This window comes from Pyrus communis, chromosome 3 (genome assembly GCF_041283825.1).
Source record: "Pyrus communis isolate YQ-2024b chromosome 3, ASM4128382v1, whole genome shotgun sequence".
NCBI classification, from domain to species: Eukaryota; Viridiplantae; Streptophyta; class Magnoliopsida; order Rosales; family Rosaceae; genus Pyrus; species Pyrus communis.
Window position 1 is genome coordinate 4,180,060 of NC_142567.1, and position 140,425 is coordinate 4,320,484.

Below are 140,425 nucleotides of genomic sequence, written 5' to 3' on the forward strand. Positions count from 1 at the left end.
ATATTCGATTCACATAGATGGCGATGACATAATATATTTGTGTTGAATTCAATACATCGTAACTGGCCTACTATGTGGTTTAGCCCAATTTTTCTTCCCTTTAGAGTAATAATGTCCCCTCTCCTAGAATAGACTATAGTTGTACAAATAAAGTAGTTAAATAGTGGTTTTCTTGATTTTTATTCTCCTTTTCTTGGCACGTTTTATGGATTTCTAGTTTAAGTTTATAGTGTTCTAGTGTTTTTCTAAGCCTTAACCAGTTCGGTCAGTGTGTGTATATATAGTTCAAGAGATGAGGATGACAGGGCAAACCTTGAGCTTCAACCATATTATGATCAGCTTAATTAAATAAGTCAAAAACTATTATGTACTGCTGATTTGTTTTTTGAATTATCATTTGAGTGAAAATTAGGTCCCTAAATTATTTTTTTCAGTAAAATAAATTCGTAAATTCATTAAATTTTGCTTTATTATATTCAAAGTTATTCTATCTAATTTTTCATCAACTTAAGTTATGTGACTTGCTTGACACATTTTAGAGGGTAAATCATCATTTTCTTGCCTATAAGCTCTTAACGTTGCATATTGGTTGCTACTCTCTAATTATATTTAACCCCGTACACTTTTTTTTTCCCGAAAACATATTTCCCATATCTTTGTATATGTTAACATAAAAGCTCCATGTAATTTTTTCAAATTTTTTTGTGATTTTTTTTTATTTTTTATTTTTGCTGTTTTTTTAAGTATATATAGTTGTTGACGAATTATTATTATTAGGTACAATACATTACATATATATTATCTGTGGGTACGTTTGAATTTACAAAAATCATTAATTGGTACGTTTGATTTGATACATATTATGACAAAAAAAGTATAATCAAGTCACTAAAAGACATGGATATTTGATCTATAAAATTCAAAACTAAAGCGCCTATATCAAAAGATCCCTTACTGAAAATATGTGCAGTATATATATATATATATATAGAGAGAGAGAGAGAGAGAGAGAGAGAGAGAGACTTCGACCTAGATATTCAAGTGGACACCAAAATCAAGACATATTGGTCGACACTTGAAAGCTGACAAAGCCATAATATTTAATTAATCTGTAAAAAGTACAAGTAGATTAAAAAACAAAGTTTAAAACTAATTTAATCTAGGAGTGATAGTGCGCAGTGTGGAAGAATCCTTATTACAAATGCATACAGTACCAGAGCATAGATAAAAGTGCATTAAAAATAAGATTATTCTCATTCTAAGTAGGATGGATATTACGTACACAACAACTAACAGGAAATAAATTTCCAACATTTTCAAAAGTGGATGTTAGAATCCGCCAACAATCCCTTGCCACATAATCCAGCTACTAAGTCCTGGAAGGGGGCAAAGCATAAAGTGTGAGTGGGCATAAATATAAAGACTTGTTAAAACCTTTGCTTTTGTAACATATTGACCCCTCAGTGTAAAACTCGTATAGTTTTCAAAATCATACTACAAATAAGTATGAAAAACCAAAGTGAAATGTATAAAAGCAGCTATGCTAAGGATACGGGTGAATCATGGATAACACAATAAATGTAACACAATGTGCTCATAAAAAAATGTATACACACAAATCTATGTAGAAAGTAGCTACATGAATAAGTTGGGTGTAATAATATAAGTTCAAGTACTACATACACATGAAGATAGCGGTAGGCGCATCATATACGAGTCCTAGATGCAAAAGCAACGAGTACATGTTACCTATAATAGATCCAATGCGAGCATAATGGTTTAATGTGAAGATACACGAGAAATTGGTCCTGGCCTGGACGAGTACTTAAAAACTGGTGCACTTATGCATGATGAGCAGTTCAAATATGTAGAATCATGCCATCATAATTTCATAAATCTCAACATCATCATTAGCACTTATATTTATAAATAACAGCACGACATGATATAAAAGCCATTATAGAAACTATAACTATATAATATAGTTTGAAAACAAAGCATACTCACTAATACGTCGTCGGGTCATAAACGTCTTGTTTTGCCTGATCTCTAATCTCTTCAGAATAAGTCTCTCCTAAATGTGAAACCACTATACTAATCATTACATTACTCAAAACTTGTAAATTGTAACAATCCATCCTGATTTTATCGGAACAAAGGGGTATTTTCGTGAAATTTCACCTTGAGCTACATCTTTTTCTTTTAAAATTGGTTTTTTGGTTCTTAATTGGTGAGCCCAAAGAGCCCACCCATGAACTTTGTCCCCCGGCTCCTCTCTTCTTTTTCTGCCACGTGGCACTTCTTCCCTACTTTTTCTCTCTTCTATCTCCTTCCTTCTTGATTCTCTCCCTCACTTTTCTCTCTTCTCTCTTTCTTTCCTTGTGCTCCCTCTCTCTGTGCTGTCTCCTCACCGTCGAACCCATATATACACACGGGCATCAATCATCACCTTCATCCTTCCTTTCTCTGTGTGTTCCAGGAAGCTAGGATCGAGGGAGGATCATCTCAACCTCCACGTGGTTACTGCCACTATACAAAATTCCTCCGAAGAGATTTCCTCATCCCTCGGACATAGGTGAGCCCTAGAATCCTTTGGTTAGTATTTACATAGAATTATGGGATGAAATTGAGTAGCTTTGATAGCTGTAGGACGCAGAAACACCTCGAGAGGACCTCTACAGTTTGTCTGGCGTTAAACCGTGGTTGTTTGGCCATCTTTCATGCCATTTTCCGGCCAACTACAGCCACCACTCGTTCCCCACTTTGAATTTATTTTCCACATTCCTAACTACATTTTGGTTTTTGAATCACTCAATTGGTTAAGAAACAAAGAAGTTACAAAGCTTTGAAAACTCCTCAAACCTTCGGCCAAAAACCCAGTTTTCCGATGAGCACCGCCCCTTTCGAGGCGTTTTCCGACCAAACCATGGTGATTTGGCCGGCGTGCAGGGTATCAATCTCTTTATCTCGTCGATTACTACAACTTTCATTGTTTTTTTTACTTGATTTCGTTGAGTAACGAAGAAGTTATGGGCGTTCGAAGTGGTGCCCAGAAACCGACCAATTCATTGGCCTGAAAACGGGTCAACCCGACCCAAGTCCTTTGAAACTAGCCCAAAACCCATGGGCCTCCAGCCCAACCCGTGACCCTTTTAAACCCAAACCCAATTAATTACCCCGGGCCCTTTTATCAACCCAATTCCTTAACCCATTAGCCTAGAAACCCTAAACCCTTTAGGCCTAAACCCCTTAGCCCATTTACCCAGAACCCAAACCCTTTTTAATTATCAAACCCCAAAAGCCCTTAGAGGCCAAAACCCTTAACCCTAACCGGCCCAAATCCTGTATGAGGAATATTCCGTTAGGGAATATTCCGTCAGGGAATATTTTAGGAATATTCTATTGACTTTTACGAAATTTAACTAAAATCCTTCTTAGGGCAATTCGACGTCCTGAATCCGTTTCTGACGTCCGTTTTCCCAAATTCAATTGTTTTAATATAGTTTTATTAATTGGACCCTTTATGTGCTTAGGGGCAATTTTTGTGGCGTTTCCGTCTTCGCTAGTTTGCGTGGCTCTTCAGCAGCGAAGTATCTGTGAGTGGACCTTCTAAAATGCATGTTTTGATAGTAGAAATGCATACATGAAACACATGATTTAATGACTACGTTTTATGATATAACATGCTTATCGAGGCTAACTTGAATTATTATTATTTTTCCTATAACCCATGTTCTTATAGAATATCTGATGGATAACGATATAATATTTGAATCACTCAATTGCTTTGCAATATATACATGTTCAATGGTTTTGTACTTACCTAGTGATCCCAATTCTGCTTCGGGACGAGGGATAGATTTCAGTCCATCCCGGACGATGGTTATGGTGTTGGCATAAGGCCTGAAGTGGTTTTCCTCTGGCTATTAGCACATGGACAAGGAACTGGCATGGGGCCTGAAGGGATATTTTCCTCTGGTTGTTCACACATAAACGGGGAGCTGGCATGGGGTCTGGAGGGATATTGGGCATTCACTAGTGATTACTGTATATATGAGTTATGATTTGAGACTTTGCACGGCATGTTAGGTTTCAGAAAACCTATGTTTATCATGATATATGTGTTTTCATAAAACCTGGGGGTTAGTACGTTGATAATTATTTTATTATATATATATATATATATATATATATATATCAACTTGGTCCACTCATGTTTGTTTTGCGCCCCTTTCAGAATTTAGAATCGAGACATACAATTCCGACGTCAAGGCACTTCCGCATCGGCATCTTCAAGACCTCTCGGTGTAGGACCCATCCTTTTATTCATTCAATTTTATATTGTTTCTTTTAGTGTTTTAGATTATATGTGTGCTCTGAACACGTTCTTTAAATGCATATTCTTTATTTTTTATATTTATAAGTCTTATCTATCCCTTGTTTTAGCTTTTGTACTCAATAAATGACTTTTGTTACTCTCAGCTGTTGGACAGCACGTACCTATCCTGTTATTCGGGGAATATCGGGATCGGGACATGTCATAAATACTAAGAAAAAGACTCTGAAATTCCTTTTGTTTGCTCAAAACAGGGATTGGAAGTACTTAAAACAAGGTTCACACGCCGGCTGGTAACTGTCACGCGGCTGCACGCACCGACCGTGGAATATTCAATCACCGTTACAAAATATGCAGTTGGCATAAAACAATATTCAGGGAAGAAATATACCTTCAGTTAACGGAATGTGCAAACGTCGTTAGAGAATATTTACCGTTACAAATATTTGGTCGTCTCCTACCTCACGCAGATCGCCGGAGTCGCCGCTCGTCGTCGTCCGTCAGCCGAAACTTCATCAGAATCTAGGTTTTTTGGCCGAAAATTTTCCAGAAACCATAGTTCCAAAACTCAACCAAAATTCACAACCTAGACCAATTTGAGGGCGTAGAATCCTGAGAAGTCCTGCTCGAAAATTGTTGGTATTTGACAGTTTACTAACTCAATACCAAAATATGTGGGTGATAAGTTTACAAACTCTATCACACCTCTTTCACTTTGCACTCTCTTAAATAAAATTGGACAAAGAAAGAAATAGAGAAAGGAGGGAAGCAACAAGCTTTGGCAAAACACTTGGACTTTGATATATGAAAAAGGTTTACAAATTGTTGGAATAAGAAAGCTTACAAGCTTCTTCACAATTGGAAGTGGGATGGGATGATTTACAATGCTTGAGAACTTGGGTATTTATAGCAAACCAAATGATTAAACTAAGATTATTTATTACCACACAAAACACATTAATTGCACCTAATAATTTTTATTCAACCATACCTAACATTGCCTAACTTTCCATGCCTAACTTTGACATTGATTTTCAACAATAGCAACTTGTTTTGATTTGAATTTCCAACACACCTCCTCAAATCAAAACGCCTTCATTCCTAGCATTTCACGCAGTAGCCGGAATGTTTCAATTGGCAATGGCTTTGTGAAGATGTCTGCCACTTGTTCATTGGTGTGACAGTAGACAAGTTCAATTGTCTTTTGCTTCACATGGTCCCTTAGAAAATGGAACCTGGTATCAATGTGCTTGCTCCTTCCATGTTGAACAGGATTCTTTGCAAGTTTGATTGCAGACACGTTATCTACGTGAATCACAGTCGATTCCACTTGTGGATGACACACTGACTTCAACAGATTTCTTAACCAAATTGCCTCACACACGGTTGAGGCTACAGCAACATACTCGGCTTCACATGATGACAAAGCAACAATTGATTGCTTCTTTGAAGTCCATGAGAAAGCTGTTGATCCTAGAAAAAACATATAGCCAGTTGTGTTTTTCCTTTCATCTTGGTCACCTCCCCAATCACTATCTGAATAACCAAATAATTTTGCATCTTCACCAAAATTATAAAATAGACCATAGTTTAGAGTACCTCTTATGTACCTCAAAATTCTCTTGGCGGCCAGCCAATGAGACTCCCTTGGTGTTTCCATGTATCGACTCACGAGTCCAACACCATAAACTATATCAGGTCTTGTGATTGTAAGGTACCTTAGGCTTCCAACGAGGCTTTTGTACACTGTTGAGTTTACAAACTCACCCTCTCCTCCTTTGGACAGCTTCAATCCAGTTGCGACTGGGGTATTGACAGTGTTGCACTTGTCCATATTGAACTTCTTCAATATGTCTCTCATGTACCTTTGTTGAGAGATGTAGATACCATCACTTTCTTGCTTCACTTCTATGCCAAGAAAGTATGACATTAATCCATTGTCAGTCATCTCGAATTCACTGAACATGGATTGCTTGAACTCATGGAACATTGTCTCATTGTTTCCTGTAAACAATAAATCATCTACATAGAGACAAATAATTAAGAACTCCCATTTTTCACCATTCTTCATGTAAACTGAATGCTCGTATGGACATTTCTGAAATCCATTTTGGTGAAGGTAGTTGTCGATCCTTGAGTTCCAAGCTCGTGGTGCTTGCTTGAGGCCGTACAAAGCCTTCTTCAAACGATACACCTTATCTTCTTCTCCTTGTACTTGGAAGCCTTCCGGTTGTTCCACGTACACTTCTTCCTCAAGTACTCCATTAAGGAAGGCTGACTTGACATCTAGTTGATAAATTTTCCATTTATGATGTGCGGCAAGAGAGATTAGCAATCTTACCGTGTCAAGTCTCGCAACTGGAGCATAGACTTCATCATAGTCCACTCCATACTTCTGTTTGTAGCCCTTTGCTACAAGCCTTGATTTGTATCGATCCACACTCCCATCTGCAGTGCGTTTGATCTTGTAAACCCACTTGACACCAATAGCCTTCTGATTTGGTGGGAGCTTTGTCAGCTCCCAAGTGTCATTCTTCTCGATGGCATGGATCTCTTCTTCCATGGCTTTCTTCCAACAATCTTCTTCCACAGCTTCATTGAATGAGAAAGGCTCGTGGTCTGCATACAAGCAGAAAAGGTTGGTTTCTTCTTCTTCTTCTTGTCCATAAATCTCTGTGAGATTCATTAACCTCACTGGAGTTGAGGAGCTGCTTTCCTCACTAGATGTAGGACCACTCCTTGCAATTCTGTGCACTGGAGTTGTTGTGATTGTTTGAGCCGGCTGTTGCTCAATCGGTGGTACAACTTTTGGTTCTTCAAAATCAGTGGAGACGATCTTCTCTTTACTGACTTCTTTGTTGTTCCACGTCCATGTCTCTTCCTCACTGAAGATGACATCTCTACTAACCACTAGTTTGCCAGTTAGTGGGTTGTAGAGCTTGTATGCCTTGGACTCTTCACTATAACCCACAAACACACACTTCTCACATCTATCATCAAGTTTCCTCCTCTTGGCTTCTGGAACTTGAGCATATGCAACACACCCAAAAATTCTTAGGTGTGTAACATTCGGCTTGTATCCACTCCAAGCCTCTTGTGGTGTCATCCTCTTGACACTCTTTGTTGGACATCGATTCAACAAATAAATCGAACAAGCTACAGCTTCTGCCCATAACTCTTTTGGCAAATTCTTCTCCTTAAGCATGGACCTTGTCATGTCAAGGATGGTTCGATTCTTTCTTTCGGCTATCCCATTTTGCTGTGGGGTATAGGCAGCAGTAAGTTGATGCCTAATTCCTTGCTCCTTGCAGTATGCTTGGAAAGCATTGGAGGTGTACTCTCCACCTCTATCTGATCTCACAGCCACAAGCTTGTGGTTACTTTCTGCCTCTGTGAGTGCCTTGAACTCCTTGAAAATTTTTAGGGCAGCTGACTTCTCCTTGAGAAAATAGACCCAAGTCTTTCTACTGAAATCATCAATGAAGGTAATAAAATACCTATTACCTCCATAAGACATGGGATCCAATGGACCACATATATCTGTGTGCACCAACTGCAGTGGTGCCTTTGCTCTCCATGTATCACCAACAGGGAACGATCGTCGTGCTTGCTTGCCAAGCACACAACCTTCACATACTTGGCGTGTGGCTTCAATCTGGGGTAGACCACGAACCATTCCTCCACTTGACAGCAACTTTAGGCCATTGAAATTAAGATGGCCAAATCGAAGATGCCATTTCCATGACTCATCTTCCATTACACCGATGTTGCAGCTTCCAATCTTTGTGTTCAAATTCAACGGAAACATCCGGTTCTTTGACATTCGAACACGTGCAATAAGCTTTCTCCTTGCATTCCTGAGAGTGAGAAGCATGTTCTCCATATGTATAATGTACCCTTTCTGGAGCAGTTGACCAATGCTCAGAATGTTGCTCTTCATACCTGGTATGTAGTAGGTATCGGAGATGTATTCTTCTCTTCCATCCTTCTGGATGATCTTGATCTTCCCTTTGCCTTCAACTGGCAACTTTGAGGAGTCACCAAGACTTACAGATCCATAGGCCCCTTCTTTGAGTTCGGCAAAAAACTCCTTCTTTCCACACATGTGATTGCTTGCACCAGAGTCCAAATACCAAACATCTTGTTGGCTTCTGGAATCATGGTGTGCTAGTAAGACTGTAAGTTCTTCATCAGTATTTCCACTTGATTCTGCCATGTTGACATGCTCACCATTTTTATGTGAACATTCATTGGCATAATGTCCATATTGCTTACAGTTGTGACACTGGATATGCGCCTTTCCTCGAGTAGATCTCCACTCCTGAGACTGACCTTGATTTTGTGCATAGCCTCGACCTCTTCCTCGGGCTCGTCCTCGGCTACGGTTGGATGAGCTCCCACGACGTGAGTTCCACTGCCCACGACCTTTATTTGGTTTGTCAATATTCAACTTTGACTCCAAAGCTTGCTCTAGCGTTGTGGGGCTTGCATTCTTCTGAATGCGTTGCTCGTGAACTAGGAGGGATCCTAGTAGCTCTTCTGCGCTCATCACCTCCAAATCCTTGGATTCCTCAATGGCAGTCACCACATGCTCAAACTTAGATGTGAGTGACCGGAGTATCTTCTCCACAACTCGTACTTCATCGAGTCTCTCGCCATTTCTCCTCATCTGATTTACTATCACAATGAGCCTTGAGTGATAGTCGGAGATGCTCTCCCCTTCATTCATATGAGCAGTTTCAAAATCTGCTCGAAGTGATTGTAACCTCACTTTCTTGACTCGATCTACTCCTTTGTAGATTGTACTGAGTGTATCCCATACTTGCTTGCTCGTTGTTGCTTCTGCAACCTTCTCGAACGTTGAATCTTCCAAACCCTGGTATAGAAGATACAGCGCCTTTTGGTCCTTCTTTCGTAAGTCCTTGAGAGTGTTCCTTTGATCCGCAGTATATACGGCTTCTTGCTCGGCAGTGGGTACAACATACCCACTACTGACAACTTCCCATAGCTCCTGTGATCCAAACAATGCTCTGAATTGGATGCACCATCTTTCATAATTTTCTTTCTTCAATGTGGGAACTTGGAGTTGCACTAAGTTGGACGCCATAACTGCTGCACCTGCCAGAATGGTATTCTGGCTCTGATACCAATTGTTGGTATTTGACAGTTTACTAACTCAATACCAAAATATGTGGGTGATAAGTTTACAAACTCTATCACACCTCTTTCACTTTGCACTCTCTTAAATAAAATTGGACAAAGAAAGAAATAGAGAAAGGAGGGAAGCAACAAGCTTTGGCAAAACACTTGGACTTTGATATATGAAAAAGGTTTACAAATTGTTGGAATAAGAAAGCTTACAAGCTTCTTCACAATTGGAAGTGGGATTAGGATGGGATGATTTACAATGCTTGAGAACTTGGGTATTTATAGCAAACCAAATGATTAAACTAAGATTATTTATTACCACACAAAACACATTAATTGCACCTAATAATTTTTATTCAACCATACCTAACATTGCCTAACTTTCCATGCCTAACTTTGACATTGATTTTCAACAATAGCAACTTGTTTTGATTTGAATTTCCAACAAAAATAAGGTGGTGGACCTCTTCGAATTTGTGTAGATACGAGCACGAAATGCTCGAACCTGATCATAGGAGTGATGAAGAGTGGGTTGATGACCTCAATCTCGTGCAACCCAATGAGATTTGGTCCAAAAAAGACTCGTCGTTGCTCTGCAACTTGTTGGAATTGCAGAAAAACCATTTTTCTTAAATTTTCTTCGAAAGGAAGCCAATCAACACAAACCATACATGAATCTTTATCTACTGAACAAGCTAGAACGATTTGTGGTGGTTAGAAGACTTACCTTCACCGGTAACAATGAGAATCTCGTCGAAAATGCTTGTCCGTTTCTAAGCTCTCGTGTTCAAGCTTCTCCACCATGAATCTCACAAAACAGCGAATATGGTGGTGATCAGAGAGTCGGGATGAAAACGGTGGTCCGTTTTACATCCCATTTGCGCTCAGGACCGGGATGTACACGTAGTGATTAGTACTACAAGATATGGCAAGAAAGGAGACAAAGTATGAAATGAGCTCAAACATCCACGTACAATTGCCACTTAGCTATTCCAAGAGCATTTTCGTAATTTCACAACTTTAAGAAAGTAACAATAAAATTAGGGACGGATTGTTACATAGCAATCCAACCTACCTACATGAAAATCAGTAAAACTAAAAGGTAACAGCAAGAAATAAATGAGTAAACTATTGTTGGATTAGTTCACCTTGTATCTCTATGTGTAGAATTTGATGACCTTATACTTGGGCTCCAAATGATGAAAATTCAAAGTATAACATTTTTAGTCTTTAATTTGGACAATTGCATAAATATTGAAACCTACAAGGGGTTATTACTAGGAAATTCAAATGGTCATTTTCACTTTACCAATTCCAATTATATCATATTAGAGAATATTAGAGCATCAATTATATTTGCTAGTAAGTTTCTTTGAGGTTGTACTTGTACATGCATGGAAACTACAGCAAATATAGATTTACAAGAGTTGACACGATACCTAAAAGACACATTCGGACAAAAAATAGACCTGATCAATGTTAAGAATTCAAATTTTGCTGCAAGACGACATGAAAACATTAATTCACGCCACGTGTGTGTCTATATATACACATATGTCGTCTTGTTGAAGTACTCTACTGATTTAGCCTATAGTTCTGTCAAGTTAACCTTCATTAGGGAGTGATATATATCAGATATTGGAAGTTTAACAAAGATATTAAAAAGAAAAAAAATTTAAATTTTAAGCCGCGTTCTAGGTATAATTTTAGCCAAGATGGAGTTGAATTAATTCCACGCACCATACTGCAGAAATACTGTATATGTGCATGCATGCAAGGAAAAAAGACCAAAGTATTGATTGATTCCTAATGTTGACTATATGACCCAAGAAAAAAGGAGGGAATTTATTAATGTTGACTGAGTAAAAAGTATATACCGCAGCAGTCTTGTCAATATAAATAGGAAGAGAGCTCTAAAAGCCATTCTTAAAAAAAAATGTCTAAGTTTGCTCTTCTTTTTTATTTCCTGATCACAGCTTCAGTTAGGGAAGGAATTACAACATTTGGAAATGCCAATACAATAGAGAACGAACCCGGAATGGGACTAGGTGCTATTATCGACAACAGTTCTCGGATTGGAAAAGAAGAGAGAGTGGCAATTCAAATGGCATTGGATGATCATTTTGATTCCACTGGGAATCAGAGATTGGTTCTGCACGTAAGAAACTCTCAGAGGGAGCCCTTGCAGGCAGCACTTGCAGGTAATTAGGGCCTGTTTGGTATCCTATTTGAAAATTTTCATAATTTCTCAAAACATTTCTTGAAAATAATTTTCTTTAATACTCAAAAAGTTGATTGGTTTGCAATTTAAAAATTTTAAATCTTACAACTTCAACTAGACAAAGAGATCTAAAAAAAAGGGGTCACAGGAGAGGGAGAAAGAGGAAAGAGGAGGAAAGAAAGTAAGAGATGATTGAAGGAAAGAGAAAGAAGAGAGTGGATCGGACGAGATAGAGAGGAAGAGGAGTGAGAGAAAGAACCAAGAGAATAAAGAGAGCGGATTGAAGGAGAGACGAAAAAGATAAAAATAAAATAAAATAAAAAAGAGGAGAGACAGTGATGGATTTGGAGTGAGAGGAGAGGAGGGAGAGAAAAGGAGTGAGTTAAGTTTAAAAATTCTAAAAACTCACTTTTTATGTTTTTAGAGAATAGACTATATTTTTGAGTTAGTCTTGAATTTAGTTTTTTAAAATAGTCCACCAAACAAATTTTTAAGACCTAAAACTTGAAAAATTGTTTTTGAGTTTAAAAAGTTGGATTCAAGTAGAGTACTAAATAGATCCTTAGCTTTTTACCCTTGCTTATTTTCTTTCTTTATTTGTAAAGGTGATATTGGGAGGGGAAATAGAACCTAAAACATTGGATATAGAGGTCGTTAACCACTTAATTTGCAAGCCTTTGCTATATATGTATACTTCCTTATTAAGCTTTATATGGTTAATGTAAGCTTAAAGTTTAAACCAAATGGTTTAAAAATTACGCAAAAAAAAAAGGGTAAGTTTTCTCAAAAAGTTGAAGATTGGTTGAATTGTGGCCTAATCCATAAACCATAAACCCTAAACAATTCTTCACATCCTTTCATTGTACGTGTGCATATATAACTTAATTATCTAAACCTAATGTGCGACAATTCTTCACATTGTCAAGAGTTTTCCCATATCGAAAAGTTACAAAGGCATATCAGAAGTTGGATCACTTAAACTATTACCAATTAGTCAATTACCATAAACCCTAAAAATTCTTCACATTGTACATGTACATAATATATAGCTTAACTATCTAAACTTGATGTGCGACAATTCTTCAATTCGTAATACAACACTTCTAATGCCATAACATTTATCAATCTGCAGCTAAATTTCTTATAGATGAGCAAAAAGTGCAAGCTATTATAGGACCTCATACATGGGAAGAGACATCATTAGTAGCTAAGGTTGGCAGTGAGACTCATACCGCAATTGTTTCCCTTGCTGAGGCTAATCCAATGTGGGCAACTGAGGTGTGGCCCTTTCTGGTTCAAGCTTCTCGTAACCGGTTGAAACAAATGGAAGCAATTGCCGCTATAGTTCAGTCTTGGGAATGGCATCAAGTCACTGTAATTTACCAAGATAGAGATTCTTCAGCCAATGAAGTCTTACCTCATCTCTCTGATGCCTTGAGACAAGTTGGTGCAGAAATTAGGCACCTTGTAGCTCTCCCTCCTTTTGCTTCTTCTTCATTAATTGAAGAGCTTGAGAAAATCCGAAGAGACCAGTGTAGAGTCTTTGTTGTACATTTGTCTGCGCCATTGGCAGTGCAACTATTCCGGAAGGCAAAAGAAATGGAGATGATGGAAAAGGATTATGTATGGATCACCACTGATCCTATTACAAGCCTTGTCCACTCCTTTACTGCCTCCACCATCTCAACAATGCAAGGGATCATCGGACTCAAGAGCTACCTCCCCGAAAGCGGGAAACAATCTAAGGACTTTGATCATAAGTTTCGTAAAAGGTTTAGCTCGGAACACCCTGAAGAGGGTAACAATGAACCTGGAATCTTTGCAGCACAGGCTTATGATGCTGCAAGGGCAGTGGCTTTAGCTGTGACAGAAAGCAGGAAAGGGAGGAACTTGTCAGCAAAACTTTTGCAAAGCGATTTTCGTGGCTTAAATGGAAGAATTAAGTTCAGTGACCAAAAATTAGCTCCACAACATGTATTTCAAATCATCAATGTGAATGGAAAGAGTTACAGAGAAGTTGGATACTGGTCAGATGGATTAGGATTCTCACTGACTCTAGGTGAACGTGCTACTAACAGATCTTCTATGAAATATTTGGGGCAAGTGTTTTGGCCAGGGGGGCCTTGGTTGACTCCAAAAGGGTGGACTGAACCAACAACAAACGCAAACGTGCTGAGAATTGGCGTGCCGACAGGATCAACATTTAAACAGTACGTAAATGTGAAGAAAGATCCATTGGGACATAACTTATCTTTCAGTGGACTTGCAATAGATCTCTTCAAAGCAACCCTAAAGGAGCTGCCTTACCCTTTGCCCTACGAGTTCTTTCCTTTCGAAGGAACATACGATTCTTTAGTGGAGCAAGTCCATTTGCATGTAAGATATTTACTTTATAGTCTCTTCAGTTGATTAATTAGTCCAAATTGCATATGCCATTATTTTATATTTCATGGAATAATTAAAGATCAATCAAATTTGACTTGCAGAAATTTGATGCTGTAGTTGGTGATGTGTCAATAGTGTCCCACAGATATAAGCACGCAGAATTCACACATCCCTACACCGAATCAGGATTGATAATGATAGTTCCAGTCAGGTCCATAACATGTAGCAAAGCATGGTTATTTGTGAGACCTTTCACAAAAGCAATGTGGGCACTGATAGGAGCGATCAATGTCTACAATGGCTTTGTCGTGTGGCTGATAGAGCGAAACTATTGTCCTGAACTCAAAGGTTCTGTGCTAAATCAAATAGGAAGCTTGATTTGGCTATCCTTCACCACTCTCTTCTCCTTACACGGTAATTTCGTAACCCACATTGATGTTCAATTTCATTTTCCTCTTCTCTATTTTTTATAAAACTTGTCTAAATACAACTTCTATTTGTTTTGACTGGGCAAAGGAGATAAGCTGCATAGCAATTTGTCTAGGATGACAACGGTGGTCTGGCTATTTATGGCGCTAATCATCACGCAGACATACACGGCTAACTTTGCCAGCATGCTCACCGTCCAGCGGCTTGAACCTACTGTAACAGATGTGGATGCGCTGCTGCGAACCAACGCCATGGTTGGTCATGGTAGGGGATCCTTTGTTTCAGCCTATTTAAGGGAAGTCTTGGGCTTCCACCCCAACAATATTATGCAGTGTAACTCCTCAGAAGAATATGCCTTAGCCCTCAGAAGTAAAGTAATTGCTGCTGCCTTTCTTGATGCCCCTTTGGCAAAAATATTCCTTGGAAAATACTGCAAAGCCTTTATGGCAGTTGGACCGACTTACAAAGTTGGAGGATTTGGATTTGTAATTCTCTAGCTTCTCACCAAGTTAATCTTCTGCTTAAGTTAAACTATATATAAACTAAGCTTTTATGGTACAGGTATTTCCAAAAGGGTCTCTGTTGCTTCCTAGTGTAACAGAAGCAATGCTAAAGGTAACCGAAAGTGGTGAACTTCGGATTTTAGAGAACAGCATGCTGGCGTCTCTAAAGTGCGTTGATGCAGAAACAGATGGTGCTGTTGATAATCATAGTCTAAGCCCCAAAAGCTTTTGGGTAGTATTCATACTCACAGGAGGAACATCGACAATTGCTCTTGTGGTTTACAGTTTTCGCATTTGTAAATCAATGCTTGAACACAAAACCAACTGGAAGTTCATATTGGATGTAATGAAACAATGGGGAAGTCCAAACAGGAGGTTCTCAAGAAGAGACAGCGATATTAATGAAGAAAGCCATGCATATCCTTCAAATGCATCTGCCGTGCAAGCTCAAGTCTAGACATTGACACCATTGGCAACAAAATTAGATAACCGAAAATATTTTCCACGTATAACAGGATTGCATTCAAGTTTGCATATAAAAGAGTGCAGTTTTAACCATTATGTACAAAGGGAAGCGCATTTGCAGATGCAAAACCACCGCATAGAAAACACAGGATTGGCCGACTCTCTGATCCTGTAACACGTTACCGTGTAGCTAGGAGTTCCTTTCTACTTTTCGAACTGTTGGCTCACTATTTTTATTTTCAATACCATAGAATAAACATTGTAAACTTGTAACATAGTTTTTTCTAGAACTGCGAAACTTGTAACATAGCTTTGTGAAAAAAAATAATCATCAGTCAAAGTCGCTAAAGTTCTGCATCGTGTATTGCTTTGCGATTCAAAGTAGATAGTGCTGTACTTAGAACATTCCCCAGAATTGTTACTTGAAAGGTCTGATTCTCAAGAACCAGCAGAGGGCTTCAATCATTTTCTTCACCACCATGTCCCCACGATTTGTGTAGAATTATTAGAGAGACAAGTCATACGGCCCACTTCTAACAACACCGATATTATCACAAAATGCCTCAGTATTATTTGGAATGAGATTAGGGTATTTAAACTTTTTCTTTTCTCATTGATACGGTTGATGTAGGACATTTCAACACGTTCATGTGGGAGATCCACACATTGACAATCACGTAGAGCCAAGGGGACTCACCCTACACATGGGGCCAAGGGACCCACCCATCACGTGGTAATATAGTATGGGCCCGCTTCCTGGCTCTGATACCATGTAGAATGGTCAGAGAGATGGGTCATACGGCCCACTTCCAACAATACCGATAATGTCTCCAACTTGGTAATTATCACAAAAGGCCTCGGTATTATTTGGAATGGGATTAGGATATTTAAACTCTTCTTTTCTCATTGATACGGTTGATGTGGGAGTGCGAGGCCAAGGGACCCACCCATCACATGGCAATACAATATAGGCCTGCTCCTGTGGGGCCAAGGGGACCCACCTAATACCATGTAGAATGGTCAGAGAGATGGGTCATATGACCCACTTTCAACAACACCGATATTGTCCCCAACTTGGTAATTATCACAAAAGGCCTCGATATTAGGCCATCTCCAACCGAAGGGTCCAGAGGGCCAGAGGGTCGAAAATAACCTGAAAACCGTCTCCAACCGAGGGTTAAGCCAGAGGGCTGTGGAATCTCAGAGTGCCCCATGGAATTGGAGAGGGCTGGCTGCAAGCAGCCAGCCTGGGGCTAGTCAGAAATACTGGGAATCATGTCGGTTATAACCGACATGAATACGTTTATATTATTTAATACAAATGTATTATTGTCGGTTATAACCGACAAGATTTCATTTATATTATTTAATATAAACGTATTCCTATCGGTTATAACCGACAGGAATTTTTAAAAATAATTTTGAAACCAACAGCTAGCTGGCGCCAGCTAGCCCAGTTAACGTTGGATTCAAATTTTTTTTTTTTTTTTAAAGGGTTTTTTGGGCCTTTTTTTTTTTTTTTTTTTTAAAAATCTATTTTTTTTTCCTATAAATACCTAAACCATTCCTCACAAAATTTTCACCATTCCTACCATTTCAATTCTCATATTTTCCTTCCTCTTTCAAAAATCTATCCTTCAATTCTTTTAATAATTTTGAAATGGCCTCTTCTGCAATGAAAGGTAGGGCTTGGACCCAAAAAGAAGATGAAGCTCTTTGCAAGGCTTATAGATGGGTGTCGGAAGATAGTGTGAGGGGGAATTGTCAAACAAGTGACGGTGTTTGGACTCGTGTGTCCAAAAATTACTTAGAATTCTATGAAGGCACCACTCCAGTGAATATTCGAAACCACAAGAGTTGTTCTTCAAGATGGAAGAAACATCTTCAACCAAGTTTGAATAAATGGCATCAAGCATTGTTAGCAGCCACAAGTAGACATGAAAGCGGCGCTAATTACTACGACGAAGTAAGTGTTTTCACAATTTATTTTAAATATTAATTATATTACAATTAATTTCATAAATTAATTTCCTTTAATTTTTTTCTAGGTACGCCAAGCGGAGGAATTGTATATGGAGAGCAACTCGAAACTCTTTCAGTTTCACAGTTGTTGGGAAATTTGTAAAGGGTGGGTGTTATTTGAAGATCCACCAAAGAGAGCTCCTACGCCGGTGTTCGAAATTGCATCCTCAGCTGTAGATATGGATGAAGATGGATCTCCAACCATTCAACAAAAAAGGGTAGAAAATCCATCTTCGGGTGAAGGTTCCATACCTAGGGCTATGGGACGAAACAAGGCGCGAAGGTTGAAGGAAAAGGGCAAGGCAAATGATAATTACGCCGCTCAACATGAAGTGGAGGCCTCATTGCGATTATTGGCGGAGCAAAATGCCCTTGAGGCCGAAGAAATGAAGCGTAGGCATGAAGAACGGGCAAAACAAATACAAGAAGAGATGGATGATAAGAATATGGAAAAGAACACTTCGAATTACACTCCAATGAGTAAGGCCTATTTTGATAGGGAAAAAAAGAAATTATGAGCCGACGGCAGTTGTTTACCTCTGACTATACTCCTACGATGACGGATGATGAAGATGATGTTGATTATGGATATTAAATTTAAGTTGTTTTAGTTTTTAAATTTAAGTTAATGTTGTTTTCGAATTTAATTTGTAGTTTTTAAATTTAATTTGTCTTTTTTAAATTTTAGTTGTAATTTTTAAATGTAAGTTGTAGTTTTTAAATTTAAATTTTTGTAGTTTTTAAATTTAAATAATAAATTATGCTTGGCCCTTTGGCCCTTGGTTGGAGACGGTTTTTTGTGGTAGGGCTAAAACGAGCCCTTTGGGCCTCGGTTGGAGACAGAGGCAAATATGGTCATGTACTGTTCATTAAAATATTAATATCTTGAAGAATCTTGGAGGGCCAGAGGGCTAAAACGAGCCCTCTGGGCAGCCATCGGTTGGAGATGGCCTTATTTGGAATGGGTATTAGGGTATTTAAACTCTTTTTTTCTCATGATACGGTTGATGTGGGACATTTCAACAATCAGCACCACTATATGTAAGAAAATTTGTAAACATAATCTGTCAGGTGTGAGGGTTTATCACAAAAGGCATCGGTATCATTTGGAATGAGATTAGGGTATTTAAACTCTTCTTTTTTCATTGATATGGTCAATGTGGGATATTTCAACAATCAGCGTACCACTATATGTAAGAAAATTTGTAAACACAATGAAGTCTATATATATTTGTTTTTTTGCTTCTGTTTCATCTCCTCTGAAAGTCCTACCCATGGCAGAATCCGAAAAATTCATTTCATAATCTAACTCCAGAATAAATATTGATGCAGCTAAAGTAGCCCTTTAGCACTCCCGTTGATGATGTGAGAACGCAAGGCCAATCAAGAATTATACTTTGCTTTGGCAGATGATGTTCACACTCCCATTTCATTCATTTTCACTCCTCCCTCTTATTTCTATGCTTTCATAACGAAACGAAAAAAGGAGAATGAAAAAATAATAATAATAATGACTCTTTAGATACTATGTAAATTTCACCACAATGGAGTCATGGATGCTGTCTTGACAAGTCAGTTAAACTGAAACTGTAAGATACATGAGATCAGTCCGGGCTAAGAGAAGAATACAACCAGGAACCGAGCCCTAAATTTCGAAAAGTAATTTCATCGGTCATATTTGAAGAAACGATCTAGGACGGTCAAACATTCTTAAACTCATAATCCCATTCCATCAATCTAGAGTGAGGAATTAATCTAATATCAAGATTTCTCTACCTGCAAGAACTTGGCTAGGAACAATTCAAAGGCCATTCTTTTCTGAACAGTTTAGACCAAAATTAATTCCCATATACTTAATCATGGTCAAGCTGATAAGGAATGTAAGTTTGTCTTAGTCTTCCTAAAATAGTAGTCCAAATAGCATGCATGAGGCAGTGCTACTTGTCTATGAAACAATTTAAATTCCAAATGAACAATTCAAAGTAGGGACTAAAATTTAAGTACATAAGTGCAAGGTGGACCAAAGAGGCATGCATGTATATAGATGTTACTAGGAAATTGATCTTGATTTGCTTGGAATCTAAGTAATATGAATAAAATGTTGATATCAAGTGGTTTAACCATAACTCTTTTACTGTGTAAATAGATGTCCCAAGTTCGAATTTGCTTTCTTTCGTTATTAGAAAAAAATTCACAGTACGACTGCTTCGAAATATGCTTTGGAAAGTTCCCGTGAATGGAGTTTGTTTCTGATTTCCTAGTTCTTCTACTGTCACACATTTTTTGTTTTTATCTTCTTCATGACCAGGAAGGTAATTAACCATTCCTTGCATTGACGAGGAGTCGAGGACACAAGTAAAAGATAGGAACCATTACATTGACTAGGACACAAGAAAATAAGGGACCCTTAATATATGAATGATTACGTAAGACCAATTTATTTGTTATATATATGAAGAGAATAGGACCCATTGCTTGCCAGATTTCACAGAATGGACAGGTTTCCTTCTTTGTTGTGCTTCATGTCCTTTGTTTTACTATTTACACAATAGTTGAGAGCTGATGGAAGTAGTGACACAACAAAGGACTGTTTTCGTAGGCATAGCCGCATACGTGCCATCGTAGATGCTGGTTCTCAAGTTGGTAAAGAGCAGAGATTAGCCATGCAGATGGCAGGGGATGACTTTAACACACGCAACAATCAAAGTTTGGTTTTTGCACATCAGAAACTCAAAAGGGGAGCCTCTACAGGCAGCTCGAGCAGGTATACCTAGTTTTTTCTCCACTACTAAATAAGCAGCTGTGTTTCGAACAAAAATTTGTGTTTGTGTGTGTATATTATGCCACTCTCCCATGATACATATTTCAATCAAATGAAACCTTCATATAAAAAAGACAAGTTCATGTAAGGACATCGTTTTTCTTTCTTGCAAATTTAAAACTGAAAAGGAACACAGCACAATTTTGTTACACAGCGTATTATCCTAACGATTGTAAGGACAACAATGGTATATAAGTATTGCAAAGAAAAGTCTAGGGGCTAGCCAAAGTTGACCATTAAGTTCTTTTGATCAGCTTATAAACAAAATGCAAGTTAAAAGTTATGAGATAATTCGTAAATTAATCATATCGCATTTGTTTTTCAATATAACATGTCAGACTACATGACGTACATATCCACCTACATAAAAGTCTTACAAATGCACTATTTGTTACGAAGTCAGGATACCTCCTGTAACAACAAATGTAAAGATTCAACTTTGACTCGGTTTTGTATATGATAAACTTTGAATTTAATGGTTCCTATTACCATTATTGTATATACAGTTCTAATGTCATTGCATTGACCATATTGTAGCCAAAGATCTTATCAGTACGGATCAATTGCGAGCAATTCTTGGACTACAGACGTGGGAAGAGGTGTTGTTAGTCGTTGAGATTGGAACTCAGAGCAACTCCACTCCTATCCACTTTGCGCCAGCACCCAGCGCATTTATCCACTTAATTGAACAGTAATAGACCCAATGAACAGTAATAGGCCAAAGCATCTTCACCCCAAAAAAAATGTGCTGGCACCCAGTCTAAAAAATGCGCTGGCACAAACGATCTCCACCTCTACAAAATGCGCTGGCACCCAGTCCATTTAAAATATTAAATAATTTTTTTATAAAATAAAAAAAAAATAGTTTTAATTTCGGATAGGATTTTTAACCAATCTCGTTACGCCACGTGTCATTATCCGAACGTACTATTTTTTTAATAGATTTCCGCTAAGATTTCCAACCAATCCCGACAACCCACGTGTCACTTCCTGTTTACAATAATTTAGGCAAGATTTCGATAAGATTTTTAACCAATCTCGTCACGCCACGTGTCATTATCCGAATGTACTATTTTTTTAATAGATTTCCGCTAAGATTTTCAACCAATCACGTAGTGCCACGTGGCATTGTCCAGAACCTCATCTTCTTTTTTTTTGTCCATATAAACCCTACATCCCTACATCCATCCTCACACTAAACTCAATCCTTTTTTTTAGCTCAGAATTCTTCTTTATCGTTTTCAAATCTTGAGTTCTTACAATGTCTTCTTCAAGGAGAGCGTATAAACAATTGCAAGAGCAGCAGAAAAGGTTGTTGGCACAACAGGAAGAATTGGTCAATCTTGACCAAGGTGGAGGTGGAGATGAGGCCTTCGCAATGGAGGAGGATGAGGATGATCGCCATAGAAGGCGGAGGGCCTCACATTCCCGCCGTATCATGGAAGATATGGGTCAGATAGCCAAACCCGGACGTGCAGCAAACATCGATAGAAGAAGGGAAAGACGAGGTAAAGATCTCTTGGAAGATTATTTTATTCCCAACAGCGTTTTCCCTGATCATGTTTTTAGACGTCGTTTTATAATGCAACGAAGTTTGTTCGCTAAAATCATGAGTGATGTTTGCAACCATGATCCATATTTTGTGCAAAAAGAGGATGCTTTTCATGTTCTAGGTCTTATTCCTGAGCAAAAAATTATGGCTGCCTTGCGAATGCTTGCATATGGAGCATCTGCAGATCAAGTGGATGAGATCACAAGGATGGGAAAAACAACAGTTCTGGAGTCCCTGATGCGGTTTTGCTCTGCAATTGAATCCCTCTACACCAATGAGTACCTTCGGCAACCCACGACAAGGGACATGCGAAGGCTTCTGAGGAAGGATGAGATGCGAGGCTTCCCTGGCATGATTGGAAGCATCGACTGCATGCACTGGACATGGAAAAACTGTCCAAGTGCATGGCAAGGAGCTTATGGCGACAGAAAAGGAGCCAAAAGCATCAAATAAATGTCCTTGCCCAATCTCCAGTGTTTGACGAACTGCTACAAGGGCGTGGGCCGAGATGCACATATTGGGTTAATGGTAATAAATACGAAGGACCATACTACCTTGCAGATGGTATTTACCCAAGGTGGTCAACATTTGTCAAAACAGTGCCACACCCGAAGAGTGAAAAAAAAAGAAACACTTCGCAAAGTGTCAAGAAGGGTGTAGGAAGGATGTCGAGCGTTGTTTTGGTATCCTGCAAGCTCGTTGGGCCATTGTCAGGGCTGCAGCTAGAATGTTTGATGTCGAGGCTCTTCGATCCATCATGATGACGTGTATTATTCTCCACAACATGATTGTTAAAGATGAGTATGATTATGATGCCGTCGATGAATACGAGTCGGATCCGATGAACAACTCAAGAACACAAATCTACTATGCTCATGACCGGACCGAAGATCCCGTGCAACACGAGCCGTTGGAACGGGATGAACGTTACAATGAATTGATCGTTCAACGATACACTTCATTGCAAGAGCCATACTGGCACATAGCCTGCCAGAATGACTTGATTGACCATCAGTGGAGATTGCACGAAGGCGAAGATAATTAAAATAAGGCTTGTGGTTGAAGAATAAAGTGTATTGTTTTTTAAGTAATCTCATTTAGTGTGTTTGTTTTTTTTTTAAGTTTAAATGGTGAGGTTATGTAATTTTATTTGGTGTTTTTTTTTTAATGTTTATTTGGTGAGTTTATGTAATCTTATTCAAATATTTAAATAAAGTACAAAAATTACATAAGAAATTAAATAAAGTTCTAAAAGTAAATAAGAAATTACATAAGAAATTAAATAAAGTTCTAAAAATAAATAAGAAATTAAATAAAGTTCTAAAAGTAAATAAGAAATTACATAAGAAATTAAATAAACTACTAAAAATAAATACGAAATTACATAAGAAATTAAATAAAGTTCTAAAAGTAAATAAGAAATTACATAAGAAATTAAATAAAGTTCTAAAAGTAAATAAGAAATTACATAAGAAATTAAATAAAGTTCTAAAAATAAATACGAAATTAGAAATTAAGTAAAGTAGTACAAATAAATGCGAAATTATACAAAGTCTGTGGAGTTAGGATATGTGGTGCTAGGATCTTGGTTGCTAGGATTTCTGTAGCTGGAACCCCCTTGACTTGTTTCAACATCTCTTGCACGCCTCCTTCGCACGACATCTCTTTTTTCTGATGTCCAAAAATGACAGTCCTACTAGAGACTTGTTCATAGTGTCACGATCTGTTTGAGCCATCCTTTCTTCTCTAAGCATCTCATTCTCTCGATGAAGTGCTTCTCTAATCATCTCGTTCTCTCGATTAACTATTTCTCTTTGTCTCTCAGCCGCTGCATCACGAGCCTCAGTAGCTGCTATTATTGCTGCCATAGCAGTAGCTTTTTCCTCATCTCGCTCCTTTTCCCATGCCATGTTCAGTCCACCTTGACGAGTAAGTTCCTCCATATATTTACTGTAGTCATTTTTGGAAGAACTACCTTTTTTCTTTGATGCCTTTTTACCTTGAGGCCTGAGGGACTGACTAGTCGGTTGGGTCTCTAGCACTAGTTCAGGCGTCCCTTCCGTGTCTTCAAATGTGTTGGCTTCTTGTTCAGCTGTGTCTGCTTCTGGCGAACTGTGTAGACCCATACCGTGCATGACAACTTCTGGACCGATTGCCACAATATTGTATCTAGGGCAATCTTTGACAATTTGCCAACATTCCCATTTGTTGAATGATTTGTTATGGTTCTTTGCATTGTACAATGCTTGTGCTTGTAGTGTCTATAAAAATGTGGGATAAGATAGTATTAAAAAATACGGGTGTAACACAAATAAATAAATTAAAATATTGATGGACGTGGAATGCATATAAATTACATAAGAAATTACATAGAAATTACATAAAATATTGATGGGCGTGGAATGCATATTACATAAAAATTACATAAGAAATTAAATAAATTAAAATATTGATGTGGGTGGAATGCATATAAATAAATAAAAATATTGTTATCTCGTCCGCTAAACTTGTCCCACTACGCAGATTACCAGAAGCATGAGAGAGGGCGTTTTTCCAACAAGTAAAGGATGCGTTGAGTTTTTTCCAACGACCTTGAAGACCTTGACTAGATCTGGCATCTTTTCCATGTACATCTTTTCCATGTACATCGCAAAACGATTTCGTAATTTTACTCCACATTTCTCGCTTATCCATCTCATTACCCGTAATCGGGTCATGAGTAGTGCGAACCCAACATTCACACAACGTAACATCTTCACTGAGCTTCCACGAAATCATTTTTTTCTCTCAAAGTGTACAAAATATTCAAATGTAGAAAGTGTAGAAGTGTAGAAAATATTGAAATGTGGTGTAAGGTGGAAGATGAGGGTTAGGTATTTATAGAAAAAAAAAAAAATTAATTTTTTAAAATTTTTCTGTATTTTTTAAAAAAATTTTGACAATTTTTAATAAATTTTAATGTTGTAATTAATCTGGACCGTTGGATTTGAAAAATAATCAAATCCAACAGCCAACACGCTGCCACGTGGCCAACGGTCAAATTTCTGACCGTTGGGCCTTTTTTTTTTTTTTTTTTTTTAATTTTTGGTGAAAAACACGTGGACCGTTGATCTGTGATCGGACGGTCCAATTTAAAATTTAAATTTAAATTTTTTTACCGTTGGAAATCCAACGGCCTACAAAAACTAGCCGTTGGAAATCCAACGGCTCTGAGGAGGGCCACGTAGCCCTTTGACAGACGGACTCAACTTGACCCTGCACGCGGGCCCCACCGCCTGCAGATGATGTCGGCTACTCGCGCCAGGAGCGCGTGTTGTGCACGCGCCAGAGAAATGGACCGGCCTCTGGGTCTGTCCATTTTGGACTGGGCTCTTGACTGGCACGGGCTGGGTGACAGCCTGTTTTGCGGGCTGGAGCTGATTCACTTGGTGCCGGGCCATTTTCTTCACTTGGTGCCAGTCCATTGGGCATGGGCTGGAGTTGCTCTCAGAGTCATGTTCCAATTATTTCTTTAGCTGATGCAACTCCAAAGTGGGCAACTGAGCAGTGGAGCTTTCTAGTTCAAGCTTCACCAAATCAGTTAAAGCAGATCGAAGCTGTAGCAGCTATGATTCAATTTTGGGAGTGGAATCAAGTCACCGTAATCTATGAAAACACAGATTTTTCAGCCTTTGTAGTTACAAGTCATCTATCCAAGGCTCTTAAACATGTAGGCGCAGAAATTGTCTATTATGTAGCTCTCGCGCCTTTTGCTTCTTCTTCATTGTCTCATCAGCTCGATAGGCTGAAGAGCAGCCAATGTAGGGTGTTTGTTGTCCACCTGTCTTTAGCAGTGGCGGTGCAGCTATTTGAGAGGGCAAAAAGAATGAAACTGATGAAAAAGGATTGTCTGGATCGCCACCGATATCCCTGTGAACACGAAAGATTCCTTGAAACAAGAAACCAGAATAACGTGTACAAAATAATATTTTTGTGTTTATGATTTTAGGGTTACGATCTCTCTCTAATTTGGTCCTCTGATTCTATCTTCGTAGGCTGTAGGTTTGTGGATGAGTTGTTGATCCAAAGGGCCGTCGGGGCTTGATCTAAGGATGAACAGTTGATGAACGGATCTTCAAGGGGCGTTGGGCTTGATCTTGAAGAATGGGTGTATGTATTTCTTCAAGGGGCTTTTGGGCTTGATCTTGAAGGTTGATGGATGAGCAGATCTTCAAGGGCTTTTGGGCTTAGTCTTGAAGAACGATTGGATGTGTGGATTTGTTTGTGCTGTTGATCCAAGGGGCCGTTGGGGCTTGATCTTAGGATGAACGATGAACACTTTCTTCAAGGGCCGTCGGGGCTTGATCTTGAATAATGGTTGTGTGGATTTCTTCAAGGGCTTTTGGGCTTGATCTTGAAGGTTGATGGATGAGCGGATCTTCAAGGGCTTTTGGGCTTAGTCTTGAAGAACGATTGGATGTGTGGATTTGTTTGTGCTGTTGATCCAAGGGGCCGTTGGGGCTTGATCTTAGGATGAACGATGAACACTTTCTTCAAGGGCCGTCGGGGCTTGATCTTGAATAATGGTTGTGTGGATTTCTTCAAGGGCTTTTGGGCTTGATCTTGAAGAACGATTGGATGTATGGATTTGTTGAGGTTGTTGATCCAAAGGGCCGTTGGGGCTTGATCTTAGGATGAACAGTTGATGAACAATGAACACTTTCTTCAAGGGCCGTCGGGGCTTGATCTTGAGTTGGTGGAAGTTCTTCAAGGGCCGTTGGGGCTTGATCTTGAAGGAGGATTTGACGAAGAAACGAAGAGTGCTTTCTTGATCCTTCGGGATTTTCTTGAGAGCTTTAGAACTTTAAGGCTTCAAGGTTTTGGTGTGTAGAGAAATGTATTTGTGAATTGGTTTTGGTGTGTGTTGGCTTTTCTTGGGAATTTGGATGGTTGGAAGCTTTGGAGTTTCAAAGCTTCAAGGATTTGGGGAATTCTCTTCCAATTTGGGAGTAGAGAAATGTATTTGTGAATTGGTTGATGCTTGATACCTTGATGGAGAAGCCTATTTATAGGCTTTGAGAATGAATCACCACCACAAAATATTTTTTTCCTTTCCAAGCACCATTGCCTAATTTTCCCACTTAATGCAATATTGAAATTGAAGTGGTGTAACTTATGGCCTAATTTCCCACTTAATGCAATATTGAAATTGAAGTGGTGTAACTTATGGCCTAATTTCCCACTTAATACCATTTTAAACTTGAAATGTGTATGCTTTGTCATTGCCCAAATGAGAAAAACTTTCTTTGATCCGTAATGGATTGAAGTGTGCTTACCTTGTCATTGCCCAACATGAGAAGAAAAACTTGTTTTGATCCTCAATGGATTGAAATGTACTTGCCTTGTCATTGCCCAAAATGAGAAGAAAAACTTGTTTAATCCTTCAAGGGTTTTTCTTCCTATTTTGTTGAGTCACACGCCATGTGTACAATTTGTACAACACGTGGCGTATGCCATGTATGCCTTGACACGTCAAAACTTTAATGCATTGGTGAACATTTGTTTTACTGAAATTTCGATGTCTACAAATGCCCCCACTTCAAGGCGCGTCGTAGACATGTGCTTGTCACGTGTAGAAGATGCGTTTTGAAGTCCCTTAATGTAGATGTTAACCCAAGGGCCGTCGAGGCTTGATCTTGAATTAGGCTGGAAATTTCTTCAAGGGCCATTGAGGCTTGATCTTGAGTTCGACTGGAAGATTTTCTGGTTTCCTCCAATCGTTGATTTTCCACAGGCTTAGTCTTGAACTAGGCTGGAAATTTCTTCAAGGGCCATCGAGGCTTGATCTTGAGTTCGACTGGAAGATTTTCTGGTTTCCTCCAATCGTTGATTTTCCTTTGTGCTACTCTTGAACTGGGCAGCATGAAATTTCTTCAAGGGCCATCGAGGCTTGATCTTGAGTTCGACTGGAAGATTTTCTGGTTTCCTCCAATCGTTGATTTTCCTTTGTGCTACTCTTGAACTGGGCAGCATGAAATTTCTTCAAGGGCCATCGAGGCTTGATCTTGAGTTCGACTGGAAGATTTTCTGGTTTCCTCCAATCGTTGATTTTCCTTTGTGCTACTCTTGAACTGGGCAGCAGGAAATTTCTTCAAGGGCCATCGAGGCTTGATCTTGAGTTCGACTGGAAGATTTTCTGGTTTCCTCCAATCGTTGATTTTCCTTTGTGTTACTCTTGAACTGGGCAGCAAATTCTTTTGGTCTCCCCCGAAGGTCTGAGCTTTACTCCTTTTTTTCTGTTTCTTTGTTCAATCTCTCCAATTCGTATTGAAGAGGGTTAGAGGATAGCTCAGCATATGCAGTTGTTGCTTGTCTCCACATGCTTCGATGTATCATTTTCACTTGCCTTACTTGCTCCATTTGCAGAAGTGGTATTTCCTTATGCAGGTTTAGCATCTTCTCTTGTAGTATTTGTCCTCTGATGCAGGAGTTGAATGCAAACCTTGCATTTGAATGGACCCTCACTTCTTGGTGGCAGCGCAAGTTTGAGTGGAGGTTCCAACATATTGCTTTCTCTGTCCTTGTCTTGGCAGGTGAGAACAAGGGCAAAGGAAAAGACAGGGAAAAAGCATGATATGAGATACCTTTGCTTTCGCCCTTGATGATATGAGATACCTTTGCTTTTGAAGAAGCGGCGAATGGATCAGCACATGTATTTGTTGTGCTTGTCTCCACATACTTCAATCTACCGTTTCCTCCTGGGTCATCTGTACTCCAGGCACCTGGTATCTTCTTTGGGGAAGAAGAAAAAATTGAGTATTTCGAAAGGCTTTGCTGGGAGTGCGCCCTCAGAGGTGAGGAAGAGTTGGGCATTTTTTTTTTTTTCAGGTCTGCCTTGCCATAAAAGATGAAGGTCGACATATATAGGGATTTCCCAATAGCAAGTGGTGGTTATGTTCTTTTACCCTTGTCGACAAACGTCTCTTCGATTTTTTAACAAGCGTCTCTTCGATTTCTGAGCGAGCGCCTCTTCGAAAAAGTAGTCACGGGTGCGGCTCTGTCACCACGCTTGTTGGCAAAGGCGCGTAGTTGGGATGATAACCTTCACGTGTTTTCAACTTTGTCAGAGATCTTTTGACAAAGTTGAACGCGTTATCTGAAAAGCCGCGAAAGCGTCGCCGAACTTCACGCAGGAAAATCCGATTTTTTGAATCGGTGGTCGTGTCGCCTTGGCTTTTTATAGAGGTATCGATTACCTCCAACATGCACACTTTGAAGATCGCCCGTTTGTGAAAATCGTCTTCGGCCCTTTCTGATTTTACTCCATCCACCTTTCTCTTTTAACCTTTTGACAATGGCTAACCCGTCTAACATTTGCTTAGATTTGAGTCTCAGCAGTGATCCGAGTGCGCCGCGTCAGGTAAATGTATGGTGCCCTTCTTTCTTATCTTCTAATGGCCCTTTGACAGGTGAAGATTCTGTGATGAAGGACGCAACAACAGCTACGATAGTAGCTAGGAACTTCCTCACTCCAAAAGATAGTAGGCTGCTTTCAGAACGGTCCGATGAGTTGGCCGTTCAAGAGTCCCTAACTCTCAGTGTTCAGTGCGCAGGCTCTGTGTCCAACATGGGCCAACGCCTACTTGCTCGATCCCGCCAAGTGGAATCATTGATGGCGGAGGTGGAAACTCTTAAGCAAGAGATCAAACAGCTTAAGCACGAGAATAGAAGTTTGCATGTGCTTGCAAATAACTATTCGACGGGCATGAAGAGGAAGCTTGATGAGCTGCAAGAATCCAGTGGTCGAATTCAAAGTGACCGTCAAAGTGACCGTCAAAGGCTTGCTGCTTTCTTCCAGAGACACCTTTTTCCTGGCTCATCTAGCGTTCCACCAAGTATTGAGGCCTCTTCTTTGATGCCTCCCGCTTCTGTAGTTTTCCCAAGTAGTGGGGCTTCACGTGAACAACCTTTATGAAAGCTCCATCTTTTTTTCTTTTTTTTTTGTACGCACTTGTAATTTCTCGGAGATCAATGAACATGTTTTATTTTATTCAGTGTATTGTGCTAAATACAGATAAAACATATACATCACCAAGATGTGTTATTTCCCTTTTCTTTTTTTTTTCTTTTTTTTTATTTTGATGATGTGACTGTACTTGAAGTTTTGAAGTTTCAAGTTGCCTACGTACCCTTGGTTGAGGAGGGATCAAGTCATGACGTAGTTCAAATGAGTGATGATTTTTTTTTTTTTTTTTTTTTGATGATTTTGCCGTACACAGTTTATGCTCTTGCGGGCCAGGAGCGTTTGGTGCCGTTTGCAGTTTCAGCTCGTGCAGGCAATGAGCGTTTTGGTGCCGTTTGCAGTTTTAGCTCGTGCAGGCAAGGAGCGTTTGGTGTCACCTTTTAGGCTCGTGCGAACGAGGAGCTTGTGGTGTCGTTTGCAGTTTCAACTCGTGCAGACAAGGAGCTTTTGGTTGTCGCCTTTTAGGCTCGTGCGAACGAGGAGCTTTGGTTGTTGCCTTTTATGCTCATGCGGACCAGGAGCGTTGGTTGTCGCCTTTTAGGCTCGTGCGAACGAGGAGCGTTGGTTGAATTTGTCAAACGATCTTAGAGAGGCATTCCTTGCAATCTTCATAGCAAGGAGTCTTGACTGAGTGATTGAAGAAGTCTTTGGGGAAGAAATCGCGCATTGTGATGGCAACGGACGATCTTTGTGTCATAACTTCCTCATCTTCAACACTTTCATGTAGCTTTGAAGGTTGACGGTAGCTGCTTTGCCCCCTTTCCGATTGGTGAACTTGTGGAGGAGACCTATGTTTCTTGTGCATTTTCTTTGGAGTGACATAAGTCCATCCTTCAACTTCACTTGACGTGACTGACATGGTTTTGGAGCATGCCCCCAGTGGTTGAGGTGAAGATTTTGAGTTCAAAGAGCCAGAAGTGACGGTGGTATAGTTTGACTTCACCACATCATTAAGATCTAGCTCGATGATCCCTTTCTGAGCCAACTTCATGATGAGATCTTTTAGCACAAAGCACTTTTCCGTCGGATGACCAATGAAGCGGTGGAATTTACAGTACCTTGGACTGTCAGTACGGTTCATCTCTTCCGGCCGTTTGCACTCAGGTAGGTCGATCACCTTTTTGTCAAGCAAGTCTTTCAACATGGCAACCACGTCAGAGTCGGGGAATGGATATGTCTTCTCCTCAAGCTCCTTCAAAGTGCGTCTACGTATCTCTTGATCACGAAAAGCTTCGGTTTGAATCGCCTTGCCTCGTGTATGGGTTTTGACTGGAGTTGTGTTGACCGTCATTGCTTCCTTGGTGGGTTTCCACGCAGCCTTATCCACCTTGGGCCCCAAAACTTTGTCATTCTTGTAGTCGGCGATCTGTTCTTTCTTCTCATGATGGGTGATGCTTAACTCCATATCATGGGCGCGGGTGGCTAACTCCTCAAATGTTCGTGGTTTAATGCCTTGAAGGATGTAGTGTAGTCCCCACTGCATGCCTTGAACGCACATCTCAATGGCAGAGATTTCAGAAAGCCGATCTTTACAATCCAGACTTAAGGAGCGCCATCTATTTATGTAGTTGATGACAGGTTCATCTCTCCACTGTTTCGTACTGGTCAGCTCTAGCATGCTTACAGTACGACGAGTGCTGTAGAAACGGTTGAGGAATTCCCTTTCTAGCTGGTCCCAACTGTTGATAGACTCGGGTTCGAGGTCGGTGTACCAGTCAAAAGCGTTACTTTTCAGCGAACGTACGAACTGTTTGACAAGGTAGTCTTCCTCTGTCCCAGCATTGTTGCAAGTTTCAATGAAATGGGCGACATGTTGCTTCGGGTTGCCTTTTCCATCGAACTGCATGAATTTTGGGGGCTGCTAACCCCTTGGCATCTTCAAAGCATCAATCTTCTTGGAGTAAGGCTTTGAGTACAGTACGGAGTCATGCGAGCTTCCTTCGTACTGTGTCTTGACAGTGCTTGCGATCATCTCCTGTAGCTGCTGGATAGAGAGAGATTCCATGAACGCCGTTGCTTGGTCTAGCTTCAGCTTCTCTTCGACTTTCTCCACTGGAGGCTCCTCTTCTTCGTCGACTTCTTTCTTTAATAGGCCAACATTTGGGTCGACTTTCACGTCGGGCAGCGCATCTAGTTGGTTGACAAGTGCGGCAATCTGCAAGTCCTTCTCTTCCACAGTCTGTGTAAGCTTTGCAATTGCTTCGCTCATTTGAGCCAGTTGTTCTTCAACAGAGGTGACGCCGATGGTCATGACTTGTGCAACCAATAGACATGACTTTCCTTCAGACATCCATAGTGCTGATGAAGAACCCCATTGGCCATTTTGGGGTGTCATCTTGTGTGCCTCAATAGCATGCTTTGGTGCCCCCATCAAGGTCAGGTGGATGACCGACTCGCGCCTTTGATGCTGCTCTTGCTTGCTTAGCAGTACCAACTTTGCAGCGGCATGTTGAGAAGTGGTTGTGGCACCAATGGATGCTCCATTTGCGGCGGAAGTGCTTATGCTTCTTCCCTTGGTGGTTGCAAGAACGGCTTGTCCCTTGCTTGATGCCATTGATTTTGGAGGTGTGCTTTGGTTGTTGTCAACTCCGTAACCATGCTCCTTCAACTTCTTTTGAGTTTTGGTGAGGTAACGATCTTTGTCGTTGACAGTGTTTGAAACCTTCTTTCCAAGATTTGAAGAGGAAGCAAAGTCATGCCTAGCCTTTGACATGAGTTCGTAGGCATTTGGGTTAAAGCCTTCTTCGGTCTTCTTAGTTGGAAGAGAGCTTGGTTTCACTTTGACGCCATGTTGCGCCTCCAGACGGTTGATGAGTCCGGCGGTTTGCAAGTTTTTCTCCTCTGCAGTCTTTAGCAGCCTTGCAATTGTTTCCTTCATCTGAACCAGCTGTTTTTCAATGGAGGTAGTGCCGATAGTCATGACTTGTTCTTTGTTTGAAGCCATGGACTGTGCTTGAATATCTTGAACGGAGACAGAGATGAGAGGTAGAGATTGTCCCACTGGGCGTGCCAAATTTGTGAACACGAAAGATTCCTTGAAACAAGAAACCAGAATAACGTGTACAAAATAATATTTTTGTGTTTATGATTTTAGGGTTACGATCTCTCTCTAATTTGGTCCTCTGATTCTATCTTCGTAGGCTGTAGGTTTGTGGATGAGTTGTTGATCCCAAGGGCCGTCGGGGCTTGATCTAAGGATGAACAGTTGATGAACGGATCTTCAAGGGGCGTTGGGCTTGATCTTGAAGAATGGGTGTATGTATTTCTTCAAGGGGCTTTTGGGCTTGATCTTGAAGGTTGATAGATGAGCAGATCTTCAAGGGCTTTTGGGCTTAGTCTTGAAGAACGATTGGATGTGTGGATTTGTTTGTGCTGTTGATCCAAGGGGCCGTTGGGGCTTGATCTTAGGATGAACGATGAACACTTTCTTCAAGGGCCGTCGGGGCTTGATCTTGAATAATGGTTGTGTGGATTTCTTCAAGGGCTTTTGGGCTTGATCTTGAAGGTTGATGGATGAGCGGATCTTCAAGGGCTTTTGGGCTTAGTCTTGAAGAACGATTGGATGTGTGGATTTGTTTGTGCTGTTGATCCAAGGGGCCGTTGGGGCTTGATCTTAGGATGAACGATGAACACTTTCTTCAAGGGCCGTCGGGGCTTGATCTTGAATAATGGTTGTGTGGATTTCTTCAAGGGCTTTTGGGCTTGATCTTGAAGAACGATTGGATGTGTGGATTTGTTGAGGTTGTTGATCCAAAGGGCCGTTGGGGCTTGATCTTAGGATGAACAGTTGATGAACAATGAACACTTTCTTCAAGGGCCGTCGGGGCTTGATCTTGAGTTGGTGGAAGTTCTTCAAGGGCCGTTGGGGCTTGATCTTGAAGGAGGATTTGACGAAGAAACGAAGAGTGCTTTCTTGATCCTTCGGGATTTTCTTGAGAGCTTTAGAACTTTAAGGCTTCAAGGTTTTGGTGTGTAGAGAAATGTATTTGTGAATTGGTTTTGGTGTGTGTTGGCTTTTCTTGGGAATTTGGATGGTTGGAAGCTTTGGAGTTTCAAAGCTTCAAGGATTTGGGGAATTCTCTTCCAATTTGGGAGTAGAGAAATGTATTTGTGAATTGGTTGATGTTTGATACCTTGATGGAGAAGCCTATTTATAGGCTTTGAGAATGAATCACCACCACAAAATATTTTTTTCCTTTCCAAGCACCATTGCCTAATTTTCCCACTTAATGCAATATTGAAATTGAAGTGGTGTAACTTATGGCCTAATTTCCCACTTAATGCAATATTGAAATTGAAGTGGTGTAACTTATGGCCTAATTTCCCACTTAATACCATTTTAAACTTGAAATGTGTATGCTTTGTCATTGCCCAAATGAGAAAAACTTTCTTTGATCCGTAATGGATTGAAGTGTGCTTACCTTGTCATTACCCAACATGAGAAGAAAAACTTGTTTTGATCCTCAATGGATTGAAATGTACTTGCCTTGTCATTGCCCAAAATGAGAAGAAAAACTTGTTTAATCCTTCAAGGGTTTTTCTTCCTATTTTGTTGAGTCACACGCCATGTGTACAATTTGTACAACACGTGGCGTATGCCATGTATGTCTTGACACGTCAAAACTTTAATGCATTGGTGAACATTTGTTTTACTGAAATTTCGATGTCTACAATCCCTTTACAAGCCTTGTCCATTCTTTCAATGCCACTACCATCTCCTTAATGCAAGGAATTATTGGAGTCAAACGTTACGTTCACAAAAATGAGTCCCATATTCGATCTTTTTATAATTAATTTTATGTGCGGTTTAGCTCAGAGCATCCTGAAGAGAGTAACCATGAACTGAGCACTTTTGCAGTGCATGCTTATGATGCAACATGGGCGGCAGCTCAAGCAATGAGGAAGGAAAATATGGGAAGCCAACAAATTTTGTCAAACATTTTGAAAAGTGATTTTCATGGCTTGAGTGGAAAGGTTCAGTTTGCTAACCAAACAATAGCTCCAGTACATACATTTCAGATCATCAATGTGATAGGAGAGAGCTACATGGAACTTTGTTTCTCATAGACTATCGGTGAAAGTGCTACACTTAGCTCTTCAATGAAAGATTCGGCGGGTATAGTCTATTGGCCAGGAGACGCTCGAAAAACGCCAGTAGGAAGGAGTCCACCGACAAGTGCCTATCCACTTAGAATTGGCGTGCCAACAAGATCAATATTCAGAAACTATGTGAACGTGGAAGTGGAACAAGATCACTTTGGAAACAATCTCTTTCTCTTATAAAGGACTTGCAATTGAACTCTTTCATGCCACCTTAGAGGAATTACCATTTGATTTGCCATCCGTTACAAAAATTATAGATTTTTCAAACTGAGAGTCTGATACTAATCACAGTTTTTTTTTTTTTTTTTTTTTTTCAATTATTAATGGTGCAGAACTTTGATGCCGCAGTTGGCAGTATAGCAGTAATAGCCAAGAGATATCAACATACAGAATTCACAGCGCCCTACACTGAATCTGGATTGTAATGATTGTTTGTTGTCGTGCAAGAACATGAGATAAACATTGGTTATTCACCAAGCCTTTCACAAACGCCATGTGGGTTTTAATAGGAGCCACAAGTCTCTACAATGGATCCTTTAGCACTCTCTTCTCCTTAAATGTTAAACTTATATACTTCATTCTAGAATCTCTTCACAAGTTTTAACTTTGAAACTTATCTCAAAACGTCGATTAAATATCTATTTTCAATAAATTGTGTTGATTGATTTGAACAAAGGAAACAAGTTAAGCAGCAATTTGTCACGGATTGCAATGGTCTTGTGGCTCTTCATGGCACTCGTTATCACACGGACTTACACTGCTAACCTGGCCAACTTGCTCACCTTGCCAAAGCTTGAAATAGCAATCCAATGATTGGTTGTTCTGGAATATCCTATGTTCGGAACTATCTGCAGGATGTGTTGCACTTCCATCCCAACAACATCAAGAATATGTAGTCCGCTGATCAATACACTCAAGCCGTCAGAAGCAAAGAAATTTCAGCCCTTTTTATTGACCTTGCTTTGGCCAAAATATTTCTTGCAGAATACCGCAAAAACTTTACCATGACTGGACCTACACACAAAGTCGGAGGATTTGGATTTGTAATATTTTCTATCTAATTAAGAAGCTTCATTTGCATGCACTAGTACACATTTCTACAACAAAATGCTTGATGTGATTTAAGAAACTTCTTACTTGTACGACAGGCATTTCCAACTTGGTTGAAATTGCTTCCTAGCGTAACGCAAGCAATGCTGAAGGTATCTGAAAGTGGTAAGCTCCGAGAGTTGGAAAATGCCATCCTTGCATCCCAGAAGTGCATAGACATGGAACCAGATGATGAACCTCGTAGTCTTAGTCTTAGTCCTAGTTACTTTTGGGTGTTATTTTTGTTCACGGGAGGCACATCTTCGATCGCTCTTGTGATCTACATCTTTTGTGCATGTATGTCTCTGTCTGAACACAAGGTTATCTGGAAGTTAATGACGGTTGTATTGAAATACTGGGGGAACCAAAAGAGGAGGTTCTCAAGAAAAGTAAGTGATACTGTAGGAACCAAACCAACGAATTCTCCAAACGCACCCATGACCTGCAAGCTGCTCAATTCTAGACGTTCTACAGAGGCCATATTTCTTGCATCTCAAGAAAATTAAGCACATATACTCAAAGATTTTCTTCACTTTCTACTAACTAGCCATGCTCTTATCCAAGTCCATGATCCATCAATTTGCATGGTAAATTACATTTTGGTACAAGTTCCATGCCCAAAACACATTTTGTACATTGTACTTCATTTTTTATTGAAATACTCATAGTTGATAAATTGCAATTAACCGTTGATTGAGGTGATACGTTTTTTGCCTAACAAATTACATTTTGGTGATAGTTCAAGTGGTAATTTAATTTTCATTTCGGAACACTATATACATTCCAAAGGCGATAGATGAAACTATGGAACGTGGTCAGCTGTCATCACTCGTCACTTCCCTTTCTTTCTATATCAATGTCTTTTTTTAACATCTTTACGCGTTCTCTTTTTTGGGCCATTTATCATGATATATACAAAGGCAGGGCCCTCTGTGCTCCTTCCACGTGCAATGCTTTGTATTCATATTTTGCAGTCCTTCCCCTTCTCCCCTTTCCTGTACGGTACTTCAACATTTTTGGGCTCCAAAAAATATAAGATTAAAATAGGAAGAAATATAGAGGATTAATATTGTATTCAATTGGGAAATTCTTTTAGCTGTGAATGGTAAAGGAAATGCACATGCAAACCACTAATCAACATATATTCGTTATATAACCAGAGCAAGTGGCTTAGTGGTAAGGATGCAAACTACGGATTCCCAATAAATAAATAAAATATGGAAGGTCCCAAGTTCAATGCTCCGAGCTAGTGAGTATGCTTGATTGTGGCCACCCGCAAAGTGAAATTCCCCATAACCTCTTTGGGCCCAGAAGAGGTGGAGAATCGTTGCTTGCCACCAGTTATCCTCTTTTTTAAAAAAAGAAAAAAGAAAGAAAAAAAGAAGACATATATTCGTTATATATGATTAATACATAATGCTTCAAGTCTGTGCTTCTTGGGTTTAAATCCTTTGTCTCCTTTTAGGGTTTTTTGGGTTTAAATTATTGGGTTTTTTTTTTTTTTTTACTGTATGTTTTTATACAATGATATACTAATACCAAACTTATTGTGCACGAGATTTGAATCTAAAATTTATAAGTTAAGAAGAATATTTTTTATTTTCAAACAAAGGTTTAGTATGTGTTGGCGATGATGTAAACCCTAACTCACGGCATTGACATATTTGACTTTTTATAAATTGATTATTGACTAATGGTGAATCGAATTAGGATTATGTGTTCTATACATTATCAAGTGGATGATTTAAAATGAATTAATGCATGTATATGGGGTACGCATCTGTGTGACAAACTATTGGATCAAGTACATAACATGCTTTCTAACTTTTCCACTAATTATTATTAGTGTCTCCTAAGTACTTTCATTAAAAAACAACATGACTGCCAACATAAGTTAATGGAAGATACCAAGAAACTTGTCATCCATTGAGAAAGAGAGAGAGGCAAAAGGGGTCTCCCAAACCCTCCCATGTGAGGTTTATTTGGGGACAAAGCAAACAAAGATGGGCTCTTACTAGCAATTCACATGGGAGGAGGAGGGCATGATTCTTACAAGCACTCCCTTCCTTTCACAGCTCATCCTCTATAAATTCCTACATCCTTCCATTATATCTTTTATATTACCCAAATAGGACTTTCTCCTATGTAATTAGTTCCACACCCAAAACTACTTGTAGATGCATACTTAAAAACCACGACAATTTATGAATTAATATAGCCATTTGATCATACAATAGTGGTCATTTTTGGAATTGGATCCCATCCAAATCTATTTTTTGGGATCTTAGGGTTCTCCACATATTAGTCATTCATCGTGTATTGTAAGGTTAGAAATCATTTGACTTTTTTTTATTTAAAATTAAACACAAATAGTATCTAACAAAAATTGACCGCACGATATACGATGAACAACTAAGATGTGGGGATCCCTAGGATCCTCTTCTGTCAATTTTCCATTCTTTTTTACAGAAAAATAAAGTTAATAATTAAGTGTTATTAATTTAGGTGTTATATAGCATAAATGAACGATGAAATAATACTTGATAATTTATTACCAATAAATATAACGTGTTGCAACATTGGTGAAGCCACATTGCCTGATTAACAGTGTAATAGTCACATCATATGACAATGTTATGATCAGACCACATGTCAGTATTGGGTATATAACACTCTCTCGTAATGTTACTAATATATGTGTTGTATAGTAAAAATGAGCGGCAAGTTATACTTTAGGAAATATTCTTTAACTAATATCACGTGTTATAATATCGTTAGATTGATCACACAATTTGATTGTCTTTATTATAATCATACCTTGAGACGGTTTACAATCACATTGAAAAGGCTCTACAAGAAGCAAATCGAGGTAGATACTTATAAGAAAATAGTGCAAAAAAAAGAGAGTACATAAATCATTCTCCATTATTATTATGGTGTGCTTGTTTGCCCTCACTCATTCACTAGACTGGACTAAGTGTTAATATCATCTCATATTTGTTACCTGCAAGGACTAGCTTTAATGAGACTTGAAGGGACTCGCCTCAACTAAACGCCTCACTGGAATGTCTTAGCGAGAACCCCCTTGAAATCGAGTGGACTGCTAAGACCATCTCTGCTCTTCGCTTCTCACGGCCATTTTCAAAACCATATGGCGTTGTCGTTCTAGTACCTCACACATAATTTTAAAAAAAAATAAAAAAAACCCAAAAATTCGAAAAAAAAATATTACAAAATTGCAATGCGTCTGAAACCAAAACGCACATCAGTAAGCAGGGAGAGCTGAAGGTTCCAGAGAAAAATAGGGCAGAAGGCGCTGAGTCGTTCCAATGCCTCCAGAAGACAAATAGCGGCATGGGTTCTATCTCTCTGAAACCAAATCGCGCAGTCGTTCCACTGTCTCCGGAAGCTTTCTGCTACTAACAAGAAGTTAACCTACAACTGTTGATTGTTTGATTTGTTCGTTTTTCTTGGTTGTGAGAGGGGGAGCTTTTGCCGGGCAGTGAGGTGAGGGCAATTCTGGATGGTGTGAAAAAAAAAAAAAGGAAAGAAAAGAAAGGGTAAAGAGAGGGGACAGAAAGTGAATTAAAAATGAAAAAAAAAAAAAATTTGGATCACAATATTAATTTAGTCCCTGGCTTAGTCCACGTTGCATCAACATTCTTATACTATTTAGTTCATGTCAAGCGAATCTAACTTAGTTCTTGAGACTAATCCATTCCGAAATAATTCAATACAATAAACGCACCATTAGATCCCACAAATCGATTGCAATCAAAATTCATCCCCAAGATAGCTAACAAAAATGGGCCATACGTCCCATAGATTTTTGCATCATTATCGTATCCAAAGGATAAAAAATGCTCGATAATGCTCTACAACTACAAGTAACTTCAAACTCATAAACATATGAATCATATCTTTTGTATATACATAGTGTAATACAGAAGCGATACATATACATACACACTCCATATCCAGTGCTTCAATTCATTAAATTATAGGATAAAGATATAGTATATACTATAGTTATAATATCCATACATCTATAATGTAATGGGGTGGAGACTGGAGAGGGAGAAAGGGCAGGAAGAGGTGTCATATCGGCACGTGGGGTGGGGGCTGATTCCCTTCAGTTAATAAACTATGCAGAGAACGCAGTGGTGAGAGACTTTTTCCAGTAGTGAATCGAAACCCTTTTGGAGGGAGTCCTACCCCAATCCTCCTCACCTTCTTCCCTCCCCAGCTGTTGCTAGCTGTCGCTAATATCTCCACCCCCATGTGACCCACCTCCCTCCCTCTCCAAAACCTCAAATGCCACTCATTCATTTATGTTTATGATTATTGCTAGCTGCATGTTGCATTCGGATTCCTGCTCTTCCTGCAGCTGCCCATGTAATCCTGCTGCCCTGCTCACTTCCCTTTAATATCTCTCTTTACTCTTTTTTTAGGACTGCCCTAAAGATTAAGGGATCATTGCAGTTGTAAGTTGTTTGTTGGGTTGGTTGTTGGCGGTGTTTCCCTTTTCTTTCTTTTTTGTTTTTTTTTTCTTGGGATTTGGTTTCTGGCTTTTGGTTTTGGGTTTTGGGTTTCTCTCTTTAATAACACACATATTTTAGGGTACCCTATATTTGGTTGGGGAGGTCACAGTGAGAGAATGGCACAATTACCTCCTAAAATACCAAGCATGACACAGAATTGGCCATCCTTCCCTCACCAAAGGCTACCCGCCATGGCCAATTTCATCCCCACCACCACCACAACCACTTCTGCCGCCGCCGTCCAACCCTCTTCCAACCAACCGAACCAACAACAACAACAACAATCCTCGTCATACAATTGGATCGACGAGTTCCTCGACTTCTCCTCCGCCAGGCGCGGGGCGCACCGGAGGTCGGCGAGCGACTCCATTGCCTTCTTAGAGTCCCCGCTTATACTTGACGAGGAATGCAGGAACCCCACCGCCACCATGATGCATCATCACGGATCGACCAACAACCTCGGCTTCGACAGGCTAGACGACGAGCAGCTCATGTCCATGTTCTCTGACGACATGTCGGTGACCGTGCCGCCTACCGTCTCGTCTTCCAGCCCGTCCACGCCGTCCGACCAGAACAGCAATAACGACGAAAACAATATTAACAATGAAAATAATAATAACAAGAAGCCATTGATGGTTCATCTGGACCAGCAGCAGCCGAAAACTGAGCCCGGAGAGGTTGAAAGCTCGTCGTGCGAGGCTGACGCTAATGCTCAATCTCACCCGCCACCTCCAACCTCCCCGGCTGACCCCAAGAGGGTCAAAAGGTAATTTCAGAACAATGTATTTCATTAACAATTTTGTTATACAGGATTTTGCATGCATGGTTTGGGCAATTAAACCAGATCTGTCACGTAAAAAATAAGATCTGCAAAATTGGTTGCTGCCAAATTGTCGTTAATTTATGTTTGGTGCTATCTACACACCCTTTTTATCTTCCTCACACTTCTCAATTTTCAACCGTTAGATCGAATAAATTGAAGATGATAAAAAAAAATTAGCAAAAACTATATGGAAGGTAAAAAAATGTGTATGAATAGCACAACTCTTAATTTATAACTATATATATAGCTTATTAATTAAAAACAACTTTGGGTTGTGATTGTAGGATTTTGGCAAACCGGCAATCAGCACAGAGGTCGAGAGTGAGAAAGCTGCAATATATTTCAGAGCTTGAACGCAGCGTTACAACATTACAGGTATACAAGAAGATCAATTAGTTTGCTTTGCTTAATTCCTTATCATTGGTAATTAATTTGGTTTGGTGAATAATTTAATTAATTAAACTTGTTTGTGTTGTGATTAAGTCGGAGGTATCGGCACTGTCACCAAGGGTTGCATTTCTAGACCACCAGAGGTTGATTCTAAACGTTGATAATAGTGCTCTCAAGCAACGGATTGCTGCTTTGGCTCAGGACAAGCTTTTCAAAGATGGTAATTAAGATATGAGTTCAAAATAAACCATGATTAATTATTGTTTAATTAGTGTTGTGAAGATAATGCATGCATGAACCCCTTATCTCAATCTTCACCTTATGGTGCTTTTTCCACTTGAGAACAAATTCACAGGAATATCAGCAAAAGTCCTTTCTTTCCTATCACTGTCCAACTTCCTTAATTGGAAAAAGTATTGATTTAGACCTTTTAATCCCTTCAAACAAAAAGTGGGAATTTGTGTTTCTATTCAATATTCTATGCATTATTATTATTAACCCTAATTGTTATTAGTTGTTTTTCAACATGGGTAAGAGTAAAAATATGTTAATCCCAAAATTTATCTGCACACCTGACTTAACTAAGTTGACTAGATCAGTGAGTTCTCTCTTCTGTATCAAAGTCTTAATATACCTCTCATAATTTTGACAACTTTAGTCTAAAATTTCGTATCGTTATATGGGAACATCACCAAATATAACATGAATTTTACCCAAATCCCAAGAATTTATTCTAATTTTTATTTCGATTGACTTTTTTTCAGCTCATCAAGAGGCACTAAAGAGGGAAATAGAGAGGTTAAGGCAGGTCTATCACCACCAAACCCTAAAGAACATGGGCAATCAAGGAAACCAAAACGCACAGCAGCATCAAAAGCAACAGCAACAGCAGCAGCAGCAATCAAACCCAGACATCATGGTCTGTACGGATCACAATGAGCAGCAAATTCTCAATTGAAGCTGAAGATTTGATGATATAATATAATGCAGCATGCAGATGCATATATGATATGGTGGCATACAATGCTGACTTTGGCCTTACATTCACGTGTAGTGTTTCCACTTGTATGCTTTCTATGTGGGACCCGTGACAAGGTTGTGAGATTGGAGACTATAACATGGACACGTGGACTGCTTGGATTGGATGCTGAAAACAATTTTTTTTTATTTTCGGTAATCAATTGTTTTTGTTGGGAAGGTTGGCCACTTTGCTGTATCATTTTTCTGTGCTTTTCTTAGCCCTTTAGACTAATAATGTGTGACGTTATTTGTTTATGTTATTGAATCCTTTTGGAAGAAAAATATAAAAGTATATAAATTTAGTCCTGTTAAAGTGGTGTGTTTTCCATCGTATTTACATAAGTTTAAATTCCCTTCTTGCTTTAAATGATTAATCCTGCGTAGCATATCTCTTATATCAAAGGAAAATAAAACTTTTGGATTTTAAGAGTGACAATTGACCTGTAATGCATTATTTCAAGTAACATCGTTTCAAGTTCGAGGCACTAACCTAACTGGTCAATTATTAGATTACGACTAGCCCAAAAAACTTAAGCTTTCAAGAAATCTCTTTACCACCAGTCTGGCTTTGTATCTTTTAAGCGTTACCATCTGATTTTCGCTTTCGAATGTAGAGTACCGTCTCAGCCAGTCCTTTCTAAATACAATGCTCAATCTAGTATTGTACCAGCCATACAGCCTAACGAGCCCTACGAGCATTCGAAGAGTAGTGTCTCTAAGCTGTTCAAACAGTCACGTTTTACCTACAACGCCATTCGAGCGGTAAACAAGCAATTTTGTTGATCTTTAAAATCTAAAGCCCAGATCATGTCAATGTACAAGGATGTTGCAAAACTCTCTTAAACTTGACAGAAGCTCCAAAGTAACGAAAGACTTATTCATTGCAGAGTGCTTTAATACAGAAGTGGATACAAATAAGCATATTTGGTACACTAACACTAGTATTATTGTACTATTTACTCAGTAGGGTTGTATTGCTTACAGTCTTTGTATAAGCTATAGTTTCGATTCGTCTAAACTAGCCATGGCAGTCTCCACTTTAATCCTCCTTCCCATTCTGGACATCTCCGTCTTCAGCATTCACCCTTCCACGTGTGAAATGTGATTTCAGTCCAGTCCAGCACTGGTAATAATCATGAACGATGAGAGGAGACTCAAGAGCCCATGTGCATACTCTGGGGATTAAACACGATTCAAACATAAAAGCCAAAGTATCAGTGATTCTGAATGGTCCTGCCTCATTTCCACGCGCAAGGGTAGCCTGTGAATCCAACAGAGTCGGTGTTAAGCAAGGACTGATCATTGAGCATTTACAGTTATTGTATGACTAACAAGTGAAAACCGAAATCCAGTCAATCAACACCAAGGAAAAGAAAATTGAACCAGTCAACCATATCAGTTCGGTGAATTCACCCAAAAAAAAAATTTCAGCGAACATCAAGCCTTTCTTTCCATACTACTAGAAAAAGGGTGTGAACATGTAGTTTGTTTTCCTGTGTATCCATAACAAGAATATATGTTGCGCCACCCGTAATTTCTCATTTGTAGTAGAATAAATAGCATCTTTTATTTATTACTGTTTATAAAAAAGGTTTACCTCATATGTTTTGGTATCAGGACCATGGGGAGTCATGCAGCTATGAAGGCTTGCACCACCAGGAAGAAAACCATCGGCTTTTGCCTGAAAACAAGAATACGTGTTAATTCTTCCGTGCTGAGTCTAACATACAGATGACCCTCAAACCTTACAACAAAAAGAAGACCACCCATCTAGTGTCACGACAACACATTTATTTCATCTCATGGTAACTAAATAACATTTTTAATATACAATGCAGCTGCTTTCTCCATGCATTTATAGCAAAACTAGGAGGGTTTCTTTTTGGCCCTAAATTCAGTTTCAAAGCACAAGGTATGTGGAGCTCCTTCAAACCCTCAAAGCAAAGTTTATATTTAGATACATAGTAGTAAACATGTTCATGGTATTACCTCATATTCACCGTAGATGAGACCCATAAACTCACTCATACAATTACGATGATAGTATGGAGGTCGGAATGTATGCTCAGCAACCAACCATCGCGGAGGGAAAATGACAAAATCAAGTAATGCAACACCAGGTTTATCAGTTGGCGCTGTCAAAACTGCATCACAACGGTATAAGATCAGTCATGATAAGTGACACATTTTTACTAATGAAAAATACATGGGGGAAAAAGGAAAAGCCATTTTCTATGTACCTGTATTCACCGATGGATCACCGTGATCAAATAAAACAGTGTTAAAGGGGCAGAACGTAGTCAGATCATACTGCAAGAAAATATGGTTTTTTTACAAATCGGGTCTTGGGAAGGTGAGAGTACATATACCATAATCATATCGACGAATTAGTTTAGACTAATGATTCCTCTGTGTGATATAAACTGAACACAAACGATGAAAATAAAAAACAAGGAAAAAAAAAAAAAGGGCAACAACTCTTAAACATGAGTAGGAAGGTAGCAACAACAATATAACTCACCTTATATGGAGCATAATTGCCATGCCAAGCAACTACATTGAAGGGAGAGAAATCTTGCTTTGCAGTAAAGAGTTCACCACCAAATTTCTGTATAATGATGTAGCCAGGTCGGGAACTCTCTTCGAACCACGCAGTGGGAACAAGAAAATCCCTTGGAGCAGCGAGACCATTCGCACCTGCATGTAATCAAAATTACACTCTCACAGCCTACTTATAATGAAAACATTCAAAATAATAACAAACATTCTATTGGATTGAGATTCGAGAATAGCAATCATTCTACGCCTGATTCTGTCACTGCTGAAAAGTGAAAACCCAAAGAGGGCATGAGGACATGAGGTGTACCTACCAATTGGTCCAAGATCAGGGAGTTGAAAATGGGTGCCAAAAACCTCGGCCACATAACCACGTGAAGGGCCATCAGGCAGATCAACCGCAAAACGAAATCCTTGAGGTAATACAGCAATTTCACCAGGAGAAATTTGCAACTTTCCGCATTCCGTAGTGATCCAGAGCCCTACACAACCACAATCGACAATAGAGTGTCACAAATAATGCCTTTGACCATTGCATAACCCAAATTCAATCCAAGATCGACGACCCTTAATTACTTCAGCATTCAAATAGAATTTACACCTAATGAACTTGGGAAATTGGCTAAAATGATCAGAAATCAAATCCCAATTGCTGAACGGATCAAAATTAAAAACCAACCCCATATCAATTAAATATGGATGACATAGCGATGAAATATCGGCCACCTACCAAAAAACTGATAATTTACCAACAAAATCTAAGCGCCCAATGGTGAAACAAATTAATAAAGAGTTGCAATTGATCATCATAAATCAACCACTTACTTCCAGTCTGGGGAACGATCAAGAAATCACCATCCGCGTTGCAAAACGCACAATTATCCATTGATTTGTTGGCAGTGTACCTACACAATTATCCCTCAATTATCAAAACATGCATAAAAATTCAATCTTTAGCACCCTATATACTTGTTCAGCAAATCACATAGTACAAATTACATGTGAATAGCAAAACCGTGGCGGAGGAACGAGCTCCCGGCGCCACACACGGTGAACAACCCTTCAACAAAGTCGGTGGGGGACTCGGGTACATCGACGGGCTTCCACCGGAGCTGAGTCGGCGTGGTGGAGCTGTTCGCCTGGGTGAACTCGGAGACGAGCTTTCTGTGGCTCGGCTCGAGCGGCCTGAAGGGCTCGTGGGTGACGGAGGGCTTGACGCGGTAGAGCCATGATCGGAGGTTGAGCTTGCGAGGGGAGGTGAAGGAGGTGCCGGAGATTTGTTCAGCGTAGAGGCCGTACGGGCAGAGAAGGGGGCTGCTCTGTCCGTGGGGGAGAGCTCCGGGGAGAGCTTCGGAGGAGAAGTGGTTGTGGAAGCCCGATTGGTACTGGAGGTCAGAGAAGGAGGAGGAGGTGGAGGATAAAGAGCCGTTGCTTTTGATGTCCGATTGCTGATGCTCCATCGGGGCTTCCGGATTAAGTGGATTTTGTTATTACAGGTAGCATTACGAAGTGTATATGATACAGAACTTCTGTTTGGATTGGATTGGATTGGATTTGGATTTTGGATTTTGGATTTGGATTGGATTTGGGAAAGAAAGATGGCGATGGTGATGACGTGACATGCTCATCAGTTGGAGAGTCGTATGGGGAAATGGAAGTTGATTTTGGAGGGAGTGGAAATGGAGACAGGATCACGTGCCATTCGGTTTCAAGAGAATAGGAAACTGCCGTGAGATTTCATTTAACTTTTGATTTCCCTCAAATTTTTCAATTAGAAAATCAAAGATTTAAACTAAATTTTTTGGCCAATTATCTCCTACCCTTAGTTTTCTATAGATTTCATCAAAATTAACATTAACTCTTATCACGTGCATACTACGTGACTCTCCTTTGAGGACAAAATGTCGCTTCGTTAGACTTTAAACACAAAAACTATAGATTCACACAGATTTCCATATGTTGACATTCTAGAAATCTATGGTTTTCAATTATTTTAAAGAACAAAGAGACCGAACTACCCTCACATGTTGTGCACATACTTCCATTTAATAGAAATTTGGATTGAATGAATAAAAAACCAACATCAAGGCCGAAATCAGCAGCTTACTCTCAACAGAATAAGGGCTAGTGGATTATCTCGGACTAGGTTAACTTCACAGCTTGAGTTGGAATGATTTAACAAGTTTTGATACAATGTCGAATTAAGAAGTAAGATAATTACCAAACTCTAATAGTATATTATTTAATCCATATTTATTAGTATCTTATTATTAATTTACCTTTCTCTTTCTTTGGAAACCTCTTCCTTCCTCTCAAGACCTCTCTATTTTTCTCCATCCCCCTCTTAATTTCCCCTTTTTCTACCTTTTTTCTCCGTCCCATTGTCTCCCTCCCCTCTCCCTTTTTTTCTCCCTTTTTGACCTTTAATTTCTCTGGCTTTCTTCTTCTTCTTCTTCAAAGTTTGAAACTTTATTTTGCCTTACAGGAGGAAGCAGTGTATTTTGCACCTTGTTGATGCACAAAATCAGTGAGACACGTAAAGTGTTAAGCTTGTGACCCTCGTAAGGTTACTCCGGTCACCTAGTGAGGATAATATGTAAAGAGACAGAGATAGGAAAGTGAACACAAGATGTACGTGGTTCACCCTTAGTTGGCTACATCCACGAGGGTTGAGGAGTTCTCATTAATAGTGAAGAATTTACACAATACATAGGTTCAAGCATAAACTTCATTAGTGAGTTATGAACACAAGTTTAAGTACCCTAATGACATTAGGAATTAGTTGTAGGAGAGTGGTCTCCTTTTATAGTTGAGGATAGTCTCTAGCTTCTGCCCCCAATCGATGTGAGACTCTAGGAGCTTTATTAGCCTGAGTATGTATGCAAAACAAAAGAAAAGGACTTTGTTAAACTGAGCATGTATGCAAAACAAAAGAAAGGAAAAAGGGATTTATGCCAAAGCTTTTAACTTGAGAAAGAGAGGGAGTTGTAAAGGAAAAAGGGTATTGCAAGAGAGTAGTTTTTAAGGGACGGCTTGTTTGACATGGCCACACAAGACAACTTAGAATTTTTTAGAGCAACGCTGTAGAAGGTGATGGAAACTCCAACAAATGCAAGTGTTTGGTGTTGGAAGGAGAGAACATCAAATGTGAGAACGTATGCTTTGAGTTTTGTTTTTTTATTTTTTAAAAAGGTGTCCAATAAAATCTTTGTCAAAAGAAGATATGAAGACTGTTATGTCAAAGAAAAATGTTGTTTACCGCATGATGGGTCCATTTCTGTTCCTAATGGAAATGATGAGATAACTACAGCTAATGAATTTTCTCAAAAAATAATATCAGCAATTCACGACTTCCTTCATCTATGTGGACCAAGTGTTGCTCTGAAGCATGGACGGAGCCAATGAAGGCTCACTGGAAGCAGATGCCCCCACTCAAATAATTCGTTTATTAAGTTGCTGACTAGAGTTATATAATATACACGCATTATCTTCGAAGAAAATATATGTATCTAATATCCAACATACCTTCATACCACTTATACTTCATGTCAAATATTATATGAGCAAAAGTGCTCTTACTCTGTCATTCAAACTGAAAAACTCCTCTCCCACCCAATGGCATAGCCACACCAAAGGCTACGATGGGCTGTAGCCTAGGGAAAGTTTGTGGCAATATGTATAATTGTATATGTATTTTACTGCATAGTCTAATAAAATAGACAAAAAAATCTGCAAGAAGAATTATTTTTTAATGAAACTAAGCTAGCGTGTATGTAGTACAACTAGAAATATAATAATTATCATGGAAATTGTGATACCATTTTGTTCAAGATTATTCTGCTTTGATTCAGCGAGCTTTATGTAAGTTTCAATCAATTTTTTTTTTTTTTTTGGGTAAAACAATCAATTGTTTTTTTAATATTGCCTTTACATCTACTTTCATTGATTTGCTTTGTACTAGTTGTGTGATTGTAATTGAGATGTCAAGTTTTGTATCTTCTTCTTGTGTTTGCATCTATATATATATATACATATATATATATATATATATATATATATATATATACAAGTTTGATGATTCATTGTAAATTTTGTGGTATGCAAATGCGAAGCTTAATTGAGTTCATACCAAGCAAATTTTAAGTCTTCAAATACAGAAGTTAACTTAAATTTTTGCATACAATATGTATGTAGCAAAAAAATATATATCATTTGATTTTGGGGTAAGTTTTTTAGTTAGCCCACCCACAAAAAAATTTCTGGCTCTGCCCTTGCCTATTATGTATTAATATTTTTCTCACCACTTTTCCACTTTCCACTACTATACTGAAATTTTTGTAACATGAAATTGTGATACATCATCATTTGAAAGCATCAATATTATCATATTGCGTATAAGTCATACTATAATAAGGTTTTCTTAGTTGAATTTCAGGATGCCCCCACTAAAAGAAATTTGTAGCTCCGTCCCTGCTCTAAAGGTGAGGAATTTTGGTCAACAAAGTTCACAAATTCCATCATCATTGAACTCAGTTAAGACTACTGTGAAACCAACCTGAGAGAAATGCATAAATAAATCTTATACTCATAAGCAATTACATGAAGAAGATTTTGAAAGCTTAGAACTTCCATCGAACAGGACGATTGTAATAGAACTGATGGACGTTGGTCCAAGTTGAAGGGATATAACGTCAAAAGAGAGAAAATATGCTTTGGGTTTGATTTTTTTATTTTTTAAATAGGTGTAAATATAAATTTACATGGTGAATTTGGTTTAGAATGTGGTTTGGGAAGTAACTTTGGGTTTAAAAATATGTTGATTTGATTAAAAATAATGAGTGTAGCGGATAAGCTAAGTGCAGGGGTGTGACATCCCACATCGCCCAGGGGAGTGATCCTTATATGTATATTCCCATCCTTACCTAGCACGAGGCCTTTTGGGAGCTCACTGGCTTTGAGTTCCGTAGGAACTCCAAAGTTAAGCGAGAAGGGGGCTAGAGCAATCTCATGATGGGTGACCCACTGGGAAGTTGCTCGTGAGTTCCCAAAAACAAAACCGTGAGGGAATGGTAAGCCCAAAGCGGACAATATCGTGCTACGGTGGTGGAGCGGGCTCGGGAAGTGGTCCGCCCCGGGCCGGGATGTGACAAGGGGGATATATAGATTCCATAAAATTTTCTTTTTCAAAATGTGGAGAAAAATTGTGCATAAACCACTCTCCTAGTAGAAAAATAAATAAACCAACAAATGACTCAGTTTTTGTTTAAATATAATTAAGGTTGGTGTTCGGGTTTGTGGTGCTTTCAAAAGAAGCAGTTTATTAAAAAATTTAAAACATTAAATGTGTTTGGTAAAATAAATTTAAAAAAAAAAAAAAAACTACTATCAATGGAAGTAGAAACATTAAATGTATTTGGTAAAACAAAAAAAAAAGTATTTTTATTTTCTTCCAAATCATAGTAATCAATACTCATTTAGTGAACTTTTCAAATAACAAGTATACTCCCACATGTTTTACAAAAATACAATATGTGTCCTTGCATTATTGTCTTTGACAATTATTATATCACGTTAAATGCTATATTATTTTTAGTCATTTAACATATTCAAAGCAATTTATATAAAAGTTTACCAAACACTTGGTGTGACATCCCGTCCCGGGATTATTAAAACGCACGTGTGGAATTACATATTTGCCCCTAATTCGTTTCGTTATTCTGTTTGGTGGGTGGTGTGGTGTTGACATGTGTTGGGCCCCACAAACACACACACACTGTCCCTATCTCTCTCCCTCTGTCTTCTCCCTGTCACTCTCTCTCTCTCCCGTGTTCCCATTTCCTTCCTCTTCCTATTGGAATTGTACGGACACACACGAACACACTCAACCACTTACAGATCGAGGGAACCAAGACCACCCTCGTGCTCGTGGGGCTGAGAGGAGTCCAGTGGTACCATTTTCAGGTAAGGTTGTAGTCGTTTTCACGTCGATTCGACGAGGTCCGTTTTAGTTACTATTCATGCAAACTTATTCTAGCATGTTTTTGGACTTTTGAAGCTTGTAGTTGTGTTTGTGAGGTCCCAAGGAACCTCGGAGTGTATCCTTGGACAGAAGTGGACGTCAGAATAGCCCGGTTCGAGCTTGGTTGGTTATGGAGTTTTTGGACAGGTATAATCTTGTAGTTTTAGACCTTAAAACTTGTTTGGTGCAAGAAACGTGAAAAATGGGGGAAAAATGAGCGAGAAAACCCAAGTTGCAGGTTTTCCCAGTTTTCGGCGCCGGCGACGTCGCCGGAGATTGAACGAAGAAGGTGACGGAATATTCCGTCAATTCTGACGGAATATTCCGTCAATTCTGACGGAATATTCCTGACGCCGTTAACGGAATCTGTCAGTTTTGACGGAATATTCCTAACGGCGTCAGTTGACGCCGTCAGTGTGCGCCACACGTGCCTGCGCGTGGCCGGCGCGTGGGGGCGCGTGCGGCGGAGGAAAATTTTTCTAAAAATATGGTTGTGATCCTGAGGTTGTGTAGAGCACGTTAGTATATTCATTTGTCCATTTTGAGCAATGTATGAGAAGTTATTACGAGAAGTTGGTTATGTGCTTTAAAGTTAACGTTTTTATAGCTATTTCGCATATAGGTGACACGTACCCCGAGGACGAGCGTGCACACGCGAGGCAGGGGGGCTACGACCCTTCTACATACCAGTGAGTGGGCTTTTGGTTTTCCGTATATACCTATATACTATATTTTCCCAGAACTTGAATAAATGTTTATTCATTATGCCATGCATTACATTATCGTTTTTCGTGCATCGTTGGGTACGTTATTAGTTGCATATATTTATACATATGCATATTGGGTGCTGTGGACGCACATGTAAATGCCAGGTAAGCGTTATTCGCGTTTATGTTCAGTAGTGGTTTGAGATAGTTAGAGAGCTCATAACCTGCACCCCCGGTGTTAGTGCTCCCGCCCGTGGCCAGGGCACAGTCCTTCACGTGATGTTCACCTCCCGCACCTTATACTCACCTTGGATTCAAGGTAGGTGCACAGGCCTGTCGTACAGACCACTTTAGGTGGTTCCGACTCGTAGGTGACCCGCGATTATTCGCCCAGTCTTCACGTGATTGTAGCACTTATTTACATCCAGGCCTGTCGTACAGACCACTTTAGGTGGTTCCGACTCGTGGGCAGGTTCAGATATTGAGATTGAGATTTGAGCTCTATATGCAGCCGTACAGGTCAAGTTAGGTGACTCCGGCTGCCAGATTACATGATATTGATATGTTTATAACTAGGCACTTGCATATCATTATGAGACTTCGGCATGGCATATTATTGAGCACATGGTATATATTTGAGCATGTTTAGCACATGTATTATGCGTATATATATTTTCTGGGAAGTATACAGGTTTTACGGCGAGGGGTTAGAAAGTATTTTATAAATGGTTTTCGAAAGCTTTGTTTTTGCCCACTCACGCTTTTGTTTTGCGCCCCTCCAGGTTCTAGTTGAGTAGCAGTTTCGGTGGTCTCCCAGAGGGTTCTTCCGGCTTTTCTGACAGATATTCACCAGCGTAGGGTCACTTTCGGGTGTACTTTTGTCGCAACTTTTCTTTTGGACTGCTATAGTCTCGCTCTGAATTTGTATCTCACTTCGCTAGCACTTGTTTTAGTACTTTGTATGCTAGTTTTTTTAATTATTTGTACTTTTTATTATTGTTCTATTAGCTTCCGCACGTGCACATGGCTACGTCACCTTCGTGTGACGGCCAGCACTCCCTGATCTCGGTCGGGGTGTGTCACTTGGACACTTTTTTATTTATTATTAAAAGCACTTTAAAAAAATGAAACTTTCATGAAAAGGGCTTAGACTAAGTTTATTTTAATAAAAAATCATGCTATAACTTTATTTAATTAAAAAGACTTAAATTTTAATGAAAAACCCTCAAATTTTAATAAAAAGAACAAAAGAACTTAAATTTTAATGAAAATGACATAATTTTAATATTAAAAAAAAATTAAAACAAATTTGACGCGCGGACTTATGCGTCCTCACACTGTTTATGAAACTTACTGCACTATTTATGAAAACTTACGACACTGTTTATAAAATTTACTACATTGTTTATGAAATTTAACAGTACTACACTATTGTGTTGTGTTTGTAAGCCCGCCCACTCTCTTTTCTTCCCCTTTTCTTTCTTCTTTTCCTTTTCCCCCATGAACACTCCAAAACTATCTCTCTCTTTTCGAATTCTCTGTTGAAAGAGTTTAAGCTAGGGTTGTAAATACTGATTGCATAAACTCAACTCAATTAATCATGAGTGAGGTATGGACTTCATTATATAGAGATTACAAGATGAGGTTGGTTACAGTATAAACATATCATCTGATTACATTTGAAATTCAAAACTAAGTTGCACATGAGTTTTAGATAAGAAAGGATTGTGATTCCTTTCTATATGTTGAAGAGTTTAAAGAGTATCCAACTTGTGTAGCTAACTTGGAGAGTCCTTTACCATGCATTGCTGACCTGGAGAAAGATCCTGAATATTTGGTTTATCATCTGTCTTCTCTCTAAACCACCATAGCCAAAAAGAACTCCAAGCACCATCACCACAAATTCCAATTTAATTGAGACCTCAAACAACCAAATGCAAGACCTGCGCAAGCTGGGGATCCCTATGGTACCATTGCATGTTAAATTCTGTAATGGGAAGTAGGATAATCCAAGCAATGGGTCCTCGGTGAGAGTTGCTCTAATGGAATCGAGCTACAACCTTTGAAAATATGAGGTAACATTAGCTTGGTTTTGTTGTAATATGTTGCTAGTAATGTCTTATAGCATCTTGGATCAAATCTGGGTTTGAAATCTGGGTCTGATGGAGTTTTGGGTGGGTGGGTAGGGGACACTACACAAAGGATATTAAAAAGAAGAAGAAAACAGAAGTTGATATTAGTTATGGCGACAACTGAAACAAACACAAAAATCACAAACCGATCGATTTTTCTTGTCTCTTCACTTCCTCCTCCACCCTCTAACAAAGCCTGGCCAATCTTTTATTCAATCTTCTTCAACTCAACAAAATCTACCTTAGTTACATGCTCACTTTTATTTTACATGCACACACACTCTCTCCCTCACTAGATTGATTACCAGCTACCTACTGCCACTGGAGTGCCTTTAATGGAGCTAGAATCATACCTAAGAGGACTGGAGTGCCTCCTTGGTCCAACCGGGGAAGCAGCGAATGACAACTGCTTTTTTATAGACGTCACTAATCATGATTTTTACTTTTTATGTTTATTTATTTTTTATTTTTTTTATCCTTATCATTAAATAAAGTTAATGTATGGTTTTTCATTAAAATGCAAAGATTTGAAGTCATTTTCATTAGTTTTCATTAAAAAAAAAAGGGTTACCAAACACTTAACAACTTTATTTTACAACTGTTTATTCTCACAACATAGCAGAAGTTTTTTTAAAAAGCACATCAATACTAAACTAGCCCTTAGTGAAGGAAAGATATCACAAATCCGTGGTAGCAATATTAAACTTGGGACTATTGATCAATCGGGTTCTACTCCCGGTGGTGAAAAATCTTTTTTTTAATTAATTATTAAGCTCTATAAAAATCCATGGATTTATAAATCCATTAAAGTCTCTTAAATTCTCAATTGAATACACCCCCCCAAGTCTTGTGTGTTGTGATATAGTGTGGGAAGGATCATGTTGTGTATATTAATTAACCAGTCAAAAGAAGTCACGTGTTATTAAGAGAGAGAAAATTGAGAAAAGAAAAAACCCAACGGCCCATAATCCCCATTATCCAGCCCATCTTACCCGCCCTAAACCCAGCTTAACCCCTTTCTTCTTCTCGTCTTCTCCAGCCTTCACAAAGCATCACCAGGCATATATACCCAGCTCACCCGCCGTAAACCCCGCCACACTTCACAAGGCATCACCAGCTGCGCCACAAGCCGCCGTCCACGCCCTTCTCTCTTTCCTCCAATTCCGCGCTTGAACTGCCGATAATTTCAGGTAATTTATCTAAAACACTATTTAAAATTTCTGGGTTTATCGATTAATTGTGTATTTGTGCTATGATTTGTATCAGTTTTTTAATTTTTTTTTTTTTATTGACTGAATTAGATTAATTCATGTTTGTTCTGATTAGAAAGCTTGATTTTTTACTGGTTAGCTTGAAGCTTGAAGCTTTAGTTCTTCAGGTACCTTCGTGTTTTCGTTGAGTTAAGGTATATTCAGATTCGTGAAATTCCTCTCCTTCAACCTATGCATGTTGGATTTCACATCAACTGCATCTCCCTATAACCTAGGAGCTTTGTTCGGATTCATGCTTTCCGACGGTAATTGGACGATTCCTCGGACGCTCTGAAACGATTCCTACCGTATTGACCTATTCCATGTCAAAATCTGCTTTAGAAAAAATTTCATGATTTTGTCTAATCCAATTTAACCATTAGAAATTTTGCCTGGGGACTGCAATTTCATCTGCCCCAAACAAATAGATTCTTTTTAATCTGAATTTAGAAAATTATATTCGAATTTGTTTTACATCTGATTCAGTTGGATTTAGGGGTTGTGTTTTAGTGTTTCCTGGCCTGAGTTGTATATCAAGAAAAAAGAGTGATTTTTTTTGGATCGTAAAGAGTTCATCATGATCATAAACATGAGTCTGATATTATAAGTAAGATGCCGAGTCCTCTTGCATTCATATAATTACATTTGTGAGCTGCTTTTCTGGGTTTTTGTTGATTTTTTTGCTTATCTGGTATATACAAGAAGAGTGACACCGCCACGAACATTATCAGTTTATATACATGAAAAACATAACACTTGGGCCAATCTAACCATTTATTTTGAGTACATCACATCAGCAAAGTAATAAAACATATGAAAACGAGGTTTTTTCAAGTCAATTTTTGTTGGCATGTTGTTGTTCATGTAAGTGTTGATTGATAAATGCGAGTGCTTTTGTCATAGAAGAAGAAGAATAGTATGTATGCTATGAGTCTGAGAACTCAGACATATGAATTGTATGGAGGTAATCAACAATTATGTGACTGTTTTTTTTGCTAAAAAATTGTGACTTTTTGATATATTGTTCATTACGAAATAAAGAAGAATAGGAAGAAATTGTAATATATGATCTCTAACTATTCGACTTTGTTCCAAGCAATATTGTTTGGTGAAATAGTTGTGTTAAGATATTGGAGAAAATTAAAAATATTTAAAATTCATCTTGAGGTGGTTGTTATTCTCCAGGTGAAATCAGCATACCAATTCTCAACATCAATGGTGACATATGAAGCAGGTCATTAATTGTTCAAAAAAGCCCAACAAAACTCCAATCAGCCCAATTCTGAAAACCCAAAACCCTCCCGACTTAAATCCTCTTTTTTTTTTTTTTTGGCGACTTGGATCTCTGCATGGCCGACGCTCTCTCACCGGAACCCGAACTCTACTCACCACAACCGCACCAAAACACTCCAAACAGTCCAAGCAAACTGAACTGCCTCAAAAGAAAGTCCACCGACGATGACGAAACTCACCCCGCAGTGCCTCCCCACGTTCAAAAACTCCTCAAACGAATCGTTTTGTCCCTGAGCAAGCCCTCCTATCTCCTTTGTGTCGGCTCCACAAGACCCCGAGCCGAGCACCGCGCCCGGCTCACCAAGCTCCTGCGGAAGCTTGTCAAGCAGCGCAACTGGGTCGAAGCGAGCGGAGTCCTGAGCGTGTTGTTGGAGGGCAGCCGGAAAGACAGGTCGCCGGCGAACAACCGGTTCAAGTATTGGGTAATGAGATTAAAGTTTGAAGCTTTCTGGGCTTTAATTGGTGTTCGAAATTGAATAGTAGTAAATTAGAAGAAGCACTCTGATAATTGTAAGTTTTATCGAAAAACAATTTGAAAGCTCAATTAGGGAAAAAAAACCCGTCATTTATCCACTTTTCATGCTCTAATTGAGTTCTTAGGTGGTTTTTTTTCCATAAAGTATTGAATTTTAAGTGTTCTTATCTAGGGAGAAATAGCCCATTGAATAATTTGATTGTTTTGAGAATAACCCTTTAGCAGTGATAATTTTATTGTTGGTTTTTGGTAATGTATTTTAGGTTTTGATGGAAATGCTTGAGCATTTGGATTCCAATGCTTATAAGGTTATGGAAGCTTATGCTGTTTGGGAGGGGAGGAATGCGATGGCAGGTTACTCGCCTGAGGTTTGTTTTATATTCGCTATGATTTTACCTGGCTTATGCATTTAATTTCGGTATATATTTATACTGATTACTCATACTTTCTTTTTGTTGAGCAGTACCGGTATGCGCTTCAACTGGAGCGTATTACTTTGTTGATTACTGAAGGAAATTACGATGAGCATGCCCATCACTCTACCGTGATGTATGTATGAGTCTTATATTTTCACTCCTTGGCAGCTTTCTGCATATGGTAGCAATTTCTGTACTGTTATCCTATTGAATGCTGTTTTTGCAAGTTCATCATTCACAACATTGAATCAGGAAACCCATGTGTTATATATTTGAGTAATGCTGACATTTGACTTGCATTTTTATGATTTCTCAAGAAATTTTTGGCCGTTCTTTATCTTTACTCAATAGAGGCAATGAATAGAACAAACAATTTTTCATCAGGGTATCATCCATCCCTTTGACTTATGATTCTCTTGTTTCCTTTTGACAACGTGTTGTGTGTGTCCAAATTTTTTAAAGTTACATGTTGAGTTTGCTACTTTTAGAAAGAATTTTCTGATAACTAAATTTTCTCTCTTTTTTGAATTGTACTTGAACTTGTTATGTAAGTAGGGAAACGTATACTTTTTTTTGTGTTCCCACTATGCCATGCTTTATTTCTAGAATTTTATTTTCCTGTGTCTGTGTTGTGTCTCTTTGCATCTCACGTCTGTAATTCATTTTCATGTAGTTTTTATATCCTTGATATTTGTTATAGGTGGACTTTCTCTGCCACTTTTATTTGGCTAAGTACAGACATTAACAAACGAAAGACAAAATTGGCTTGTTGGTTAGCAGAAATGAGTCTTCAATTTTCCGTATTAGTTTTGAATTAACTTTTCCTTTTTTTATCTGATTTAGGCTGCAAATATGGTGGCTTTTAAGAGATACCATATGCAAGACATCACCTAATCAATTATATTTGTTTTTTCTTCCAGTCTCACACAATTAAAGGAGTTTGGAAATGAACCACTGTTAATGATGATTGTAGGATTGGCATACCAGCAACTGTGGTATTCCAATCTTCCAAATGAAATGAAATGGAGGGAGTCCGACCAGTTTTACACTGCGAGGGAATCAAATGAACTACTTCCACACTCAGAGGGGCATTATGCAGGTAATACTCACGAGGCTGGTACTGGCATTCAATGTGGTTCAGAGACCTCTGTAATGAATGATAAAGTATCATATATTGGTGCCGACGGTGGCATACATAGAGATATATCTATGGAGGTCGATGACATGGAGATAGAAAATTCTCAACCAAACTTTGGGACCCAAAGTTTCTATGCAGACCCTGATGAAGATACAGAAAATGAAAATGATGGTGAAATGCAGTATGCTCCCGTTTTTCAAGCCCTTGGTGAGTAACCAGTTTCCTGCATTCTCTCATTGATGTTATGTGTTAGGCTTTCAATCATTGAATTTCTTTCTTTGTATAAGGAAATATAAACATTGTCCCTTATCTCATCCATATTCATGATGAAGAGTTTCTGTAAATGCAGTTGCTATAAAGGGGGAAGGTATAAGTTTTTTAATCTAGTTCCAGCTGATTTAAATTAGCACAGTTCAAAATAGTACATGCGTTGTTTAGTCTGCTAGTCTTGACTACAATTACCAGATACTGGTTGTAACCAGAATGCGTCCATTACTCAACATATTGTATGTGCGCGTTTGTAGTACACATCTGTTACTTTTACTAACAATTAACAAATCATTGTTTCCATTCACTCTGTATTTTCTTAGGTGTTTATTAACTTCCTAAGTATATTTTTGTTCTATTCATTATTGTGGACATATATGATATATACCTGATTTATCATTCATTATTTCAGAGGGCTTGGAATCTCTGTTACTTCCCATACGATTGCCAGAATCTACAGATAGGGAGGATTTCATCAATTCACAGACAACAATTTTTAATGACACTTTTAGGAATGCAGTGAAGTATTTAAGGCTAGCTCTTCACTCCACACCCCCAGTTTTGCAGGCCTTGCTTCCTTTGGTACAGGTAAAAATTTGTTCTAGTAAAGTAAGAACATTATCTTAATATGATTTTTATAAAATTCTAGTTGCTAATGTTATGGCAACCCTATTATAATTTTTATTAATGTACTTAAGTACCAAGTGATATAGTTGTAGCTTATGGTACCCTGCCAAAACTCAAGTACTCTCTTCTCAGGCTTTTTCTTTATGTGGCAGCTGTTGCTGATTGGAGGTCAAGTAAAAGAAGCCCTCAATGAGATTGAAAACTGCTGTAGTCCAAATACTGCACTGCCAATTCGGTACTGATTTCTTTGGCAAATTTCTTTTTTGTCTCTGATTGTGAATGTGAATTGAATATATAAGTTAGAAAGCGCACCAGATGAATGGAAATTAATAGGAAATTCTACGAAATTGATTCTAGAAAACATGGGATAAAAGGTGAAATGATATTTTACTCTATAGGATTTGACTAATGATTGCTGCAGTGGCGGTTGGTCGTAGCAGTGAAGTTGGAGGTGGTGATACTGGTAATACGTTAATAAATGACTAATTGGTGCTAACTTGTCACTAGGATGAAGAAGTTGAATGAAATAACAATGACAGCACCGAAAGAAATGATTGCAAGAAATTGAAAATAAAATCAAGGAGCTTAACAAAAATCAAGGGCAGAAATGTCTCTTTGTATAGGAATAAGGCACACTTTATTTGGAAAACAGCATTTACAATCTCAAAATAATGTTTTCTTCAAAGAAGAAAAACAGAGTAAGCATACTTATTCGACTCCGGACTGGTTTCCTGGTCTTTGTCGATTAGTTGGGTAATGGTTTTCTAAGTTAAGAAACTGGCGGCAAGCTGGTTCTGAGTTCGTTTGGTCAGACAAGTCGGGTAGTTCTGGTTTTCTGAACAGCGCTAAAAGGTCAACATTGGCTTCACTTCAGCAGCTCTGGTAGAAAGTAGATCCTAGGAATTCCTTCTTCAAAAGTCTGACAATTACTAACAGTTGTGTTGTTAAAGTGATGGCTTTTCTGGTGATGTGTTATTTTTTTTTACCTGCTATGAGACACTGTATTAACATGTTATCATTTAGGTAATCTCGTTCTTGAGCATTATAACTTATCTTGAATTTTGGTTAGATTAGTTGAAACAAAATACGCTGTCTGCTTACAGCAGTTGTAAAAAAAAAGACCATGTATTAGAGTCTGAATTTCAGGACTTTTGATTTTGATTTTTTTTTGTTTTTGTTTTTGTTTTTTTTTTTTTTATTTTTAGCAATTTTTATCATTCAACATTTGCATGTTAAAGTTCCTATATTGGACCATCATTGGTGAAGTTGGATCTCTTTTTGTAAATAACTAATGACTTAAGGTAGTGTATGTTGTTGAACCGAACTTTGAATGGGTGGAATCATGATTACAAGAAAGACATCGGTATCAACCATCCTTTTGATGGAGTGACATTGTATAGGAATGCTCATTTGTGGTTTTGGTTTTGGTCAACCAAACCTGGAGTATTCCTATGGAATATGGATGCGCATTCTATTCCAATGTTCATTCCAATAATTCAAATACTACCTCATTTCTAAATATTTGCTTAACTTTTTGTTGCTTTAGTTCTGTTTGTGAGATATGGATTTATTTTCTCATGCTAGTTATTACTCTATGGTCTTGTGACCAATCACATGACAGTAAAGATTTAACATGTAAACGTTGGGCAGATTAAGGGCTACACTTTTGGAGCAATTTGATCGTTACAACAGCGCCCTTCTTTCTACCTGTTTTGAGGATGTCTTAAAGAACGATCCAACCTGTTACGATTCATTGGCAAAACTTGTTCAACTGCATCAAAATGGTACGTGATTTTTCTCAGCTTGTTCATATGCGCATTATTCTTGCAAACAGACAGAACACTAACATTACATGCTGATCATGTAATTATACATATTTCACATTCATGTAATTAGAAAAGATATATCATCTGAGGAGCAATCTTATAAATTCAAGGGTTCTCTCTAGCTCAGTTAACGGAGCATATCGAGAATTCTTCATTTCTCTTAAGTTAGACAATTCTCTTAAAGAAATAAACCTAAAGAAAAAAAATCTCTCAAGATGTAAAACCCCTTATCGAGCGTTTAGAAATTTTTGAAGTTACTTTGAGGATTGACATGATTACATCTCCTTAGCTAGAACTTTTTCTTTTTACTAGTAAAAGGTTTTTGTAGAAAACGTAATTTATTTGTTGCTGTTCCAATTGTTAAAATCCCTTTGAACCTGTCTAATCCCACTAGTCGCTTTGAACTTCACATGGTTTGGAATTGAAACCAAGTTTCTTGCAAGTATATGACCAGAATTCCCTAGGTGCCAACTTCTCCATTATACAGATAATGTCTATTTTCTTCATTTTCTCAAATCCCTGATCATTTTGCTGTGGAACTTAATAGTCTTCCTCATTTTCTAAGTTTTCAAGGTTTTAAATGTCTCGACTTACAAAATCGGTTTGGGACTAACAATAAACTTGGTCCTATTTCCGAAAATCCTGGAAATCCTTTGTCTCTCTCTGTCTTTGGTCATTTTGGGCTATATATTTTTAGGAATTAATACACCTCTTCTTGTTTATGTAGTTTATCTCATTCTTTTGAAAAGACACACTGACACTCACGAACAAAATATTTTATATGAACATTTTTATAATTTAAGAGAAACTGTTGTTTCAAATGCAGATGAATATAGTCTCGAGAGTCTACTGGAAATGATAGCTTTGCATTTAGATGCAACCTATGCAGACTACAACACCTGGAGAGAATTTGCTTTATGTTTCCTGAAGCTTTCTCAGTATGACGAGGACCGAATGTCCGTGTGTCTGAACGGAAATGAAGGTGAACATAAAGAACACTACTCCGTTTGTTTCAATAGGACCCCCAAAATGTTTATAGAGGGAAAATCTGGAGAGAGTTGGAGATTTCGCTGCAGATGGTGGCGTACACGTCATTTCAGCCACCAGACGCTAACCTCGGAGATTGCAACGGGTGAGTTGCAGCTCTTAACTTACAAAGCATCGTGCGCGGTGCATATGTACGGGTCAGAGTTTTCGTACTTTGTGGATGCTTATGCCAGTTTAGAGAAAGAAAATGAGAGGGATTTGCTCATGTTTTTGCAGACCAACATTCAAAATTCAGTTAGAATACAATCAAACTTTGAACAGAGAAGTAGATGAGTTTATGGAGACGAAGCCTGATCATATTTTGTAACTCTTTTGTTTCCTTGCAGCTCAAGCAATCAAAATCAAGATATCATTCTTTTATTAATCTATTTATATTAGTGAAATCGAAAAGTGCATTGAATCTCCTAGTTGTGCCTGAAAAGGTCATGAAGCTCAATTTTTACGCTAGTGACATGTTTACTTGGAATGGAAGAAGTCATAAATCGGGAGAGGGAAAGATGGTTATTGGATCAACTAATTCCCACTAATTGATTAATTCATGATTTTTTAGGTATTTTAGTATAAACTTTAATGTGGAATTCGGCCTTTTCTTTAATTTCCATGTGCATCAATAAACATTGGAAGTCAAGACTTGAAAATTGGAATAATTTGAATACCTGTGTTGTTTTAGTATCGGAAAAATTAATACTTAAAGCAAGGTTTTACACAAGTTTTAATTAATTATCATGTCATATCAAACAAGAAAATATACCACAACACGTTCAACACCATTCATTTAAATTCAACACCTACTAAGCTCACATGATCCAAGACACGTGATTTTATAGAGGCTTGCTAGAGGGGTTGAGGTGTGGAAGGTTGCAGAGATCTACAAGGCTCATGAAGACTCTTCAATAATGGAGACTTTGCCGTGCTTGGGAGCACCAAAGTCCAAACCCATTAATGCAGAGTCCATAACAAGAACCTAATTCTATATCAGCATATCGACCCAAGAGATACATATTCTCCTTTCTTGCACCAAGACATATATTTCCCATGTACCTATTCATGTTGCAACTCATCTTACCTTAGTTTTTATCCGTAGGTTAGAAAAATGATTTCATTTCACTCCTTTAACCATTGAAAATAGGGGAAATGGCGGCTCCCTTCCATCAAATACATCAATCTGGGCCCTTGAAATTTGATCAAATGGCTAAAGTTATTATAACTTTTAAAGAATACCCATGTTTTTAATCATTAGATCAAATTTAAAAGGTCTGGATTTATAGATTCGGTGAAAGGGATCCGAAGAAGATCCCTTTCCGGAAATAAGGTATTTCTTGCACCTCCTATTATCCATAGGACAGTTCCAATCCATTGATTTACCCGTTGGAAATAAGTAGTTTCTGAAACATCCTTTTACCGAGCATAAATAAGAGACAAGCCTAGCCTCAAGTTGCCCACTCTCCTTCCTCCAATTCTTTCCTTTCCATCAACGGTAAAAAAAACCAAATCCACAAACCAAGCCTCAAGTTGCCCATTTTCCTATACATAAAACTCAACCACCATGGCCGAACTCATCCATCGTTAAAAAAACTTAAGCCTAGTCAACACCAAGCATTGTCTCATTTGATAAACTTGTGGATCTTTAGCTCCCACAACTCAAACTCTCACGCCAAACCTTTTTCGGCGTTAATTAACCACCTTAAGGAAGCACTTCAACAACAACCGTAAGAAATTCGACAAACACTGAAAGCATTTATTTCAACAGAAGATCGACCCAAAAAATGGTGATTTTGGGTGGGTTTTTTCCTTTTAATTTTATTCATTTCTATTTAGGATGTATTCAATTGAGAATTTGAGAGATTTTAATTGATTTATAAATCCATGAAGTTTAAGGAAGTTTAATTAATTTGTAGAGAATCCATTAATTTTTTTTATTCAATTCTCTTGAAATCTCAGTAGGTAAATGAAAGATTTTTTTAATGCTTAAATTGCACTACGAAATCTCTCAATTTCCCTTAAATTCCTCAACTTTTTAAAATTCTTTAAAATAAATTCTTAATTGAATATATCTGGAATATTATAAATTTCTTTGAAGTCCTAATTGAATACATCTGGATTTCTAAGGATTTTAATAAATTATTTTAAAATCCTAATTAACTACACGTTAAATTTCAAAGAATTACTTAAAATCATAATTGAATAGTTTTAGATTCATTAAAAGAATTAAATGATGTGGTTGTAAATAATTGAATTATTAATTAAATATTGATTAACATTCTTGTTTCTTACTAAAGATAAATTGGGTTCGGTTTAAAATTTTAGTTTTTTCTAACATTATCCAAAAGAAAATATAATTTAAAAGTGAAATGGCAGTTTAGCCCATCATTGTATCACCGCCAGCAGAAAACTCATGAAGACGCTGTCCTTCCCCTTTTCACACAATCCCTCCTCCCTTCGTTCCATGCCTCCGAGTCGCTCTTCCAATTGAATAAATCGGCGACCCAATTCGACTCGGAAAACCAGAACCAAACCCAACCCCCGAGTCGAATTTGTAATTTGTGAGGGAGGAGGGCAGCCATGGCATACAGGGCTGACGATGACTACGACTATCTGTTCAAGGTAGTACTGATTGGCGACTCCGGCGTCGGAAAATCGAACCTTTTGTCGAGATTCACGCGCAACGAGTTCAGCCTCGAGTCGAAGTCGACGATCGGCGTCGAGTTTGCCACTCGGAGTATCCACGTTGATGAGAAGATCGTCAAGGCCCAGATTTGGGACACCGCTGGCCAAGAAAGGTTTTTAACTTTTTCGCCGAATTCAAAATTCGATCATTTCAATCCGTTTGTATTTTTTGTTGTTCTTGTTATGGGATTTGAGTAACTGGGTGATTGAGTGCTGAGAAAATGTGGGAAAATGGGTAATTGGGTGCTGAGAAATGTGGGAAAACTGAAGGGAATGTTTAGAGTTTTTCGTTCGCCATACGAGTCGAGATCTGTCGACCAATTGGGTTTTTGTTTTTGTTTTCGCGTTATTGTTGCAATGCTGAACAGAATCTGATATTGCTGTAAGATCACTGCTGAATTTGAACATGTTTAGTTCTGCTTGGTTCTTTGCAGAAGGACTGTTGGACATTATAAGTAGGTTATTGGTAAGTGTAAAATGTCTCCTGTGCCGTCAGATGTAAATTCAACAAGGGATTCTAATGTGGCTCTATGTTCGGAATAGTGTGCTTTTGGAAATGATATCGGTACTGAATATTCATTGCTTTCCCTATGTGAAGCAGATATGGTCTTTAGTTTGTGTTGCAGGACATTTTCGGTAGCAGATTAGAAGTATTTGAGATATAGTTAGGTTGCAGGGCAGTTAAAATTTTGTTTATTTGATGTTGGTCTTGGTTGTGATTTGTGAGTGATGATTGCCTGAATGTTTAAGTTTTGAGTAATTTATTCTTTTGTTGAAGGTACCGTGCAATTACAAGTGCATACTACCGAGGAGCTGTTGGCGCATTGCTTGTCTATGATGTCACCCGGCATGTGACATTTGAGAATGTTGAAAGATGGTTGAAGGAGCTACGGGATCACACAGACTCCAATATCGTGATAATGCTAGTGGGGAACAAGGCTGACCTGCGTCACCTTCGTGCTGTCTCTGTTGAGGATGCCAAGGCCTTTGCTGAGAGGGAAAACACCTTTTTTATGGAGACATCAGCACTCGAGTCTATGAACGTTGAAAATGCATTCACTGAAGTCCTAACACAAATATACCATGTAGTCAGCCGGAAAGCACTAGAGGTAGGAGATGATCCTGCAGCATTGCCCAAGGGACAGACCATAAATGTCGGAAACAAGGATGACGTTTCTGCTGTTAAGAAAGCTGGTTGCTGTTCTGCCTAATCGTGAGGGCGATAGGTCAATCTTAAGGGTGTCGTCTTCTCATTTTGCTGCCCCTAAAGTTTCAGGATTTGTACCTGTCAACTCATGGAGTTTGTCATGAACTTTTTACTGTATGGTATTGCCTGAGTTTTTTAGGGTTGGCTTATAGTTTTGGAGTCAAAAGAAATGTCACAGCTTCCGTCTTATGTCAATTTTTTGATTAATTTACCTACGGCCCTCTCGCAAAATCTCGTGCTTCATCTTTTGTTGGTACTTTTGTTTGTTCTAGTTTAGGTACAGTTTCTGGATAAGTTTTTTTGTATCGGATGGATGCTTAGTTAAATGTATGATGAATTTAGCTTCCCCTTTATGGCCCAATTAAGGGTGCATTTTTCTTGCCACCCTCAACGGTGGTAATGCTCATTACCCTATTTGTTACCATTGACTGAATTTAAATTTTGAGATTTTTACCTATCTATTACATAGATTTCAAAATTTAAATTCATTTAAATAGTGTGATGCGCATTACAGCAAAATAATCTCCCACAAGTAAATTGCCAATCGAGAAGGTTTAACACCATGACACGAGGCGGATTTAAGGATTCCGAAGTTTTACACCACAACACACGGCTAAGTTCACCCAACAAGGTTTTTTTAGTGTGTTAAAGCCAATTCTACCCTGCCATCACGTCGACGTCGGCGTCGGCGTCGGATTCACCGACCAGCCTGACACCGGCATCCTCCCTCTCTCTAAAGCGAACAAGGATTCTCTCCTTCTTTTTTTTTTTTTTTTTTTTTTCTTCTCATCTTCTGTTTGAATGCTCAATATTTCATCTTTGTAGAGACGGAAAAAAAAGTAAAGAGAACAAAAAAAATGTGAGAGGAGTGGAGGGAGGGGAGAGGATCCTCATCCCATTTGAGGGGTCATTTGATATCGTAGGGATCGTAGTGAAGAAGCTCAATTCCAATTCATAACTTAACTCAGGAAAGGAAGGAGAGAGAGAGGGAGAGGGTGGGATCGTATATAGTTGACACAGCTTGAGATTAATAACGAACAATTAACAAAGACATTAAATTGTCACTCCAAACATAATCATAATTCAGCGTCGATCATTTTTCGTCGACAAAGATGAATTATTGAAAAAAATAAACAAGTTGTTGACGCAAATGAACAAGAATGTGGCTTAATTACCGAGAGTAAAACAGCAGGACGCAGAATTATAAAATAAAATAATGGTTTTGAAAAGAAAGTCTGTACAACTTTGATAGATACATGACCAATGTTTTGGATAGCCAACAAATAAACAAGCTGGATGGTAACAGTTGGTCGATATATATATATATATATATATATATATATATTTTATATGCCGATGCATATACAAAAATATATAACAAAATAAAGTTAGTTGAAAGAACAAAGGAAGAGTCCTTTGTCCTTCAACTGTCACCCCTTCTATACATTCTTCCTCCCTGTGTTCAACGCTTCGGACTTGCAGATGGGGCAGACATTTTTCACAAGCAACCACTTCTTCAAGCAACTTGCATGATACTCGTGTCCGCAGCGGAGAACTCCTATCTTCTCGCGGTTCTTATAATTATCCTGTAAAATCGCGAATGCAACGATGGTGAATAGATCAGCAATGTCAAATCTTAAACGGTGAATACTGTCGAGATAAAAAAAAATATGTTGTAATTCTAACGAGTTTTATGGTACCTGGCATATAATGCAGGAATCGGCTTCCTTCTCTGGGGATCCAGCATCTTCGAGGTTTAAATTAATAGAAGATGATAAATAAGACCTTGTCTTTAGTTGTTTTCTAATGGTATCCTCTGACAACCCAGTGCTTACATGGCCAATCTGCTCCCCCAATGCAAGAAGCTCCTGCAATTGAAAGTGGAGTTTTCAGGTTAAAACTTTGCTGAAGCAGCATAACCATTGGAATAACAGAATAACAGTGGTAGGAACATAAATATATCTGAGAATCCATCGGTACAACTAAGGAACTCTTTTTATCTTTTGCTTATCTGCATGATTCAGTTATACCTTGATGTATCTATACGAACAAGTAGGTAACAATGGAACTACTTCAATTTACCTCATATGACATGTCCTCTATGTCCAACCGCATATCTCTGTGCTGGTCCGTAAAGCTGCCATAAAAGTTTGGAACATCTACTATGACACCCTCCTACAAAAAAGCACCAAAAAGGTTAAGCCAAATATAATCTGAAACGTAGCTGGTAAATACTAAATACTTACACCATATACTTCCAAATAACAGCAAACAATATATATATATATATAGAGAGAGAGAGAGAGAGAGAGAGAGAGAGAGCGAGCAAGTGAGAGAAAGATTACATCAGCCTGAAGAACTCTGAAGTGGGGAAGGTTCTGGTGTCTTAAAGCTGCCTCGGGAATAACTCCTTGGTGTGGCCTGTATATCCTAAAGCCATTCGAGGGAATAGATCCTGGTTGCCTACGACCAATCTCCAAACCATTCTGAGAAGGATTCATGGTGCTGCGCGAGGAACTTGCAGGTAATCTATATGAAGCTGCTGTGGCACCCTGAGGGTTAAAATTAAGGTTGTGGCCTCTTAATCCTTGCATGGGTGGTGCTACGTGCTGATTATGATGGCGGTGGCTGAGCGGAGGAGGATGCTGGAGAATAGAGGAACTTCTATTGCTAGATGAATCATGATATCTTTGCATACCCATGTTCCCGCTGTCCATAGAACCTACTGTAACATTACCCCCTGAGAGAATGAGCAACAGAGAGAACGAGCTCCAATTAATACATAACAAACCGATCATTAAATCAAGACACATAAGTGTGTTTCCTTTATTTGATCATATGTTGTAACAGAAAACAGAGTTTCCACAGAAAATAGGCATAATACCGAGAGCAAGCACTAGGATGGAAACTGATCAAATTTAATGTTCAAAATTGTGAAACTATGTTCTTTCCAGAAAATAAATAAATACGGAAACAAATTTTGAAAATTTCCTACAAAAAAGATAAGCTTCTGCTTTTAATGCATAGGAGCAAATTGCAAGAGCAACTGAAACACCTTTCTGACATTAAATGACCTACGTAGAGATACAAATAGGAATCCAATTATAAGACAAGAAAATACAAACAAGTACTGACCGTGCATAAAAGGAATAGTAGGAACTTGATTCCAGGATGAAGAGCTTCCATCTCCACTGTTACTATTTAAATGTTGGTCCAACCAGAGAGTTCCAGCTGGCTGAAAGCGCTGACCTGCATAATTTGCTTGATTCAGATGGTTATGGTCATGTGTCATAACAGAATCAAGCCCAGTTCCCGCATACTGAGGCGAGGCATAATTTACAGCATCCATTACAGCAACTCCATCAGGATTCCTCATATTCAAAGGAGGTACTGAAGAACTAGGGGTTGCAGAGGCATTAAAATATTGAAAATTCCCTGGTAGGCCTTCAGGGTTTTTTCTCTTGTACGGACCTCTGGGATCATCCATGATGCGACTATTTCTATCATACTCATCTGCAGAAATTCCAAGGACTCCGTAATGGCCAGAAGATGGCGAAGGATCAGAAGCCCCGTGACTAAGAGGAACAGGTAACACCCCAGTACTAGACGAAGGGGTCATGTATGAATAGTAATAGTTGGCTGGAGTTGCAACACCCAAATCAACATTATGTTGATGATGCTGAACACTGTACTGGGTCATCCTATAGAATGCGGCATTATCATAACGCTCCGGTAAATGTTGGGCATCAAAACTAGTAGTGCTCCCTGAAGCTGTTACCATTGTGTGAACATTGTGCTGTTGGATACTAGAAGCGCCCCCAAAATGGACAGAGGGTGGGGGGCAGAGATAATCTTCCCCTTGTTGACTCATTTCCAAATCAATCATCTGACTAGGGCATAGCATATTTCTTTGCCCCATTGAAGTCACAAATAATCCCTTCCCAGCCAAGGTCTCTACAAAAATCAGTCAGATGAAATGTTAGGAGATTATAGAACATGGAACAAGTCAATAACGAAAATTTTGATATATATAGTCTACCCGCTCCACGGGGAGCTAGGAGTTCCAGGGTTAACCAATTTTTTAGGTCCACTTCAAATTGTAATTCAATTATCCAAACTGTACATTTTTTTGTGTCCATTTAAGGATCATCCCAGCCAAAAATAATCCAAACATGTAATCATTTAACCATTACTATTACTTTAGAGTGTCCATCTAGCTGGAAAGTTGGTTGGCTGTCGAATTCATCACTCCCCATGGAGCGGGTGAACAGGTCTACATGTTATATCCTCTGACATTCGAACTTTAGCTCTTAATTTCTTTGCTATCCTTTACGAATGATTTAGTTATATATACATATCTTTGAAAAATAGAAATAAGGTCATATAGTCTTCTAGAGTAGGAAGTTCAAGTCTTGTACCAACAATATTGCCAACAATATTGCTTCCACATCATATCCGGTAAACCATACAAAGAAGCCTTATCCATGACTTTGTCGAAACAAATTCCATATGTAACCACTGTCAGACCACGTAAAAAACTTCCCCATTATGGATTAACCCATCTGCAAAAGAATCCCACTCCATCATACATATTAAGTGTAGCATTGATCCCATCGTCACAAACCATCCGTTCTTTTTCAACTCCAACCTAGGATCTTTATACTCACCTCACCCTTCCCATGCCACTTGAGATAAGGCTCATGTGAGTAAACAATACACTCCAAATCAATATAGTCGGCAGCTACATGCGAATAATCATAATTATGAGATTATATGAGCTACGAAAATAATAAGAATGAGTCGTATATTGACAAACCTCGTGAAGAAAGAAAATCAAGCAACAGAAAATACAATACCACCATACAATCTAACATTTACATTATAAAAAAAGTAACATGCAGATGATAGCTTCAAAAACTTGGTGTTGGTTCCATAAATTCGTGTTCTATAAATATATATGATTAATAAGTTACCAACTATTTTTGCTCATCCAGTTTAAAGGGGGGCAATTATATGTAACTTATATCTAAATTTAAAGTTTTTTATGGTTTCTTTGACTTTCCTAAGAAAATCAGAAGAACCCAAATTTATTTTAATAAAAAACAAATAAATTCCGCAAACTCTAAGAAATAAATTTAACACAAGTACAAGATTACGTACCTTATTATCATAAACAAAGGGATTATATTCGAAGAACCACCGAATTTCTTCAAAAAGTTCCTGCAAAGGAAAAAAAAAAAATACCCAATTCAATTACAAGATTAAACAAACGAAATCATCCAAATTGTAATCGGAAAGAGCAAAAAACCCTAGAGCTCAAATTAAACGCTAACGGCCATAAAAGCTTCAAAATTTTCAGCAAGCAAAGAGAAAATCGTGAAAAAGTTTGAGAATTTCAGAGAAATCGGCGTAGAAAATAAACCTTACCGAAACGAAAACCGATCAAAGCAAAGCGAGATGAAGAGGGTCCTCCCAGATAGAGAGCAGAGAGAGAGAATTGGGAATTGGGTTTTCAATATAATTGGGAGAGAGAGGGGGAGAGAGAGAGAGAAGGAGAGAGAGAATTGAAATTCTGGGTATTCTTCTTTATATTCAGGATAGAAGGAATATTTATTTTATATACGGTTTTATGGCTCTGAATTCCTAATTCTGACCGTTTATAATTTAAGTTTTCAAAAAGGAAATTTTTATTTTTTTTATTGTTTTTGTTGTTTTTGTTTCCAGTTTTTCTTAGGTCATTATTTTAAAATCCAGTTATGACGTGAAAAATATGGTGATGACGGTGTGCATGCTTAGGTGGTTCTGTTTTTATTAGCTAATTAGGTTTATTAAAATCTAATTATTTTATTGGTTTTCCTAATTGAATTTTGTATTTTTTTAATGGAGATTTTTACTTACTCGATAACAACCTCAGTTTTCTGTTTCTTGAAGGCAAGTTACACACACTCGACCTGTTAAGGCCCAACTCATGCACTCAATTTTGCACCCTTGTCTGTTTTTTTTTTTTTTTTTTTTTTCCCCTTTTTAACTTTTAAAAAACGATATTATTTACACTAAAGCCGTATTGGCCTTAGAATGAGTTAGCAATAAAATGGTTCAAATTCGTTTTTGATGATAATCGAACTTAAAACCTCTCACTTGTCTTTTTAGGACAAAAATTAATGTCTTAATTGTTCGTTAAATTGCACGTTTCTTTAAATTGCACGTACTTTAAAACTCTAATGTTCCATACACCTACGTATATGTGTTATTTTCATTCATTTTCAATAATATATATATATAATTTGTGTTTTTATACATATTTTAAAGTATTATTACAAAAATATAAATAAATACAAAATTAAATATATTAAATTTTAAAAAAGGGTCAATTTTTTCATAGTGTGTGAGAAAATTTTTTATTTTTGTTTTTGAAATAGAAGGAGAGAGGAAGAGAGTGATAGAGAATGTGGGAGTGGGATTTTTTATTTTTTAATTAGAGAATGTTAGGATTATATGTATGTGAGGTTTTGAAAATAAAAAAAAAAACAAAATTTGGTTGTGTGAAATTACATTTTTGCCTCATATTTCTTATTCATGTTCTGTTTTAATTAGAGAGTTAAACTGGTAATTTCATAGGATTTTAGTTGACAATGAATGTTTTATTAATTAATAGAGATAATATATGTACTATACTCATTCCATATTTTACTAACTTAGAATATTTTGAAACTAGTTTGTATTTGATTTTGTGATGCCAATGTCTTTTAATCAAAGGAAGATTTTATTAGTTGATTTATGTCATTTGCTATTGTGTTTGTTTATAAATTTTTTTGTAATTTTTGTTCAATAGTCCGACCTACTTAGTAGTACGAAAAATAGACAGTTTTATATGTCAATAAAGATAAATTATCATAACATGATTGGTCGCACCAAGGTATCAAATTGATCATAAATATTTACCGTCTTTGCATCTTGTAATTGAACCTAAGAGATCCTCTAACTGAATAGAATAGTTACGACTAGACCAAAAGTCAGTTAGATGCAAGTAAAGTTATCTCATATACGGGTGCAATTTACATTTATATTATACAATATTTTCGTAAAGATAAATGTATAGTGCAATCAGAGCAGATAATTCTACATATATTTAAATAATTTTGGAGTAAAATTCTTTCCGACGTGACAAGACAAGTTTCCCCTCATGCGTGCATAGTTGACAGCTCCCACCACCACCCATGGTATTGAATTATGGTCGAATATCCACATGTCAACATAAAACAATGGACATCAATTCAACAAAATGATGTAGTCCTTCAAAAGACGAATGAGGGTTCTCTCCTGATTTTTTTTGTGAAGATTCTTAAATTATGTCAGTTTATCATATATCGTACAGTTAATTTTCGTCAGGTATTATTCATGTTTAATTTTAAATAAAAATATTTAAAATAATTTTTTACTACAAGATGTACGATGAATGGATATAATTTGAGGAATCCCAAAATCCTTACAAAGAGGATTCGGAGAGAATCCTCATTCTCAAATGACATCGAATTAAGAAGATGGATTACCTTTTGAGGGTGGCATTAGGTATATTTAAGGCTTGTGTGAAATTGCTTTTAAAATAGTTGAAAGTGTTTTTTGTGAAAATGTTTAAAGTGTTTCCTCCAAAAAACACATAAATGATGTTTTTTTTACATAAAGTACTTTAAGTGCTTTTAGAACCTAAAAAACATTTTCTCTAAAAAAAAAAAAAAATTCACATATTTTAATAGCACTTCTAAACGAATCCTTCCACTCACACTTCAATCAATCCCACATGACCTAAAATAATCACTAATTATCTTTCTTTAATTAATTTTGTTTTAACAAAAACAATGTTAAAACACTAAATCATGGGTGACTCAGTGGTTGAAGATGAATTACAGGTCCTTATTCCCACAGTATGTCCTAGGTTCGATTCCTGCCGCTGGTGAATTGCACGATGATAGCCAAGAGGAAACTAAAATACCTCTGTAAGTCTTCCCAGCTTCCGAACGAGTGAACTGTAGTGGCAAACCAGTTGGTCCCTTCTAAAAAAAATTTAATCATGAACACTTTGGTAACCAATAAAACCCACTTCCAACTCATTAACTATATAAAAAATATATAGAATTGTTGACCTAATCATCCACAAAAAGAGACGGAAACTTAAAAACAAAAACGCTTTTGTTGTGCTTCGAATTATCGAAGTCATCCTCTTCACCAAGCCGCCGTTTTTTGGTTTTTAGGTCTGAAGTGTGTGATCCATTTTTACTTTCAATTTTGGTCAGAGCTCAGAAATCATAAATCGTTAATGCTTTTGACTCCCCCTATCATAACTTTTTTCTAATGTGGTATACAAAAATATCGAGAGAGAGAGAGAGAGACGAGAATAAATTAAAGGGTACAGATACATTGTTATGTGGCATCGTGTGGTAATGAAATAATGATACGTGAACAAAAATGTATACATATCCTTACTTTATTAACACGAAACATTATTGTAAATGTAAATGTATCCAGAATGTCACATCACCCAAAAATTTCAACAAAGATTACAAGATAAGAAAGAAATTGAAGGTTCAAAATGCCAAAGGAATATTCCTCACAATCTTTCATACGGAAATAAATTGCGGCTTTTGTCATATGGTCCACTCTCTTTTGTAGAGATGAATTGTCTGTCTTCCTATTTTTATACTTTTTTCATGATCTTCTGTGATATGTGATCACAGTTAAATCACGTTAATATTTTATATTAATTTTTATAGAAATAATAAAATATCAAGTAACAGGAATATAAAATGTGGACGTGATTTAACCGTGACCACACAAACAAGAAGACATGAGAAAAGTATGAAAATAGAAGAGTAGACAATCCACCTCCCTCTTTTATCATGTGGGCTCATTAAGCTTGAACTTATTTATATTTTGTTCTTTGGTTATAATTAAGGGAAATAATTTTCGCACTCAAATTCTTTCATGCATTACTTTTTTTACTATAACTTTTGGAGTAACTAAACGAAAAAAGAACAAGGCAACAAAAATATTAAAGGGTCTGCAAAAAAGAACAAAGAAACAAAAATATTAAAGGGTCTGCAGAAGAAAAGTGTACGAAATTATTTTCCTGATGTTGGAGTATTAAACTATGAATTTTATGACATATTTACTTTTCTTTTAGTACAACGATATATTTTACACTAATAGAATGAGAGAGTCGGCTAAGCCACACTATAGACAACATAATTTGGTATCGAATTTGTCATCCATGAGATTCAAACCTAAAACCTCTCACTTACAAGTGAAGAGAAATACTATGAGACTGTAGTACTAAGTGGCTATGGCATGTTTACTTAACATGAATGGAAAAAGTAATGAATTGGAGAATTTTGGAATGCGGGAAGTAAGGAAACAAAATTAGATCAAGTAGTCCCCTTAATTGATATTTGATTATGAAATTTAAAGGAAAACTCACACTTTCTCTAATTCCATGTGCATTAGCAAACACAGGGAAGACGAAGACATGTTTATTTACGTGGTATGGAGATGAGAAAAATGCATATTGTATGACAATACTCTGAAATGATTCTAAATATCTATATTTTAGTAAACACGAGAAACTCAAGAATGAAAACGATTACAAAACCTACTAAACGTGTTTATTCATGTCATCTTTAAATTAAATCAACAACCCCTTTTATAAAGATATGATTAGACTCTTTGCATAATTTGATGAAACCACAACAATTTGCCCACCAATTATACTCTACCAAGATATATGATTAATTTCTAAGAGCATGTTTGGTATTCTACTTGAATCTAAATTTTTAAACTTAAAAATACATTTCAAGTTTTAGACTTTGAATATTTGTTTGGCAGGACTATTTAAAAATAAAAAAAAATAAAAATAAAAACCTACTCAAACATCATAAGTGAATTTTTAGAGTTTTTAAACTCATACCCAACACTTTATTCTCTCCAAATATTTGATGCGCACTCTATTTTTTTTTTTTGTTAATTTCTTTCTCTCTGTTCCAACACTCCTCTCCTATTTATTTCTCCTCTCTTTTCTCTTTATCCTCCTCTCATTCGATGCTCTCTTTGTCTTTCCTACAATATTCTCTCTCTCTCTCTCTCTCTCTCTCTCTCTCCACTTTTTCCCATCACTCTTTGGATTTCTATGTCCAATTGATGTTACCGATTCCATTGTACGATGATTTTTTTATTGTTAAATTTTAAAAATAATTTTGAATCTCATATCAAAAAAGTTTTTAAGTCTTAAAATAAATTGTTCTTAAAAGGTAAATTTGAACCATATTATCACTAGCTCATTGTGAGGCTAAGCACATCTCATCTCCCTTAGTGTAGATAATATCGTTTGTTCAAAAATAAATAAAAAATTGTTCTTAAGAGATGTTCTTAAAAAATATTTTGAGAAATAATAATTTTTTTTTTAACAGGATGCCAAACCTACCCTAAACTTTTCAAATTTAAAATAGATTCTTTTTAATCCAATTCATCTTAGCCTTGAATGGTGAAAGAGACAAATAATGAATTAAAAATCATGATTAATTAGGAGTTTGATTACCTCTACTTAAAGTTTAACCATACACAAAAAGAACACTAGAATTCCTCTCTTTTCTTTATTATTCCTTTCTTAGGCAGCCTAACTACCCCAATTTTTAATTATTATAATCATGTCATCAAATTTGGTCCAAACCCATAAACAGTGTTCATGAGATTTTTTTGAAGAATTATTTTTATCCAAAATGGTCCAATCGATTGGTACAACTCTTTATTTTAGTCATTGATAATGAAAATTGATAGATGTAATCTCCGAGTTTGTTAACTATAAATTATTTTGGTAATTCCGTAAAAAATTTGTCAAATATCCTCGTTAAATTGTCATATGAACAACCCCATGATCACCTTTTTAAGATTATTTGTGTCAAACCAATTCATCCACTTAACGAGAATACTGACAGATTTTTTTAAGAACCAAAATGATTCATAGTAAACAAAATCAGGACCAATTCTATTGATTTTCATTGTCAAATATTGAAATGAGGAGTTATATCAATTTCAATAACCATTTTAGCTAAAAAAAACTTTTTTTAACTGCAATACGTTATACATACTACATATATATATATATATATATATTATTAAATTAAACATAATTGTTCAATCCATGTTGGACCCTAACAAAGTATAACGTTCCAACCAAATCTTCACTAACACCTTCCTAAACACAATTGAGGCTAATTATACTGATGAAAAACAAAATATAACATGTTTCTTGTTTGTTTTTATAGATGCAATATTGGTGAGGGGAAGAGATTTTTCAGTGTGACCGGTACACGGGATGGTACACCACATGTTACTAAACAAATTGTGGGATGTGTGCTAAAAAGTTAGTAACTTAAAAAATAAAATTTCCCACCATTCATATTAAAACACGTATCGTACCACTTGTGTTCCTATCACAACTAAAAACTTCTCAGCGAGGGGGAGTCAAATACGGGTCTCAGGTGCATGAATCAATGCTCTTAGCCAGTTGGAGACAACTATAATACAACCCCAAAAAAACCAAAAAACAAAAAAAAAAAAAATGAGTAACTAACATGTGATCCGGTGCTATATATCTTAATGCTAGAAGAGGTTCTAAGTTTGAAATCGTCCCGTCAATCAAAGAAACAAAAAACAAAAGCATTTGCTTATTATTTTCAACTTTCTAATTTCTAATTTTCTATGCAAGAGCAAAGCACAATCACATTCTAAAATTTGCGAGAAATTCATTTATTCATTCATAAATATAATGGTTTTGAAAGGATTGTGGATCATGCAGCCGCCCAACTGACGCCAAAATAAACCAAATCAGAGATTAAGGCATCTTCCTCCTTCCTTCTCCAGCCTGACATTTTCTTAAACAGTGGTTTGGGACTAGATTCTTTCACCCTCCACAACCGAAAATCGAAGATCGAAATATATGATGCCTGTTGAAAACCCTAGGACCACGACTTCTATGTTTTCCATTTCAATCATTTACAAGCTCCCTTATCCTAAACCTCATAGATTCTTTGTTCTCACATTTGTTTAGAAAGAACCACCATGGCATTGACTGAAACCTAGGTTAAAAGGTTGGAGGGTCCAGAGAGAGATGTGTGGACTGCACTACTGGGTAATCCGACTTATATCCATTAGATTGGCAAGTAAACAAAAATAGTATTTTCTCAATTCAATCTTGACCGTTCCCTTCCCGTAGTCTGGATTATTGAAGAAAAAAGGGCTATCAAAATACTCACTTGTAAACTGAAAGGAGCATTCGGTACCTGAAACAGCAAGTTTGTTTTGAACAACTCACCGACACAATTTCTGCAAGGCAAAAGATAGAGTGAAGAGTGAGTTTAACAAGAAATACTCACAAGGGATACTCTCTGCTCAACTCAACCTCAACCAAAACCTGTAAAGCAATTATTTCGATGTCAAAAGTTTAGATGACCAAAAAAGTTTTCTTTTCCCCAAACCATGTTTCCAATAAATAAGAACAAATTCCATACACTTCACAAATACACTATGTGAAATAAGAAAGCGAAACTTTGGTAATTTGAGTTCGCATGGGATACAGATAAAAGCAGCCCAATTCAATTACTTGGCATCTCCATAACTTTATTTCACTTGCGTCCCTCGCCTTTTTTCTGCTCTTTAGCTGAAAAAATCATAGACCATTTTCGGTAAGGAGAAAAAGAAAAAGGATTCTTGAGATTTCGAACAAATTAGACATGAAAGGCAGAGGAGTATCACAAACGGGAACAAAAAGAATAATGTTGAATCAGGGGTACACACCAGCCTTTTCCTCCTCTCGCTTCTTAGCGGCCTCAGCCCTTTGTTGGCGAATCATGGCTAAGCGTTCTGCAAGTACAATTTAAATTAAAAATAAAAGAATGCCAACAGAGACAATGTACAGGAAAATAAACTACTGGCCCAAATAGATATACAGGGTCAGACCATATTGTCAAGTGACACATGCACAATACAAGGGTAACAAACATATTGAGAAATTATCCCTATATCCTGAATCTTGATGCCAGAAAACCATAAAGGATAGCAAATATGGAAAATGGAGCAATTTAAGGACCTTCATCTTCATAATAACCAAAAGCATTTAGAACCCAGCAGGGTTTCACAATCAGATCGATACTCAACACCACCAAACTACACTGTAAGGCTGTCAGTCAGCGAAAACATAGACAAAAATTCCAAACCCTTACAAAGTTCCAGAAACAGAAGTTTCAGAGGGCTAGCAACACACAGTGGTATCCCATATATTATCTAATACTCTCTAAAACTGGTAAACACTAGACCTCACCACCTCAGTTGAACAATCTATTCACCAATAAGTGGAGCGAAATATCAGCAAGGAAATACAAATACTAGATAAAATATGACTTTTCCAGCAAAATATCTTAACCCCTGTTTTGTGTATGCTAATTTAGACAATTCAGTTGGCATATCATTGCATGCCTAATATAATTCAACTTAACTGCCAAAATGGAGCTAGAATTTTGTCAATTTCCCACATTACCTAAATCCTTTTTTGCTTGTTCTGTTTTTCCCTGTTCCTGCAACCTCATGTACCGCTCATGAGCCTTTTGCTTCTCTATCTCCTCTCTGCAACCAAATTGAAAATATTGATCATGAGCTTTCGCAAATCAATTGTATGGAAATACAAAAAAATGCAGCTAATAATTTCGTGATCTCAAGGAGGTTCAACCATCAAAGGTACTATTGGGAAGCATAAAACTATGAGAATAACATCCAGTACCAATAATGACCAAAAAACACGAAATGACAATCAGAATGCCAAAGCATGAGCCATAACATGACAAATATATTTCAATTCTTAAAATGAAAAATAAATTCACATTATCCACCATTTTCCTAAATCCTTTCAACAAAACATAACTTTTGACAAAACTATTATTTTGTCCAAGAGTGCGACTGGTGAATATAATCTACAAAACAAATTATAATTTACCCCTCTAAAGTTCATTTTTGACTAATTATGTATAAAATTCCACTTCCCCTATGGTTCAGAACACTTAAAACAAAGTGATGAGTTAAATGTTTTAAGGGCTTGATCAAAAGCTTCATACACTGAACAAATTCTGGTGGTCTCTTTTGCCTGTGTGACATGAAAACTAAAGCTAGAAACTGGAGGAAAAAAAAACCCAGGTCAGCCTAGATAATGTAGGATACTACTGGTGCTTAGAGATAGAACCAGATGCTACTATTAAAGCATCATGCTCAACTGACAGTCGAATGAAAGATGAATTAATAACCATATATATTTGATATTAAAGAGTAATAAATATGTGAAAAGAAAACTGAAGAAAAATGGGATAGAAGAATCATGAATGAGGAAGCAAGATTTTGTTTCACAATTTAGACACTGCTCGGATACTTGGCACAGAACTTGTTCCATATTGAATGTACAGGAGGTGAGGAACATAGCATACCTTTCACGCCTTGAGAGTTCAGTCGTTTTCTCAATCTGCAACAAGGATAACAGAAAATAATTACTATAATGAGTTAATACTGCAAATATGTAAAAATTCTCTTCACCAACTTACATCGACATTTTTAGCCTTCACATTCTTTGGTTTTACTAGATTGGGATTCTCAATTTCAATAATTCCCTGAGTGCCCTTCCGTTTCTGTTAACACACAGCCAAAATTGCAGTAAGGTACAAGTAGGAACTAATAAGAAACACAGATGCTTCCAAATGAACAATGGAATAGTTCGATATAAAGAAGAATGTAATAGAAATAATGAGTATACTGACTTCAGATTCTTCCTGTTCTTCTGATTCCTCTTCAGACTCTACTTCTTCCTCCTCTTCGGCTTCTTCCTGACAATATCAAAGAAATATACCTTTAATACCCAGCAATAGCACAAAACTTAAAAGTCACCCATATGCGAGAGAAAGAGGGAGACATAGTAACAGATGGGGCAAGGAAGATATAATATAATCAACAAAGCCACTATATCATACATTGCAAACAATGATATCAATGACACAAAAAATTTCTCTTTCTTAAAATGGTAATCAAGCAAAATTACTACATGAAATTATCTATACCCATGTTATTTTAGCTAATATCTAACCATAGTATACTGATTTGCTTCTTTCAAAATACTCTTACATGAATTGTTGGAAAGTAATCTCATATTTGGAAACTAAGCACTTAATAGTTTCCTACATTCATGGCCCACCATGTCATTCTTACTTTAAGTTTAAAATGTGTGTTTCACGGGATCAAAGACTCAAAGTCCTACTCCCAATGCCCGCCTACAATAGGACCGAATCAAGAGAACTTATTGACCATTTAGAGCTCGACCCCAAAAGGAGGAAAACTATAATATGCTACTCCATCAGCAATTTATATTAAGAATTTCTTTTTATTTATAAAGAAGAATATGATTTTGGTAAAATTTTCAAATTTAAGCATGTAGCTTACCAATTGTTGCAACTTCTGGACAATGAAATAATTGTCAATTCTTCGACAAACTCAGCATGTTATGGCCAGATGTGAGCTTTACAGGAACCAAAATCAGAATTCGGCCTTATCTATATGAGATTCATATTAGGGACATATCTCTTATGGGTTTTCAGTCAATGGGTTGACAGCAGTCCTTAAAAGGAATGCAGCAGTCCAATACTTCCAAAAGGAGACATGCCCTAGAGGGCAAGGAATACTTTGTTTCACATGGTAATCCTTTGAAACATGTAATGCTTAGAGGCATCCACAACAGATGCAGTTCTATTGCCTCTGGTTGGTTCAGCCATGATTCATAAGATTCCTATCAGCCAGAAAGTTTGGGTTACAGAACAACTTGGTTCTCATTAAGTCAATATACATGTCTTCAGTGCATTAGTTTAACATTCCAATTCTATGTAGTCCCATCAATGCAGACTCTGCATAATGAGCACCTATACACTTTACATGCATCTGTTCTGTGTACGTATGCATGTTCAAACAAAATACCATAAAAGCCTATTGAAACCCTCATCTCTAAATTTGAGAATCATGACAGCAGCATGAAAAGTGCGATGTCTTCAATTAAATCATATGGGAAAAGTGTAATACAAAGGGACAAGGGACAGATTATTACCCTTTTAAAACTACGCGGACGGGCAGAGGAACCAGCAACTGCAATAATTTGAAGTATAGACACAAAGGCAAGCTGAGTCAAACATAGCAGATGAAAGCTCAAAAGCATTTGAAACAAATTTACCAATTATAAATATAATTTGACATTAAGAAAAATGTCTGAGACTTAAGTGAAGCTGATATTGTTAACATCATCCAAATATACAAACTCACAAATCGTTAACTTCATACAGTCTTCAGGAGAACAACCGGTAAACTCGTAATACAACTAAAACATCATAAAAAACAAACCTTGATTGTTGATTAAAAAAAATCTTAATTTTTTTTTCTCATATAAACCGATAAAGCCATCCAAGAGAAACATGAGTAGAATTAATATAGTTGAGGGAAACATTCTTTCCTAGTCTGACATATACTTTAACTCAATCAACGGTTAAACTTCATATATTCTTTAATTTGGTGTAAATTTCAAAAACGTCCATACAACCTCATGGCGTTTTCAAGCAAAAGTAGTGGGGAAGTGAAATTTGACTGAGAATGTTTTCACAGGATAACCTCAAAAGGGATTCATCATTCATGCACCAACCCTAACTAGGAATTAATAACGCAAAGTTACATTGATTCATTTATCCAATTAACAATCCCAAGTTTCAAGCTAACCTAAGTGATACTCCAGCTTATATTGCAAATTCCAAGGCAAATCATTACCAATAAGCTAGAAGCAACCACTTTGAACAAGTTATCATGTTCTATTTCTTACAACGGTTATCCAATTTACTGGTCCAGATTCCAAACATTAAGCCGAGTGAAAACAAAAAGAACCCGCATGCCGAAATCAACAAAATAGTCTTCAAGCCAACCCACTACCAATAAGCTAGAAGCAACCACTTCGAACAAGTTTTTGTTTTTGTTTTTGTTTTCTTACAGAGGTTATCCCATAAACCACTCCTGAGCTGAACTATGGAATGACCAAAATATTCTTCAAAAATAGAAACAAACTTTCACGAAAAAGTTACGAGCTTTTAAAATTTACAATCAGAAATGCCTACCGAATTAATACAAAATAGAACCCACATGCCAAAAACAACAAATATTTCTTCACTATACAAACTTCCATTGACAAATTTACAAAATTTCAGATTGATAGCCGAAATTCCACGCTAAAAATAACTAAAACGTTCACAAATCAATCTAGATCTAAAAATTAACGCAAACAACTGAGACCCTGTGCATACATATGCCCATACACATATAGATATACATATAAAATCACGACGGTAAATTGTTTGAACCAGATTTGAGATACATGGAGAAACAGATAGACAAAGAGTGAGATGATTAATACCCATCTCTTCGTGAGTGGAGAACTGGCGGCGGCCGGTGGGCTTGCCCTTGAACTTTCCTCTTCCCATTTTCTCGATTAAACTTGCAGAGACAGGGAGAGAAGAAGAAAGCTAGGGACTAAAAGAAGGGTTTGTCAGAGTATTTATAGCTGCTGCAGGAGGTAGCTGCTTTTTGGGTTTTGCATCTTTGCACTTGAAACCTTCTGTCTCTGTGTCTCTGTGTGTGCTTGTCTCTGTGTCACAAATTTTACCCATCAAAATGTACTGCATAATTAATTATATACATTGACCATTTGAGAATATAACTTGCCATTCTTTTTTATTGGTCTTGAGGTCGGTGGCAATCAATTTTGATTTTTTTATGCCTTCATATAACTGCTTACATTTTTTGTTTTTGTTCGTTATTTGATGTGTTAATTAGAGCCTTTATAGTTATGGTTGTTCTTTCGTGCTATTAATTAAACTTTTTTTTGCTCAGTCTCTTATACTATAGCGACGACCGTTGTCTACATATTAGAATGTTGTTTTTGTGATTTGTGTGCTTGTCCTCAATTTGGATCGAAAGCTAGTTAAATACCATATTGTGGTTTTTTCTAGGGTGAAAATGATGTTATGTAGGTTGCAACACCAACAACATATCCTCTCTTGCTATAATGCCATTGGGTTTATCCTTATTTATATTTAGGGTATTACTAGAAACACCATCTTTTTAGATGACAATTCTAAATTACTTGATGCGTCAGTTGGCGTAGCATGTCAATTCATTTAAGTTTTCTTTTATTAATTTTGAGAGAGAATTAAAACACTTAAACTAAAAAATAAATAATTCAACCCTTTGGTCTTTCCCACCGTCTCAACCCTGACAAACAACCCTTGGCAGCAAACACCACCGGCCAACCTCTCCCTTTCTTTTGTCTTTTTATTTAATTTACTAGGATAAAAGTTTGAAACTATTACATAATTTAGGAGATGGAATTTTGAATATGAGAAGCATAGATAGAAACATAACCTCTCTCTACACTCTTTAACTTTCACCCATTTGTTTTTCTAGCACATTCAAATCTCGTCATTGGAGAAAGATGACTTTATTTTCTGGATTTGTGTCCAAAATGATCTTTGAAATGATATAACTCTTCATTTTGATACTTAAAATGTAAAATCGATGAAAATAGTTCTTGAAATTATCCATCATCAAACTCCCCATCTTTGTCCATGTAGTGTGCATATGCTTCCAAAGGTGCCAATAAATCCTTATAATATTTGTCTTTACCGCAACAATTCAACTTCTTTTAATTTTGTCAAGAAATTAATGAAGTTGTTCTCCTTCTTTTCTTTGTTGCTATTCGTAGAAAATGAGCATTTGCTCCCCGACGCATGTTACTCGATGTTTATGGCAAATTGGGTGGCGCAAGTCAAAGAAAATGTCATTGTCAAGAATAATTATAAATTGAGGGAATGTCTCTGGGATATGAAATCTTTACCTTTCTTATGTCCCATTGTTTTTGAACCGCATAATCCCTTACAAGTTTCCCTTTTTTTTTTTTTTTTTTTTTTTTTTTGGTTACAAATGAGGTTTCAAATTCTAAATTTCTAGTATATCCGTACTCATTACTAAATATTATATTTTGTTCAAACTAGATGTGTGTGTTGTCACGTGAACATAGTTCTACCACATTCAAGGGTAAATATGACCTTTCACCAACAGCAAGGGCATAGTTGGAGGGAAGACATGAACGAATGAAATTGGGGATGCAGAGTAGTTGACTAAGGGCATGTTTACTTACAAGGAATAAAGTGGGAATGAGTTTGTATCATTCTTATTAATGTGTTTACTAACAACTAAAAATGAAATGGTAGGTGGGTTCCATATGTTTAGAATATGACATACTTGAAGAGCAAAGGTATTTCATTAACATAGGGAGTTGGTTATCCAATTCTACTAATTTCTCATTTCATCTCATACTTACTCATTCTCATCCACACACCAAGTAAGTAATATGTCCTAAAATAAAAGTTTGGGTAGAAATTCATAGCGAATTAAAATTATAAATCCAAGTAGTGAATTGCCTAATAGTGAGAGCCATCTTTTTCAACTCACTGCTTTCAAAGTTCAATCTTTCCTCCCCCCCCCCTCCTTTAATGTGGATTTGTGTATAATATCTTAACTAAAAAAAATGTAAAATTTAGAATTTGTCCTTGAACTTGCACCCGAGTTTAGAATTCATCCTAAACTAAAATTCCGTTAATTTATGTCCATGAATTTATGTGTCTATTGATCTATCTCTTGACTCGAAATGAAAGCAGGATTGAAAAATAATCTTAGAGTGTCTAGGGTTGGGCTAGGAGGGTCTCTTAACGTCTTCTTTTGTCTTCTCATAGGAGTTATTTCACAAAGACTTGCCATGGTAAGGAAGAAGGGAGGAACAAACACACTTGGAGAGCACAATACAACGAAGAGTTGTATGCTGCGTTTAGGAATGAAGAATTACTCCTGAAAAGGAATCTATTGATTATCTCCCAATTACTTGGACTGTAGGTGCAATGACTTACTAAATTGTGCACTATTTGTGTATATTCACTATACAAATTTTAAAATTTAAACTTATCCAACAATGATAAATAAGGTGTTGAGACCTATATGTGTGCCACACCACATGAACAGATTTTTTTCCACGTACATTAACAACTAGAACCAATAGCACATATTTTGCTAAATTCAGGAATGTAAATTAATGAAATTTTAATTTAGACACGAGTTATAAACTCAGGTTCGAGTTCAACGAGGTATTCTAAATTTTACTCTTAAAAAATTATAAATCGAAAGATATATAAGAAAACGACTAAAAATACGATGTCGTTATTTTTTTTCGCGCATAGCATATTTGTGTTTCCCGGCAGCGGCGGCAGGAGCGGCAGAAGAAAGAAGATGAAAAAGAACCCTAAACAGCAGCAGCAGCAGCAGCTTCAACTGAACCCCAACTGGGCTCAGCTCCAACAGAAGCTCAAGAGTCATGGCTCAACGACGACAACAATCTTAGGTACCTAACATAAAAAAAGCACTTCTCTTTTTCTTGGGTTTTCTGAAAACAGCATAAAAGCAAAGATTTTTAATTTTTGAGAATTTGATTATCAGGGAAGCGGAAAGAGAGACTGGATGTGGAGTTGAATGATGATTCTCCATCTCGTATCAATCCTCTCGATCCAGTTAATGATGATTCCAGGTGATTATTTGAACGTGTTTATGCTTTGAAGGTGTGTTTGGTTGCTGAGAAAATGCAGGAAAACATAAAAGAACAGAACTTTCGACTGTTTTTTAGGTGTTTATTTGGGTTTTTCTTAAATGTGAATTCCGCGGACAACTAAGGTTTTTGGGTTGGTTGGGAGGTGAAATTTTCTTCTATTTGTTTAGGAAAATAGGGGAATTGTTTCGGGTTGTCTTCACAATCACCCTGTTTAATTTTGTACCAGTTCATCTCCATTAGAATTTTAGAAAGATCTCGAAAGCTATGCCTTTTAGTTTCGTTATCATCTGAAATGCCAAAATCTCATTGACATAGAATGGAATCCTATTTGTGAAATTTTCAACCGCGCAAGGGTTTTAATTTTAGGATAATGCTAGGGAACATTTAATCTTTTGTTTCTCTCTATCCTTTCATCGGAAAATAGACATGTTTACTAGAATGAAACTGCAAGTAACTACATCACGAATTTGATATTGGTTTCCTATGTGCAAAATCTAGAGGCTCCTTTCGTTTCTCTAACTTTAAGTGGTCATAGCACTGAACTTACGAGGTATGAACCATTTGACAGCTTGACAGATGAAGTAGCCATGGATTGTGAAATGGTTGGTGTCGGTCAAGGAAACAAAAGCGCCCTTGGACGCGTTACGCTGGTATTTATTTGTTCCTTTTCTTTCACTCCTCTTTTTCTGTCATATTGTAGTTGGATATTATCTTATGCTTGGTATTTTAAATTGTTAGAATCACTGATTTCTGATGTAAAGATTGATGGCAGGTAAATAAATGGGGAAATGTTGTGTATGATGAATTTGTTCGCCCAGTAGAACGTGTTGTTGATTTTCGTACTCAAATAAGTGGCATTCGTCCCCGAGACTTGAGAAAAGGTTGACTTTTGTTTGTATTTATGCTGCAATTATTAATATACTGAATGCAGATGTTTTCACTAAAACTCGGGTTTGAAATTCTAAATTGTTGGCGTCCTTCTTAAATGGCTATTTTATGTCAGCATCCTTTTTACAGTGATGGAAAATCATTCTTATGGAACATCTCATGCATCTTTGTTATCTACAGCAAAGGATTTTCGAATTGTTCAGAAAAAAGTGGCAGAGTTGATTAAAGGGAGAATTCTCGTGGGCCATGCATTGCGCAATGATCTTAAGGTATCTGGCCTTCTAATATAGTGGTGTAGAGAATAATGTCTGATTCTATCATCTGACAATTTGACTTAAACAGGCATTGCTTTTAAGTCATCCCAAGGGGGACATCAGGGATACATTAGAGTATGAACCTTTTATGAGGTAATTTTTTCTTTCTTTAAAAATTAAAATTGGCCGATCGTCTTGAACTACTATGAGGTGTCCTCATGATATCTGTGGTTGGTGAAGCAGGGGGGAAGGGTCTAGAAGGGCACTTCGGCATCTTGCAGCAGAGTTTCTTGATGTGAAGATCCAAAATGGAGAGCACTGCCCTGTTAGTATTTTGATTCTTTATTGATGATTATTGACTTTGATGATTATTGACCGTTTTCGTAATACAGTTCACACAGAAGTTTTTTTTCTTATTAGAATATCCTTACAACATCTTGAGCATTAGGATATCGATTTTAAAACCTCCATGGAATTGTGACAAGGCTTATCAGAATTCAAAAGGGACAATGCTATACAACCCAACCTCTTGTCCCAACATTTCCTTCCCAACTTAGATGACATGCTCATATTGGGTTTTGACCAATTGTTCTTTTAATTCAATTGTGTAGAATGAGTTAGCATTTTCATACCATTTGAGCGGAGACAGATACTTTCATCTCAAATGAAACTCGATTTTCCTGCAAGGTGCTGTGGCCAGGTATCTCAATTAGTGCCACCAGCCATTGGGTGGTCCAAGGAAAAGTTGATGAACGCATGATCCTTGAAAATTTTGATATTCATTTCTATCTTATATATAATTATATTCCTTTTAAAATTTAGTTTCCTTCAAAAAAGAAATCATATTATTACCTGTTTTGGGTGCCATAGTGGTTGTAGTTTATTCTTCGTTCTTGATGTATTTCAGGGTTTATATTCATTAATTTCTCATGCGAGAGATACAGTTTCTTCCCGAGATTTAAAATTAATTATTCATTTCTTGCTTGTTGCTGCATATTATTTTTCATAACAGCTTCTCACGAACTCAGAACGTTGCAAATGATGTAGGAATACTTTTGTCTAACTCAGGATATTGTTTCAGATTGAAGATGCTCGTGCTGCAATGGTGCTTTATCAGAAAAACAGAAAAGCATGGGAAAAGATAGTTAAAGATCAAATTAAGCTCAAACGAAAGCAGAAAAAACGCAAGCCTAAAAAGAAGCGGATGGGGGGAGATGATTTGGAAACGGACCTTGCAGAACCAGCATCCTAGCTATTGACTTTGTGATTACAACAGGAAGCTGGGTATGCAAACTAAGCTCAATTCACAAGGCACATATCCCATGTAGTCAGAATGAAGAACAAAATCGATGGATTACGAGACACAAATTCCTTCATCAAACAGAGCTACTCTGGTCTTGCGACGTCTTGGTTGTTAACTTTCCAATTGGTCAAAAAAAATTGTTTCATCGCCTTTTTTCTCCATCATGGAAAACTTTCATTGTTGTCAGCTGAATTATTTTTTATATGTTATCTTAAGGTGAACCCAATATACCAAACAGGATACATGTAAAATCATTGCTTGTATGCACAATTTTGACACCTTAAACTGATTTATTAGTGGAACATTGATCAGTTAAGTCTTCATCAAAGGAAATGATTGCAAGATAGACTTGCAGACGGCCCCCGTTCTGTTACTTCTGTAGAACTTTCGGGATGCAACGGTGATCGTATACCAAACCAGTCATGTAGTGCAATGTGAGAAAGTTATTAATGAAGCATTTAAATTATTGAGGAGCAAATCCAACTATATACCAAAAATAAAACCAGCACAGTGATTTGGAGAAATATGGGCATCCCCCGACTCTAGTTTTGGCAACCCATGCCCTACTCAATGTATGCTTTTAACATTGAACAACCTAATTTAAAGAGGACAACGTATTATCAGTCCAAGACTCTAAACGGTCGAGAAACTCGTTTCATGTAAGTTAATTTTAAATATATTTGGCTTTTGCTCTTTAAAAATAAAAAGTATTTCTCACGTGGCAAAAGCCACATGCCTATAAATAGAAAGCCCTTATTTTTTCCCGCAGGAGATATAGCGTGTTTTGTGGAGCAATCATACGATTCAGCAGTGCGTCGTCTCACTCCCAGGTACCATCTTTCTTTCTCCCTCCTCTATCCGTTTTAGGGTTCGTAATTTTAGGGTTTCTTTAATTCAATTCACACATAATTCTCAGCTGCTGTCAAAATTTGGGGTCTTTTCTTCCTTCATCGTTTCTTAATTTCCCCTTCTCTGACTTCAATTTTGTTTCTTTCACTGTAAATTTTCTAGGGTTCTTCACCGCCTTTAGAATTTTTCTATTTTTATTTCATGTAGTGCGAAATTTGTGATTTGGGTAGCATGTTTTCTGCTGTAAAAATTCGTTCTTGATATAAATTAACAACAAGCACTTTTCCTTCAATTCCAATTTTCAATGGTGTTTGGTGATTATGTCTTGTTTGAAGGCCACTAATCATCACAACCCTCAACAGATTTTTAGGGCTTTAATATGTTCGGAGACCCAGTAGTCTCCTACTCCGTGTACTTGCAAATTTCGCATCATTCCGGTAAACATTTTACCGGAAATAGTTTAACCCTCTCTATGCGTACCCGGCACACCCTTGCACACACGGAGTGTGTGTAATTTTTAATTGGATCATGTTTCTTAAAATGATAGTAGGGATTCAACATCTATGTATGTGGGGAGTTCAGGTGATCTGGTTGCTGTATGTTTTTGTAGTATCTTTTATGCGAACTAACTGGTGTAATTATGATGATAGGACAGAAATTTGTTGAGAAATGGGTAAGAGAAAGGCCAAGGCTAAGCCTGCAGCTAGGAAGCGAACGGACAAGCTGGATACAGTCTTCTGTTGCCCTTTCTGCAACCATGGGAGCAGTGTTGAGTGCCGCATGTAAGTTTCATTTAATCTGTTTTCTCTCCAGTTTTGGTATATATATCTTCTTAGGACGTTGAGTTCAGCTGGTTCTTGTATGTACTGTGGTACTTCTGATGAAGGTGGTTATGTCATTTATGGTAAGAGAATTGTGGTCTCTCATATATGGTGCGAGAAATTGATTTATGTCATTGTGGATAATGGGTCACTATTACATTTCCTTTTCCATTTGTGTGTTTTGTTTATGAACTAGCATCTGATTGGGTAGCGTACTTGCACATGTATTTTTCTCTCATTTTGTCTTGAGTTGAAATAAAGTTATTTGGTTTCAGTGACATGAAAAACTTGATTGGCGAGGCTATCTGTAGCATTTGCCAAGAGAATTTCAGCACAACCGTCACAGGTATGTCAAATACTTTACTCTCGTCTTAATTTACTATTGATGCGTATTGTTAGTATAACAGGATGGAAATATCATTGATTCATTATCATATAAATCTTGGATGTAGCGATTAATACTGCATACAAGATGTAGGGAGGATTAGGTAAATAATTCAAAATGGAAATATGTTTCTGAACAGACTTGTGAATGTTTTGATCACAAGGTATGGATTGTTATGGTATATGGACAGAAAAGGACGGTATTAGGAAATTTGAGGATAACTCGATTAGAAATTTTAATTCGAATGTCTATCAACCTCACATTGGTAAAGTAGATAGAAAGTTTCTTTAGGTTGTAGAAAAAAGTAATAAACTCTGATTTGAACTGATTATTTTGTTTAGAACTTCTTTTGTTTTTTCATATAGTGACCGCCACTTCCATATGTATTCATAATTACTGATCTTTCTTTGGTTTGTTTATGCAGCTTTGACCGAACCAATAGACATGTAAGTAGAAATTGATGTGAATTTCTTCATATTATTTTATGGCTAGCAGGTTTATTGAAATTAGTTTCTCTTTACCTTTACCTGTGTGCTTGACCATAATTTTTTTTTTTATTACAGATACAGCGAATGGATAGACGAATGCGAGAGGGTCAACACTGTTGATGATGATGGTGCTTAGGAGGAAAGTTCAGTCGTATTGTAAAGGAAAGAGAGCGCTGGAAAGTATGTGCCCTTGATCCGATTAAGTACCGACGAACCTTATTTGTGCGTTGGTTGTGAACGTAGTAGTTTTGAACCTCATAGGCAAATGTATATTGATATCATTCTGTTTTTTTTCTTCTTGAGTGGGCATATATAATACATGTACCGTAACATAATCTGAATGTTATAAGATAATGGAATAACTGAGGTATTGTGTTGCTCTCCGTTCTCTCCAATTTACCTGTTTTTATGCTTTGATTATTTACTTGTCTGTGTATAAGGATCCTGGCTGTGTATTATTCGAAGGATAAACAACCTTCCGCCCTCCCCGCCCCGTTAATCGCATACCTTCGGCTTTTGAGGTATATTTATTTTCGTTTATATTCTTATGTCGCTGGTATTCACGGAAATGAGAATCATATCCGTTCCTCGTATGTAAACATGCTACGATAGATACTTGCTGGAAATAGATATCGATTGCGAGCACTACTTACCTGCTTGGGGAAGATTTGCAAATGACAATTTTCAGTTTGAAAGTAACCCTTGCCCCAAATAAAGTTGAAATAATAAGATTTACCAAAAAAAACTAGCCGTATATAATATGTGGGTTGAAAAATATAATTGGTCCGGTTTGGTTCACCGGTCCATCAGAACCACTTACCGGAATTGTTAATAGTCCGGTTTTGTTAGAGTTCGTTTTTCTTCCATTTTTTTCTTTACTGCATTTTAAAGAAAGTAATTCTGAGAATCGAATTTCTACAGTGAGTGTTGAGAGAAGTACTCTACCGATGGAACGGCGAGCGTTCTCCATTTTTCGTTATCAAAAAATAAAAAACCAACAAGGATTTTGCCCATTTTGAATAGATTTCTAAACAGAAAGATATCTAGAAATAAAATGTAAAAATAAAAAACTTGTTTTTTTTCTTTTCTTTTGAGTACAATCGATATTTTTAAACTAGGAGGAATGGGTGTTCGGCTAAACCATACAATGGGCAGCTTAATTTGATATTGAATTCGTCATCCACGAGATTCGAACTTAAGGCCGCTCATTTCTAACGAAGAGGAATACCACCAAACCGTAGTATTAAATGACAAAAATAAAAAAAACTTGTTGAAAGAGACATTTGGGGTTGATTGGTGGTTACTGGTTAGCGCCCTTAAATACAAAACTAGCAATTTTTCTATAATTTACGTAGCACTACTTAGTTAAATAGAAAATGAACAGTTGAGATTAAAATAAAAAATTTATCAATTATAAAAATTGAATTTAACAACTAAAATATCCGTAAACATAAACCTTATCGTGTTACGTAGCATAAAAGTTATATTCCAAAAACCCCAAAATTAGTTAAAAAGCTAAACATGAGGGCCCCGGCCTTGCCCCAAATTCTGCTTTTTTGGGCTTCAAAATCACACAACTCAATCCAAAAGGCCAACCTCTCTCTCTCTCAGTCTCTCTCTAAAATTCGGTAACTTTGTTTCCTTTCCCAGAATTTGGGACTATAAAGGAACTCGGATTCTCGTCAGATCATTTTTGTGAGAATTTTAAAAATTCGTAAATTATGTCAATTTATTGTAATGTATATTATGCGAGTGAATTATGTAAAATGAACCAACACAATTTTGCGAATTACAGAATCTTCAATAAAGGATCCGGAGGGGATCCTGTTGGATGGTTGGGAATTGTCCGTGGCCTGACACTCACATAACGCATTTTTCGAAAAACCCAACTCTCCTGTCTCCGTCTCTAACTTCCCTTTTGCTTCTTCTGCACAAAAATAAACACACAAATTTGAAGTTCTCTCTTGCTCGTTTGAGTTCCGAACGCAGAGAGAGAGAGAGAGAGAGAGAGCTGCCATGGGTAGGCCTCCGAGCAACGGAGGACCTGCCTTCCGCTTCGTCCAGTCTGAGGTACCTTATCTTCTCCTTCTTCTTGTTCTTCAATTTTGTTCCTCTTTTGACGATTTTGTTGATTTGGATTGCTGTTTGTGTTTGGGAATCTGCTGCATTTCGAAGTTAGAGGTGGAGTCTTGATGGTTATTTGTTGGTTTTTTATTCTTTTGTTTTGTGCGTGTACTAAATTTTGAGTTGAAGTTGGATTTTTGAAAGCGTGGTATTTCAAATTTTGTGTATTTGTAAGTAGAAAGTGTCCAATTTTGAACTAAGAGTCGTGATTCTAGATGGGTTTGTTAGATTTCGGTTTTTTTTTTTTTTAAATTTTTGGTGTGTGCTTTTGATTCCTGTTTTGGGTTTTTCGTGATGTTACCACAGTTTTTTTCTTGGAAAATTAATAGTTTTGAACATTTGGAATTCAGTTGATCGATCTTCGTATTCTTGAAAAATATTGTTAAACTCTGTTTGATAAAGCTTTTCGTGGTATAATTCATATGGATCGGATGGTTGTCTTGCTGATCTGTCTGTAAATAATGCCTTTGTGTTGACAATGTTGTTGGTTTGTAGTTGGATTTGGCGAGCTCTTTCCATGCGCGATTCCCACGCTTTAGATACTTAATAGAAATATTTAAATGGAATGGCCATAGCTTCGGAAATCATGCATCTTTTCACACCTGTATTGCTGTTTAACAAAAAGCACAGGTGGAAAATGAAAGCATCGCTTGGTGATCCCATTGCATTTGAAGGGTTTGGGATTGAAGATTTAGAGTACATCTCAAATAAAACTTTTGTGCCTTTTTTGATTCTAACATTTAGCTCTCTTCTCGATATCAAATTGGAATCTGCTAATGGTGTCTGCATGGTAGGACCATAAAGTCCAGTTTGGGTTGATAACCGTTATTGGTGTTAGTTTCCCATAATGAGAGCTCTGTATTAGTCAAAAGCATAAAATATAGTTCTTTTCCATTTTGCATAAGATTGTCTTTGGATGTCAATACTGTTGAACAGATAATCATATCTTTCCTCCACACAATCGAATGTTTAAATGCTCTAAAATCAGTTGCTGGAATCACAACATATGCAATGTAGGTTTAGAAGTCATTCTTCATCAGGAATGGAGAATTCCTACGAAGGAAATTTTCATTTTTTAACTGGTCCAACCTGTTATGTATGCATATCCACATTCCACATGCATATATGATTGGATTTGACATTTTTTACCAATAGGCTTCAGTACGTGCTCCGGCCCGTGCAAAAGGATTCTTTATTGTCTTTGTCCACGTGCACGAAAGGCTTTCTTTATTACCTTTTTCCACGCGTGCATCTTAATAATTACTTTTGATGTGTTTTGAGTAGAACCTTTTCGTGCTATATAGAAAGAAAGAATAATGCCAAGCAAAATCTAACGAATCCATCTATGATGAGATAATTAGAAATATGAAAACGTATAAAGAAACAAAATTAAGTCGTGAGTGCATGAAAGTCAATCTGAATGCTTTGCAGGACAAGTTTATAAACTAAATGGAAGTAATATGGAATGCACAGTAAACGACTTAAACCACCAAAGAAGTCAAAGACTAAACCACCAAAGAAGTCAAAGCCTATGTACCCGTTTTCATGTTTCATACCGGATTTAATTTTTGAAAATGGTGGTGCACTGGTGCTTGATCTTAGTCCTGTAGTAAACCCTGTTGCTGAAAATTAAGGCAACAAATTAAAAATTTGAAAAGCAAACATGGAGATTAAAGAAACGAACATCCTCTCAGTGGGTTATTGGTTGCAGTGCTTGATAAACATTTCTGAAGAACCAAAAGTGAGTCTTATCAGGAGCTGTTGGGTAATTGCACTACATATAGTACATTGTGGGTTACAGCACATTCTTATTTCTGTTTTTCCTCCGACGTTCTTATGTGTGTTGTTCAGATTTGCACATTCTGGTTTTCCTTTTTAATTTTATTTATTTGTTGTTTATCTGTTTTACAACAATACCTGTCGACACAAAAACCGTTCTTCAGAGGATTATTATAGGATGATTACTGATTATTTTTCTTCAAGGTAGTTGCTATTTTAAACGTTAATGACATCATGTACAAATTGGTGATAATTAGGTTACGGAGATGGAAGCTATTCTGCAACAATACAATAATACAATGCCATCACGTGAAGTGCTTATGGCCCTTGCAGATAAGTTCAGGTGTGACTTGTTTTAGAATTTGAATAGATTATGTTCTTCTAGGCTTAAAAAATCTGAGACATTTTTCTTTGCTGTAGTGAATCACTGGAGCGAAAGGGCAAGATTACAGTACAAATGAAGCAAGTATGACAATTTCCATTGTAATTTTTTGTAAAGGAAAATCATTTAAATGTGCTTGTAATTTAGAGCCTGCTTTATCGGCTTTGAAATTGATTTGAAACAACATTTTAACTCTGTTTGTAATTTACAATCTTCATTATATTTATAGGTTTGGAATTGGTTCCAAAATAGGCGATATGCTATTAGGGCAAAATCAAGCAAGGTTCTTGGTAAGTTAGACGTGTCACCTATGTCTCGCGATGATTTGGCTGCAGCGAGAAATGTTCCTCAAGGCCCTCAGCAGATTGCTGCTCCTGTACATGTTCCTTCTGGTAGGATGGAACCTATCTATTTTTAATTTAATATTCTTTCTCAATTTCCTTTGTCGAGGGCATACTTTTCTGATGGTATTATATGCTCATGTGACTTGTTGGAATGTTTGTTTTGTATCCTATATTAATGGTGTTTACTTGAATTTGTTTCTTTAATCATTTGTATGTGCCACAATATCTTGGACTTCCTTGTGGCTAGATTTGTGGTCAATTAACAACTTTGAAGCTTAATGTTCTAGAAATACGTTAAACTGTATATCCGAATAAAGCCATCTTTTGGTCTTTAAGTATATAAGATGCTTCAGATATAACTTACTGTAATCATTTATGTTAACTGGTGTGTACGTTTGAGTGCATTTATACACATGCATGAATTGCCAAGGAGGGACATTGTAGGTTTTAGAAAAAGAATTACAGTCAAATTCTGATCAGGGAGGTTCAGTTTGAAGGTTTTAGAAAATGATTGCCTAAAATATTTGACCATTGATAAGAGAAATTTCTCCCTGTACAAATGGTGTGCATCCACTTCTTGTATGAAAGAAAAAGAGAAGAATAGTAATACTGCCGCAGTTTCTTTTACATTTGAAGAAACATGAATTGTGAATAGGTACTAACCAATAAAGTAGGCATTTTGCTTTCAACTTTAGTTCTGTTAGGTATGAGTCATATCATATGACACATGAGATGGCCTACATAATATCAACTCCCCAAATGATAACATGTCATCCTTTTATAGCCCAGGATTAAAAGCAGAGAATATAAGGACGCCTCCTTTCATTATCAAATTTTTCTTACTGGTGCACACAAAGTGATTTGTATTTCATTTCTTCTTCTTCACTTTAGAGGGAAACATATCTAATTCTTCGGTCGCATATTCGAAAGCATGTCTGAAAATCACTGCTGAATGAAAAACCTTACAAATTGTAGTTAGCAAGCAATAAAAGATTACTATCATAAAAAAGTGTTCAGAGAAAGAACAAGATCATTAGCACGTCAGAGTTTTTGACATGAAGTACGGAGTTATTTCATGTGTGTGATTGCTTGTTTTACATCAATTTTGAATGAAAGGCGTTATAAGATAAAAAGAAAATTTATCTTGGTTCAACCCAATGAAAAGTATGTGCTGAAAATTTGTAGACATTATGCTGATGCCTTGAACCTTTACCTGGTAAGGAACGCTGCGTACTTTTTTTGTTTTGATTGACAATAAGGTACCGCATGTTACCTTAGGCATCTGGTACAATTTGAATACCTTTCTATTATTTTCTCTTTATTTGTGCATTCAAGTATACAGTTGACCCCACTTAGTGAGATAAGGCTTTGTTGTTGTTTGTGCAATCAAGTTTTCATGTGCAGTTTCATTTTCCCTTTGTGATTTGAAATATAAATAGAAATAACAGAAGTTGGGAGTTGATAAGATAAAGATTTATGTATTTCCATTTTAATAAACATCACATACTTCAAAAATTGCATATCTAGCTCTGTATCTGTCGGCCTGGCAATGTATTTATACATTTTGAATGTCATATTGACGGTATATCAAAATGTAGAAGAAATTTGCATACAACATCTTCGACCAATTCTAAATCGTTTGGTTAGTATGCGCATTATTAACAAGAAACATGACAATTTTTTATTATTCAATTATTCTTGGCCATATCAGAAGTAACATAGACAATAGAATTCCGTTTTAAACGCCGCTTAAGAAGGGTGTTACTTTGTTTGTCCGTTTTTATCTATGTTTTAAGTGTACATTGGATTTTTTCTTGCCCTTATTTTCATTTATTGACCAGTTCCAGGCTCAGGAAAGGGTGCTCCTGAAAATGCTATCTTTGAGTTTGAAGCTAAATCTGGGAGGGATGGTGCATGGTCAGTATGTCGTTTCTTTTATTTTTATGAGTTCTAGTTATCGACTTGTTAGTGTTTCTCTCCTTCCAATAACTAGACTCATAAGGGGATTATCATTATTCTTATGATTTCATTGTCTTTTGTGTTCAGGTATGATGTTGCAAACTTTTTATCTCATAAAAATTTGGAGACTGGTAATCCGGTAATTTTCTAAGCTCCGTTTCCTTCATTTACTGCAAGTTGTTAAAAAGGACTCGATTATAGCTTTTTATTATAATGTTATCCTTGAACTCAAATTGAACCGGCCTTCAATCCCATTAAATACTATGACATCTGTTGTAAAATGAATCTTGCTGGCTGTTTCAGGAAGTTCTGGTTCGGTTTGCTGGATTTGGACCAGAGGAGGATGAGTGGGTTACTGTACGAAAGCATGTCAGGCAGCGCTCTCTCCCATGTGAATCATCCGAGTGCGTTGCAGTTCTCCCCGGAGATCTCATACTATGCTTTCAGGTGGCATTTATGTCTAATGTCTTTGAAAGAACCATATTAGACCAATGTTAAAAAGAAATTCAATGGCAGAAATTAAAAGTTAAGAGAAGTTATTTCTGATCAGTTCTTGGGAATTGTATGATTTGAATTTTTCAGGAAGGTAAAGAGCAGGCTTTGTACTTTGATGCCCATGTCCTTGATGCTCAAAGACGAAGACATGATGTAAGAGGATGTCGATGTAGGTTTCTAGTGCGCTATGTTCATGATCAGTCCGAGGTATAAGACTGCCTGTATATTTTCTTTTCCGTGTGTTTAGTCTCTCTCTCTCTCTCTCTCTCTCTCTCTCTCTCCTCGTGTTATTGCTTGGATTCATTTTAAAGTGTTAGTATACATCAATCCAACTTAGGTACTGACACAAGCAGCTGATGAAAAAGCTATGTGCTCCCTTAAATTAAACTTGAAGCTATAACGGGAAAGAAACTCATATGTTTTCTTGACATGCTCTTATGACGAATTATTGTTGTATTTAGTTCTTTTAATTTCTGAAGGTACGTTCTTTTGGTCACCAAACAGTTATTGTCCAAATGGGACACTGCATCCCCGAACAAGAAGGGAACTTTTCGTTTGCACTTAATGTATCAGACACATTGACAGTAAATCCTTCTCCTGCAGTTTAACCTTTGTTTAACGATTACTGATTTCTGTAACCTTTTGTTTTTGGCTCTTAACATTCATTGTGCCAGGAAATTGTTCCACTGAGAAAGGTCTGCCGTCGGCCTGAAACAGATTACAGGTTGCAACAACTTCATGCTGTGAACGAGGCAATATCAGCCGAGCAGAAAAGTATGGAGCAATATATGGCGTCTGCTACTTCTGGCGAAATGATGCAAAAGCAGCAGAATGCCGTGCCCCCAACTTTTCATGTTACTGCTTCTTTACCTACCCAAACTATAACTCCAGAGTTAAGAAGAGCTGAAATCAGCACCGTTGTTAGATCAGGGAATTCTAGTGCCCCTCTAAGTAGTAGTACCATAATCACAAGCGAGCTGGCTACGGTTGTCGCTCCCGGTGGCTCGGTCTCAACTGTGCCAAAGGGAAATTAGCAGGTTGCTTTTGACAAATTTGTGAGCCCCTTTTGTGTCAACACAGTTTTCATCAATGTATGAGTTTCCCCTGTATACTAATTTCTGAATGACAAGAATGGTTGGAAAGAACTCTCTGAGATTTTATAATTTCAACTCTAACCTTCAATTGTTCAATCCAAAACTTTCAACTATTTAGTATAAATTATAATTTACTATCCCAACTTTTGAACGTTGCAATGTTATACACAAGCTTACGAATCTGTTGTAATGTCAGACTTCTGTCTTCTTTTTTGTCAATTTGTTTGTTGATGACGAGGCAGGCGTGGTCTCACTCGTCGATAGATTAATGAATATTACTCGAACTAACAAACATAAATCTTGGCAAATGTGAATTATCCTTTGTAGTTAGATAAGTTTAGTGTAAATATGTCGTTTTAATAAAAGCTAACGGAAACCACTTGTCTCGTGGTTACTGGTAAATGAGAATTATTAGTTCGATTTTTGTCGAAAATGAATTTGAATCAAAGCCCAAACAAATGTGGTCCCTACAAAATCCAACCGAACAAAGGTGACAAGACGCACGGTGGAACATAACGACCGAAACTCCTCACCCTCTCTGCGGACCGAAACACAGACACGTCTCTCTCTCTCTCTCTCTCTCTCTCTCTCTCTCTCTCTCTCTGATGTACCGAGCTTCTGGCGACATGGCGCACTTGATTCACTTCCCACATTTGCTTCACTTTCAAACATTTAAATCTCTCCTCTCTCTCTGATGTACTGAGCTTTTGGGGTTTGATCTCAAAGTGACAATGCGAATTCTTCGGCCCCTTAGCTTCAGCGCCTCGGTCTCCAACTCCAATCGCCACCTCAAGGTGAGGTTCCGGCGCTTCGTCACCAGCTGCAGGGCCGTGGTGCTGCCGCGCTTCGGCGGGCCGGAGGTTCTGGAGCTCCGGCCCATTGTCCAAGTCCCTGATCTCAAGCCCCATGAGGTCCTTGTTCGCGCTCGCGCCGTCTCCATCAATCCCCTCGATACCAGAGTGAGTCAAATTTCACCTTTATTTTTTTATTTTTTATTTTCTAATTTTACCTCTTCTTTAGATTGATCCCATTTCTAAGTTCTGTTTGTTTGCCGAGAAAATGAGGGAAATGATAATTTGAATTTTTGCTCCTCTCTCCGTTTCGTTCCTCCAATTTCAACAACAACTTGAAAATTTGTAGCAATATAATTTAATGATTGTGTTCATTTGTAGCAATGTAACTTGAAAATTTGTAGCAATACACACACACACACGCATACTTTTCTAGTTATTCAGCTGCTTTTATAATGTAATGATGCTTCTGAGCGTGTTAATGGTATGATTGTGTTCATTTGTCTGAATAATATACAATTGGAGCTTCAATTTTTGATTAATTATATTAGGCTGATTAGTCTGAAGTATTAACTGTTACTTGGTGATAATTATAGTTATTTTCTGTATTAGTGACCAGATAGAAAGTCATTTTCGAAGCCAAATGTCATTTTTTGTGTTCTATTGATTTAATTTTGTTAAAGCTCTAATTTTAGTTCTTTAACGTCATAAAATGTTACCTATCTTCTTTACATTAAATTGCTTTTTCTGATTGTGACAAACAGCCGAGAGATGACTTGAGTGCCTCAATTCCAACTCACATAGAGTTCTTTGTTTTTATTTTTGTCATACGGCTGAGGTTGCAGGTCACTAATATGGTTATACCATGCTACAAGATTATCTTTATATTCAGTGTTCTGGTTTTAATATTTTTTTTTTTTTTCAGATGCGATCTGGCTATGGTCGTTCCATATTTGGACCTCATCTACCTCTTATTTTAGGTCGTGATATTAGCGGTGATGTTGCAGCTGTGGGAGATTCAGTTCGAGGTTTGAGTGTGGGACAAGAAGTTTTTGGTGCATTGCATCCTACTGCTGTAAGGGGTACTTATGCTGACTATGCAATTCTTTCAGAAGAGGAACTTGCACCAAAACCAGCATCAGTTACACACGTGGTAAATATTGTTGTAATTGGTTTACCAAAGAACTGTATACTGTTACCTATTTTGGATTTTAATGATTTGATTTTGCTTTAGTGTTCCATTATTCTTCATGCCATTGATTTTGTGTTAGCGGATGGATCAGTTTTTAGTTGCCCAGTTGATAGTTTAATGGGTGCTAGAAATTTATAATTACCAAAAAATGTTTGCTTGTTCTTTCTTTTTTTTCCTTTTCTTTTTTGTTCTTTTGTTTTTTTTTTTTTTTTGTCATTTGATTACTTGTGAAATACTAGCTTTGAAAGGTTTAGTAGCTTCAAAACCCAGTGAAGAGGCAAGATAGCAACCGTTCAAATTTGAATTTTCCACCTTGCTCAGCGGAAAAAGAAGAAAAAAGAGTTTTTTTTTTAGCTTAGATTGGTTAGATGAACTGGAGTAGAAACTACCTGATATGGAATGGAACTCAGAGTTAATCAAGCTACAATTATTAAGTAGTACGTTGCTTTGTGAAAATGGACAGATAGCAATAAGAGGAAATATCGAATCTTGTAGGTTAACTAAGGTCTGGAAAGGGGAGGTTGCATATCGAATCCTTTGTTGGAATTTTTTTTTTTTTTTTTTTTTTTTTACCTGTTTCTACTCCCATTGTTATCTTTGTTGAAAAAATATTGAAAGTGGTGATTCGTGAAATTCCATGCATGATGCAATATGAACATAATATGTCATGTTATCAATTCTTTCATGATTTCTGTATACATTAGGAATTCATGGTGAGATATGTTGTTATGTAGATGAGAGTTTTTAAATTCACATTCCGTTTATTGCTGTCTGACAACTCAATTTAGCTTTATCTTACTTTGTGATTCTAGGAAGCTAGTGCCATTCCATTTGCTTCCCTGACTGCTTGGCGAGCTCTCATAAGTACTGCTAGGATAGCTGAGGGGTATGTTAGTATATCTCGGATATTAAGTTCCTTCCTTTGACGTATCATGATTCTTTTGTTAAAACTGTTGTCAGCAGGAAGCCATTGTCATTTTCTTTTCTTTTTTTTTTTCGATTGCAAAATCTGTTGTCGTTTTCACATGGGGTAGTATTTGTTCTAATCTTCTTTTGTTCACCTTTTTCTAGTTAACAGTATAAGAGAAGTTGTCTTTGTCCAGATGTTTCTTTGAGTAATGAAATTTGTTTCACTTTACTAGAGATGTTGAACTTTTCTGTCCAAAATTTTACCACCTTCCCATCATTTTTTAGGTAAAAGGTATAAAAGAAAATATGACATTTATTTTTGATGCTGTGTCTTTGTGAAACGTGGATTGAGAGGCAGCTTAAGCTTTATATTATTTTGGTTTAGGTTTGAACTGGATAGTTGTACTGTTGATAGTTGCCATGGTCGAAGCTTGTAGAGATTTGATTATTGTATCTTATCTTGGTGGAAGCTGTCATTAACAATTTTGCATCCTTTTGTTATTGCATCTTATCTCCACAGCCAACGGCTGTTAGTTGTGGGTGGTGGAGGAGCTGTAGGTTTGGCCGCAATTCAGATTTCAGTAGCCAGAGGCTGCCATGTTACAGCTACATGTGGAAAGCAAAGTATAGATCGAGTATTGGCAGCCGGTGCTGAGCAGGCTGTTGACTATACTACTGAGGTGATGATGTAATCAACTAATACCTAGCTTTTTTATTTCATCTCATGAGCTGAGTGAACCTCATTTAGAAGGTTGCTTCATATGGGTATTAAAATCAAGATTGATTTCTTCCTTGAGTTAACATGTTAATTTACAGAACATCGAATTTACAATAAAGGGGAAGTTTGATGCTGTATTGGATACCATTGGTGGTCCAGAGACCGAAAGAATATGCATAAACCTTTTAAAGAGAGGTGGGCACTACATGACACTTCAGGTAGGAGCAGTACTTCTCTCAAAGGGACCTTTGATGTTTCCTTTCAGAGTATTTCCACAAATGCTCAAGGCTTTTTATTCTCGTTTTCTTGTAGGGTGACGCCGCATCTTTGGCTGATAGTTATGGGATAGCTATTGGGCTTCCGGTTGCTACAGCTGCTTTACTGAAGAAACAGATTCAGTACCGGTATTCTCATGGAATAGGTAAATCCTACATTTCTTTTGGGTACATGTTTCATCATGCTCCATACTTTAAGCTCATTGTTTGTATAGTGAAGCGTATGGAAAGTGTCGAAGGCATCTTTAGGTTGTTATTTACACAGGTTGTATTTTTTTATTTTGATGGAACAGAGTACTGGTGGACTTATATGAGAGCCGACTCAGAAGGGTTGGATGAGATTCGGAGGCTGTCTGAGGCCGGAAAGTTGAATATACCAGTGGAGAAAACATTTCCCATCACTCAAGTGATAGAGGCCCACAAGGCAAGGGAGAAGAAGCAGATCCATGGGAAAATAGTGCTCGAACTCGACTGAAGAAAATTACCTGGCCTGTACTGGTTTTGCCGGTACACTTCTACCATTTACCGCTCTATTTGGCCTTAGCATCTTCCTCGGTTATAATTTTACCATTTGTTTGGAGCATCTTAGGCCTTCTCAATGCAATAAAAACTGGAAGTTGTACAGGAGTTGCAAGTTTGGGTTGGAAAGATTTTTTTTACCCGGTTGCCAATTTGTAAATGTTTGAGAATGTTGTGTTAGATCTTTGATTGTGATAAGAATTAGACCTGGCAAACGGGTCGTGTCTGTCGTGTTCGTGTCGTTTTCGTGTAACACCTGTTATCTTAACGGGTCGTGTCGTGTCACACCCGTTATCTTAACGGGTCCTTAACAGGTCGTGTCACTTTACCCAACGGGTAAAGTGACCCAACCCGTTATGACCCGTTAAGAAAAAAATATTTTTTTTTTAAATTTGCACATACCACACATTGCGACATAAATATTACTTGAAAACATTAAATCATTTCTCGTTCAAGTACTATATCTACACTCGAAAATGAAAGCCTAATAAAAAAAATAATACATACACTACTAATCTATTACAAATATTAAATGTGCAAGGATAAAGAGTTTTTGTTTTTAAGATTGACTAACACTTAGAGTTTATTTATACTTTTATTAAGTATAACATAAGATTTTGTGATATCCACTTGTGTAAATATTTTAAATTGAAGATCGAATTCATTCATTGTATTCATATAGGGTCAAGGAGTGTAGTTATAAAAAAATCATCAAAATCGGAGTTAAAATAACCGTTAAATCGTGATTTTTCGTTTATAACCGTTAAAAAGCTTTGTCCCGTTACATGATCTCTGAATGTTTTTTTTTTGTGATTTTTTGCTGATGTGATCTCCAAGCATATACAAACAATTTTGACGGTTTGGATCGTTGAAATTAGTTTTGGAGAATTCGTAAAACGATAGATTGACTAACACTTAGAGTTTATTTATACTTTTATTAAGTATAACATAAGATTTTGTGGTATCCACTTGTGTAAATATTTTAAATTGAAGATCGAATTCATTCATTGTATTCATATAGGGTCAAGGAGTGTAGTTATAAAAAATCATCAAAATCGGAGTTAAAATAACCGTTAAATCGTGATTTTTCGTTTATAACCGTTGAAAAGTTTTGTCCCGTTACTTGATCTCTGAATGTTTTTTTTTTGTGATTTTTTGCTGATGTGATCTCCAAGCATATACAAACAATTTTGACGGTTTGGATAGTTGAAATTAGTTTTGGAGAATTCGTAAAACGATAGATTGACTAACACTTAGAGTTTATTTATACTTTTATTAAGTATAACATAAGATTTTGTGGTATCCACTTGTGTAAATATTTTAAATTGAAGATCGAATTCATTCATTGTATTCATATAGGGTCAAGGAGTGTAGTTATAAAAAATCATCAAAATCGGAGTTAAAATAACCGTTAAATCGTGATTTTTCGTTTATAACCGTTGAAAAGCTTTGTCCCGTTACTTGATCTCTGAATGTTTTTTTTTTGTGATTTTTTGCTGATGTGATCTCCAAGCATATACAAACAATTTTGACGGTTTGGATCGTTGAAATTAGTTTTGGAGAATTCGTAAAACGATAGATTGACTAACACTTAGAGTTTATTTATACTTTTATTAAGTATAACATAAGATTTTGTGGTATCCACTTGTGTAAATATTTTAAATTGAATATTGAATTCATTCATTGTATTCATATAGGGTCAAGGAGTGTAGTTATAAAAAATCATCAAAATCGGAGTTAAAATAACCGTTAAATCGTGATTTTTCGTTTATAACCGTTGAAAAGCTTTGTCCCGTTACTTGATCTCTGAATGTTTTTTTTTTGTGATTTTTTGCTGATGTGATCTCCAAGCATATACAAACAATTTTGACGGTTTGGATCGTTGAAATTAGTTTTGGAGAATTCGTAAAACGATAGATTGACTAACACTTAGAGTTTATTTATACTTTTATTAAGTATAACATAAGATTTTGTGGTATCCACTTGTGTAAATATTTTAAATTGAAGATCGAATTCATTCATTGTATTCATATAGGGTCAAGGAGTGTAGTTATAAAAAATCATCAAAATCGGAGTTAAAATAACCGTTAAATCGTGATTTTTCGTTTATAACCGTTGAAAAGCTTTGGCCCGTTACTTGAACTCTGAATGTTTTTTTTTTGTGATTTTTTGCTGATGTGATCTCCAAGCATATACAAACAATTTTGACGGTTTGGATCGTTGAAATTAGTTTTGGAGAATTCGTAAAACGATAGATTGACTAACACTTAGAGTTTATTTATACTTTTATTAAGTATAACATAAGATTTTGTGGTATCCACTTGTGTAAATATTTTAAATTGAATATCGAATTCATTCATTGTATTCATATAGGGTCAAGGAGTGTAGTTATAAAAAATCATCAAAATCGGAGTTAAAATAACCGTTAAATCGTGATTTTTCATTTATAACCATTGAAAAGCTTTGTCCCGTTTACTTGATCTCTGAATGTTTTTTTTTTGTGATTTTTTGCTGATGTGATCTCCAAGCATATACAAACAATTTTGACGGTTTGGATCGTTGAAATTAGTTTTGGAGAATTCGTAAAACGATAGATTGACTAACACTTAGAGTTTATTTATACTTAGATTCACCACTTCTATTAATTTTCATTTTTCCCTCTCTTTTTTGTTTCCTTTTCAACTTTTTCTTATCATTTTCACTTTTCCCTCCAACATCTTTCCCTAATTGAATTCCCTCACTTTTTTGTTTTATTTTCAACTTTTCTTAACATTTTCATTTTCCCTCCATTTTTTTTTTCAAAAAGGGCGGCAAGTTGGCAAATGGCAATGGCAAGAAATTGATTATTGAAATTTGAGAATGGAAACAAATCACATCTGAGTCCTGACGCATCAAATTTCAATGGACGCAAAATCATGCAAATATGCAATGCATGATCATGCATATTAAATTATTAATTAATAATTATTATAGTTTTTATAAAATTTAATATATATATATATATATATAATTAGTATAGATAGACTTAATATTTTGGGGGTATAATTATTATAGTATATATAATTATTATAATTATTATAAATTTTATAGTTAATTTAATATATATATATATATTTATTATAATTTTTAGGGGTATAAAATTGTAAAATTAATGTATATAATTATTACAGTATTTTTTGAGGGTTATAAAATTATAAAAATAATATTCTGCTTATCGTGTATCGTGTTTACCCACGTGTATACCCGACCCAACCCGTTATCTTAACAGGTGCTTATCGGGTTACCCGATAAGACCCGATTCGTTATCGTGTCGACCCAAACACCTGTTAATTTCGTGTCGTGTCGTGTCGGGTTATCGGGTCGTGTCAGAAATTGCCAGGTCTAATAAGAATGCATCTCCTGATGACTTAATACTTAGAATAAAATCCAACTTGTTCCATGCATCTCCTGATATCATCAAGCTCTTTTGTAATGAGATCCAACACCTAATAATAGGTGGTTAAGAACAATATTGGTAACGTTGGTCGTGACTCTATATGGACATATAAAGTATATTATGATATCATAGCAGATTATTCTTTCAAGACGTCATGAACCCAAGTTATTAAGCTCGAGCTTCTTGATGTTGGGCTTTCGAAAAGATATGATAGCTCCAATAGCACGACGGGCACGGGTTGCTTCTGTGCGCTTCTCTATGTGAAGCGTGAGACTATAGTACGACACCAGATTGTTGACCACGCTCTTATATCGCGCGTGGGTCAACGGATTTTCCACTAAGTAAGATAATAAATGAGAATTATTATTGATATTTCAAAAATCTTATTCTACATTCTAAACTTTTTATATTTAAAAAAAATATATATTTATGAAAAATGTAGAAGAAATTTTCGAAATATCAATAACACTTCTATAGTAAATTAAGCTTGATAATGGTGATGATGACGATGATGACAGTAATCGTTTCAGTCACGTGCGCTGCCTTTGGATTCTTATCTGTTTTTCACGACCCCCATGTGAACTCGATTTCAGAAAAGGCCCACCTTTTTGGCATCTAATATCAAGATTGCCCCTGCGTCCTTGTCATCTAGCTGCTGAGGGGAAGGCAAGAAAAACGGCCTGAAGTAGTGAGAAAAAAATGGGGTGAAATTGGTGATTTGATATTTCCAAGACCCACTTCTCTCTCTCTCACTCCCTTGTCTTTTTATTATTACTTTACTTTTACCGGAAAGGAATCCTTTTTGGATACCTTTCACATAATTCTTATGATCCATAAATTTGGGGTTTTAAAATTTGATCCAATGATTAAAATTATTATAATTTTTAATAGAGTTTTTTATTTGTAGCCGTTGAATCAAATTTCAAAGATCCGAATTTGTAGGTCATGAGGTTTAGGTGGAAAGGGATCCAGAGATGATTCTTTTCCATTTTTACCATCATCTGTACGCATTGCTTGAGGACCCCTTTTTCAGGAAAAGGATCCTCTATGTGGGATCTGGAAGATTAATCAATCATGTCATTTCAACGTACATCGTGCGGTCAGAAATCATTTAAAATTTAAAATTGAATATAAATAATACTTAACAAAAACTGACTGCACGATTTACTATAAACGTCTGTAATTGATTGATCCCTGAATCCCCACAAAGAGGATCCGGAGAGGATCCTTTTCACACTCTTTCTCCATTAAAAAAAAAAAAAAAAAATTTCCCTCCATGGAGGTGGAGGAGTGATGAAGAGATTTTCTACGATGGGTATGTTATTGGAGCGGTATTTTAAGTTTACTATGTATTATTGAGTCGGAAGTTGATATTTCATTGTTGATAATTAGGGGTGAGAAAATTTTCTTTTACGGGTTTATGATTCCTTTGTATTTATGTTGAGAATGTCAATCTCACGTTAAAGAATTATAATCTTGGTCTCGTGTTTCTCTATCCATTGCCACTCGATGGTCGGTTGAGTGCTCGCCTTCTAATAGTTTAGGAAATTATTTTCAGCACTCTCTCGTCTCCAAATCGATTTTAACTTGAATGCTCAAATTCTAAATGAGTACGAGACTCTATATCTATAATATGGATTCGATAAAAAGAATTCAGACATAAATTCAATAAAAAGGTTTGAACCAAGAATACGTTCAGTTAAAAAAGTTGTAACGACAAGCACAATCCACTAACATATTTAAACAATACAAGCCATCCACAGGACCACGTCCAACCAACAAATCTCACCACTTTCTAATAACTTCATGACAAATAGTTGTCGAAATGCTTTGTGGAATTATTATTGAGAGTATAAATAGTAAATGAGTAATGTGGCTTTTTATAAAAGATGCTTATTATGTTACTTTATTAAAGTGGTAATACCATTAATCAACATGAACTACGAGGTACGTACTTTTCATTTTTTCCCCTAACTTTTTGGTTTGTTTGGCGGATGATGATTCTTTTTCCTTTTAATCTCTTTTTTTTTATTTCTCGTTTTACTTGAATGATTATAATTAAGTCATGTTAACATCTTATATTAATTTTTTTAAGAGAGAAAATAAGACAAAAAATAAAATGTAAAAAGAGAAGAGAAAGAGAATAAAAATAGGAAGGGATAGAATCTTACTTCTTCTTTCGCTGATCTTTGGTGAAGGGGTGTGATATTCACACACCCCTGTTTACTTCTCCCACATATTTTTGGTTTTCGGCCGTCAGATCGGATAAATTGAAGAAGATCAACGGACAGAAATTAACAAATGGTGTGTGAGAAGTAAAAAGGATGTATGGATAACACATCTTTTCTTTTACATGACTTTCACATTTGCATACCAAGATTCTCCACCTAAAGGCGAAATCTAAAAAGCAAAAATCCCCTGCATGCTCACTCCAATTTTTTTTGAGTTTCTTAATGGTTAGGTTTTAATTTTTACACTTTTAAATAAAAATTTAACGGTTAAAACATCTAAAATACTACGTACTCCTACTATCCATTTAACTACACACAACACATCTTAACACTTGGATTGATATTCTATGAGAGTTTAAGTACCTCAGAGTTGAAGTAACCCAAGTGTCAAAACACCCCAACCTATGAAGTACTCCAACTATCCACCTACCCACACACAACACAATACGTCATAATATCTAAGTGATATTCTATGAAAGCAATATTACGCTTATAACATATTTGCATCGTAATTTTTACGAATAATTTATTTACACTATAGAGAGAATATATTATCAAACTCTCGTCCATAAGATTCAAATTCAAACCTGTAACTTATAAGTGAATAAAATACAACTAAATGACATATTTGTACCACATGTTACCTCTCACCCTTATTCACACACTCATTTTACCTCCCATTTTTATTAATTTTGGATATTAATCTTCTTCAATTGATTTGATCTAATAACTAAAAATTAATAAGAATGTGTGATAAGTAAAAATTCGAGTACGGAGAGCACTACCTTTTATATGGTGTAAACAACACCAAGGGTATTATTATGATGTAATTATAACGCATGCACAGCAAGGAGAGGCCCAACGTAACCAGATCCTTACACTACTGGGTTACATTATGATAAAGACAAACTCCATTCTGTCACCCTTCCATTACCAATAACTCTCTCTCTTTCTCTCTCTCTGTGTGCAGCAGCCTAACCCACCATACAAACCAAACAAATCTTCCATCAATCATAACCTCACAACCCTATCGTCTTCTGTTTAATGCTAATGCCACATCCACAGCTCAGTAAAACGTTATAATGAGAAGAAACAATGGAGTCAGATCAGAGACCCCATCACACCAAAAGCAGCAGCAGCACAGCTAGTACAACCACCAGCGAGTTCTTCGTCTGCTTCACCACATCCCGCCTCTCTTCCTCCTCCTCCTCCATGAAGCTCTCCTCCAAGTCCCTCCTTAGCCCCGGCCGCGCCAGAGGCGGAGACCCTAACTCCCAATTCTCCCTCTCCTCTTCGCTCAGCCGCCGCCTCAAAACCAGCGGTAGCATCAGGGGTGGCCAAGCCTCTCCGATGTTCCCGAACGGCGGTATAAACAAAAAACGCGGGTGTGGTATCGAAAACCCAGAACCCTCCTCCCCTAAAGTCACGTGTATCGGACAGGTGAGGGTGAAGACCAAGAAACAGGGCAAGAAAATGAGGATAATTACCAGATCCAGACGCAGGGGAAGCGAGGCGAGTTTCAGAAGATCAGAGAGCTCCAACAACTCAGCTACTCAAAGTCAAGATCTTTTCAACAACAACTTCCAAGGTTTGCACTTTCCGAATCACCAGATAAGTAGTAGTCATAGTAAAAATCAGCAGGAATGCTTGAGGCAGAGGAACCAGAGGTGGGTTCATTTTCCCCTGACGATTTGCGAGGCCCTGAGGGCTTTTGGGTCGGAGTTTAACTGCCTGTTTCCGAACCGGTCTTCGTGTTTGGCGAATGACAAGGAGAAGGAAGAGAGTAGTAGCAGTAAGGAGGTGAGGTCAGAGAGTGGAGGCTCGTCTTCTTGCGGTGCGGTTTTTGCGCGGTGGTTTGTGGCGTTGCAAGACGGGGACGGGAAAGGGAGGGAGATTGAGCTAGTGGTGGGGGAAGATCAGGAGAGGACGGAGAAGGATAGCGATAGTAGCGGCGGCCGTAGCCAGCGGAGGCAGTTGTTTGAAGGGATTGAGTTCAAGGAAGAGAGATTCAATGAGGGTGGAGTGGAGGAGGAAGGAGGAGGGAGAGTGAGTATTTGTGCGCCTCCGAAGAATGCTCTTTTGCTCATGAGGTGTAGATCTGATCCGGTTAAAATGGCTGCTCTTGCTAATAGATTCTGGGAGATGCCTGCTGCTGCTGAGGAAAATGAAGAAGAAGATCAAGAGGGGAACAATGAGGGTAGTAATGTAAAAGCAGAGAAAGGTGCTGGAGAAGTGGTTGAGAAAATGGAAACTGGGTTGGAGGCGGAGGCGGCGGCGGAGCGGGAGGATGGAGAGTGTGAGGAATGGGTTACAGAAGGCAAAGAGCATGGAGAGTTGGAAGAACTAGAAAGTTTGGGTTTCGAAGAAGACGAGGAATTGAAAGAAGATTTGGGTGAGAACCAAGAAAAATGTCTGCAAATTTTCGATGAAGTGCGACAGATCGAAGAGAAAGTCGAATGCCAAGTGGAAGAAGAGTTTTTCGAACAAGATGAAGAACAAGAATCGGATGCGACAGGACAGCGAGCAGTGTCGGAATATTTGTGTTCGACTGAAGTTGTCGTAGATCCAGAAAATATAGAACTTGAAGAACAAGCGCAGCAAGAGCAAGAAGAAGATGAAGAGAGAGAAGAGGAGGTGAGTGAGGAGAAGATTCCAGAATCTTCCATTGACTCTGTACAGTCGGAAGAACTAGAAGAGAAAACAGAGGCTGAAGTTGCAGAGGAGTCAACGGAAGAAGAAACAGAGACAGTGATGGTAGATAGACCCGAACCCGAACCCGAACCCGAACCGGAGCCAGAACATGAACCGGAGCTCGATAACCCGAATACCCAACTGGGTGCAGGGTCCAAGAACGCCGGTCAAAAGTCTGTGTTACCGGACTGCCTGCTGTTAATGATGTGCGAGCCGAAGCTGTCGATGGAGGTGTCGAAGGAGACTTGGGTGTGCGGCACGGACTTCATCCGGTGCCTGCCGGAGCGACACGTCAAGAAAATCGACGGACCGGATAAGGCGAAGAAGCGGGTGAGCATCGACTCGAAGCCTCCTCTGGCGCCGGTGGTTCAGCAACCGATAACGATGCAGCCGCCTAGGTCGTCTTGTTCATTTCCGGTTCAGTCGATGGCGACGATGATCGGGCAGAAGCTGGTGGGGTCCGCTGCTTATGAGCCGTTCGTGCTGACGCGATGCAAGTCCGAGCCACTGAGGTCAGCGCCTAAGCTTGCGGCGGCGCCGGAGACGTGTTTTTGGAAGAATAGGAAGCTGGAGCCGCACAGGCAGGCTGCGATGGGAGTCGGCGCGGCTGGGGTAGGGTTTTGAGCCGGAGGTAATTAATTTGGATTGTGAAAAAAAAAGAAAAAAAAAATTGAAATGTATGTAGGAAGTTTGCACTCTATTTTCGTTTGTACATTTTTATGTAGTGATTTTGTATAAATTCATTTTTATGTTTGCTCTTATAAATATATTTATGATTTATTTTAGCTCCTCTATTAGTTTTAGCGAGTTTTTTTGTAAATGATAATTTGCCATGTATACAAGTTACAACTAATATTATGTTTGGGTGAAGAAATTTAAGATTACTAAGAAATTTAAAAATGATGGAAATTGAAATGATGAGATTTTATTTTCTAGAATTTGTAAATTTTCTTGTTTGGTTAACCTAAAAGAACAATGGAATTGAATACGGAATTTGTTATTTTTAAACTCTTAATCATAGAAATTGAGAAATGACATCTATTTATATGGAATTTGAATTTGGGATTTGAAGGTCCCAAATTCCAAGTTATTTTTTTCAACACAGAAATGCTAAATTTCTATGTTTATGAATTCAAACAAGAGAAGTGATGCTTTTCAATTTATAAATTCTAACTTTTACCAAAATTCCATGTTTATTTCCCTCATCCAAATATAGTGTAATGTGGTTTGGGAAGCTAATTTTTTACTGAAGATGTTTATCCTATAATGGTGTCCTCAATCACCAATACAAGGCTATGTGTTTGTAGAGTGTTGCGTATGGTCTTGTAATAGTAGATTGAGACTTTACGATGGTGGTAAATTGTTCCATGTAAATCTTTTGCTTGTTGTAAGGCATTTTTCTAGTAGTGTTTTTCTTTTTCTTATTGAAATTACAGACTACAACCAACACCAGTTTGTTAGGTGTTTAACTCGAATGAGGATCCTCTCCAAATCCTCTTTGTGAGGATTCCGGAGATCCTTCAATTATGTCTGTTCATCATACATTGTGCGGTAAAAAATTATTTTAATTTTTTTATTTAAAATTGAATATAAACAGTATCTGACGAAAATTGACCGTATGATGTACGATAAACTGACAAGATTGGAGGATCGTTAGGATCCTCACAAAGAGGGTCCAAGGATCTGGAAAGGATCCTCATTCGCCATCATTCAAATCACTTTGTAAAGAAATGAGTCTTATAAAGTGAGTAAACCTTTTTATGGTGACTAATGTAGGCCAATGAGGTAGAATGATATTTTTACACAGAAACTTCAACATTCTGAATCCATCAGCGCTCTATGTTTAGGGTTGACATGGAAATATAATAAAATAGTACAACAGGGCTTGTTATTAGATACAAAAGGGTCAAAAGGCCCAGCCCAACTAATAATAAAAAAAAAAACCTAATGAAAAATACTTGAAAATTTTAAGTTTTAACGATAATGACAAAATAAATGAATCGTAGCAGGATTAACTTTTTAGTGTAAAAATATAATTTTTCGTTAAAATAAACAGTATCGCATACTTTTGGTTAAAAAAAAAAAAAAAAAAAAAAAAAAAGCATAAAAAGGCCGGAGACCTGCAAGAAAACATTTGAAATAATAAATAGGGCACGGAGCACAAAAGCGAGATAGCCGTTAGAGACAGAATCGAGACTTTTCAGTTGTATTAAGATCTGACGGTCAGGAATTAGTAGCCGTTATATTCAAAACGAGACGAGCACCTGCTCTCCCAAATTCCCTTTTAAAGAACCCAACAAGAAACACAGACGCACAGTGTATACAGAGAGAGAGAGAGAGAGAGAGAGAGAGCGGCTTCCTATGCCATTCATTTCTCTCTCGGGATTTTGAAGATTCAATGCTTTGATATGTGCCTTACTTTGATCAAGTCCCTTGATTTCTCTTAAAGGTTTGTGGGTTTGTTTCGATCTTTCGTTTTTTATTTTTTTTTTGAAATTTCGAATGTTCTGGCTTTCGATTGTTTTTCAGATTTTCGGACGTTTTCTTATTGTTCTTCGTGTTCTAGATCATGAGTTTTTCTGATTTCATTCAAATTTTAATTTGGGGTTTTTGATTTCTGTTGTTCGATGGTGATTTCCTATTGGAGGTGATCGAAATGGGATCAAAGGAGAACAACCCAGCTCTCGTCAGGCCTTCAAATTTCCAAGGTAAGAGACGTAGCAGAACCCCAGGATGTAAATTTAACGTAATTTTCAATTTTTGAATTTTTTAAATTTATGTTCTTCGTTTGCATTTATTTTCTTACAATCTGATGAATCTCTTTCCATGTTTTTGTTTTAATATGTTTGATTCGTTTTCTAGTAGCCTTTAGTTTACCAATGAACTAATTCGAGACATTATAACCGCTGTTATTCAGAAAAGATGCTGTGGAATGTAAGAAAAACGTGCCATATCTGCCACATAGACCCGTGAGAAGGTTGCTATCCAAAGAATTTGATACTAATATTTCAATGTTTGTATAGGAGGTTTGCACAATTGCTCCAGCAGCAGCCGAAGGTACTACCTTTTAGAATGATGACAAGGATCTTTTGTTTACCTTTTGGTTTTTCGATTTTAGTTCGAATTACAATTTTTGGTATTGGTTACATGTAATTAGGAAACCAAGGAAGTGTCTGTGAGTTCATTTGCTGCAAATCCAAAGGCTGTGGAGAATATTGAGGATGAGGCTTGTGATGCTCATGTGCCAATGTTCGTTAAGCACACCCAAGTAGGATGGTATGTGTGTCTTACTGTCTAGTACTAGTAGCACTTTTCTTATTCAAAAGTTGCCATCTTTATATATCAGAAGGCTAACTGGGTACATTCTGTTGATTACTGCAGGAAGAAGATGAAATGTGGAGGATGAGGACCCCATTATGGACAGCAGCAGCTCTAAGGATCCGCTTAATTTTGTTAAGTACATAGCTGACATCTACGCTCACTACGGCGAAACTGAGGTATATTTTCAGCTATTGAAAGCATATACATACTATGGTATTACTATTAGATGGATCACTGAAACAAATGCAGGAACTTAGTTCTGCTCTTGAGGGTTAGAAATGAAAGGCATAGATGTTAACCTTAAGATTTTTTGGAAGTCTCTGTGATCACTGATCAGATGAGCTTAGAAATTAAAAAAGCTCAGAATTCTTGCATCTGTTTGTTTGATCATAGCTTCTAACGAATGTTGAAAATTCTGAATTCATGTCTCTGTGTAATCAGATGAGCTTCGAAACTGAAAGCACTGCATGAATCCTAACTGAAAGCTGATGAAACTTTGGACTAACCGGACTAGCACAGTGGACATTTCTGCATTTGGACCCCCGATCTGTAGGAAAGTGTATCTAGGAATTTCACAGTGATGTATAATTTATGGGGTGAGAGTGAGTTGAGTGGAGCGAGTGGGTCCAAATGCAGAAACTTCATCAGAATTGCCCTGGTATGTTTTCTAAAATCCCCCAAAATAACTGTTGTTTGCTTGACTATCTATGCTAGCATGAAATTTCTGTTGCTTTAACTGCTTTAAATTCTCTGCCAGTTGATAATGTAGAACTGATGTATGTGGTTGATGATAATGTAAACTTGCTGCTGGATGCAGGATCCAGTTTTACTTTTATGTATGTGCGCTGTAGTTGAAAATCAGACCACACAAATGTTTTGTTTGCTACCTGCAAAAGCCCAAATTTTTTAATCCATAACCTATTTTACCAACCTACACGGCACAATGTGACAAGGCACTCATAAATTTTTGAACCAAGTGTATTTGAAAATTAAAAACAGAATGTAAAACACAAAATTTAAACTAGAAAAACTTAAATTTTTGAACCTATTGAAAATAAAATAAAGCACAAAATGTAAAACACAAAACACAAAATGTAAAACACCTATAGAAAAACTTAAAACACAAAATGTAAAACACAACCTCACGTAACTTGATCTAGAAGATCTGCACATTGGATTTTTGATCTGTAACGTCCTTAAACAACATTGGATTTTCTTATCTCTGGCAATCACAATTTTAAGTGGTGGTTAACTAGGTGGTCAATACCGAAACTATATTAAAACATCAAAATTTCACTAAACAGATGTTAAAAATGGATTTGGGACGTCGAAATTAGTCTAAGAGGGATCCCAAGCGAAACAAAACAAAAAAAAAGTCAACTGTCAACAACGACATAATTCCCTAAGGGCCACGGAATATTCCAATCTGATTATGTAACTAGGTTGGGCCGAATATGGGTCGACCCGGTTCGTCCAAAAACAAAACGATTTCTTAAAAGTTGGCAAAATTTTGGGTGATTTTCAAATCGCTACAACTCACTTGTTTCTCAACCAAATTTGACAAACGAAGCTAGAGAATAGTAGAACAAGATTATACATGTTTGGAGTCCAAAAGATGGCTAGAAACTGTCTAAAATTGATGGGAAACTGCTCTAATGAAGTCCTTGAAATGGAGTCTGTGCATGAATTTTCATGGAACAAATGCCATAAAGTTCCATAAAGTTCAGTTGGATGAAGTTTTGATGGTGGTTTCGTTTTAGTAAACTCGCTAGGAAGGGATGATTGATGTGATGATCTCGATGAGAAAGAGAGTTTGAGTGAGATGGAAGAGAAGTGAAAATAGAGGGTTGAAAGAATTCTAGAAAAATGGGGGTCCGACGTGGCACACACCTATAGGCCAGAAGTTCACATGTCGAAATTAATGTAAGAATATCAAAATGCCCTCGCCTTCCGAGCTTCGTAAAATCTTCGTTATATCTCCAAATTCGATTCCGCTTATGCTCACGTGTTCATATCAACACGTACTATCTAAATGTAAAGAAATGTGGCAAATCATGAAAAGATCAAATACATCCATGAAGAATCTTGTTTAGTCATTAAGGGCGTTTTCATCCATTTACTTATTAAAAAACTATACGTTGTAAATATAAAACGTGTTGAAACTACGTAATTTAAAGAAGTGACTCCCTATAGAATTGGAGCTCAGCATGAAGCTCCACAAGCCCAAAACCTTGGCAGAGTGCTTTGACAAGGCGGAGGAAATCGTCGCCTGAGACGATGGGTAAGAACGATAAAATCCGAAACCATCATGAGGCTTTTCCACTTCTCTCAACAACATTTTGCATGAGATTCGAGATAAGCCCTTCAGGAAGCCTCGCCCAATGTTGAATTCGAGTCCTAGCTCTAAGCATTGACGTATATCGGAAATTGAACATTCCCATGTGTAGTTCAACATCAAGAGTAGACTACCACACTGCCAAGCTCTCCTGTTCGTGATAAGGAAGACAAATCAAAGGCATTAAAGATAGAATTAATAAATCTCATCTTTTAATCTTCTTCTAATTGAAGATCAACTCAAATAAGCAAGGAATCTTCATCAAAATCAATCAAGGATACTACCATCATCATCCTAAGATATTATCTTCTACTTAATATTTTGGAATAATTCTTTCCACATCCAACCCACAGATGAATCACCTTAGCCAATGGGAAGCCGCCACGTGCCTATAAATAGCTCATTTCCATCAAAATTTTCGTAAGCTTTTGCTACGCATATAAGCCATAAACACTCATCTTTTCAGAGACAGTGACTTAGGCATCAAAGCTCCATTGACGAAACCCCCTTACCTATTTGCACGTGAGGCTTTGGCCCTTGATCACATATGTTTATTATTGTCTTGTAGGTACAAATTCGTCAAGACTCAATATGACGGATTTTTGCTACCACAAATTAGTGCTGTCATTGAGAGTCTTATTAAACGCTCAAAAAATGCTCTTGCGAGTTTTGAATTTTTCCATTACATACGTAAATTTTTCCACACGTTCATATTCTTAGAATTTTTATAGGTTCTTTGGGGAAAAGATACAATTAGAGGGGGCGTTGGGGATGTGCAAAAGGTGTAGCGGCATAGGACCTCAAAATTTTGATCCTCCTATCACATTTGTAAATTTATAATTAAAAAAATTGATTAAAAAGAAAAGTCATCATCATATGATAGTATCTATATTACAATTGATTAAGTGGAGTTTCTACTAAAACAATTCTCTAGCAATAAAAAAACTTGTGTATTACTTCCTTTCACTTTCTCTAGCAATAAAAAACGTATTACTTTAATCCACAAATACAAGCGTATTTCCATATCTGTGTTTCAGACGTGCTCTATTTTTTCATAGAATTATAATTTCATGGCAATTGGAGATTATTTATTTAGTAAGAATGATATATTGGTTTCAATTATTGTTGAATTCTGCATGAATATATTGTCTAGAAATATATATATATATATATATATTTTTTTTTTTTTCAAATAAGGTGGGCCTCTTTATTAAGTTTGCACATGATGGTTCATTTGGATAAACGATGGAGATCGGGATGTGGCCATACGTCATTGCTCATTGAGGCTCAACAGAACGGTTGCCACTGCGGAGCACCCTTGCGGGCACGATAGTGCCCGTGAAACAGCTTCAGGCAGAGCCTAGATTGTCGCTTATGTAACAATAGTAATTTAGTCGCCGCTGTAGTGGCCTGTGAGACAGCTTCAATGCCACGCAGCAGATCAGCAGCCCAAGTCATTGCAGAAGTAGCTAGACTGGCGGCTCAAAGCCAAACCCAGGCATGCGCTGCACTGCAACTTAACCATACCCATGACCTGGGAGCCTAACGCGTGGAGCCTCAAGGACCCACGACCCGCGACCCACGACCAGACCCGGTCTGTCCCAGTGGTCCAGCCAATTCTTGAGGCCTTCACTCCAAATTAGTTACAGATCGGTTCAGTCAAACCGATTCTTGGTTCCCCGATCAATCGCAACCTAGGCTGGTTCTGTTGGACAGACCGTCAGATTAGCGATTGAACATGGGTATTTGTACCTTATTTTCTCTTGTTTTTTCGTAGATTTGACTCGTCCCAGCTCAAATTTGTACTTAAAATCCATTACACTTCCATTACTAATGGAAACGCCTATTATCTTAGTTCTTCCACCCTGAAAGGCGATCAACACCTGTCCGTTCCAATGCAACATATGACCTTGGTGAATCAACTTATTGAGCACATCGAGACACGATGGCAGTTGTTGACGTTGCTTTCTAGCAACATCCTGGCAAACAGCCACGAACTGAGCGTTGGGGGCAATGTGCACTCCTTCCTGGGGCCTTAGGGTAATGTTTTCTCTCACCTTAGCGGGCAGACATCGTCTACTTCCGACTAGGTCCATGTGAAAATATGCATTTATGGTTGGGCTCACACTCGGACGAGCATTCTAGACCCAATTCTAAGCGAAATGTCCATTCACGACTTGGCTTACAAATAGTTCTCTCCACCTTGTATTGGAGAGGCATCATAGTAAATGAAGAAAAGAAGAAGCACAGTCTGGCTTGAGTTTAATTAGCAGCCCGTGTCATGCACAACCACGAGCATCCCGCTCGGCGGCTGTGTGACCATAATTTTCACCTTCTCGGAATAATGAATGTTCAAGCCCGGAGTGGAGGCAGTGCCTCGTACCTCTTCACTGAGAGATGATATAATCACGTGGTTCCTGGTATAATCATATCTATCTGCGAAGTGAAACTACTTCGAGAGGAATGAGTTGACTTCGACAACTTAGCTATACCAGTTACTCCCACTAGATACTAAACTACTATGTCCAATCAAAGCAGCACTTACTCGACCACGTGGGATGTCACGCCAGACTGACTGGCGTAGATTGTTTTCCGTTATTGTGTAGAGAACATGCGGCCTTGCTCTAGATAAAGGGCATGTTTGAGTAGACAGGTCTTGCCACTGACCCCTACTTGTACCGATGACTTAGAAAAGTGTTTGAGGCCTAGACTAACTCCTCATGGCCTATAAATAGGTGAATTGACTCCTCATGCGGGTTAGACACTTTGAACGTGCCTCGATATGTAGGCCTATAAAATCCGGAGATCCTTCAATTATGTCTGTTTATCATACATCGTACGGTTAAAAAATATTTTAATTTTTTTATTTAAAATTGAATATAAACAGTATCTGAAGAAAATTGACCGTACGATGTACGATAAACTGGCAAGATTGAAGGATCGTCAGGATCCTCACAAAGAGGGTCCAAGGATCCAGAAAGGATCCTCATTCGCTATCATTCAAATCACTTTGTAAAGGAATGAGTCTTATAAAGTGAGTAAACCTTTTTATGGTGACTAAACTTCAACATTCTGAATCCATCAGCGCTCTATGTTTAGGGTTGACATGGAAATATAGAAAAATAGTACAACGGGGCTTGTTATTAGATACAAAAGGGTCAAAAGGCCCAGCCCAACTAAAAAAAAGAAAAAAAAAAACTAATGAAAAAAGTTTGAAAAATTTGAGTTTTAACGATAATGACAAAATAAAGGAATAGTAGCAGGATTAACTTTTTAGTGTAAAAATATGATTTTTCGTTAAAATAAATAGTATTGCAGACTTTTAGTTAAAACTTAAAAAATAAAATAAAATAAAAAATAAAAAATGAAGCAGGCCGGAGACCTGCAAGAAAACATTTGAAATAATAAATAGGGCACGGAGCACGAAAGCGAGATAGCCGTTAGAGACAGAATCAAGACTTTTCAGTTGTATTAAGATCTGACGGTCAGGAATTAGTAGCCGTTACATTCAAAACGAGACGAGCACATGCCCTGCTCTCGCAAATTCCCTTTTAAGAACCCAACGAGAAACACAGACGCACAGTGTATACAGAGAGAGAGAGAGAGAGCGGCTTCCTATACCATTCATTTCTCTCTCGGGATTTTGAAGATTCAATGCTTTGATATGTGCCTTACTTTGATCAAGTCCCTTGATTTCTCTTAAAGGTTTGTCGATTTGTTTCGATCTTTCGTTTTTTTTGATTTTTTTTTTTTGAAATTTCGAATGTTCCGGGTTTCGATTGTTTTTCAGATTTTCGGACGTTTTCTTATTGTTCTTCGTGTTCTAGATCATGAGTTTTTCTGATTTCATTCAAATTTTAATTTGGAGTTTTTGATTTCTGTTGTTTGATGGTGATTTCCTATTGGAGGTGATCGAAATGGGATCAAAGGAGAACAACCCAGCTCTCGTCAGGCCTTCAAATTTCCAAGGTAAGAGACGTAGCAGAACCCCAGGATGTAAATTTAACGTAATTTTCAATTTCTGAATTTTTTAAATTTATGTTCTTCGTTTGCATTTATTTTCTTACAATCTGATGAATCTCTTTCCATGTTTTTGTTTTAATATGTTTGATTCGTTTTCTAGTAGCCTTTAGTTTACCAATGAACTAATTCGAGACATTATAACCGCTGTTATTCAGAAAAGATGCTGTGGAATGTAAGAAAAACGTGCCATATCTGCCACATAGACCCGTGAGAAGGTTGCTATCCAAAGAATTTGATACTAATATTTCAATGTTTGTATAGGAGGTTTGCACAATTGCTCCAGCAGCAGCCGAAGGTACTACCTTTTAGAATGATGACAAGGATCTTTTGTTTACCTTTTGGTTTTTCGATTTTAGTTCGAATTACAATTTTTGGTATTGGTTACATGTAATTAGGAAACCAAGGAAGTGTCTGTGAGTTCATTTGCTGCAAATCCAAAGGCTGTGGAGAATATTGAGGATGAGGCTTGTGATGCTCATGTGCCAATGTTCGTTAAGCACACCCAAGTAGGATGGTATGTGTGTCTTACTGTCTAGTACTAGTAGCACTTTTCTTATTCAAAAGTTGCCATCTTTATATATCAGAAGGCTAACTGGGTACATTCTGTTGATTACTGCAGGAAGAAGATGAAATGTGGAGGATGAGGACCCCATTATGGACAGCAGCAGCTCTAAGGATCCGCTTAATTTTGTTAAGTACATAGCTGACATCTACGCTCACTACGGCGAAACTGAGGTATATTTTCAGCTATTGAAAGCATATACATACTATGGTATTACTATTAGATGGATCACTGAAACAAATGCAGGAACTTAGTTCTGCTCTTGAGGGTTAGAAATGAAAGGCATAGATGTTAACCTTAAGATTTTTTGGAAGTCTCTGTGATCACTGATCAGATGAGCTTAGAAATTAAAAAAGCTCAGAATTCTTGCATCTGTTTGTTTGATCATAGCTTCTAACGAATGTTGAAAATTCTGAATTCATGTCTCTGTGTAATCAGATGAGCTTCGAAACTGAAAGCACTGCATGAATCCTAACTGAAAGCTGATGAAACTTTGGACTAACCGGACTAGCACAGTGGACATTTCTGCATTTGGACCCCCGATCTGTAGGAAAGTGTATCTAGGAATTTCACAGTGATGTATAATTTATGGGGTGAGAGTGAGTTGAGTGGAGCGAGTGGGTCCAAATGCAGAAACTTCATCAGAATTGCCCTGGTATGTTTTCTAAAATCCCCCAAAATAACTGTTGTTTGCTTGACTATCTATGCTAGCATGAAATTTCTGTTGCTTTAACTGCTTTAAATTCTCTGCCAGTTGATAATGTAGAACTGATGTATGTGGTTGATGATAATGTAAACTTGCTGCTGGATGCAGGATCCAGTTTTACTTTTATGTATGTGCGCTGTAGTTGAAAATCAGACCACACAAATGTTTTGTTTGCTACCTGCAAAAGCCCAAATTTTTTAATCCATAACCTATTTTACCAACCTACACGGCACAATGTGACAAGGCACTCATAAATTTTTGAACCAAGTGTATTTGAAAATTAAAAACAGAATGTAAAACACAAAATTTAAACTAGAAAAACTTAAATTTTTGAACCTATTGAAAATAAAATAAAGCTTACAAAATTAAAAGCATCTAGAAAAACTTAAATAAAAAACTTAAAGAAAGTTAGGAAAGAGTAAGGAAAGAGTTACAAAATTTAAAGCGCTTTATTTAACGTGGTTAGACGCAGCAGAAGCCCGGTGGTTAAGGATCATTCAGAGTCAATGACTTCAAGTACAGTTCCAGCCTATGACCATAACCTTGAACTCATGACCTATAACCTCATTAACCTTTAATCTCCACAACTCCATGCGAAACCTTAGACATAAGGCCCATCGAGACTTAAGTTTGCCTGGAAACAACTTTAATCTTGAATTGAAGAAAACACCTTCTGCCCTGTCTAAAATTCCTTCCGAAGAGTTTTATTATTATTATGAAACCCCTCATTATGAATTGAAGAAAACACCTTATCCGTGCAAATCCTTGAACTTACGCCTCATTATGAATTTCTTCAAGCTCATTCAACTGTAACTTGCATTTTTCATCCGCTAAATTAGAGTCAAAATTTAGCTGCTTAATAGCCCAGTATGGGGACCTTAATTTGCACAAATGATTGTACCCTCGGAGTTCAAAACCATGGAAGGAATACCCTGGAGGAATTTTAGAACCACTAATCTGGTGCTACAATTGCCTCGACCCACCTAGAAACATATTCCACATCCACTAGAATATCATTCCCATGGGACTATGGGAATGGTGTGAAATCTCTTGTCCCCAGATTTCACTGTCTAAAATTACGTATTTCGTATTCGTATCCGTAGTTTCGACGCGTTTATATTTAAGGCCTATAGTTTTTTCGATAACTAAATAGACGAAAACACCCTTAATGAACTAAACAGGATTATTTGTCCACATATTTGGTCTTTCTATGATTTGCCACATTTCTTTACATATTTGGATAGTACGTATCGGTTGATATGATTGCGTGGGCGCAAGCAGAATCAAATTTGGAGATCTAACAAAGATTTTACGAAGCTTGGAAACTGAGGGAATTTTGGTCTTTTTAGATTAATGTGGACATGTGAATTTCTTGGCTTTGGGTGTGTTGGACACACCCCCATTTTTCTAGAATTCTCTCGGCCCTCTCTTCTCTTCCCGTCTCTCACTTCTTTCCTATCTCATTCTTAAACTGTCTTCCTCACCGAGAATCATATCACACAACCATCCTTTCCCGACAAGTTTTCTAATACAAAACCACCATCAAAACTTCCCTATCGTCCCCACGAACTCGATTATGGTGTTTGTTCCTTGAAAATTCGTGCACATACGTCATTTCAAGGACCTTCAATGGAGCAATGACTTTCCATCAATTTAGATAGTTTCTAGTCATTTTTTGGACTCCAAACAAGTATAATTGTGTTTTACTCTTCTCTAACTTCGTTTTGATATATCATAGGTCAAATTTGGTTGAGAAACGACTAAGTTATAGCGATTTGAAAATCACCCAGATTTCAACCAATTTTTCAAAAATCATAGGTTTACCTGACCTGACACAGCTACATAAGATTGGAATATGAATATTCTAAGGGCCTTGGGGAATATTCCATTGCTATTGACCGTTGACTTTTTTGGGTTTCACCCGAGACTCATCTTAGGCTTGTTTCGACGTTCCAAATCCATTTTTCACATCCGTTTAGTGAAATTTTGATGTTTTAACGTAGTTTCAGAATTGACTGCCTAGTTGACCACCACTTAAAATTGCGATAAGCAAAGATCAGATCGTTGAATCGTTATGAAATTTTAATATGTTATTTTTGGAGCATAATGAGGATTTTAGAAAGTTACGAATTAGAAATCCAATGTGCGGATCTTTCCTTTCAAGTTACGTGGGGTTGTGGAACTTACTGTTGCTAGTTGATCGAGGGTTGACTTTGGTCAACGCATTTTGAATTCTTCTAGAGTGTCCCTAGATGACGTGTACATGCGATTATTAAATGTTTTTATCAAAAGAACTATAAAAAAAGACGTGTGAATTGTTCTAGGCGATGATTGTATAAAGGATCCACGTACATTTATCGCCTAGAACAATTCACACGCCTCGTTTAAGAATTATTTCAATAAAACACTTAATTCTCGCTTGTACGTGTCTTCTAGGACATTCTAGAAGAATTTGAAACACATTGACCCTCAATCAACTGGCAACTGTAGGTTCCACAACCTCACGTAACTTGATCTAGAAGATCTGCACATTGGATTTTTGATCTGTAACGTCCTTAAACAACATTGGATTTTCTTATCTCTGGCAATCACAATTTTAAGTGGTGGTTAACTAGGTGGTCAATACCGAAACTATATTAAAACATCAAAATTTCACTAAACAGATGTTAAAAATGGATTTGGGACGTCGAAATTAGTCTAAGAGGGATCCCAAGCGAAACAAAACAAAAAAAAAGTCAACTGTCAACAACGACATAATTCCCTAAGGGCCACGGAATATTCCAATCTGATTATGTAACTAGGTTGGGCCGAATATGGGTCGACCCGGTTCGTCCAAAAACAAAACGATTTCTTAAAAGTTGGCAAAATTTTGGGTGATTTTCAAATCGCTACAACTCACTTGTTTCTCAACCAAATTTGACAAACGAAGCTAGAGAATAGTAGAACAAGATTATACATGTTTGGAGTCCAAAAGATGGCTAGAAACTGTCTAAAATTGATGGGAAACTGCTCTAATGAAGTCCTTGAAATGGAGTCTGTGCATGAATTTTCATGGAACAAATGCCATAAAGTTCCATAAAGTTCAGTTGGATGAAGTTTTGATGGTGGTTTCGTTTTAGTAAACTCGCTAGGAAGGGATGATTGATGTGATGATCTCGATGAGAAAGAGAGTTTGAGTGAGATGGAAGAGAAGTGAAAATAGAGGGTTGAAAGAATTCTAGAAAAATGGGGGTCCGACGTGGCACACACCTATAGGCCAGAAGTTCACATGTCGAAATTAATGTAAGAATATCAAAATGCCCTCGCCTTCCGAGCTTCGTAAAATCTTCGTTATATCTCCAAATTCGATTCCGCTTATGCTCACGTGTTCATATCAACACGTACTATCTAAATGTAAAGAAATGTGGCAAATCATGAAAAGATCAAATACATCCATGAAGAATCTTGTTTAGTCATTAAGGGCGTTTTCATCCATTTACTTATTAAAAAACTATACGTTGTAAATATAAAACGTGTTGAAACTACGTAATTTAAAGAAGTGACTCCCTATAGAATTGGAGCTCAGCATGAAGCTCCACAAGCCCAAAACCTTGGCAGAGTGCTTTGACAAGGCGGAGGAAATCGTCGCCTGAGACGATGGGTAAGAACGATAAAATCCGAAACCATCATGAGGCTTTTCCACTTCTCTCAACAACATTTTGCATGAGATTCGAGATAAGCCCTTCAGGAAGCCTCGCCCAATGTTGAATTCGAGTCCTAGCTCTAAGCATTGACGTATATCGGAAATTGAACATTCCCATGTGTAGTTCAACATCAAGAGTAGACTACCACACTGCCAAGCTCTCCTGTTCGTGATAAGGAAGACAAATCAAAGGCATTAAAGATAGAATTAATAAATCTCATCTTTTAATCTTCTTCTAATTGAAGATCAACTCAAATAAGCAAGGAATCTTCATCAAAATCAATCAAGGATACTACCATCATCATCCTAAGATATTATCTTCTACTTAATATTTTGGAATAATTCTTTCCACATCCAACCCACAGATGAATCACCTTAGCCAATGGGAAGCCGCCACGTGCCTATAAATAGCTCATTTCCATCAAAATTTTCGTAAGCTTTTGCTACGCATATAAGCCATAAACACTCATCTTTTCAGAGACAGTGACTTAGGCATCAAAGCTCCATTGACGAAACCCCCTTACCTATTTGCACGTGAGGCTTTGGCCCTTGATCACATATGTTTATTATTGTCTTGTAGGTACAAATTCGTCAAGACTCAATATGACGGATTTTTGCTACCACAAATTAGTGCTGTCATTGAGAGTCTTATTAAACGCTCAAAAAATGCTCTTGCGAGTTTTGAATTTTTCCATTACATACGTAAATTTTTCCACACGTTCCTATTCTTAGAATTTTTATAGGTTCTTTGGGGAAAAGATACAATTAGAGGGGGCGTTGGGGATGTGCAAAAGGTGTAGCGGCATAGGACCTCAAAATTTTGATCCTCCTATCACATTTGTAAATTTATAATTAAAAAAATTGATTAAAAAGAAAAGTCATCATCATATGATAGTATCTATATTACAATTGATTAAGTGGAGTTTCTACTAAAACAATTCTCTAGCAATAAAAAAACTTGTGTATTACTTCCTTTCACTTTCTCTAGCAATAAAAAACGTATTACTTTAATCCACAAATACAAGCGTATTTCCATATCTGTGTTTCAGACGTGCTCTATTTTTTCATAGAATTATAATTTCATGGCAATTGGAGATTATTTATTTAGTAAGAATGATATATTGGTTTCAATTATTGTTGAATTCTGCATGAATATATTGTCTAGAAATATATATATATATATATATATATTTTTTTTTCAAATAAGGTGGGCCTCTTTATTAAGTTTGCACATGATGGTTCATTTGGATAAACGATGGAGATCGGGATGTGGCCATACGTCATTGCTCATTGAGGCTCAACAGAACGGTTGCCACTGCGGAGCACCCTTGCGGGCACGATAGTGCCCGTGAAACAGCTTCAGGCAGAGCCTAGATTGTCGCTTATGTAACAATAGTAATTTAGTCGCCGCTGTAGTGGCCTGTGAGACAGCTTCAATGCCACGCAGCAGATCAGCAGCCCAAGTCATTGCAGAAGTAGCTAGACTGGCGGCTCAAAGCCAAACCCAGGCATGCGCTGCACTGCAACTTAACCATACCCATGACCTGGGAGCCTAACGCGTGGAGCCTCAAGGACCCACGACCCGCGACCCACGACCAGACCTGGTCTGTCCCAGTGGTCCAGCCAATTCTTGAGGCCTTCACTCTAAATTAGTTACAGATCGGTTCAGTCAAACCGATTCTTGGTTCCCCGATCAATCGCAACCTAGGCTGGTTCTGTTGGACAGACCGTCAGATTAGCGATTGAACATGGGTATTTGTACCTTATTTTCTCTTGTTTTTTCGTAGATTTGACTCGTCCCAGCTCAAATTTGTACTTAAAATCCATTACACTTCCATTACTAATGGAAACGCCTATTATCTTAGTTCTTCCACCCTGAAAGGCGATCAACACCTGTCCGTTCCAATGCAACATATGACCTTGGTGAATCAACTTATTGAGCACATCGAGACACGATGGCAGTTGTTGACGTTGCTTTCTAGCAACATCCTGGCAAACAGCCACGAACTGAGCGTTGGGGGCAATGTGCACTCCTTCCTGGGGCCTTAGGGTAATGTTTTCTCTCACCTTAGCGGGCAGACATCGTCTACTTCCGACTAGGTCCATGTGAAAATATGCATTTATGGTTGGGCTCACACTCGGACGAGCATTCTAGACCCAATTCTAAGCGAAATGTCCATTCACGACTTGGCTTACAAATAGTTCTCTCCACCTTGTATTGGAGAGGCATCATAGTAAATGAAGAAAAGAAGAAGCACAGTCTGGCTTGAGTTTAATTAGCAGCCCGTGTCATGCACAACCACGAGCATCCCGCTCGGCGGCTGTGTGACCATAATTTTCACCTTCTCGGAATAATGAATGTTCAAGCCCGGAGTGGAGGCAGTGCCTCGTACCTCTTCACTGAGAGATGATATAATCACGTGGTTCCTGGTATAATCATATCTATCTGCGAAGTGAAACTACTTCGAGAGGAATGAGTTGACTTCGACAACTTAGCTATACCAGTTACTCCCACTAGATACTAAACTACTATGTCCAATCAAAGCAGCACTTACTCGACCACGTGGGATGTCACGCCAGACTGACTGGCGTAGATTGTTTTCCGTTATTGTGTAGAGAACATGCGGCCTTGCTCTAGATAAAGGGCATGTTTGAGTAGACAGGTCTTGCCACTGACCCCTACTTGTACCGATGACTTAGAAAAGTGTTTGAGGCCTAGACTAACTCCTCATGGCCTATAAATAGGTGAATTGACTCCTCATGCGGGTTAGACACTTTGAACGTGCCTCGATATGTAGGTCTGGCAAACGGGTCGTGTTTGCCGTGTTCGTAATGTTTTCGTGTAACACTTGTTATTTTGATGGATCGTATCGTGTCACACCCATTATTTTAACGGATTCTTAACAGGTTAGGTCATTTTACCTAATGGTTAAAATAGCTTAACATTGCCACAAAAATAGGTTAGGTCATTATGGCCTGTTAAGAAATTTTTTTTTCTTTCTAAATTTGCACATATCACATAGCCACATAAATATTACTTCAGAATAGCTTAACATTGCCACAAAAATATCATAACGAGATTTGCTTGATCCAGATAAATCGACGGACCGGATAAGGCGAAGAAGCGGGTGAGCATCGACTCGAAGCCTCATCTGGCGCCGGTGGTTCAGCAACCGATAACGATGTAGCCGCCTAGGTCGTCTTGTTCATTTCCGGTTCAGTTGATGGCGACGATGATCGGGCAGAAGCTAGTGGGGTCCGCTGCTTATGAGCCGTTCGTTTTGACGCGATGCAAGTCCGAGCCACTGAGGGCGGCGCCTAAGCTTGCGGCGGCGCTGGAGACGTGTTTTTGGAAGAATAGGAAGCTGGAGCCGCACAGGCAGGCTGCGATAGGAGTAGGTGCGGCTGGGGTAGGGTTTTGAGCCGGAGGTAATTAATTTGGATTGTGAAAAAAAAAAAGCAAAAAAAATTGAAATGTATGTAGGAAGTTTGCACTCTATTTTCGTTTGTACATTTTTATGTAGTGATTTTGTATAAATTCATTTTTATGTTTGCTCTTATAAATATATTTATGATTTATTTTAGCTCCTCTATTAGTTTTAACAAGTTTTTTTGTAAATGATAATTTGCCATTTATACAAGTTACAACTAACATTATGTTTGGGCGAAAAATTTAAGATTACTAAGAAATTTAAAAATGACGGAAATTGAAATGATGAGATTTTATTTTCTAGAATTTGTAAATTTTCTTGTTTGGTTAACCTAAAAGAACAATGAAATTGAATACGGAATTTGTTATTTTTAAACTCTTAATCATAGAAATTGAGAAATGATATATATATACATGGAATTTGAATTTGGGATTTGGAGGTCCCAAATTCCAAGTTTTTTTTGTCAACACAGAAATGCTAAATTTCTATGTTTATGAATCCAAACAAGAGAAGTGATGCTTGTCAATTTATAAATTCTAATTTTTACCAAAATTTTATGTTTATTTCCCTCATCCAAACATATAATGTGGTTTGGGAAGCTAATTTTTTTTACTGAAGATAAGGGTTACGATGCACTTGCATGGAACATGTTTATCCTATAATGGTGTCCTCAATCACCAATACAAGGCTATGTGTCTGTAGAGTGTTACGTATGGTCTTGTAATAGTAGATTGAGACTTTACGATAGTGGTAAATTGTTCCATGTAAATCTTTTGCTTGTTGTAAGGCATTTTTCTAGTAGTGTTTTTCTTTTTCTTATTGAAATTACAGACTACAACCAACACCAGTTTGTTAGGTGTTCAACTCGAATGAGGATCCTCTCCAAATCCTCTTTGTGAGAAATCCGGAGATCCTTCAATTATGTCTGTTTATCATACATCGTACGGTTAAAAAATATTTTAATTTTTTTATTTAAAATTGAATATAAACAGTATCTGAAGAAAATTGACCGTACGATGTACGATAAACTGGCAAGATTGAAGGATCGTCAGGATCCTCACAAAGAGGGTCCAAGGATCCAGAAAGGATCCTCATTCGCTATCATTCAAATCACTTTGTAAAGGAATGAGTCTTATAAAGTGAGTAAACCTTTTTATGGTGACTAAACTTCAACATTCTGAATCCATCAGCGCTCTATGTTTAGGGTTGACATGGAAATATAGAAAAATAGTACAACGGGGCTTGTTATTAGATACAAAAGGGTCAAAAGGCCCAGCCCAACTAAAAAAAAGAAAAAAAAAAACTAATGAAAAAAGTTTGAAAAATTTGAGTTTTAACGATAATGACAAAATAAAGGAATAGTAGCAGGATTAACTTTTTAGTGTAAAAATATGATTTTTCGTTAAAATAAATAGTATTGCAGACTTTTAGTTAAAACTTAAAAAATAAAATAAAATAAAAAATAAAAAATGAAGCAGGCCGGAGACCTGCAAGAAAACATTTGAAATAATAAATAGGGCACGGAGCACGAAAGCGAGATAGCCGTTAGAGACAGAATCAAGACTTTTCAGTTGTATTAAGATCTGACGGTCAGGAATTAGTAGCCGTTACATTCAAAACGAGACGAGCACATGCCCTGCTCTCGCAAATTCCCTTTTAAGAACCCAACGAGAAACACAGACGCACAGTGTATACAGAGAGAGAGAGAGAGAGCGGCTTCCTATACCATTCATTTCTCTCTCGGGATTTTGAAGATTCAATGCTTTGATATGTGCCTTACTTTGATCAAGTCCCTTGATTTCTCTTAAAGGTTTGTCGATTTGTTTCGATCTTTCGTTTTTTTTGATTTTTTTTTTTTGAAATTTCGAATGTTCCGGGTTTCGATTGTTTTTCAGATTTTCGGACGTTTTCTTATTGTTCTTCGTGTTCTAGATCATGAGTTTTTCTGATTTCATTCAAATTTTAATTTGGAGTTTTTGATTTCTGTTGTTTGATGGTGATTTCCTATTGGAGGTGATCGAAATGGGATCAAAGGAGAACAACCCAGCTCTCGTCAGGCCTTCAAATTTCCAAGGTAAGAGACGTAGCAGAACCCCAGGATGTAAATTTAACGTAATTTTCAATTTCTGAATTTTTTAAATTTATGTTCTTCGTTTGCATTTATTTTCTTACAATCTGATGAATCTCTTTCCATGTTTTTGTTTTAATATGTTTGATTCGTTTTCTAGTAGCCTTTAGTTTACCAATGAACTAATTCGAGACATTATAACCGCTGTTATTCAGAAAAGATGCTGTGGAATGTAAGAAAAACGTGCCATATCTGCCACATAGACCCGTGAGAAGGTTGCTATCCAAAGAATTTGATACTAATATTTCAATGTTTGTATAGGAGGTTTGCACAATTGCTCCAGCAGCAGCCGAAGGTACTACCTTTTAGAATGATGACAAGGATCTTTTGTTTACCTTTTGGTTTTTCGATTTTAGTTCGAATTACAATTTTTGGTATTGGTTACATGTAATTAGGAAACCAAGGAAGTGTCTGTGAGTTCATTTGCTGCAAATCCAAAGGCTGTGGAGAATATTGAGGATGAGGCTTGTGATGCTCATGTGCCAATGTTCGTTAAGCACACCCAAGTAGGATGGTATTTGTGTCTTAAGCACACCCAAGTAGCACTTTTCTTATTCAAAAGTTGCCATCTTTATATATCAGAAGGCTAACTGGGTACATTCCGTTGATTACTGCAGGAAGAAGATGAAAATTTGGAGGATGAGGACCCCATTATGGACAGCAGCAGCTCTAAGGATCCGCTTAATTTTGTTAAGTACATAGCTGACATCTACGCTCACTACGGCGAAACTGAGGTATATTTTCAGCTATTGAAAGCATATATATACATATACATACTATGGTATTACTATTAGATGGATCACTGAAACAAATGCAGGAACTTAGTTCTGCTCTTAAGGGTTAGAAATGAAAGGCATAGATGTTAACCTTAAGATTTTTTGGAAGTCTCTGTGATCACTGATCAGATGAGCTTAGAAATTAAAAAAGCTCAGAATTCTTGCATCTGTTTGTTTGATCATAGCTTCTAACGAATGTTGAAAATTTTGAATTCATGTCTCTGTGTAATCAGATGAGCTTCGAAACTGAAAGCACTGCATGAATCCTAACTGAAAGCTGATGAAACTTTGGACTAACCGGACTAGCGCAGTGGACATTTCTGCATTTGGACCCCCGATCTGTAGGAAAGTGTATCTAGGAATTTCACAGTGATGTATAATTTATGGGGTGGGAGTGAGTTGAGTGGAGCGAGTGGGTCCAAATGCAGAAACTTCATCAGAATTGCCCTGGTATGTTTTCTAAAATCCCCCTCAATAACTGTTGTTTGTTTGAAATTTCTGTTGCTTTAACTGCTTTAAATTCTCTGCCAGTTGATAATGTAGAACTGATGTATGTGGTTGATGATAATGTAAACTTGCTGCTGGATGCAGGATCCAGTTTTACTTTTATGGATGTGCGCTGTAGTTGAAAATCAGACCACACAAATGTTTTGTTTGCTACCTGCAAAAGCCCAAATTTTTTAATCCATAACCTATTTTACCAACCTACACGGCACAATGTGACAAGGCACTCATAAATTTTTGAACCAAGTGTTTTTGAAAATTAAAAACAGAATGTAAAACACAAAATTTAAACTAGAAAAACTTAAATTTTTGAACCTATTGAAAATAAAATAAAGCTTACAAAAATTAAAAGCGTCTAGAAAAACTTGAATAAAAAACTTAAAGAAAGTTAGGAAAGAGTTACAAAATTAAAAGCGCTTTATTTAACGTGGTTAGACGCAGCAGAAGTCCGGTGGTTAAGGATCATTCAGAGTCAATGACTTCAAGTACAGTTCCAGCCTATGACCATAACCTTGAACTCATGACCTATAACCTCATTAACCTTTAATCTCCACAACCCCATGCGAAACCTTAGACATAAGGCCCATCGAGACTTAAGTTTGCCTGGAAACAACTTTAATCTTGAATTGAAGAAAACACCTTCTGCCCTGTCTAAAATTCCTTTCGAAGAGTTTTATTATTATTATGAAACCCCTCATTATGAAATGAAGAAAACACCTTATCCGTGCAAATCCTTGAACTTACGCCTCATTATGAATTTCTTCAAGCTCATTCAACTGTAACTTGCATTTTTCATCCGCTAAATTAGAGTAAAAATTTAGCTGCTTAATAGCCCAGTATGGGGACATCCTAAACCCTGTTGGAGACCTTAATTTGCACATATGATTATACCCTCGGAGTTCAAAACCATGGAAGGAATACCCTGGAGGAATTTTAGAACCACTAATCTGGTGCTACAATTGCCTCGACCCACCTAGAAACATATTCCACATCCACTAGAATATCATTCCCATGGGACTATGGGAATGGTGTGAAATCTCTTGTCCCCAGATTTCACTGTCTAAAATTACGTATTTCGTATTCGTATCCGTAGTTTCGACGCGTTTATATTTAAGGCCTATAGTTTTTTCGATAACTAAATAGACGAAAACGCCCTTAATGAACTAAACAGGATTATTTGTCAACATATTTGGTCTTTCTATGATTTGCCACATTTCTTTACATATTTGGATAGTACGTATCGGTTGATATGATTGCGTGGGCGCAAGCAAAATCAAATTTGGAGATCTAACGAAGATTTTACGAAGCTTGGAAACTGAGGGAATTTTGGTCTTTTTAGATTAATGTGGACATGTGAATTTCTTGGCTTTGGGTGTGTTGGACACACCCCCATTTTTCTAGAATTCTCTCGGCCCTCTCTTCTCTTCCCATCTCTCACTTCTTTCCTATCTCATTCTTAAACTGTCTTCCTCACCGAGAATCATATCACACAACCATCCTTTCCCGACAAGTTTTCTAATACAAAACCACCATCAAAACTTCCCTATCGTCCCTACGAACTCGATTATGGTGTTTGTTCCTTGAAAATTCGTGCACATACGCCATTTCAAGGACCTTCAATGGAGCAGTGACTTTCCATCAATTTAGATAGTTTCTAGTCATTTTTTGGACTCCGAACAAGTATAATTGTGTTTTACTCTTCTCTAGCTTCGTTTTGATATATCATAGGTCAAATTTGGTTGAGAAACGACTAAGTTATAGCGATTTGAAAATCACCCAGATTTCAACCAATTTTGCAAAAATCATTTGGTTTACCTGACCTGACACAGCTACATAAGATTGGAATATGAATATTCTAAGGGCCTTGGGGAATATTCCATTGCTATTGAACGTTGACTTTTTTGGGTTTCACCCGAGACTCATCTGAGGCTAGTTTCGACGTTCCAAATCCATTTTTCACATCCGTTTAGTGAAATTTTGATGTTTTAACGTAGTTTCAGAATTGACTGCCTAGTTGACCACCACTTAAAATTGCGATAAGCAGAGATCAGATCGTTGAATCGTTATGAAATTTTGATATGTTATTTTTGGAGTATAATGAGGATTTTAGAAAGTTACGAATCAGAAATCCAATGTGCGGATCTTTCCTTTCAAGTTACGTGGGGTTGTGGAACTTACCGTTGCTAGTTGATCGAGCGTTGACTTTGGTCAACGCATTTTGAATTCTTCTAGAGTGTCCCTAGATGACGTGTACATGCGAGAATTAAATGTTTTTATCAAAAGAACTATAAAAAAAGACATGTGAATTGTTCTAGGAGATGATTGTAAAAAGGATCCACGTACATTTATCGCCTAGAACAATTCACACGCCTCGTTTAAGAATTATTTCAATAAAACACTTAATTCTCGCTTGTACGTGTCTTCTAGGACATTCTAGAAGAATTTGAAACACATTGACCCTCAATCAACTGGCAACTGTAGGTTCCACAACCTCACGTAACTTGATCTAGAAGATCTGCACATTGGATTTTTGATCTGTAACGTCCTTAAACAACATTGGATTTTCTTATCTCTGGCAATCACAATTTTAAGTGGTGGTTAACTAGGTGGTCAATACCGAAACTATATTAAAACATCAAAATTTCACTAAACAGATGTTAAAAATGGATTCGGGACGTGGAAATTAGTCTAAGAGGGATCCCAAGCGAAACAAAACAAAAAAAAAAGTCAACTGTCAACAATGACATAATTCCCTAAGGGCCACAGAATATTCCAATCTGATTATGTAACTAGGTTGGGCCGAATATGGGTCGACCCAGTTCGTCGGAAAACAAAACGATTTCTTAAAAGTTGGCGAAATTTTGGGTGATTTTCAAATCGCTACAACTCACTTGTTTCTCAACCAAATTTGACAAACGAAGCTAGAGAATAGTAGAACAAGATTATACATGTTTGGAGTCCAAAAGATGGCTAGAAACTATCTAAAATTGATGGGAAACTGCTCTAATGAAGTCCTTGAAATGGAGTCTGTGCATGAATTTTCATGGAACAAATGCCATAAAGTTCCATAAAGTTCATTCGGATGACGTTTTGATGGTGGTTTCGTTTTAGTAAACTCGCTAGGAAGGGATGATTGATGTGATGGTCTCGATGAGAAAGAGAGTTTGAGTGAGATGGAAGAGAAGTGAAAATAGAGGGTTGAAAGAATTCTAGAAAAATGGGGGTCCGACGTGGCACACACCTATAGGCCAGAAGTTCACATGTCCAAATTAATGTAAGAATATCAAAATGCCCTCGGCTTCCGAGCTTCGTAAAATCTTCGTTATATCTTCAAATTCGATTCCGCTTATGCTCACGTGTTCATATCAACACATACTATCTAAATGTGGCAAACCATGAAGAATCTTGTTTAGTCATTAAGGGTGTTTTCATCCATTTACTTATTAAAAAACTATACGTTGTAAATATAAAACGTGTTGAAACTACGTAATTTAAAGAAATGACTCCCCATAGAATTGGAGCTCAGCATGAAGCTCCACAAGCCCAAAACCTTGGCAGAGTGCTTTGACAAGGCGGAGGAAATCGTCGCCTGAGATGATGGGTAAGAACGATAAAATCCGAAACCATCATGAGGCTTTTCCACTTCTCTCAACAACATTTTGCACGAGATCCGAGATAAGCCCTTCAGGAAGCCTCGCCCAATGTTGAATTCGAGTCCTAGCTCTAAGCATTGACGTATATCGGAAATTGAACATTCCCATGTGTAGTTCAACATCAAGAGTAGACTACCACACTGCCAAGCTCTCCTGTTCGTGATAAGGAAGACAAATCAAAGGCATTAAAGATAGAATTAATAAATCTCATCTTTTAATCTTCTTCTAATTGAAGATCAACTCAAATAAGCAAGGAATCTTCATCAAAATCAATCAAGGATACTACCATCATCATCCTAAGATATTATCTTCTACTTAATATTTTGGAATAATTCTTTCCACATCCAACCCACAGATGAATCACCTTAGCCAATGGGAAGCCGCCACGTGCCTATAAATAGCTCATTTCCATCAAAATTTTCGTAAGCTTTTGCTACGCATAGAAGCCATAAACACTCATCTTTTCAGAGATAGTGACTTAGGCATCAAAGCTCCATTGACGAAACCCCCTTACTTATTTGCACGTGAGGCTTTGGCCCTTGATCACATATGTTTATTATTGTCTTGTAGGTACAAATTCGTCAAGACTCAATATGACGGATTTTTGCTACCACAAATTAGTGCTGTCATTGAGAGTCTTATTAAACGCTCAAAAAATGCTCTTGCGAGTTTTGAATTTTTCCATTACATACGTAAATTTTTCCACACGTTCCTATTCTTAGAATTTTTATAGGTTCTTTGGGGAAAAGATACAATTAGAGGGGGCGTTGGGGATGTGCAAAAGGTGTAGCGGCATAGGACCTCAAAATTTTGATCCTCCTATCACATGTGTAAATTTATAATTAAAAAAATTGATTAAAAAGAAAAGTCATCATCATATGATAGTATCTATATTACAATTGATTAAGTGGAGTTTCTACTAAAACAATTCTCTAGCAATAAAAAAACTTGTGTATTACTTCCTTTCACTTTCTCTAGCAATAAAAAACGTATTACTTTAATCCACAAATACAAGCGTATTTCCATATCTGTGTTTCAGACGTGCTCTATTTTTTCATAGAATTATAATTTCATGGCAATTGGAGATTATTTATTTAGTAAGAATGATATATTGGTTTCAATTATTGTTGAATTCTGCATGAATATATTGTCTAGAAATATATATATATATATATATATATATTATTTATTCTGCATGAATATGAATATATTGACTTCGACAACTTAGCTATACCAGTTACTCCCACTAGATACTAAACTGCTATGTCCAATCAAAGCAGCACTTACTCGAACACGTGGGATGTCACGCCAGACTGACTGGCGTAGATTGTTTTCCGTTATTGTGTAGAGAACATGCGGCCTTGCTCTAGATAAAGGGCATGTTTGAGTAGACAGGTCTTGCCACTGACCCCTACTTGTACCGATGACTTAGAAAAGTGTTTGAGGCCTAGACTGACTCCTCATGGCCCATAAATAGGTGAATTGACTCCTCATGCGGGTTAGACACTTTGAACGTGCCTCGATATGTAGGTCTGGCAAACGGGTCGTGTTTGCCGTGTTTGTAGTGTTTTCGTGTAACACTTGTTATTTTGATGGGTCGTATCGTGTCACACCCATTATTTTAACGGGTTCTTAACAGGTTAGGTCATTTTACCTAATGGTTAAAATAGCTTAACATTGCCACAAAAATAGGTTAGGTCATGATGGCCTGTTAAGAATTTTTTTTTTTCTTTCTAAATTTGCACATATCACATAGCCACATAAATATTACTTCAGAATAGCTTAACATTGCCACAAAAATATCATAACGAGATTTGCTTGATCCAGAGAGAGAATTGGAGACAAAAGTAGCAAATGGACTGGTGGTGAATTAATAGGTCGTATGTGGTGACAGTGGTGTGGTGGTAGGAGACTAGAGAGGGTGGTCGTGGAGTCGTGGCTAGCCAGAGTTGAGGTTCTAGACTGCGATGAGAGTTTAGTTCAAGATAGAGATAACAGATGCTTCAATTTGAGCCTTCGAGAATGAGAGAGAGAGAGAGAGAGTCTAATTTATGGCTAAGATAAAAATTGGATGACCAAGATTAAATCTTTGTTCATCAATTTTCTAAATTTTTAACTTTCAGTTTGTTTCAAGATTAAATC

At 37.3% G+C, this 140,425-nt stretch overlaps 12 protein-coding genes, 4 long non-coding RNA genes and 1 pseudogene across 39 annotated transcripts; 13 read left to right on the forward strand and 4 right to left on the reverse strand.

Annotated features, from left to right (window-relative positions):
* The first annotated feature begins 11,431 nt into the window (after window positions 1-11,431).
* Window positions 11,432-16,007, forward strand: LOC137714931 (glutamate receptor 2.8-like). Its single transcript, XM_068454093.2, has 5 exons — window positions 11,432-11,685; window positions 12,838-14,081; window positions 14,192-14,504; window positions 14,607-15,004; window positions 15,081-16,007. The coding sequence occupies exons 1-5, from the start codon at window positions 11,523-11,525 to the stop codon at window positions 15,477-15,479; spliced, it is 2,517 nt and encodes an 838-aa protein (XP_068310194.2). The 5' UTR covers window positions 11,432-11,522; the 3' UTR covers window positions 15,480-16,007.
* A 3,994-nt stretch (window positions 16,008-20,001) lies between these two features.
* On the forward strand, window positions 20,002-36,582 carry LOC148697779 (glutamate receptor 2.9-like; annotated as a pseudogene).
* A 3,825-nt stretch (window positions 36,583-40,407) lies between these two features.
* Window positions 40,408-43,163, forward strand: LOC137715199 (basic leucine zipper 34). The gene is made up of 4 exons (XM_068454441.2): window positions 40,408-41,383; window positions 41,725-41,815; window positions 41,924-42,050; window positions 42,595-43,163. Exons 1-4 carry the CDS (start codon window positions 40,734-40,736, stop codon window positions 42,786-42,788), a joined length of 1,062 nt encoding a protein of 353 aa, XP_068310542.2. The 5' UTR covers window positions 40,408-40,733; the 3' UTR covers window positions 42,789-43,163.
* A 550-nt stretch (window positions 43,164-43,713) lies between these two features.
* On the reverse strand, window positions 43,714-47,116 carry HGO (homogentisate 1,2-dioxygenase). The gene is made up of 8 exons (XM_068454439.2): window positions 46,406-47,116; window positions 46,232-46,311; window positions 45,721-45,888; window positions 45,372-45,547; window positions 45,091-45,160; window positions 44,840-44,994; window positions 44,448-44,531; window positions 43,714-44,111 (listed from the first exon to the last, which is right to left on the reverse strand). Exons 1-8 carry the CDS (start codon window positions 46,864-46,866, stop codon window positions 43,890-43,892), a joined length of 1,416 nt encoding a protein of 471 aa, XP_068310540.1. The 5' UTR covers window positions 46,867-47,116; the 3' UTR covers window positions 43,714-43,889.
* Window positions 47,117-55,258: 8,142 nt separating this feature from the next.
* On the forward strand, window positions 55,259-62,963 carry LOC137714160 (uncharacterized). The gene is made up of 9 exons (XM_068453437.2): window positions 55,259-55,454; window positions 56,700-57,229; window positions 57,546-57,650; window positions 57,746-57,831; window positions 58,619-59,043; window positions 59,516-59,691; window positions 59,883-59,965; window positions 61,381-61,514; window positions 62,383-62,963. The coding sequence occupies exons 2-9, from the start codon at window positions 56,864-56,866 to the stop codon at window positions 62,874-62,876; spliced, it is 1,869 nt and encodes a 622-aa protein (XP_068309538.2). The 5' UTR covers window positions 55,259-55,454; window positions 56,700-56,863; the 3' UTR covers window positions 62,877-62,963.
* A 2,015-nt stretch (window positions 62,964-64,978) lies between these two features.
* Window positions 64,979-66,828, forward strand: LOC137715151 (ras-related protein RABA1f). Its single transcript, XM_068454384.2, has 2 exons — window positions 64,979-65,383; window positions 66,049-66,828. Exons 1-2 carry the CDS (start codon window positions 65,166-65,168, stop codon window positions 66,479-66,481), a joined length of 651 nt encoding a protein of 216 aa, XP_068310485.1. The 5' UTR covers window positions 64,979-65,165; the 3' UTR covers window positions 66,482-66,828.
* Window positions 66,829-67,678: 850 nt separating this feature from the next.
* LOC137716153 (putative E3 ubiquitin-protein ligase ZFP1) lies at window positions 67,679-72,111 on the reverse strand. Of its 8 annotated transcripts, none has more exons than XM_068455558.2 (9): window positions 71,905-72,111; window positions 71,638-71,697; window positions 71,145-71,218; window positions 70,896-71,039; window positions 69,613-70,431; window positions 68,823-69,217; window positions 68,560-68,652; window positions 68,178-68,345; window positions 67,679-68,063 (listed from the first exon to the last, which is right to left on the reverse strand). In XM_068455558.2, the coding sequence occupies exons 5-9, from the start codon at window positions 70,394-70,396 to the stop codon at window positions 67,917-67,919; spliced, it is 1,587 nt and encodes a 528-aa protein (XP_068311659.2). In that variant the 5' UTR covers window positions 70,397-70,431; window positions 70,896-71,039; window positions 71,145-71,218; window positions 71,638-71,697; window positions 71,905-72,111; the 3' UTR covers window positions 67,679-67,916. The 8 variants fall into 8 exon arrangements, with proteins under 8 accessions (XP_068311659.2, XP_088546827.1, XP_068311657.2 ...); XM_088690701.1 differs by having other exon boundaries at window positions 71,900-72,065; XM_068455556.2 differs by having other exon boundaries at window positions 70,896-71,218; window positions 71,905-72,108.
* A 5,634-nt stretch (window positions 72,112-77,745) lies between these two features.
* LOC148697780 (uncharacterized) lies at window positions 77,746-78,893 on the reverse strand. Its single transcript, XR_015960503.1, has 2 exons — window positions 78,780-78,893; window positions 77,746-78,041 (listed from the first exon to the last, which is right to left on the reverse strand). It is a non-coding gene; the product is annotated as an uncharacterized LOC148697780 (long non-coding RNA).
* A 79-nt stretch (window positions 78,894-78,972) lies between these two features.
* LOC137714831 (28 kDa heat/acid-stable phosphoprotein-like protein) lies at window positions 78,973-84,241 on the reverse strand. Its single transcript, XM_068453963.2, has 8 exons — window positions 83,996-84,241; window positions 82,652-82,689; window positions 81,321-81,386; window positions 81,108-81,191; window positions 80,994-81,028; window positions 80,060-80,145; window positions 79,321-79,386; window positions 78,973-79,183 (listed from the first exon to the last, which is right to left on the reverse strand). The coding sequence occupies exons 1-8, from the start codon at window positions 84,060-84,062 to the stop codon at window positions 79,149-79,151; spliced, it is 477 nt and encodes a 158-aa protein (XP_068310064.1). The 5' UTR covers window positions 84,063-84,241; the 3' UTR covers window positions 78,973-79,148.
* A 2,456-nt stretch (window positions 84,242-86,697) lies between these two features.
* LOC137716074 (Polynucleotidyl transferase, ribonuclease H-like superfamily protein) lies at window positions 86,698-90,013 on the forward strand. The gene is made up of 8 exons (XM_068455469.2): window positions 86,698-87,031; window positions 87,127-87,214; window positions 87,804-87,885; window positions 88,008-88,116; window positions 88,304-88,392; window positions 88,466-88,530; window positions 88,621-88,702; window positions 89,459-90,013. The coding sequence occupies exons 1-8, from the start codon at window positions 86,845-86,847 to the stop codon at window positions 89,627-89,629; spliced, it is 873 nt and encodes a 290-aa protein (XP_068311570.2). The 5' UTR covers window positions 86,698-86,844; the 3' UTR covers window positions 89,630-90,013.
* Window positions 90,014-90,443: 430 nt separating this feature from the next.
* LOC137714830 (transcription elongation factor 1 homolog) lies at window positions 90,444-92,606 on the forward strand. Of its 2 annotated transcripts, none has more exons than XM_068453961.2 (5): window positions 90,444-90,510; window positions 91,180-91,311; window positions 91,626-91,696; window positions 92,160-92,181; window positions 92,299-92,606. In XM_068453961.2, the coding sequence occupies exons 2-5, from the start codon at window positions 91,199-91,201 to the stop codon at window positions 92,357-92,359; spliced, it is 267 nt and encodes an 88-aa protein (XP_068310062.1). In that variant the 5' UTR covers window positions 90,444-90,510; window positions 91,180-91,198; the 3' UTR covers window positions 92,360-92,606. The 2 variants fall into 2 exon arrangements, with proteins under 2 accessions (XP_068310062.1, XP_068310063.1); XM_068453962.2 differs by having other exon boundaries at window positions 90,450-90,510; window positions 91,185-91,311.
* A 1,270-nt stretch (window positions 92,607-93,876) lies between these two features.
* On the forward strand, window positions 93,877-100,543 carry LOC137715639 (protein SAWADEE HOMEODOMAIN HOMOLOG 2). The gene is made up of 9 exons (XM_068454981.2): window positions 93,877-94,293; window positions 96,384-96,469; window positions 96,547-96,592; window positions 96,738-96,900; window positions 98,694-98,769; window positions 98,899-98,950; window positions 99,115-99,258; window positions 99,394-99,513; window positions 99,981-100,543. The coding sequence occupies exons 1-9, from the start codon at window positions 94,240-94,242 to the stop codon at window positions 100,338-100,340; spliced, it is 1,101 nt and encodes a 366-aa protein (XP_068311082.2). The 5' UTR covers window positions 93,877-94,239; the 3' UTR covers window positions 100,341-100,543.
* A 371-nt stretch (window positions 100,544-100,914) lies between these two features.
* LOC137716608 (uncharacterized) lies at window positions 100,915-108,247 on the forward strand. Of its 2 annotated transcripts, XR_015960504.1 has the most exons (8): window positions 100,915-101,359; window positions 102,117-102,344; window positions 103,196-103,269; window positions 103,813-103,972; window positions 104,109-104,228; window positions 104,323-104,431; window positions 104,579-104,995; window positions 108,184-108,247. XR_015960504.1 is itself a non-coding variant. In XM_068456054.2 (7 exons), exons 1-7 carry the CDS (start codon window positions 101,132-101,134, stop codon window positions 104,758-104,760), a joined length of 1,101 nt encoding a protein of 366 aa, XP_068312155.2. In that variant the 5' UTR covers window positions 100,943-101,131; the 3' UTR covers window positions 104,761-105,033. The 2 variants fall into 2 exon arrangements, 1 of the variants encoding a protein (XP_068312155.2); XM_068456054.2 differs by lacking the exon at window positions 108,184-108,247 and having other exon boundaries at window positions 100,943-101,359; window positions 104,579-105,033.
* Window positions 108,248-111,383: 3,136 nt separating this feature from the next.
* LOC137715190 (uncharacterized) lies at window positions 111,384-113,947 on the forward strand. The gene has a single exon (XM_068454433.2). The coding sequence runs from the start codon at window positions 111,567-111,569 to the stop codon at window positions 113,784-113,786; it is 2,220 nt and encodes a 739-aa protein (XP_068310534.1). The 5' UTR covers window positions 111,384-111,566; the 3' UTR covers window positions 113,787-113,947.
* A 1,519-nt stretch (window positions 113,948-115,466) lies between these two features.
* Window positions 115,467-117,344, forward strand: LOC137714231 (uncharacterized). Of its 4 annotated transcripts, XR_015960508.1 has the most exons (7): window positions 115,467-115,611; window positions 115,810-115,870; window positions 116,080-116,096; window positions 116,186-116,219; window positions 116,320-116,438; window positions 116,544-116,659; window positions 116,925-117,344. It is a non-coding gene; the product is annotated as an uncharacterized LOC137714231 (long non-coding RNA). The 4 variants fall into 4 exon arrangements; XR_015960507.1 differs by having other exon boundaries at window positions 116,080-116,219; XR_015960506.1 differs by having other exon boundaries at window positions 115,468-115,870.
* Window positions 117,345-122,391: 5,047 nt separating this feature from the next.
* LOC148697781 (uncharacterized) lies at window positions 122,392-131,375 on the forward strand. Of its 5 annotated transcripts, XR_015960513.1 has the most exons (7): window positions 122,392-122,523; window positions 122,727-122,787; window positions 122,997-123,013; window positions 123,103-123,136; window positions 123,237-123,355; window positions 123,461-123,576; window positions 123,842-124,261. It is a non-coding gene; the product is annotated as an uncharacterized LOC148697781 (long non-coding RNA). The 5 variants fall into 5 exon arrangements; XR_015960510.1 differs by having other exon boundaries at window positions 122,997-123,136; XR_015960512.1 differs by lacking the exon at window positions 122,392-122,523 and adding an exon at window positions 130,886-131,375 and having other exon boundaries at window positions 122,556-122,787; window positions 122,997-123,136; window positions 123,842-124,058.
* A 1,525-nt stretch (window positions 131,376-132,900) lies between these two features.
* LOC137714726 (uncharacterized) lies at window positions 132,901-135,361 on the forward strand. 8 transcript variants are annotated; one of them, XR_015960514.1, is made up of 7 exons: window positions 132,901-133,032; window positions 133,236-133,296; window positions 133,506-133,522; window positions 133,612-133,645; window positions 133,746-133,856; window positions 133,968-134,084; window positions 134,360-134,758. It is a non-coding gene; the product is annotated as an uncharacterized LOC137714726 (long non-coding RNA). The 8 variants fall into 8 exon arrangements; XR_015960515.1 differs by lacking the exon at window positions 132,901-133,032 and having other exon boundaries at window positions 133,071-133,296; window positions 134,360-134,576; window positions 134,718-135,361; XR_015960517.1 differs by having other exon boundaries at window positions 133,506-133,645; window positions 133,746-133,864.
* Window positions 135,362-140,425: the final 5,064 nt, after the last annotated feature.

Coding starts and splice junctions, on each gene's coding strand:
- LOC137714931 (XM_068454093.2), top strand. CDS start 11,523: ATGGGACTAGGTGCTATTATCGACAACAGTTCTCGGATTGGAAAAGAA. Junction 14,505..14,606: donor CACTCTCTTCTCCTTACACG/GTAATTTCGTAA, acceptor GACTGGGCAAAG/GAGATAAGCTGCATAGCAAT. Junction 15,005..15,080: donor AAGTTGGAGGATTTGGATTT/GTAATTCTCTAG, acceptor TTTATGGTACAG/GTATTTCCAAAAGGGTCTCT.
- LOC137715199 (XM_068454441.2), top strand. CDS start 40,734: ATGGCACAATTACCTCCTAAAATACCAAGCATGACACAGAATTGGCCA. Junction 41,384..41,724: donor GACCCCAAGAGGGTCAAAAG/GTAATTTCAGAA, acceptor TTGTGATTGTAG/GATTTTGGCAAACCGGCAAT. Junction 41,816..41,923: donor GCAGCGTTACAACATTACAG/GTATACAAGAAG, acceptor GTTGTGATTAAG/TCGGAGGTATCGGCACTGTC.
- HGO (XM_068454439.2), bottom strand. CDS start 46,866: ATGGAGCATCAGCAATCGGACATCAAAAGCAACGGCTCTTTATCCTCC. Junction 46,312..46,405: donor CACGGTTTTGCTATTCACAT/GTAATTTGTACT, acceptor ATAATTGTGTAG/GTACACTGCCAACAAATCAA. Junction 44,995..45,090: donor TGATCCATCGGTGAATACAG/GTACATAGAAAA, acceptor GTTGTGATGCAG/TTTTGACAGCGCCAACTGAT.
- LOC137714160 (XM_068453437.2), top strand. CDS start 56,864: ATGGCCGACGCTCTCTCACCGGAACCCGAACTCTACTCACCACAACCG. Junction 59,692..59,882: donor CCTTGCTTCCTTTGGTACAG/GTAAAAATTTGT, acceptor TTTATGTGGCAG/CTGTTGCTGATTGGAGGTCA. Junction 59,966..61,380: donor AATACTGCACTGCCAATTCG/GTACTGATTTCT, acceptor AACGTTGGGCAG/ATTAAGGGCTACACTTTTGG.
- LOC137715151 (XM_068454384.2), top strand. CDS start 65,166: ATGGCATACAGGGCTGACGATGACTACGACTATCTGTTCAAGGTAGTA. Junction 65,384..66,048: donor GACACCGCTGGCCAAGAAAG/GTTTTTAACTTT, acceptor CTTTTGTTGAAG/GTACCGTGCAATTACAAGTG.
- LOC137716153 (XM_068455555.2), bottom strand. CDS start 70,396: ATGGGGCAAAGAAATATGCTATGCCCTAGTCAGATGATTGATTTGGAA. Junction 69,218..69,612: donor TACTATTCCTTTTATGCACG/GTCAGTACTTGT, acceptor TCATTCTCTCAG/GGGGTAATGTTACAGTAGGT. Junction 68,653..68,822: donor TCAGAGTTCTTCAGGCTGAT/GTAATCTTTCTC, acceptor GCTTTTTTGTAG/GAGGGTGTCATAGTAGATGT.
- LOC137714831 (XM_068453963.2), bottom strand. CDS start 84,062: ATGGGAAGAGGAAAGTTCAAGGGCAAGCCCACCGGCCGCCGCCAGTTC. Junction 81,387..82,651: donor GTCCGCGTAGTTTTAAAAGG/GTAATAATCTGT, acceptor TGATATTGTCAG/GAAGAAGCCGAAGAGGAGGA. Junction 81,192..81,320: donor AAGAACAGGAAGAATCTGAA/GTCAGTATACTC, acceptor GTGTGTTAACAG/AAACGGAAGGGCACTCAGGG.
- LOC137716074 (XM_068455469.2), top strand. CDS start 86,845: ATGTCGTTATTTTTTTTCGCGCATAGCATATTTGTGTTTCCCGGCAGC. Junction 87,215..87,803: donor CCAGTTAATGATGATTCCAG/GTGATTATTTGA, acceptor ACCATTTGACAG/CTTGACAGATGAAGTAGCCA. Junction 88,531..88,620: donor GAGTATGAACCTTTTATGAG/GTAATTTTTTCT, acceptor TTGGTGAAGCAG/GGGGGAAGGGTCTAGAAGGG.
- LOC137714830 (XM_068453961.2), top strand. CDS start 91,199: ATGGGTAAGAGAAAGGCCAAGGCTAAGCCTGCAGCTAGGAAGCGAACG. Junction 91,697..92,159: donor TTTCAGCACAACCGTCACAG/GTATGTCAAATA, acceptor TTGTTTATGCAG/CTTTGACCGAACCAATAGAC. Junction 92,182..92,298: donor TTGACCGAACCAATAGACAT/GTAAGTAGAAAT, acceptor TTTTTATTACAG/ATACAGCGAATGGATAGACG.
- LOC137715639 (XM_068454981.2), top strand. CDS start 94,240: ATGGGTAGGCCTCCGAGCAACGGAGGACCTGCCTTCCGCTTCGTCCAG. Junction 94,294..96,383: donor TCCGCTTCGTCCAGTCTGAG/GTACCTTATCTT, acceptor GGTGATAATTAG/GTTACGGAGATGGAAGCTAT. Junction 98,951..99,114: donor ATTTGGAGACTGGTAATCCG/GTAATTTTCTAA, acceptor TGGCTGTTTCAG/GAAGTTCTGGTTCGGTTTGC.
- LOC137716608 (XM_068456054.2), top strand. CDS start 101,132: ATGCGAATTCTTCGGCCCCTTAGCTTCAGCGCCTCGGTCTCCAACTCC. Junction 103,973..104,108: donor CTGTTGACTATACTACTGAG/GTGATGATGTAA, acceptor GTTAATTTACAG/AACATCGAATTTACAATAAA. Junction 104,229..104,322: donor GGCACTACATGACACTTCAG/GTAGGAGCAGTA, acceptor GTTTTCTTGTAG/GGTGACGCCGCATCTTTGGC.
- LOC137715190 (XM_068454433.2), top strand. CDS start 111,567: ATGGAGTCAGATCAGAGACCCCATCACACCAAAAGCAGCAGCAGCACA.